We start from the raw sequence: 144,179 nt of genomic DNA on the forward strand, positions 1-144,179 counted from the left end.
AGACTCAATGGTCCAGCCCTAAGTGAAGCTTTCACCCTTCCCTTCACAAACATTATGGCGAGTACAGCACGCAGCTATAACCATAGGAATACTGCCATCGGCCAGGTCCAGCCTCCCATATAGGCAGTGCCAGCAGGCCTTTAAATGGCCAAAAGCACACTCAACAATTATTCTGCACTTGCTCAGCCTGTTGTTGAACCACTCCTTGCTGTTATCAAAGTGCCCCATGTATGGATTCATAAGCCATGGCATTAAGGGGTAGGCAGGGTCTCCCAGGATCACAATGGGCATTTCAACTTCCCCTACGGTGATCTACTGGTCCAGGAAGAAAGCCTTGCTTGCAACTTCCTGAACAGGCCAGTGTTCTGAAAGATGCGTGTGTCATGCACCTTTCTGGACCAGCCTGCATTAATGTCTGTGAAACGCCCATGGTGATCCACAAGTCCCTAGAGAACCATTGAGAAATACCCCTTCTGATTAATGTACTCTGTGGCTAGGTGGTCTGGCACCAGAATTGGAATATGCATGCCATCTATTGCCCCTCTGCAGTTAGGGAAGCCCATTTGTGCAAAACCATCCACATAGTCACGCAAGTTGCCCAGAGTCACAGTCTTTGACAACAGCATGCAACTAATGGCCCTGCACACTTCCGTCAACATGAGTCCAGTGGTCGACTTTCCCACTCTGAACTGGTTAGCAACTGATTGGTCACAGTCTGGAGTAGCCAGTTTCCACAGTGCAATCCCCTCATGCTTTTCCAACAGCACGGCAGCTCTCATTCTTGTGTCCTTGCGCTGCAGGGCTGGGCGAGCTCATCACATAGTCCCTTGAAAGTGGCTTTCCTCACCTGAAAGTTCTGCAACCACTGCTCGTCATCCCAGACATGCATGATGATGTGATCCCACCACTCACTGCTTGTTTCTTGAGCCCAAAAGCAGTGAGATCAATGTCAGACACCTCTTGTCTTTGTAGTTTAAGGAATAACTCCACTGCCAGTCATGATGTGTTAGTGAGAACGAGAAGCATATTTGTCAACAGTGCAGGATCCATTCCTACAGACTGAAGAGCCAGAGCCATTCCTACACAAACCGTTGAAAGATGGTGCCAAACGCAGACAGAAGCACAGGGATTTCTGGGATGCAAAGCAATGCATCACGGGGCATTGGGACAGGACTCAGGATGCCCTGAGACCCGCTCCACCTTCCCACAACACTTAGAAGCAAAAGAGGAAGATATGCTCTGTGGGATAGCTGCCCAGAGTGCACTGCTCTGAAAGCCGATGCAAGTGCTGCAAGTCTGAACACGCTATTGCGTAGGCAGCTGACAGTGTGAACACACAACAGCGGTTTCACTTCAGCGCTCTCTGATCTCTGAGTGGCGATGTAACTGCCGGTGAAGAAACTCTGCCAGTGTAGACATACCCTAATAAGAAGGGTTATCAAAAGCTGTAGTTCTGTTTACTCAGGTTAAATAAAAGCTTAGTGATTTTCAAAGTCCAGAGGGCAGAGGTATTCAGTGCAGTTGTGAAGAGATATGCAGGGCCCTGAAAAAAGAGGAAGAGCAGCCAGGATCACCCTGTGTTCACAGTCACAGAGAGAAAGCTTTGGGGAATAACAGGCCTGTTCTAGACACCCAGAGACACCAATGTTGAAGAAAATGTGTGCTCGGGAAGGGGCAGGTTGTGACACATGGTGATGCGTGCCAGATAAGAACATAGGCCCTAAACCTGCAATGCATGCTGATGGACTGCTGTGCCTAGGTGGAGGTCCACTAACTTTAGTGAGATTTTGTGGGTACAGGGGTCTGCCTTTCAGGATTGTGGGGCCCTAGATAAAACTTCAAACAGGATGCGATACAGAACTTTGACAAGTCTTATGAGAGGAAAAACTGCTTGGGGATGGTGTAAATGTGTGATAATTAAATAATACATTTCATAAAGTGGAAAACTTTGAGATGAACATATGCTAAACACACACTAAAAATGAGAGATTGATTTTAGCCTCAAGAGTAACTTGTTCTGGTGCCAATAATAAACTAGCTCCTGATTTTAAAGGAGCAGAACTCTTTAAGATTCTCATAGTAATGTTAACTCACCGCATTGCGTGCATACAGTATTTCTCTTTTTTCTTTTAAATATTTATTGAAATGTACAAGAAACACCATGTAAAACAATACCCTGCTTTTAACCACAAAACACAGAAAAGACAGAGCAAAATTATCTGTTTCTTGGTTGGGTTCTTTAAAACTTAGGCAGGTCCCCGCACGGCCCCTGGAAGGGTGGGGCACAGGGCTCCACGTGCTGCCCTTGCTGCACCTCCAGGTTCCACCCCCGAAGCTCCCATTGGCCGCGGTTTCCCGTTCCCGGCCAATGGGAGCTGCAGGGGGCGGAGCCTGGAAGCAAGGGCAATACACCAGCCCCTCTCCCCCACCCCCGGGCCGTGGTGCCGGCCGCTTCAGAGAGCGGCACCACGGGGGGCAATCCCGCGGGCGGGATCCAAAGCCCTGAGGGACTGGATCTGGCCCACGCCCGTAGGTTGCCCACCCCTGGTCTAGGATGATGTACCTGGTCCCACCTCACCGCAGGGGGCTGGGCTAAATGCCCTCTCCCGGTCCCTTCCACGTCTCCATTTCTATGATGTGAAGGTCTCAGCTAGGATGGGGCTAGGCCCAGTTCAACCAGCTGGCAACGGGCAGCGCTTGCCCCAAAGGGCAGCCTTGTCTTCACTGCTAAAAGTGTTGTGTTTTTTTTACCCCCCTCAAGGTAAGCGAACATGCACGTGCTACCCCACGGTCGGAACAGGGGGCTGAGCAGCTGCTCTCGTTTTACCAGGTCAGCCCTGGGGGGGGGCTGGTCACCTCTTGGTTGACTGCAAGATAAAGCGTCTGACATACGTTAAAATGTCACGTCTACGCCGGGTTTTTTCCCGGCGACCGCTCCTACACAGTGCCCACCCCCCCGCCCGGAACAGGGCGAGGGGAGACGGAGGCCCCCAGCAGCGAAGGACCCTGCCCTGGTCGGCCACTAACGGAGCCTTCCTCCTCCGGTCCTGGCAGCCGTTGGGACGGAGCCCCGCCCCTCCGGCCAGCCCAGGCGGAGCCTCGACTCCTGACGCGCGCATCGATTCCGTCCCGCCTGCCCTCGACGGCCCCCGTTGACGTCAGCCACAGGGTCAGGTGGGGAGGAGTCTCACTGCGTTTCTAGCCGTGATACAATCGCTGCCCTAGTCAGCCGTGCTGACGGCTGGGTAGTATCCTGCCCAGCCCAGCGGAGGGGTGAGTCTTTTGGCCCTGCGGCAGACCGTCGCTCCGGAATGGGGGGGGCTGTTACTCCGAAAACACCCGTGCCTCATTTGTAGTGAAACATGGAGTCACACGTGAGGCTTATGTAAAATGAACGACGTCTGCCGGAGCCAATGGGGTGGCGGGTGCCCCCCTGCCGCATGCAGAGGCGGTGCCTCCCCGGCCAATCGGAGGCGCGGGGAGGTGTCTTAGTCACGTTTCTGGGTGTATGAAGTCGGGGCTTTGCTGGGTTAGCAGCGTTGTGAGGAGCCGGGGCGCCTGGTGAGTGACGGACGGACGGACGGACGGACGGTGGGTCCCGTCCCCCCGTTATGTAACCGTGCCCCCGAGTTAGGGGGAGTATCCCGTTCTCTGCGCCTGAGGCGCGGCGGGCCTGGCCTGTCAGGGGGTGCGGTACGGTACGGTACGGACCGGGGGGTCGGCTGCTGCGCGGCCCCGAGCACAGGGAGCCCCCTGCCCTGTATGAGAGTGGGGGCGGGAGGGGCTGGTTGAGGCGAGCGGATTGGGGTTCCGGGGGGGCGGGGCAAGGACGGTTATGGGATTGGGGGTGAGCGGATTTGGGTGTGGGGGGATGGGTGAGGGCAGTTATGAGACTGGGGTGCCGGGGGGATGGGCAGGGTTATTATGGGATTGGGGGTGCGGGGGGTTGGGCGGGGCCGGTTATGAGATTGGGGGTGCAGGAGGCTGGCGGGGCCGTTTACGGGATTGGGGGCAAACAGATTGAGGATGCAATCAGCTGGACTAGGGGCCGGGTGAGTGAGGGGAAAGTGGGTTTGCAGTGGGTGCATATATGGTAGTGTTAGGGAGATAAAGATGTGTATATAAGGAGGTGTTAGTTGTCTATACAGAGGGGTGTGCACTGAATGTCCCTATTTCCCTCTGATGTATGGCTCTTATCTAGTTCCTCTTCCATGGTGAGTGGAAAGTAATTGCTCTGGCACTGCAATGAGGCTAAGATCCTCCCTGTACTGTGAGAGGTGAGTTCCCAGCTAGACTGTGGCACTGCAGGTGGTTATAATCCTTGGAGTCTGGCATTAGGAGGTAGGATGATGGGACAGAGGCATTGTTTAATCACATTTAGGGCTTCACTTGCACTTAAACTGATGGTAAATGTGACCTTAACATCTAGCTGTTGCTGACTTTCTTTGTTAAGCTCTGCTGTGTTATACTGGATTCTGCTTTTTCCAATAGGAGTATTATACAATATTGTAGCTGAGTTGTATGTTGTAGGTGGCATTTATATATGTTAATGATCATAAATGCTTTTAAATGTGCGTAATACTAGATAAATGATAAATATCAACTCAGAATGCAAATTAGATAGAGATTTGCATGCATACACTGAAGATTTAGCAGCCCGCAAGTTAAATTCTATTTGTTAAAATGTGGAGACAAAAGATTGTACTAGCTAGCTGAATCTCCATTATGGAATTAAATAAACCATATATGAGGCAAGAAGATGCTTTGTTTTATGTTGCTTTTTATGCATGTAAGCGAACTGTCTCAAAGCTATGAGATGTTATTACTCACCTTAAATGCACATACACTGTCTTTGTAAAACCATACTAATGGCTAAACTTCACTTAATGTAACTATATGGACAAAACTGGTATTGATTTCTTTTAATAACGTTTAATAATTGGCAGTTAGTACTTCACTGAATAAATTATAATTTGAGAGAATTTAGCGACAATGTGGTCCTGCCAACAACAGGATCTCTAAAAGATGGCTTTATGGCAGTGGTTTTCAAACTTTTTTTCTGGGGATCCAGTTGAAGAAAATTGTTGACGCACATGACCCAATGGAGTTGGGGATGAGGGGCTCAGGGCTGGGGCTGAGGATTGGGGTGTGGGGGTGAGGGCTGCAGCGTGGGGCCAGTAATGAGGGTTTCAGCGTGTGGGAGGGGGTTCTGGGCTGGAGCAGGGGGTTGGGGTGTGGGAGGGGGTCAGGGATCTAGGTGCAGGCTCTGGGGTGGGGCTTGGGATGAGTTTGGGGGATCCAGGTTTGGGGGTGGCTCAGGGCTGCAGTAGGGGGTTGGGGTGCAGACTTATCTCCGGTGGCTCCTGGTCAGTGGTGCAGCGGCGGTACTAAGGCAGGCTTCCTGCCTGTCCTGGCATGCAGACCTTGCTGCGCCCCAGAAGTAGCCAGCAGCAGGTCCGGCTCCTAGGCGGAGGTGTGCAAGCAGCTTCCCATGACTCTCGTCCACAGGCACCACGCTCCCCGCCCCCCCCAGTTCCTGGCCAGTGGGAGTGCGGAGACGGTGCTCAGGGTGGGGACAGCGCGCGGAGCCCCGTGGCCCCCCTGCCTAGAAGCCAGACCCACTGCTGGCCGCTTCCGGGGCACAATGTAGTGTTGAAACAGGTAGGCACTAGCCTGCCTTAGCTGGGCAGCACTGCCAACGGGACTTCTAATGTCCCAGTCGGTGGTGCTGACCAGAGCGACCCAAAATTTGAAAAATGCTGCTTTATGGTATATTCTAACTTGGACACCAAGACAGAGTATTTGGGACTTTAATAACTGTTTTCAGCTGAGAGACTAGATTAACAGGATTTTAAAGAACTATATTTTTTTAATTGTCTTAAGACCTGTGCTAGAAAAGTGACTTTCTAAAATAGATATGTAAAGTTCTAAACTCCACAACCTTACATATTTAATTGCTTGATTATTTTTCATTAAAAATGGTCATACAACTTTACATTATACTAATATTGTCATTATTTAGTAGATTACATAGGGAAATAGAAAATGTTTTTAATACTGGAGTAAAATGGAAGGTTTATTTAAAGTGAACACCATCAGCTAAAATACCACATTTCTTTCTTCTGCTATTGTTTCAAGATTACTATTATTGAAAGTTGAGAGGAAAAAGTTAGTTTGTTTTTTATGTTGCTCATTTGATAGCTCTCTGTGCACGTGTGTATGTATATAGATAGGCCCACACAGGCAACAGGGAAATGATAAAAGTGACTTTCATATAGCAAGTAAGGAAAGAACATAAAGAAAAAGAAAAACCAAACCAATGATTCTAAAATCAAATTTGGCATGGAGTCAGGAGTAGTACCTGAGGCTGTTAAATACATTTTTAAAACTGACAAGATTTCAAGTTGTCAGTGTTCCTTTAGCCATCGAGACTGTTTATGACATACCTGTTTAGTTAACATTTCTCAATACTACTAGTACCTCTGGGAATTGGCTTCCATCTCTCAGGGATGAGGAAAATAAATGCAGAAGATGCTAATAGTGCTGATAGTGGTTGCCATCTGAGCACTTACTGAGATATCCAAATCCTTATCTATATGTGTAGCAGCCATACTAAGGCTTAATACATGGCATAGCAGTGTCAAATTAAGGTCCTGTTCCTGAAAAGACTTACACATGTGCTAAATTTTATGCACTCAGGCCCTGAGTCTGCACCATTACAGATTTTAGCCTGGTTATGGAATATGGCAGGTGTGGCCAAACCATGGCTTGTGAACCACATGCAACACTTTTACAGATAAAATGTGGCTCATGGAGCTCCCACTACCCCCGCCCCCATTTTCTGCCTACCAGACTGGGATGAGGTTGTGGGATTAGGGGATTCAGCCAGAGACAACTGATGCCTGCTGGGGGGGCACAATTTAAAGGTTCTACACAGCTTGAGTCATGCCCTCCCAGGCATACCTTTCCTCTTACCCTCAGCAGCCCCTGCCTGCAATTCCCAGGTGTTAGTTCCACCTTGAGAAGCAACAGCAAAAGTAGCAGTTCTCCCTGCAACTCCCAACTCTTTGCCACTGCCTCTCTCCAGTTTGCTGGATCTAGCAGCTGCATGCGGTGGGGAGAGGAGCGCAGTGGCACCATGTGATGGAGCAGGGCCAACAAACCCTGGCAAAAATCTAGGGGGCACATGACCCCCACGTGTTCCCCATAAGCCACCTCTGGCTTCTGCCCAGCAGGGAGGGTAGCTCAGGGCTTCAGCCTCGCAGGGTGCACCTGCCAGGGCTCAGGGCTTCAGCAGGAGTTGTACTGAAGCCCTGAGCCAAGGCAGGCATGCTCTTGCAGGCCCAAAGGTCTGAAGATTGTTGTATGTGGCTCAGAGGGTCAGTAAGCTTGACCATCCCTGGAATATGGCTAACAGCTGTCTGCCTTACGGTGTGTTGTAACTAGGTCCTTTGCCACAGATGGATTTGTAGTGTAAGTGAACCTCACAGGAACATTATTTATTAGTTTCAAAGAGAAGGCGGGAGTGTTCTACCACTACTAGTTATATCATATTTTTTTTACCACCATTGTGTTGTAATGCCATATGTCAAGTGGCCTTGAGCTACTAACACATTTACAGTGTTGGAGCAGTTTGAGTGGTTTACCATTGTTTAAAAAAAATTCCTGAGCTTATAACTATGCATATATTAAAGACAGTTTTGTAAGTGCTAAAGAGCTAGGTATTTTTGATCTTTTCTTTTTAAACAGATGTACCATTCAGTTTGATTTCTCCTGTTTATGAATAGCGGCTGTTTCTGCTGAAATCAGTAAACTAGTTTTTCATCACTCTTTATTTATTTAGGTATTTGAGGCCACTTTATTGTTTTCTCTATAGATCTAGAATTATTTTTATCTGCAAGAAAATGAAGTTAATGAGAAACCACATCAGAATACCACCCAAATACTGCAGTACAGCTTTTTAAAAAGAATACATAAGTAAAAATCTAGAGATGATAGTGGTGCAGGACTGAATACCGCTGCAGGTTACAGTAACATTTGGAAACTTTGAGTACTTTTGATAATGTTTCCTATTTACTTGGATGGAAACATTTCTGTCTTAAACTCTTGAAAGGAAATATTGCCATCAATACTGAATTAAGAACTTCTGTTGTGAAATCCAATGTATTCTATGACATTAGGCTCTTTTATTTGAGGTGTGGGTCAGGGTTTTGCAGGATCTGAAGTAGGGAAACTTTGGTTTTGTAAAAAGAAAAGGAGTACTTGTGGCACCTTAGAGATGAACAAATTTATTCGAACATAAGCTTTTGTGAGCTACAGCTCAGTGCATCTGATGAAGTGAGCTGTAGCTCATGAAAGCTTATTGCTCAAATAAATTTGGTAGTCTCTAAGGTGCCACAAGTACTCCTTTTCTTTTTAGTCTATTAGTAATTCATTTGAATTGACAGTAGTTTCACTGTACTCATAATTGCCCATTTTAAAAGGGAACAGCATGTTCTCTTTAATGCATTGTGTAATACTGGGCACAAGCTTCTTTACTGACAATGCTTGGTTACCTAGCAATTATGATACATAGTAACAAAACAGCTGTTATGTTTGAAGTTTTGTGCTTCCAAGTTTTGATTCTAAGTTCTATGAATCCATTCTGAGTGTCTGTAGGTTACCAAGATTTCCAACTGGGTTCTGTAGGGGAGTGCTGAGGATCATTTCTATATTTGCCCTTTGTTTCTTTTCCCATTCTATCGTTTCGGTTTCTTATCACCTTTTCTTTGTCATTCTTAGGCCATGTCTACATGAGCAAATTTACATAGCTGTATCGAGGAAGTGTGCTGCTGTAAGATTGCTTGTGTAGCTGCTCTATGCCGATTGGAGAGAGCCCTGCTGTCAACATAATTAAACCACCTCCAACTAGTGGCATAGCTATGTCGGTGGGAGAGCATTTCCTGCTGACATAGCGCTGTTCACAGTGGCACCTCTGTTGGAGTAACTTCTGTTGCTTCGAAGGGGTGGTTTTTTCCCACATTCCTGAGCCACATAAGTTATACCGACAAACGTACTAGTGTAGAGGTAGGTCAAGACACAGAAACTAAGGCTATTTCTTTCAGATCCTAACCTCATCCATTTCAGTTCCTCCGCCTCCCCTGGGGTCTTGCAGCTTGTAAAGCATTTTTTTACTAATAATTTTCTTTTGGCTACAGTAAAGCTCTTTACACAATCCGCTGAAAAAATAAAATTTAGTAGGCTCATGTAATCTTACACATTTTCGTTACTTGCTAGCTGTTTTGAGTGCTGTGGCTGTTGACATTGTACCTGACTACATTGTGCTCTTAAGCTGACATAAGGGCTGGATGAATACATTGATTGGGCCAACAGTATGAAGTCCATGTACTAGTTAGTCTAAATATGTAATTATACAGTTTGTAAAATTGGTATTTACTCACTTTGTTTCAGGAGCTCATTGTGTCAAGGGTTACTTAAGTAGCATGATTCATTGACTGTCTAGACAGTCACCAGGAATCAGGTGGCCTTTACATGCTAAAAATCCTCATGCAGGCATTGTGGATGCACTTTATACACTTTGGTTTAACAATTTATGTAGTTAAATTACTTTTGTTACTAGTAATATGAGAAGTCAGGTTCTTCTTCAAATATGTGTTGCTGTGGATCTGTAGGTGTGCATATGCCCTCAGGCATTCAAGCTCGGAATCTTTTGCATAGCCAACTTTCAGAAACCAGTTTCCCCTACTTCCAGGAGGTACGGGTGGAGATTGTAACTAACAAATGGGTGCTAAACATTCTTTTCTTGTCTTCTACCTGCTACTTTATGACAGGTGTCAGAGTAGCAGCCGTGTTAGTCTGTATTCTCAAAAAGAAAAGGAGGACTTGTGGCACCTTAGAGACTAACAAGTTTATTTGAGCACAAGCTTTCATGAGCTACAACATCCGATGAAGTGAGCTGTAGCTCACAAAAGCTTATGCTCAAATAAATTTGAGCTTATGCTCAGATAAATAAGATTATAAATAAATAAGCTTATGCTCAAATAAATTAGTCTCTAAGGTGCCACAAGTACTCGTTTTTCTTTTTGTTTTCTATAGCTCCTAGGTGGAAAATTCTTCAGGAATACAGGGGCAAGAGTTTCTATTCCCATTATTTCTTCATTTTGAATAAGGGGGATCTTCATCCCAGCCCAAAACTGAGGCATTTCCTGATCCTAAATCATGGCATTTCCCTACTCTGTGTTGCTGGGAAAATTCTTCCATGGGTCATATTGAATAGAATTAACACCCATCTTGTGGAACCCATTCTCTCCCAAGTTTCAGTATAGAAAGATATCCGTCTGGATGGGACACTATAGACATGATCTTCACAGCCCATAAGCTTCAGGAAAAGTGCCGAGAGCAAAACCATGGTCCTTGTTTGGTATTTTTTTGACTCAGCTAAAGCTTTTGACTCTGTAAATCATGAGGGACTCTAGAAATGCATCCTGCAAAGGTGTTTTTCTTATTTTCATTTTTGGTCATTCAGCCTTTTCCTGATGGGGGTGCTGTCCAGAGTTGTGGAAAATGGTAAGATATCAGACCCATTTCTGGTCACCAGTGGCACCGAACAAGGTTGTATATTGGTTAACATGCTTTTTTTCCATCATTTTTTTTCAGCTGTGCTTATGGATGCATTTCATGCCATTGACAGAGGGGAATTTATCCAGTTCTGCAGTTCAATCTACAACACTTGAGCTTTTATAAAAGTGGCAGAATTACTTCTTAAGGAGCTTTTATTTGCTGATGACCGAGCTGGTTGCTCAGTTGATTGATAACATTCAATTTATAACTGATCATTTCACTCCTGCAGTCAATTGTATTCGTTTCACAATCAGTCTAAAGACAATTGAAGAATTTACCAACCTGTGCTGGGGGAATGCACACATCTACCCAGTTAAGGTCAGCAGTGCTTTCTCAGGTCTGTGGAGAATTTTTTCTGCCTAGGGAGTATGCTGTGTCAGAATGCCGCAGTTAAGGATGAGATTACTCATTGCACAGCCAAGGGCAGTTCTGCATTTGGAATGTTGTCACACCATGTATGGAATGCTGTGGGTGTCAAAATAAACACAAAGTTAGATGTTTGTTAGGCAGTTGTACTTGCAATGCTTCTATATGGTTGTGAGACATGGATGCTACATTAGGAAACTTGTTCTGTTCCATATGAGCTGTCTTTGGTCAGTTTGCATGGTCAGGTGATGGGATAAGATCCCAATATTGAAATCCTTCATCACAGTCAGCTATCTGGCATTCAAATGTGCTCATAAAAACTCAGCTGTACTGGTCTGGGCTCCTAGTTCACATGGCTGACACAAGAATACCTACAGCTATGTTTTATGGTCAGCTAAAGCAAGGCACTCGTTCTTTATGGTAGTCAGTACAAATGATATAAAGTCATACTGAAGTCAAACTTCAAAGCATGTCAGATTGCCTCCAGCAACTGGGAAGCAATAGCCCACAGCAGAGCAAGGTTGCAGCAGATTTGTCATGTCATTAACCACTCAAACTTGAGGAGAATGAACAGTGCCCTCCATAGCCTTGGCTTCAAGATGTGGTAATGCTTGCCTCCATCATACCATCACTTCAGACTCAGGATTGGCTTGTAACTTTTTCAGTTTGCGTTCCACATTGCCATCAACTAAGTTTGAAGTAGTACCTTTTACTTATGGTATGGCCTAATGATTATCCGTAAGGCTGCGATTCTGTCATAGAGGTTGCAGAAGTCACAGATTCCATTCTTAGCCCTCTGCTGTTTCACCATTTTATTAATGATCTGGAAGAAAACCTAAACTAATGACTGATAAAGTTCCCAGATGACACACAATTGGAGGAGTGGTAAATTATGAAGAAGACATGTCACTAATATAGAGTGACCTGGATCGCTCAGTAAGCTGGGCACAGACAAACAATATGCATCTTAATATGGCTAAATGTATGCACCTAGGAACAATGAATGTAGGCCATATTTACACAATGAGGGACACTGCCCTGGGAAGCAAGGACTCTGAAAATTTTTTTGGAGGTCATAATGAATAATCAGCTGAACATGAGCTCTCAGCTTGTGGCCAAAAGGGCTTATGTGCGACCTTGGATGCATAAGCAGGAATCCATAAGTAGGATTAGAGAGGTTATTTTCCCTCTGTATTTGCAACTGATGGGGCTGCTGCTGGAATACCATGTCCAGTTCTGGTGTCCCCAATTCAAGAAGGATATTTGATAAATTGGAAAGGGTTCAGAGAAGAGGATTAATGATTAAAGGATTAAAAAACATGCCTTGTAGTGATATGCTCAAGGAGTTCAGTCTGTTTACCTTAACAAAGAGAAGGTTAAGGGGTGACTTGATCAGTTTATAAGTATCTACACAGGGAACAAATATTTAATAATGAGCACTTTAGTCTAGCAGAGAAATGTATAACATCCAATGACTTGAAGTTGAATCTAGACAAATTCAGATTAGAAATAAGGCATACATTTTTAACCGTGAGGGTCACTGACCATTGGAACAATTTATCAAGGGTTGTGGTGGATTAATTCTCCTCTCTGACAATATTAAAATCAAAATTAGATCTTTTTTCTAAAAGATGAGCTCTAGGGGTCCCCCCCCCAGAAAGGTCTAAGGCCTGTACAGGAGGTCATACTAGATGATCACCATGGTCCTTTCTGACCTTGGAATCTATGAATAACCTTACCCTGAATAAAAATAAATGAATGAACAAAAAGGCTGTTTTGACTTAAATGTGAGCTTAAATGGTTTATAGTGAAAAGTACAAAATCTATTGAATGAGTAACCGTAGAGTTACAAGTATATAGCCTAATGTTTGAGGGCAAGGGACTATAACTTAGGGTACATCTTCACTACCTAAGCTAAAGTGCTGTCACAGCACCAGCGACTGTGTAGTTGCGGCACCAGCGGCAGTGTTTTTAAAAAAAAAAACAAAAAAAAAAAACAAAAAAACCTACCTCTGCGAGGGGAATAGTTGCCAGCACTGATGCACTGTCTACACTGCCACTTTACAGTGCTGAAACTTTCTCGCTCAGGAGTATGAACACCCCCCCCCCCCGAGTGATGCAAGTTTCAGCACTGTAAAGTGGCAGCGTACACAAGGCCTTAGCATGGGACATATGTGGAGATTATCTTTGGCCTCTGTGGAAATGTGCCTGTGAACAGCAGGGCTGGCCCTAGACGTTTTGGTGCATGGGCTCCAATTCCTGCCGCTTCATGATTGCAGGGCGGGCTCAACCCCGCACTTGTGGGCCGGCGGGAAGTGGAGTGACCCAGCCTGCTCTGCTCCCCTGGCTCCCAGCCTTCGGACTTGAGGGGAACCGCCCCCAGCACTCACAGGAGGCTCGGCTGGGAGCCGGTGGAGCGGAGCAGGTGGAGTCACTCCACTTCCTGCCGCCCCGTCAGTGTAGGGTGCACCTGCTGCAGCCCCCTGGGATGTAGCTCAGGGGAAGGGATGCAGCAAGGGTGGGGCTTTGGGGAAGGGGCGGGGCGGGGATTGGGCTGGCTGCTGGAGCAGCACACAGCTGCATCAGGCACCAGGAAATTTGGGACACCAATTTGGGGCAGTTTGGTGTCCCAAATTTCCTGGTGCCTGATGCAGCTGCATAAGAACGACCGTGGTGAACAGGTTGCAACAAGCTTGTTAGTCATGGGCAAACTTCTCTGTGCAGTGCTATTCCTAAGAGAAAAAAGGGAACAAAGGAAAATGTTGAATGTAGTGGTGATGACTAGGATCTAAACCTATTGTTAAAGGGAAATAAGAAGGCTCGAGAGGGGGAGGGAGAGAGCTATTGGAGGGTGTTGGGAAGTCTTGAATAATCAGACCTATTGTGGAGGTGAACAGTGATGGTGAAGGAGGAGCAAGAGAATGGTGCTAAATATGTAAGAGGAGTGAGATAAGCACTGCTTATTGTTGGCTAGGGGAGGGAACATGGTCCTGCTGGATGATAAAGGATGAAGTGAAGTAGTGGGAATAACTAGGTGCTGTGGGGAGGTGGAAGTCAAACTCTGCTTCAGCTGGATTAGGTGCTGAAGGATTGATCACAGGTAACTCAGAAGGTGGGTTTTGGACTCAAGGACTCAGCTGCTGAGGTTTGAGGCCTCCTACTCCCTTCAGTTCCACCAGAACATAGTTGAAGGAACTTTACATTTCCATTCTACTGTCCTGACAGCAGCATGCTGATAGTGAGTGGCTTCTGCTGAGACCTCCTCTTTCATGGTCGTAGATCATGTTTCCCAAGAATAGCTACTGCAGTTGTGAATGCACAGCAGTGTGTCAGAGCAAGGGGCTAGTAATGGCTACAATGGGTGCCAAACATTATGTATGTACTGTGTACTTTTACTCAATTGGATTATTTAGCTGAATGCAGTTCAACAGTTATCTGAAAAGTTTTTCTCTTGCAAAGACTCTAGTTCAAGGTTCTGAGTGTCTTGCACGAGTTGACTTTCTCAAACACCGGTAGAGTAAGAAATGCAACTTTTTCCATGCTTCAGGGTGTTTGATCTCCATTTTTATTGTAGGAATACAGATTCTTTAACTTGGATCTTGGCAGGTAAGCAATTACATAAATGCATTAGAAATAGATTTTTCAAACATATGTATTTAAATCTGTGTCTGTGTCCTGTTGATTTAGGATCTAAAACGGGTGTGAGGCATTTTTGGCTTTTTCGAATTTACAAAGGAAAACAAATCAGTAACTCTTCATGTACAGTTTAAGAAAACAATACTGTAGTTTTATTTTCAGATTTCAGTTGTCGCTAAGCTAAGGAATTTTCCCTATTTCCTCTGGTTTACCTTTGAATCAGTAATACGTAATGAATATAACTGCTCTCTAACTTTACAATTCATGTTTTCTGCCATGTATGACTAGGCTTTTATTCCACTAATTACGGGGACTTGTTAAATAGGCAGGGTTTTAAAGTCTTCTTCTGTAGTTTATTTATAAAACTATATTGGGTTTGTTGTTTTTGCAGGAGAGTATTAACTACAGTTTCAGACCTTGATTTGGAAAGATCATAATTAGCACATTCATTAAGGTGAGTGTCTTACTTATGCTCTCCCCCAAGAAATGATCTGAAGTGTATACCTTCTGCTTTCTTGCTTACTCTGAATTTATATCGTGTGTGTGTGTGTGGTAGATGTTGCTTTGGAGCTGTTACTTATTTATATAGAAAGCTTTTTAAGAAATAGGAACTGCAGGAGAGAGAGAGGTAAAAGTCATGAAGCACATGGAAATGAGCTGGCTTCTGTTTCCTTTCTAGAAAGTGGAAGCCCTCTAGTGTTACATCTTAATACTAGTTGCTAGATCTGCTGCATCTTGTTATGCAATAAAGTGATTTTCTGTTATTTCCAATATTTTGGGTTTTCCTTTCAGAGGTTTTAAGGAATTCCAATGCCAAAGGTGATTTTGGGAACCGTGAATGTAGATGCTAATTTGGTCTCTGGGATTGTGGCTCAGGAGAAAATGGGCACAACTCTGCTCCCAAGGCTTGATGTCATAGGGCATAGTATGCTTTTATGGAGAGATTCTAGTTTCTAGTGACTTCAGTGCTAGTTTAGATGTGGATTATCTATACCTAAATAGTCTTTGACACACAGATTTCATCACAGAGCCTTCCCTATGCAGAGAACTGTTGTGATAGTTAAAAGGTTAGTTTAAGTATAATTTTTTTAGTTATCTGTAAACAGTCCAGTGATGCCTATGTAATGTATAAATCAAAATAATATAGCTGCTTACTGAATTAATACTGTCCTAGATAGGAAATTAGAACTGAATTACAAATAGGACTTCTGATTTTCAGGCTGTTTCATTTTTGGAAGTTTATTTTTTGGCATATTTTCAGTTTTATGAAGATATCCAAAAATGAGGTCTGGGGTGGGTGAAAAGGGTTGGGGTGAGGTGTAAAGTTTTTTTGTATATACCCCCTAGTACTGTTTCAAACATAACTATGTTAAAGTGCACGATTGGATATTGGCAGGGTTTACATATACCAATTAATGAGCAGCACATAATGCACTTCAGAAATTGTACCCCTATATTCTGCAGTACTGCCCCATGTAGAGAGGGCTTTAAATACAAGTCAGGAAGCAGAGACATTGCCTATATGTAGGGCCCTACCAAGTTCATGGTCGATTTTGGTCAGTTTCACAGTCATAGGCTTTTAAAAATCATGAATTTCACAGTTTCAGATACTTAAATGTGAAATTGCATGGTATAACTGGGTGGGTCCCAACCCAAAAGGGGGTTGGTGGGGAGTCGTGGTGTTGCCATCCTTACTTGTGCGCTGTTTCTGGCAGTAGCACTGCCTTCAGAGCTGGGCGGCTGGAGATCGGCAGCTGCTGGCTGGGTGCCTGACTCTGAAGGATCACCGCTGCCAACAGCAGTGCAGAAGTGAGGGTGGCATGGTATGGGGGGGTTCTCACTTTTTTGGGGAGCAGGGCTAGCCTTATATGTGAGCGACCGCCTCACCCAAGGTGCCATGGGGGGGGGGGGGCTTCCCCAGGTTGCCCCCCCCCCCATACACACACAGAGCAAGACCAAGGCACCTTTAACTCCCAAGCACTGGGCCTCTCTGCTCAGAGCCAGGGAGGGGCAAGGCTGGGTGCATCCTGGACGAGGGCTCCTATCGTATGTTAGGATCTAGCTGCTGGTCCTGGACACGCTGGTGAGGGATGGGACGTCCTCTTCACCTGCAGGGGCATCTTCCCCCCTGGGGCCAGGTCAGACCCACCTCCAGGAACCTCCCCCAGCTCTTAAGGCAGTGTCTCTGCCAGCAGCAGTGCAAAACTAAGGATGGTATGGTATTGCTACTTTTACTGCTGCGGCGTTGCCATCAGAGCTGGGGTCTCAGCCAGCAGCCACCAAGCTCTGAAGGCAGCACAAAAGTGAAGGTGGCAATACTGTGACACCCCCTGTACAATAGCCTTGGGACCCCCAGTTTGAGAAATGCTAGTCTCCCCGTGAAATCTGTATAATATAGGGTATAAGTACAACAAAGACCAGATTTCACAGTCCATGATGTGTTTTTCACACCTGTGAATTTGGTAGGGCCCTACCTATTTAAATTGCACTGGGAAAGGGATGAAATCACCATGATGAGTAACTATTTCCTGTGGCTTTTCCAGTGTTCATTAGATAAACACAGATTTATTTTTATTGGGGGGGGGGGGGCGGGTTACTGATCACTTGTTAAAACCTAAAATCAGAAGCCCTAATAACAAATCACAGCTGAGTTATTTAACAATCGTTTTATTTTCCTCTAAAAAGTAGGAAAACATTACTTCAGAAGATGAAAGCTTAGTGCATGCACAGACTGAAGAAAAACTAAATTTTGATAAGGCTCCATTGTACATTTTGGAGAGGGCAGTTCCTTATAGATCAGTTCATGGAGTGCTTTCCATATGTAAGAAGTTGACACAGGTAAACAAGGTTGATGTTGCGGGGCTGGGATGTGTGTGATGAAACAATTATTGGATGCGGTGTTCTGAAAGACTTTGAAGATGATGCAGTGAATAGGGGAAGATAGTGGAGAGCTTCAAATAAGGGGTGATGTCGTCAGGGCAATAAGCAAGGAAGATGATCTTAGAAGCTTCATTTTATGTAGGCTGGAGAGGGACAATGTATTAGAGAAGCTGGAAGGGAGGAGATGGGTACCTGTACATGAGTTTTGGCTAGTTTTATAACATTGCTGAGCATGTAGAATCAGAATTCTAAGTGTATTGGTAATTAAAGAAGCTTACTGTATTCATCAGTCATATCACATACATACCTAATTATCCTTCTGATCATTTGATCTTTATCTGTTGCTACAAAAACCTTAACTAGTTAAGTTTTTAAAACTGACAGTTTACTGTGCTGTTTTTAATACTACAGGTGTGACTTCTGTTCTCTTTAAAAGGGGGATTTGGCTTGGATCCTGTGATACAGGTGTGTCACCTAAATCAGGTTCTTGGCTCTTCTCTATTTTATGTTCTGTACAATATGCATAACTCAATCTCAAAAGACCATGATTTGGTCTGAATGTTCTCTTTAGCTCAACATTCCTTTCGTACTGATGGAACTAGATTTCCTCTCAGAGAAAAGCTCCTCTTAGGTTGCCATATTTGAATGCTTTAATTTTCTCTTCTCAGCCACAATTCGAAGCAGAGGACAGTCTTTTTGGGGAAGCAATTAGCCAAATCCCATCATGCTAAAATATACAATAAGGGAGGCCAAACATGGATGGAATTAATCTGTTCACAAGATTACCTGCTATGTAACCTATAAGTATAACATAAGACATTCTATACTACTCTTTAGTAAAATCATTAATGTTATACTTAAAAAATGTCTGTAGTCTTTTAGAACCAAAAAATAAAAAGGGCCCATCCTGTATTTCTTGCACATCCAAAACTCACATTGACTCATGTCATATGTTGCAGAATGGAACATTGTGAATAAGTTTTTTTTCCTTAAGTCTGGCCAACATTGTAGTGTACTTTAACAAACAGCAGCTGTAAAGACACAGCATTTTATTAGAGACTTACTGATATATGCCGTTTTTCAGCGTATTTAACTAAAGGTTCTAGTGCTAGTCCTTTTTTTTAATTAAACCATTAGTCTTGGGTATTCAAATGCAATTTTTTTTAGTCTATTTTGAAAATGATTTAGATATTTGTCGCATTTAAAATACTGTTTGTTTTAATTATTCTGCTACTTGTGACGGCCATGTACTGATTATACTTTCCAACATAGCTGGATGTTTTGGGTTCAACAGGAAATCTGGCAAAACCCCCCCCCACAGGTTTCACACAATCTAGAGTCTTACTTTCCCTAAGATGTGCTGAATCGGATTTTAATGTACACCAAACCAGGACTTGAAAAATCCCCTTGCTAGTGGGAGGCTTTTACTGATGAATATGAAGGCTTAAGACGTCCATTTCTGTAGAATTTAACCTTTCGTTTAAAACAACAAAAGACGTGAATGCCCCATATGGTTGTAAAGAGAACCTTTCAAAGGGGATTGAAAACTAAAGAATGGGTGTTGACTTTGTCAATAAACAGGCAGCTCCAGTGCTTTTGCTTCTGAGGCTATGTCTACGCTACACAGCTTTTAGTGGCATGGCTGTGTCGCTACAGCCGTGCCACTAAAAGTCACGCAGTGCAGCCGCTGTTTGTCGGCTCTCCTGCCAACAAAAAACTTCCACCCCCAAGGAGCAGCGTTTGCGTTGGCGGCAGGAGAGAGCTCCTGCTGACATAGTGCTGTTCACACTGGCGTTTGTTGGCAGCAAAACTTTTGTCTTCCAGGGTTTGTGGGTTTTCTTTTCTTTTTTAAACACCTCTGAAAGACAAAAGTTTTGTCATTCAGTTGCGAGTGTAGACATAGCCTTAGTTGAATGTACGTTAGCCTTAGAATAAAATGTATATCTTTTCATTAACATTATTGCTGTTGTGAGCCTTTGTGGGCAACGGTTAAACTGACAAGAATTGTACAAATTTTGTATTGCTGCAGAGCATGAGGAAGGGAGAAGAAACAACTTTTTTTTTCCAGCGTTTATTATTTCAGGAAACTGTAGGTTTTGAATTGCAGGCCTCCTAGCGTGACGCCGACAAGAAATATGGATAGCGAAAATCATTAGGCCAGAAATTTGAAATCCGAGTGTCTGAATTTGGACTCCTAAGCAAGTAGCCTAGTTTTTCCAAAGGTGCTGAATATACACAGCTCCTGTTGACTTGGGTGTTTGGTGGTGGTGGTAAAGGCCACAATAGGTGGTTCTTAATTTGGAGGAGACATTTTTTTTAGCCTGTGCAGACTTAGAGTCCTACCATGCTACTGCTGAACCAGAACTCTACATACTGTTTAGGTGTGTTCTATCTAGTTTAAAGATATTTGTATTTTGAAACTTTAAATAATTTTGCTGAAATCCAAGTGTATTAAAATGTCTGTATGCTTCCTTTGCTGGATGAGAATTCCTTCTTTGCCAAGGGGCTATGTGTATAGGGTTGGCATAACTGTGAGCAATATGTGGTATTTTTTGTTCTCAAAACTATAAGAAAAGGACATTGTTAGGGGGGCCCTGGTATTTCTTTTATATTTTATAGTTTTAGAGGTGTCCAGACTCTAATGGATGAGGATGACCAAGAGGAGTGCATGTGGGAAATTCTGGACCTAGGTACTTCATTCTTTTTGATGCTAGCTGGGAGGGAACCTGATAACACTTATGCCAACCTTGATTTTAAAAAGCAGGTAAGGAATGTGTGTAATTGTTCTGATTCATTTGAGTAGAAAGTTAAATTTTAAATAGTTTATTCAGAAAGCTATTTTTGTTCCAACTGTGTTTTAATTTATCTTTAATTTCCAGAAATGTAAATATGTAAGTTGTGTGAATTAGGCTTTACTCACTTCCTTAAAAGACTGAATTTTCAAGCATTAGGGTTTCTCAGTGTAGATTGCAGCATCTGCTTATTGGTCTGGATATTGCTGTGAATTTTTAATGAATTCTGATATTAAACTCTTCATTAAGCAAGTAGTAAGCTTTTATGCTCAGGGCGACTTGAAGACTAGATGTGGAAAAAAAACATACTAAGGAAATAAATGTTCCTGGATTACTGTAAGTCTGCCAAATACTGCTCTGCATTTTCCTTGTGCTGAGGTCTGAGAACACAAGTATTTTGCTGTCTCTTAGCTGGAAAGAATGTCACAATTAGGATAATCTGCTAACTCTTAGCCCTCAAATAAGTTTTAAAACTCAACTGTTTGTATAGTTTTTTTACAGATGCACTGGCAACTTGTAGATTAATACTGAAGTGACTTCTCACTTTTGATGGCTATTGTCAAGTTAGCATTCTTTTGCTACCAGGTATGAGGAAGCATTGCCTGCTTGCCCAGGGAGCCTGTGTTCAATGTAAATTTTCACACCTAATTCTTTATGCAAATAGTACGGAATGGTCAAATCATTGCCAGTTGTTTGCCATATAACAATTCCAAAACAATACCAGTTGGCAAAGCAGCCCTCTAAAAGAGGACTTCTGGAAACTTTTCACATTAATCAAAATTACAGTAGCAAGCTCTAAAATCTATACTGTCAGGAATGATCTCTCTGATATCTGTACTCATGTATGCGGTATGACAGGACCCGTCCTGGTAAAAACATTATCATAAGGTGTTAGAAAATAAGGCAAAATCTTCATACTTAGATTTATAGAGAGTTGATTGTGTTCACTGAGGTACATCACTAGTACTTCTGTGGTTTGGGGGAATTGAAATTAATTTGCTTTTCCTTTTTACCATATAAAGATCCATAATTTATATGTTGGCACTTTGCCAATAGCTCTGGGTATAGGGGCTTCAAAAATATTAACAAGAAAGTGGTTGTATCAAGGCATCCCGTAGTACTCATCCCGTAGTACGAAACCAATCACTCTTCACGATGTTAGGTTGTTACACACCAAAATGAACATTGCTCAAATTAGTAATGCAATGGCGATACAACTCAAATTGCATCAACTCCTCAGTACTAAGCCAATCACTCTGTGCTGATAACGAAATCACACTGTAATTCCAATGCTGTTGTGAATTGTAGTCACACTTCATGCGGTAACTTAAGTATACTGACTCAAGATATCTGTTATAGTGAAGACAAGCCCTCTGGTAGACTTCTCTAGTTACTGGCTTCCTTCCTACCTTATACTCTCTGGGAGGACTTATGTAAAATAAATAGTGATGGAATGATTTACCATAAGAGGAGCCTGGACTGGTTTGCTCTTCGTGACCCAAAGGCATGACTACAGATAAGTCTGGCTTACCTTCTCTAAGTAGCTGACCTGATTTTACACCAGCAGTAAGCTACCCTGTAACAGAGATTGATGTAAATGCATCTGCCAGTTCTTTAGATTTCAACCCTTTCTCCCAATATAGTTTCCATGTTAAGGTTGGAGGCCTACAAAAGATCTCTTTACACTTTGGGAGCCTTGAAATGTGGTGTTTTTGTTTTTTTTTTGTCGTCTCTTCTCCTCTTCCTTTCCTCCCCCCCCCCCCCATACTCTAAAGGTGTGATTAGGTGCCTAACTCACATTGAGTTCAGTGGGAGCTAGATGGCTAAATACCTTTTGTGAATTCCATTCAAAGTTTTTAAGTTGGCTTATCCTGGCTGCTGTGGTTCTTGATTTCCAGACCCATGTATGGCAATACTAATCTGGTTTCTACATGAGGTTGTTATACAGAAAGGCTTTTCTTGTTGGAAGACTTTTTTTTTTTTTCCTCTGCAGCTTCTCGGAGAAGTCCTTATTTAAACCATCTTGTAAGCTTTTTGTCTTCTAATTACCATAGTTCATAAAGGGACTTTGCCTCCTTTGTACCTTGGAAACCAAGCCCAAATTCCAGGACATCAGTAACCGAAGAGGACTTAAATCTTATTTCTCAGAAGTCTTCATTAAATTATATACTAGTTTTTTCCAAGGACACTTTTGGACATTGTGGGAAAGGTCTTAAAAATGGATCCCATGGAAGCTGTGTATGTCATTAAACCAGTTCCTTTAGATTTTTGTTGTGTTGAATGACCAAGTAAACGAATGAAACTGGCCATAATGAATCTAGCATGACAAGGTTGTAAAATGATCTTGTGGCCAGGTCTTATTTGCTGAGACATACAGGGCAAAACTTTTACTAGTAATTATTGCCTTAGTCAAATTACTGTAAACAAATTTTGATTTTCTAGCAGCAGTACTGGTTTAGATGTCATGATCCTAAATGCTGGAAGGACAAATGGTATAGTGAATTAGGTCGACATTACGTATTGGACCGTTCCTTAGATCTGGTGCTTGGTTTGTATTATAGGCGCCCACCCACTTAGAGTGTCTGTTCGCTAGAGGTGAATTGTCTAGTCTCTTTGATCCTAGGTAACCAACAGAAGATATTTTATTATATGTCAAATGCTACTGGGAGTTTCATCTAGGAGCAAACTTCAGTGTGACTTGAGACCTTGAACAGATTTTTTTTTTCTTTAGTAACTTCTAGCTAGTAACTTAAAGACCATCGGTCTGAAATGAAGGAAGAGAAATTCCCCTATCCTGTAACATTTTTCTTGCCACACTATAGACCAATGCAAAGCTCCTCTTCTTCTTTTTCCTGGTGTTTCAGTTTAAGTAACTTTAGGGAGACACAAGTAGCTGCTTATTTTGGCTCAGGAAAAACTGCTGAAGTAAACTATAGTTCAGAATTTGTGCTACTATAACAGCTCTCCATCTATTGATCTGTCTGTCGTATGAATGAACAGCTCAGTATGTATGAATGAACAGCTCAGTCATCAGCTCAGTCATGATTGGTGGATCTGAATTGCATAAATTCACTGTGCTGGTAGAATTAAAAAAAAAAATAAAAACAAAAAATACGGCCTTGTGTTACTTGCAAAAGGCTGTTTGGGTTTCCAGAAAATATTCTAGCTGTAAGAAAATATATATAGTTATCAGTAGTGACGGCTAAAATAAATGCCCCTAAAAATACTTCCTCTTCCAACTAAAAACAGATCTCTTGTGCACATCTTTGGCTGAATGAGAAGAAGAGTGATATTTGCTTCTGAGAACTTGAAATAAATGTAAAATGTCTGGAAAACCAAAAATTAGGAGGGTAAGAAAATAGTTTCAATTGTTAAAACTACCTGACTGTTGTAGGTTTGTTCTTTTTCTTTTGAGTGTTAAAAAGCAAGGCACTAAGTTTTGCCAGTACTACCACTAAACTTTTTCGTTCCGTTGTACTCAACAATCTGAAAACCATCAGATTGGAATTGCAAACAAATAGTAGGTAGTGTTTATATGTTTTAATGGTAAAAATGCCAAACACTGAATCGCCCATATTTTAGGTAAGAATAAAAATAATTTGCATTGTCAAGTATTACATTAATATTGTTCAGAGTACATTAATCTTGGAAAAGTGCAAATGACCGCTAAGCATATTCTTATGGAACAAGTGTTGCTGTCTGTGGACCAGAGAAATCTAATTTCCTGATCTTGTTTTGCCTATGTGTTTTTCTGGTGTTTAGTTTGCTACTTAAGGATGACTATTTGGTGCTTTTTACCTTTTGATGGCAGGTCCTTAATATGTTTGTTATTGCTTTAATAATGTTTAATGTTGATGTTGGTTTTTAAAATTTGAAACTGCTTTAATAGCAGTTCTTTTTCTTTCTTTTAGAGGTAAATTTCCAAAGCACTACTTGACATTTTTGATTGTACTTAATCTTAAAAGGTCAGTTTAAAAAATTCACTTCTGTCTGGATTTTTTTTCCTTTTGACACTTAATGTAATTGAAAGAAATGAGAGAATTCTTTTTCTCTAGGTTATCCTCAACATGCACTAAATACGTAGTCAATTCACTGCTTCCACTGGATAGTCAGTCTCCTCTGTTTGTGGGTCTCTCGTGCAGCAACAGAGGAAAGAATTTTTTAAAATAAGAAAATGAGATTAGTATAGTTCATTGTGTTAAGTCTTCAGCAGAAGCAGTAAGATACAGTTCCAGCCAGTAAGCATGACAGAAATGATATAGACTAAGTAATGATTAATATTGAAATTTTTGAAAAGGCTGTCTTCTAATAAAAATTTCACTTTATTTCAACTTCCTTTTCCCCTGTGAATTTTATGCCAAAATGAATATTTGTTATAATATTGTTAGCCTTGAATTAATTACGGAAATGTATTGGTGTGTAAAATGTTTAAAGGTGTCAAATTCTGGGATAAAAATATTAATAACGAAACTCTTGAAACTGCAGCTCTAATAATAAGCTTTTTCATTATTTCAGTTTTGATTGGTCAATAACGGAACTTTAATATTGATCAAACTGAAAAAAAATTGATTAAAACAAATTGTATTTCAGCATAGTTTACTTTTTTCTCTCTCTCCTCTCCCCCCAACCCCCCTTTAGGCTTTTGGATTCACACTTCAAGACTGGCAATCTTGTATGCAGAGCACAAACATGAATATGGCTTGTCTAATTCTTGTTCTGTGCAAATACTCCTAATGAGTGTTCAGTGGACTGTATTAAGATCAGGGGGTTCTCCTCTAGCATTGAGGAGCAGAACCCACAACAGCTTGAAATCGGTGGAAATATTTCTCGGCAGTCAGACTCATCAAAGCAGCAATACAAAATGAGTGGATATTCTGAATTTGCAATCAACCATAGTCAAATGATTGCTGAGGAGACTGGTGTTCAAACCGAGCCTGAACGACATCCAGATACTTCTCAGGAGGACACTGAGATGAGCAGTGGATCAAGTGGTAACGACTTCAGTGGAAAGTATATGAATGAAAACTACTCTAGTGGCCATGATTCTCATGGCAATGAATCTGATGAAAATGCGAAAGATACAGCAATGCTTGTGGAGTCTTTACATTGTCATAAAAGGTGATATGCTGATTTTTTTTCCCCCACTCATGTTTTTAAGATTCTAAAATCTAACCATCTTTCATGTTAATACACACAATATAATCTGTGTTGGGCTGTGTTCCTATGCTTAATGCTTTTTCCATTCCATGCTGATTTATTTATTCATTCATTACTGGCTCATACGATAATAGGGAGATGGCAGATTGCTTCTACATAGTTTCTTTCCTCTACTTGAAGAGAATAATGCTATGGTGAAATACTTTTGAAAGTAGAGCCATATGAGAACATAAAAAGAGGAAAATATAGTAAAAATCCTGCTGGAAGTGCAGCAAAGAAGTTTGTCTTCCTATTTTCTGCTAAGGCAAATAAAATAGATCAGTGAGGTAAGGCTTTTAACTGCTTGTTTCACCATCTCAAATCTCCGAATCTTATTGATTAAAAACAGTAATCTGATTTAGATTAAAGTGGTCAAATTGTGAGTTCAGAATAGAACTTCAGTTTAAAATCAAATTTAGAATGTGTCTTTCCCATGCATAAATCTTGTTTACCAAGTTGAAAGCATGAAATGAAGCATTAATGATATCTTGTGGCTTTCTTTTTAAGTCCTGAGTATTATTATTTGAGGAGACTGGGGAAGAAAACCATTGAGCGGTGATATACATCATACCTTTTTTTATGACGGTCTGTTAATGACACTGCTGCTGGACACTCTCTAGCATTATTAGTCTACTCTGTAGTGATTTAGCGGACACACCAATCTACCATAGAATTACATCTTTTTAAGCACACATAACATTTACACACAAGCTAGTTTGGCTGAAGCTGCTCAATTGGCATTATCACCACTTTCATTGGTGTAAAGTTCATCTGTTAATTAAAAGTAACAAATAGAAAATGGAGATCTCAAAGCTGAACACAACTTATATTTGACTTTAACGTCACTGAGGTGGTTCTTTTTCAGCTCAAATGCATTTAGCCTGATGATTGCAGACTCCGAACATAATCCATCTACCAGTGGATGCAGGTAAATAAATAAGTATTGTGCATTTTAAAATAAGTTGTTTTTTTGTTTAAAACAATGACGGAATAAAGCTATTTGATGTAATTGTTATGAACAAAAAATGAATTAATTTAAAATTTGGTAAATCTAGTTCAGGATCTCTTGCCCTGTGGTTGTGACCCAAAAATAAGTTGCAAGAATATGTCAAAGGTCACATGGGAGGCCCTAGTTCAGGTTTGGGTTCTCCACCCGGGGCAGTTGGAAGACCCTGGGGTTGTGGGATTGCAGAGCCTATCCTGCACTCACCTCACAGCGATGGCTCCAGTCCCACAGGACTGGCTGGATTTAGTTCCCTGCCCTGGGCATCTGTGACCTAGTGCGTGTGGTTTCAGTGCTGTTCAAGTTTGGCCCAACTGTCCTCCCACCCCCGTTATGAGGGGGGGTGGCCGGCTGGGCTAAATATGGGTGAGTATTGCTGCAACCCCATGTGCCAGGTTTCAACTCCATTCACACAAATTTGGCCCCATCAGCCCATCTGTCAGGTGGACTGGGCCAAACCTGAGCGAAGCTGTGACTCTGGAGGTCGCAATGCACAAAACCAGGAGACTAGCTCAGCCAGTCCCATGTAACAGGAGCCACCTCAAAGGTACTTAGTGTATTTATTACATTCATGTGTGTATCAGATGTTGTGGGCAAAAAATATTTAGTAAGACAGGTGTTTTTGCACTAGAGGTATTTACTGGGTTGTGACAGGCCATCAAGTTTACAAATGGGTCATTAGCCCAAAAAGGTTGAGAACCCCGATTTAGCTAATGTCGCAAATCCTAAAGTGTCTTTGAAGCTAAATACTTTTACAAATCTGTTTAGTATAATTTTAGAACTAGTCTAATGACATGATAAATGTCAAAAGGCTTTGGTTTTCTAGAAGGTATGGTATCCATTTAAATATCAGCGTAACTTTTTTGTTTTAATTTTATAGCAGTGAGCAATCCACTAAAGCCAAAACACAACAGGAATTGAGGAAAACATTGCAGGAACTGAAAGCACGCCTTCCTCCTGGAAAAAGAATCAAAGGAAAATCTAGTGTGCTGGCAACATTGAAATATGCACTTAAAAGCATTAAACAAGTTAAAGGTAATGTCAGCTCCAGAACTAGTATCTGAATGTGGATCTCTTTATAAAGTCAAGTTCATAATAAATGAAAGATCATAAAACTAATGTAGTTGTAGCATTTTAATAATTTGGGTTTGTGACTCTGCCAAAAAAGGCCGAGGGGACTGGGCTGGGTTAGCACTTACAGGAACTATTTTTTCAGATATTAAAAATAAACCTAGTAAAATGTAGAGTGCGACTCTTTTATTTTAAAATACATTTTTGGTATTTAGTTACAATTTGTGTGGTACATTGATTATAGACAATATTCAGCAATGCCTTCTATCCAAGGATTGCCAAGTACTTCACAAATTGTAATGAACTAAGCTACCCAACACCCTTATGAGCTACATAAACTTCCCCAGATTACAGATGAAGAAACTGAAACAGGAAGAAGTTAAATGCTTTTTCTCGTGGTGGAAGTGGGAATAGAACCTAGATACCATGTTCTGTACTTAACCACAAGTTCATGCTTTCTGTCCAGTCAGTGTTGGCAGGCTCAATGTTAACTGGTCACATTTTGAAATGTGAAGATAAAAAATTGCCTTAATATTCTTATGTAGCCAATGAAGAATATTACCAGTTACTGATGATTAATGAAAGCCATCCTTCTGGTCTTGATGTGTCATCCCATACGGTGGAGGAAGTTGAGAACATTACTTCAGAATACATCATGAAAAATGCAGTGAGTATGCTGACCCATTACTGCTGTGTGTATGTAATTGGTGAGTGTGGTTGGAATTCTTAACTGTAACATTTCTTTAAAAAAACAAACAAAACAAAAATTGGGCATAATGGATTAATGCCTTATTGCCAGCAGCTTTGATGGTTTTGTTGCTGGTATTGGACACTGCATTCTGAAGAATTTGCCCTGTGATGGGAAAGAATTGATCATGCTGGATATTGCAACTAAACAATTATCCCATATGCTATATAAGTAAAAACACCTGAAAAGAATGCAAAATACTTTAATCCCAAATAGTGGGTTAGCCGTCCCTGACTGCTACTTTATCTGTTACAAAGCATCCACTCCAGAAATGAGGGTTTTGATCCTGGCATATACTTATGAATCTGATGATTAAATTATCTTTGGCAGAAGTTCACTCTGGAACTTAAAGTATGGTGGTAAATACTAAACTGCTTTGGCTTATGTGTAGAGAAGTAGTGCCTCACAGACCAGGAAGCTAATGTATCTGGTGAGACTGCACCTAGGTTACCATGTTCAGTTTTGGACACTTTCAGTACAGGAAAGCTGGCTACAAATTGTAGAAAATTCAAATAAGAATTTAGGAGGACAGAATTAAAACAGTGACTCTTCAAACAGCATGGGGCCTGGTCTACGCTACAGTGTTAGGTCGATGTAAGGCCGCTTAAATCAACCCGATTAGATCAGTGTATAAACTACAGCCTTGTCCGCCTATGTATGTGCCCTACTACCCAGACATCATAACTCCACCTCCACAAGAGTCATAGGGCTTATGTTGGTGTAGTTATGAGTAACTTGCATCTGTTGGCTGTCATTATTGTCAATTTCATGGCTCTGCTTCCCTGCCAGGAACAGGGCAGCCACACAGGACACCACACATGGATCTTTCCGGCAGGAACCTGACTGCCCCTGCAGGCTCTCGGCTCCCCCTGCCAGAAGCCTAGCTGCCCCCTCTGGGTTCTCTGCTCCCCACTGGGAGCACAGCTGCCCCTAGAGGGGAGCTCTGCGCCCGGAGTCCTGACCACACTGCCACTGTTAATTCAGTGGAAGCTCCTGGTGAGGATGCGCACCACTGACAAGAAGAATAGTGGGCACCTGACATTGGCCACTGTCAGTAGACAGGGTGCTGGGCTGAATGGACCTTTGGTCTGACCCAGTATGGCCATTCTTGTGTTCTTAGTGTGGACATGAAGTCCTGCAGTAATTACTGTAAGACAGCATAACGTAGGTCGACTTAAGTTTACAGTGTAGATATGCCCTGGGGGTTTTCCTTACTATTTGGACTACTTCATGGGCTTGGAAGCACCTGCTAACATCAGGGCAGATGTCATCATCCCTGCCCTAGACTTCTTGCAGAATCTGGGATAGATGAGGTGCCTGACTGAGTTGGGAGACTCCAGGCAAGCCCTTCATTGGGGATAAACCAGGAGATGCTGGGCTGGCAGGAGAGGGAGGAAACCCCCTTCCCCAGCTTCTCTATTTCTTTCCTAGGATTTTCTGAGGAAGGTACATTCCCCACCCCTTCCGAAGAAGCTGAGGTGGAGGCTGTGGGCCTGGAGGGACCACCCCACTGTAATCAAAAAAGAGTAGGGGTAAGAGGCACACACGGTTTGAAGGGTTTGGGCTCTCCTGTAGGAGAGAGTTAGGAATGAGAGGCAGCGGAGGAGCTGAAAGAAAAATGTTCCTCACCACTATCTCAAGAACTGAGATCAGGGAGAGGTATGTGCTGGAGAGGCAGCAGGGATGCTCTGATCTGACCGCTTTTGAGAATGCAAGAGTTGAGTGGCCAAGGCTCTATACTGTGGTGGGGGGGCAGCATTTACCTCTAGCTGCCTTCCAGAGAGTACAACAGAGGGCTTTGACCTCTCTTTATGTGGGCCTTTGTAGTCCATGCAGGTGGCAGCTGATTGCCCTGGGTTTGTGAGGGTCTAACAGCAATGAGGGAGAAAAAATGTTCTTTAAGTTCATGTTTTAAGGCATAAGCCAATCACTACCTGATGGGGGTTAGAGGAAGAAACTTCCCTTATGCATCAGTGATTCCATAATTGTCTACTACAGAATTCTTCATCGCCTTCTGAAGTATTTCATTTGGCTATTATCAGGATACCGGTCTAGATATCCCTTTTGGTCTGATCAGGAAAGGCTATTTCTGTGTTCCTATGAATAGTTAAAGGTGTATAAATAGCAGATGAGATGGTATTAAGGGAAAAAAATGTAGGCTGAATGTCAAACGTTCATTCACACTGAGATCTATTCGACTGTAGAGGTTTCCAGCAGCAGAGATCAAACTTTTGTTCTCAAGATGTATGAAACAGAACTGGACAAAGGTATCGATGCACGTGCTGTATAGAACAATTATCTATTTCAACAAGATAGACATCACTAGGCCATCTAATAGATTTCCGTTTATTAACTTTTGTGTTAACCACTTGTCCTTAAATTAGTGTACTAAATTACTAAGCACTGGGCACATTCATTTGGCGGTAGATGAATGTATTGATTTGTGTCATCTTTAAAGCACTTAAATAATTTAATTTTTATAAATGTAAAATATGCCTGGGATATTAACATTTATGAAGGCGGAACTGTAGTGACCAAGTCCAGCTGTCTCTGTATCCAAAGTAACTTCTGCATTATGATAGTCAAGTCCATATAGTAAGATTCTACAACCAACTGCTAAAACTACATCAAAGTACATATTAAAACCATCACCTAAAGTGTTTATACCAGCTACATGTACTTTTCAGGCAGTTAAAAGAATTTGTCTTGAGATTTGATGTCTCATACAGTACACTTGGTTTAATCCTTTGTTATTTGTTAAAAATAGACAAGATGAATAATACTTAACATCAAATTAGCTTGAACTTCCAAATACCATTTTTAAACCACTGTATATCAGAGAGAAGATTAAAAATGTTCTCTTAATTGTCTAAAATGTTTGAGATTTTGTTATTGCTTAGGACATGTTTGCTGTAGCTGTTTCCCTGATTACTGGGAAAGTCTTGTACATCTCTGATCAAGCTGCCTCTATTCTCTGCTGTAAGAGGGATTTCTTTAAAAATGCCAAATTTGTGGAGTTCTTGGCACCTCAGGATGTCAGTGTTTTCTACAGCTCCACAACCCCTTACAGATTGCCATCATGGAGTATTTGTAATGGAGTTGGTAAGTACTTTCAGCATTGAATACATCTGTTTTTCAGTAACATGAACATTTTGGAATACAAAACTTTAAACTGTTTATTGCAACTTGTTATGAAATCCATTTAATGTTTGTTTTTAGAGTATTCCACACCAGACTGCATGGAGGAGAAATCATTTTTCTGTCGCATTAGGTAAGACCAAATATTAAAATTAGACTTGAAGTATTATATACTGAGACCATGCATATCAAAAAGTACTCAGTCATTACGAGTTCCGGGTAGGATGTGATTTCTTAATTCACTGTCTTTTTCCTGATCTGAAAGCAAGGCAAATCATAGATAACCAGAGGCCATGCATAACGTACATTTTAGAGATCGTTATAGAAAGTAACTGCATCTCATTTGTTAATGCAGTGTAGCTGAGGCTGTCTATCCCAGGATATTGGAGACAAGGAGGGGGGGAGGGAATCTTTTTTTTTTATTATTATTAGACCAGCTTTTGTGTCTCTCTCCAACAGAAGTTGGTCCAGTAAAAGAGATTCCCTCACCCTCCTCATGTCTCCGTTATTAATCAGTTTGGAATTTTACCTTTGCACTTAGGTACAAATGAAACTGATCTTGTTAAGTTTTCCATCATTGAAGGGTTCCATTTCATTTAGTTCAGTGGATATTGTACATTCCACTCAGTCCATCTCTGCTCAGTCCTTCCTTTGATCCTGATGAAGGGCAGTTCAACACGCATTATTAATTTATTACATTAGTGTCTTAAGAATGCCATTGTGATTGTTACTTGTCTGTATGGTACCTGAGGATGATCCCTGTACCAGAGAGTTAACAGTCTTGATGAAACAGAAATGAAGTGGGTGTGAGACAAAAGGATAAGACATCAATATGCCAAAGAGCTTAGAAGCCCCAACTCCTTGACAAATGGCTAGTTCTGCCACCCCCATGCAGATGAAACACAGCAGTTCAGAACACTGCTGTTTTCGGGCTTTTCTCCTCAGTTTTTTTCTTTTAAGTAGTGAGCTCCTTCCATTTTTTTCTATTTTCTGGGCACTCACTTAGAGGACAAGTGTTCTCCCTCCTCCCACCATGGGGACTACTCTCTTTGCTGCTCCCTTCATGCTTCCTACCTCCTTACCCCTCTTACCTCCCCCCCCCCCCCCCACCAAGAGAAAAAACAGGACAGTCAAGGAAGCAGAAGGCCAAATACAAAACATATTTCATTTATACTGAATACCTGCAGCCTGTTGCAGACGAAGAATTATGCCAGCTGTGTGTCTGGCACAGGAAGCCTCGTTCTGCCAGGGCAGGGAGCATTCATGATGTAACATAGCATGGTCTCTGTCAGAATGAAAGCTGGCATCCAGGGCAGAAGCCTTGTGCTAGCTCTGATCTATTCAGTCTAGACCATAACTACCTTAAAACTCCTGAAGTCTTTGGAAGAGACTGCAGCCAGTTAAAGATACCAGATTCCAGTCATCTATTTGACTTCATGAAATGGGTCCTTTCATACCTGATGTTAGTGGGGAACTTTCCTGGCTTCTGCACTACCCTGGTGAAGTGGGCTAGCGAAAGGATTTGAGTCCTCGCTCCCACTTCCTTTACCTAGTGGTCTCCCTGCCCTTGAGGACTCCCCTTCCACTCTCCTGTCTGGCAGAGTCCTCATAACCCCAACAAGGCTGGGCTCAGGATTCCTGGGGGGCTTGACCCCCAACCCTGCTGTGGTCACCTAGGACAGGGGCTAGGGTGTCCCCACTCCGGGGTACTCTCTCTGCCCTGGGCACTTCTCTGACCCACTGACCATTACATACAATTTAAAGCAAATGCAAGTTATTTAATCGGCAATTAATTTTAAAAAGAATAAAGGAAAATGAGGAAGGTTAAAGGAAACACATCAACCCACTCTATGGCAGGGAACATCACAAACAGTGTCTCTGGAATGTCCAGGCAGTTCAGTCTGTTCCTTGTAAGTCCCAGGCCTTCTTCTCAAGCCCTGGCTGTGCTGTAGGGATGCTGGGGGTTGGACACTGGCTCTGGTGATGGCCACACGCTCTCAGGCTCTAAGTGGTAGGATCCTCTTCCCAGTGTTGCCCCCGCCCTGTCGGGGTTACGATCCAAGCCTGGCCTGCAGAGCCTCTTGGCTGAGGCATCTCCCTGTGCTGGGCCCAGCTGTTCACAGCACTCAGCTCTCCCCAGCTGCTCACAGCACTCCGCTCTGGACTGCTCCAGCCCCAGCTCCACCACTCTGTCTCAGTGCTGCTGCTGCTCTGGCTCCAGCTCCCTGGGCTGCTTCTCTGGCCCCTCTGCCTCTGGTTGCTACAGCTCTGCTCCCAGGACAGATCTGCTCCGTAGGCTGCTTCTGTGACTCTGCTCCCAGCATTGACCTGCTTCCTGGGCTGCTTTTCTGGCCCCTATGGCTCTGGTTGCTGCAGCTCTCCTCCCAGGGCAAGTCTACTCTCTCTAGGCTGCGTCTCTGGCTTTGGGGCTGCAGCTCTGCTCCCAGGACAGGGTCTGCTCTCTCTGGGCTGCTTTTCTGGTCCCTCTGGATCTGGCACAGCTCTTCTCCCCAGCTCAGCTTGGGCCCCTGCTTTCTCCTTAGCTCGGCCCCACTCTGTCTGACCCAGGTATTTCCAGCTCACACAGAGGACAGGACCTCCCTGGCCTCCTGACTCCCTGGTTAGCCAGCCTGCCTGCCTTGTCATTCAGGCTGACCTGGAGCATTGGCCTCTCCCCATTGTTCCTGGGGACTGTCAGTCTCAGGGTCCTGATTTCCCATAGAGCCTTCCCCTTTTAGTACTAGGAGCGAGCCAACCAAAACATCCCCACTGAATGTTGGTAAGAGGGCATTCTGCCATTACCTGTCCATGGGGAAAACGGTCCTCTGTCCAGGGCTGAAATTTCCAAAGGTGATTAGGGGTGTTAGCAGCACAACTTCCATTGACACTTAAGAAAATTGTGTGGTCACATTCCCTAATCACCCTTGAAAATATTCAACCCAGGCCTTTAAGAGGACTAGACTCCTTCCTTCGGGTTGCAGTCCCCAGACATAGGACAGAGCACACTTTCTCTTCAAGAGCGTGAACGAAGTGAACGCTTCTTTCACGAGCCAAAATGGAAAAGAAGCTGTGTAAAAGCCTCAGGAAGCCAGCAAAAATCTAAGTGTCACAAAAAGAGATTTAGGAGGCCTCATATCTCCTTGTTTCCCAAGGAATAGAGAACTATTGCTGTTGGAGGCCAAAGAATTTGACTGACCAATAGGAATAGGCTTTTCTGGATCCTGGCCCCCTCAGTTGAAACATTAGAGTTGTGTGTTTCAGACTCTGCTTTCTCAAGGAAATCCAGCATTGTGAATTTTATTCCAGGTCTTGAAGATCGTTCTGATGCGGGGGAAAGAAAATGAGACCCTCAGAATCCATTATACATTTTCTATAAGATGGCTTCACTGTAAGATCTAGTTATCAAAACATCGAAGTTTCAGGTTTAGGAGGGGTACTGAAGCTGAGCATGTCGTCTTCAGTAATATCAAACACTCACATCAGTAGATCCTGGAAGGATTGACAAGCTGGCCAAACAACCTAAATACACTGTTCCTCCTGTGGAGGTTAAGTCTTGTGCAATGGGTACTGTCCGGACTGTTCCTACCCTCCAAGGCCATTTCTCTCTGTAGAGTCTTAATTTCTGTATTGAAACATATTTCTGGTCAAAATCATTTTTATGGAACAACCAGGTAGTATTTATTAACCAACACAGCATTGTTTTCAGGAATGCCTCTAGCATTCATTTTTTGGAGTGAATTTCTTTTTTCTTTCTTTCTTTTATTTATTTAAAATTTAAAAATAACTCTTAGGATTTGTGATTCTCCCACTCATGTTGGAATCCAGTGCATTCATAAGAGAAATTACAGAACATGTGAGCTGTCAAGAGGCTGGTTGTTTACCTCAAAAGAACCAGTCCCAAATCATCAGAAAATCACATTTTATTTCCTTCTGTCTCATATGGCTGAGGAAAGTCTTCAGTCCTCTACTTCCAGATGTAGCAGATGCTGTATTACAGATCTGTACAAGGCATAAATCGAATCAGTTTTAGTAGGGATTCTCTTCCATTCCACCAGATAAGTAGCAAGTCTTAAGCAGAGAGATCCTCAATATCCATTAAAAAGAGGTACAGGAGAGAGGTTTGGGCCTCATTTCTACATTCACAGGGCACTGCAAGATTGATTTCCAGGCATCTCTGAGGCATGCTTCAGCCACAGAGTTGGTCCCAAAGTAACTCTCCTTGTTAGGTGGCAGGGCAGGGCTCATTCTTTTTGCAGCCAACATTTTTTCTTTCCCTCACTATTTCACTTTTCTTTGATAGTTAAATTTTCCAATCGCTCAGCTTTAACAGCTAATTTTTTACCACAATTAACGTTCTCTTTAAGAACTGTACTTATTATTACTGTGGAAGAATTCTTTTGGCCAGTTGGATTGCTCACCACCACAGAAGTACACACCTGATCTGCATAAAATGAAAACAACCCTGTAGTGAGAATTAGTAGAGATGGCATTTAAAGAGGGGAAATTAACAGATAAGAAGTTTTCTGTTTAAGTGTCTTCAAGCACAGAATATAATAAATTTATATATTTTTATTTGCCTGACAGGTTCTTTGAGCCTTTAGAGGGTTCCTTTTTTCTAGCTCTTCTCAAGCATGAGGAATAGAAACTTGGTAACATTGAAAGTTCCATATGTCAACTAAAATATTCCCTGAAGAGCTGTCCTTTTTGTCTCCGATAATACTTCAAAAGTACACAAATAACAGTTTTGTTATGTTGTAGCTATGAACTTCTGATTTTATTGATGCTGAGCTAGAAAAACTACTTTGAGTACTAGAGGTTTTTGTGCGGGGTTTTACTAAGTGAAGGTCATATGAGCATACAGCCACTGTGTAAATATAAAATTTAATTCCTTTTTGAAGGAAAGACCAGGATTAAGGCAAGAGAAAGATTCCGTTATTATAGAGTGATGTTCACGTGACTTAATGTGAACATCAAGTATCAGAGGGGTAGCCGTGTTAGTCTGTATCCACAAAAACAACGAGGAGTCCTGTGGCACCTTAAAGACTAACAGATTTATTTGGGCATAAGCTTTCGTGGGCAAAAAAACCTGCACTTCAGACACATTGAGTGAAAATTACAGTTGCAGGCATAAATATACTGACACATGAAGAGAAGGGAATTACCTTACAAGTGGAGAACCAGTGTTAACAAGGCCAATTCAGTCAGGGTGGATGTGGTCAACTCCCAATAATTGACAAGGAGATGTCAATACCAAGAGAGGGAAAATTTGCTTTTGTAGTGAGCCAGCCAGTCCCTATTCAAGCCCAAAATAATGGTGTTAAATTTGCAAATGAATTGTAGCTTTGCAGTTTCTCTGTCTGTTTTTGAAGTTTTTTGTTGAAGGATGGCTACTTTTTAAATCTGTTGAATGTCCAGGGAGATTGAAGTGTTCTCCTACTGGCTTTTGTATGTTACCATTCCTGATGTCTGATTTGTGCCCATTTATTATTTTACATAGGGACTGTCCAGTTTGGCCAATGTACATGGCAGAGGGGCATTGCTGGCACATGATGGCATATATCACATTAGTAGATGTGCAGGTGAATGAGCCCCTGATGGTGTGGCTAATGCGGATGGGTCCTCATGCCCAAATAATCTGTTAGTCTTTAAGGTGCCACCGGACTCCTTGTTGTTAATGTGCAAATCATTACAAAAAACAGTGTTGGGTTTTTTTATATAAGATGACAGAATAACTTACTCTCATTACAGTTAATGTTCAAAGGCCCTAGTCAGTATTGGGTCTCCCTCTAGGTACTCTCCAAGAAGACCGTGAGATGAGATTTTTTCCAAAGTTCTTAAGGGAGTTAGATGCCCAACTCTCGTAAGCACTTTTGAAATTTCTGTCCATGAGCTATTGCACTGAAGACCTCACTGAAGACTAAATTCTGTGCAAAACAAATAATTAATTAGTCTTTCTTTTCATTATTAGTGCAGGAAAAGAACATGAATATATCTGCTACCACCCATTTCGTATAACTCCTTACCTTATCAAAATACAAGATACTGAGAATGCAGAAGATCAGCTTTGCTGTGTGTTGCTTGCAGAAAAGGTGCACTCTGGCTATGAAGGTAATAACACTAAGATGCAGTGATTTTTTTATCTGTAAAAACCAAAAGGTCTGCTTTATTAAAATAACAAACATTCAGTTTTATGAAATTACGTGTAATTTTTTTAGGAAAAATTACTTTGTCTGGTAAGAACTGTCCTGAGGTAACTAGATCAGGGTTGCCACCCATTTTTCGTGTTATCAACATGAGTATTTAAGGGGGAAAGTACTCAAACTTTTATTTGTGGGTTTTCACATCTTTTCGTGAACAGCAATATAGGGCTTTCACAGCCAAGTCATGATTATGTGTTGTTTTTTTTAAAAAATAACTATATAAATGCAGCAGTTGAGGTAATTGCTGAAGCTCATTTGGAGTCCTTAGATAGAATCCTGGCCCCACTGAAGTCAAATGGAAGTCTTGCCATTGACTTCATTAGTGTCAAGATTTCATTCTTAATATGTATCCTCAATTGCCTGCAGAGGGTTGGGATGTGGAGAGAAAGATGACATCAACATTGTTCTTGAAAAGGAACATAAACAAACAGCAGAGAAAATAATTGCAAATTGAAATATCAATTTTCTGATTATGGATAAGAGAAACTTCTTTGTACATGTTTTGCATGAGGATATATTTATTCACATGGCGTGAGATTTGTCTCCTTACAGGAGGACCACAGAGCCCTTTGTGGTAGGGAAGGCCTATAAATGCACAAGTATGCTGATGCCCAAATAAGGATTTACTTGTACATTGGGTATGTGTAATCATAAGGCAGGTGTGCACCTAACTGAAGTTATGGCAACACTATCAGGATTCATTTTATGTTTTTTCTGAAAAACTAGTATGGCAAAACATATAGGCCCACATTTTCAGTTATGTACTTTTAATTTTAATCACAATGGTCTTAAGCAACATCAGAATTGCAATGTGTAACTGTTAAGCTTGAGCCAAGTCATAAAACCATCCTAAAATGAAAATAGTCTTCTTGGGTAGACGTTTTCTATAGGCATGTTAAGAATCTGATTCTGCTTGTAAGAGCCATTCTGCTTGAAACAAATCACACTAGCCTCAAAGGTCAGATCCTGGTCCCTGCTGCATCTGCATTGTACCAGCACACTAACACAAAGCAGCTGGTTTAGTCAGATACTTAGACTTCCCAGTGTAGAGGGATCCCTGAGTGATGTGAAGTTAGAATATCTGCCTTTATGCTCCCTCTTGTAGTCCCTATTATGCCAGGCTTTTTGGGTCCATTTCCAGAGTGCAGCTGCAGTCTAGCAGTTCCTAGATGCCACAGTGGTCCTTTCAGGTGATTGCAAGTGGGTGAAAGTAATACTAGCTTTGGGGCTATCCTCACCTGTGTTGGGAGCCAAACCAGGCTCAGGATCAGGTCGTGGCATATTAAAGCAATGTACATTGTCTTTTGGTCTCACTACCCTCTTGGGTCCTGTGTGAGGTGAAGCTCAGCCATGCCCAAGGAGTGATCCAGAGATCAAGAAACACAACAATTTTGAGTTTGTATCTAACACATTCATCTTGGAGGTAAAATATTGCTATAAATTGTAATATATGGGTGATCAGGACTGCGCTCTGTCATTAGGAGGGTGCAAATGGATGTGAGCCAGTTAGTAACACTGAAGACGGCTGTCTGAGTTAAAATTTATTCCATGCTGACAGAAAGATCCAGGTATTCTAAAGCAATGTATGCAGATGAAAAGTGCTTTCAAGCTATTTTTCTTTCTTTTTTTTTTTTTCCCAGCACCCAGAATTCCTCCGGATAAGAGAATTTTTACAACTACGCACACACCAAGTTGTTTGTTCCAGGATATAGATGAAAGGTGAACAACTGAAGCTATTTTTTTGTTTTTATCTGTCCTCCACAAAATATCCAATAGCTACACAGCAGTTTTAGCCCTTAACTAACTTCCCTGTTTTAGGAAACAAGCAGATATCTTACATTGCTGTCAAATATATTATTTATGTATGTGTTTTGTGACATATAAAAAAAAAAAGCCTGGCATACTAAGGACTACAAGAGGGTGCATAAAGGCAGATAGATATAGATACTCACTCACTCTCTCACTCTGTGTCTCATTCTTAAAATAATGAATTTAACCAAGAAAAACCAAAAATCCCTGAACTTTAACTGACCTTATATCTATTATAACGTGAATTCACAGTATGGATTTCGTTAACAGCTAATTTTTAAGTGACTTTTATTGCAGTTGAAAATGGAAAACATACCTGCCAGCTAATAAACTGCCCGCTAGTAATCAATCGCTCTACCCACCTATGCTGACGTGGGGCGATGTTGTCTCTGCAGAAGAGTGCTTTTAAAACCACAAAACTTTACATATTAAGTAAAAGGAGTCAAAGAATTAAAGTTAGAGAACATTTTAATAAATAACTGTATGCCACACGCATTCCCTGCTGGCACAGTTTCACAGTGGACACACACTATCCAATTAGATAGCAATCCATTCTCTTCTATAGTTTTACTGAGTCCTTGAGGGCAAACACTGCAGAGGAATCAAATGATTTTCCCGTGTTGCAGCATTTGTTGCAGTTGAAATTGAGATCTCTGCAGTTGTTTCTGCTGTGTCTGATTCTGAAAAACCTGCTTTGAGCCGTATGAAAAGTTGAACTGGTGAAATTTGAAGAACGTAGAATCTGCTTAGAGTAATTATCCACATTCCAGGGGTGAAGCCAAATAAGGCATCAAGCCCCCAGATTGGAGGTTGTGACTTTATCTGAAAAATATATGGCACACATGAAGCATCAGCAACTATGGTGGAGACTAGGTAAATCTCTTTACCTGGAGAGAGACTTGCATGTTTTATGTACAATATAAACTAATAACGAGACGTCCAATAACTAGGCTTAATCAATTTATTAACCAGATTATTAGAGTTTAATACAGAAAGGAAAAGTACATATATGACCAACCCCTGTGGTAAACAGCAGTTGCCGTGATCAAACTGTCTCAAAATTCTGTGCTTACTCCTTTTGTATTTATACCTACTGGGAGGCATTTCACAATTTTTTGCCCTTTTTCACTTTACCTAGTACATCTTATATATTTTCTATGGCATGTTTATTTTGATTGCATAACACCTTTCCCTTTATACTTATAGTTGCTACAATAACCACTTCCCATGTTTTAATAAATACCTTTTACTTCTAAGAACTGATTTTCCAGTACTACTGTGCAGGCAAACTGGTAGTGCATAAGAAACCAATTTACATTCCTGGTTAATAGCTCTGTTTCTGAGAGCTCAGATTTTAGATGGCTCTGTTTCTGAGAGCTCAGATTTTAGATGGCTCTGTTTCTGAGAGCTTAGGTTTAGTAAAATTTTGTCTTATATGGTAGCTGTCATTGCAACACCAGTGCTGTGGTTTCACAAGCTGTATTTATTCACTTTGTCTTTGACTGACTTAGCTGCAAAGTTTATATTGATTTCAGTTTAGGCAATAGTCCCATCTCAAAGCACTCTGGTTCTGAACTACTACTGTGAATTATTCTGAGTTTGAACTTAGTTTGGTCAGCAGTGTTAAGTGCTGTGCACAGACTTTATCACATTATGCCATAGTGGCTCTGACAAACACATAGGTCAAAGAGCTCTGATCTTTCTGCTGAGGTGGTCTGTGGGAGAAAAATCTTCCTCAGATGGGATGAGATACTTTTCCAGAGAAGCTACCTAATATAAATTTTTGGGACACAGATTGTTCAGTATTCTGGTTTGTGGATCTTAGAAAATGTGAAGCATTAGCTACTTTGTGGGATTTCCATTTACTTGTTATCATCTTTAAGGTGCAGAAGTGAGTGTAATTTGACTTTATGAGCAGGTACTTGCTGGAGAGAGGGGTTTTGCTGTATCCTTTTTGGTGTTTATCACCTCAAATGTGTCTAAAGGAAATAATTTTATTTTTGAGTACTGCTTAAATGTCAATTGGCCCTCCTCTTCCTCAAATTCCTCCTCCGCAGGGCATGTGCTTGTTTATTTCCATTTGGACTTCTTGGATTTTTTGGCTTGGCTGCCATTTTACCTGAAGCCTGAAACACATCTATGTGTTTGCCCTTCCTAAATTTGCTAGCTCCCTGGTACCTGTGAGTATAGGTGCTGACCCCATTCTGGTTTGTGGATCTTATAAAATGTGAAGCATTAGCCACTTTTGTGGGATTTCCATTTACATGTTATCTGGAGCACCCACAGGAAAAAAAAATTAGTGAGTGCTTGGCAGCCAGCTCCCCTTCTCCCCTCCCACAAGTGTCTCTCCCCTGCTGGCAAGGAGTGGGGAGGGGGCACACCTCGGAGGAGGGGTAGGGAAGAGGCGGGGTGAGAGCTTGAGGTGTGGCCTGGGCCTGAGCGAGGGTTAAGCACTTAAAAGCGAACAACTGTGCTTGTGAGGCTAAGCCTGGGAAAAGAGCTGGACTCATGATGCCTCTTCAAGAAGAGCTTTTCCAAAAGTGCATTTCCAGGAGTTAAATTTAAAAGGAGTGGGAATGACTATAGGAAGAACATCTTATTTCCTTGGCCCTGCGAACAGCACTCCCCCCTCCTTCGTGGCTGATGCTCTGAGGTCTTCCGTCCTCTTAGTCTAGTTTAACCAATGGACATTTTTGAACGGTGGTACTCCACATTGTAGAGCAGAGTAGGGCTGCTGCAGCACAATGAACTTAGGATGGTTTTAAGACTGTTACAATAAGTTCCGCAGCCCACATAGCTGATACATTTTTATTAATTTTAGGACCATTGACATTTTCCAAACTGCAAGTGAGATGAATGCTTAGGAAGACATGCATGTGTATGCAGTTTATTATCAGTCTCTCAGGAGTCAAGTAGACTATGTAAAACAATACCTCAACTTTAGAGCTTCAGTTTAAGAGTATAGAATTAAATATTTATAATAGAGATCCTGCTGTCAACTAAAAGTTGTTCATAATGTAACACTGAAAGTATGAACAGACTTGCACAAAGTAAGTAAAGCTTACATGATGACCAGTGTCTGTTTAGGGGTTGCAGAATCAGAATTTGTCTTAATTATGCAAGTAGATCTGCATATTCAATGTGCTGGGTAAAAAGTAGACCCTTCCCTGTAATTAACTGTCACTCCTACCATATGTTACAATTACATGATGCTCAATAGCCATGTTACCTTTAAATATGAACTTTAATATACTGACCAATATGTGCTTCTCTTGAGTCTAATTTAATTCCTGCATAAAATCTTTAACTCACAGTAAAGGTTGATAGTGTATAATAAACCTCTCCTACCAGTTACATAAGTGTTACAATTTAGATATTGGGGGGTGTGTGTGTGTTAGTTAATGACCAGATAAGGTATCTTCTACACATATTCTGTTTCCTTAATACTTCATACTTTCTAGTAACAATATACACATTTGAATCCAAGTAAATTTTATAATAACCTTAGCTCTTAACCATCCATTCAATTTTTAGAAATGCTGTTAATCAGCTCATGGAGGAGATATTGTATGTGGAAATAGATAATGATTCTAACAGTTCTGCTATGTAGAATGTACTTGACAATACCTTATTTGTTAATATGTATCTTGAAATTCAGATTAAAAATTCTTGCCTGATGACTTCTTGCTTAATGGTAGCCAAACTTGCATGTTTCTTCATAACTAAATTAGTGGTAAGAGTTCAAGTTGCTAAGATGAGTAGGGCAGGTGTTGCACTCCAACACACCACATAAGGTAGGGTTAATTAGATTTTTTTAAAATTTTTATTTGAAAGCTAGCTGAGTGTGTCTTCCACCTGCCTACTTTCAAGAAAATGAAACCAATTTCACCCCCATCTCTTTCAACCTGGTCATGGGATATTGAAGTCTACCCAAAATGAGAAGTCATTGAGAGTAGATTGAAACCTTCATAATACACTTCCTCTCCTTTATGTGCTTGTAGCCTTAAAGTACTTTAAATATCCACATTGTAAACTGTCATAATTAGCATACTCATTTAAAATGAGCAGGCAGCTCACCTCTGAGAGGTTATCATTTCAGGCTGTCTGTAAACTCAGGAAGACATTGCTTGATCAGTTATGCTCAGGTCATGTTTTCTCTGCAGCACAACGGCTACAGACCTGTTCTTAAATGAATGCTGAGATTTGGGAATAGTTGAGGTCTGTCTGTGTGCTCCAGCCCCTATCCCAAGGAGGTGCACTTCATGCTTTTGGAAACGCTGACCGAACATGTTGGAGGGGAGTTCTCCTATGGACTGTCAGAAGTACACTGCTGAAAGCAGTGCCTGTGCTGTAATGCTTCTAGGCTCCTTGGGAGCAAGGACCATGCTTCCCTGGAGTTTGTTCTCTGCTTGTCAGGCACTTTGTCTCTGACAAAAATGCAGATGTCTGAAATCCCAGATGTCAACTCTTGATGTCTACAAAGGTAGTTGTTTTTGTATCTTGCCAATAACTTCTTATCCATCAACTTCTTTGGCATAAGTAGGAATGCTGCGAGTAGTACTAAGATGTTTTTCAAGGCACATGTGGGAATTAAGCACCTAGTTGCCAACTGTGCTTTGAAAATCTCCCTAATATGCATATTTTAACTAGTCTATAAATGAGTTTTTGTTGCATGAACGTAAAAGCTTTCTTCATTGGAACAAAGTCATTGGTAAGTTATGGTGGTCTAATAAAATTCTAGACCAGCTTCTAACATTTTAAGTCTTCCTTAATTCCTTTTAAATACCTAAACTACCAGGCTGACTATGTGGCAACTCTTCAGAAAATTAAACCTTTAATCTGTGAGGAAGAGTGGACTTCTAGTTCAGGCACCAGACTAGTTCAGGAGATCAGTTCCTGGTTTTGCCACAGACATCTGGTATGACCTCTCTGTCTCAGCTCCCAATCTGTAGATTGAGGATACAGCCCTATTTCAGAGGGGTTTTGTGAGAACAAACTCATTAATATTCATTAATGTTAGGGAGGTACTCAGATACTCTGGGGGTAGGTGCCATAGGTAAGTGCTATAAAAATTAATGCAATCTTCTCCAAAGGGTTGTCACATGTTACTATGGAACTGATATGAATGCTTCCCCAATGCAATTCCACATAACTTTTTTTTAATTTAAAAAATAAAAAGCTAAAGTTTGGAAAAGAGTTTCAAATAAAATATTTCAAAATAGGATTTTTTGTGCATTTACTCTACTTGACTGACTTTTTTTCTTTTTTAATTTTTTTTTTTTTTCAGAGCTGTACCTCTTTTGGGATACCTACCTCAGGACTTAATAGGAACCCCTGTTTTATTGCATCTTCACCCAAGTGACAGACCTCTAATGCTAGCAATTCACAAAAAAAGTATGTTATCTCTTACATTGGCAAATAGGGTAGATTAGTCTAAGAACTCTACAAAATACAAGTTAGAATTCAGAGACCTTAAAACTTTCAAGGAACTAAAGGGGAGACAAGCTGGTAGGTTGTATAGAATTAGTCAATTTTCTGATTATTTGTTTTGAAAGCAAAGAAAAACTAAACTATACATTTTTATTTGGTTTACAGCTGAACATTTAACACTAGTCAACAACAAAACAGGAGAATTATTATTAAAGTTCTTGCTCCTTAGGGTAAAATCTGACTCTTGTAGACAAAATGGCCATAATAAGTAAATATGTTAGCCATTTATCAGAAAGATAATTGTCATTTTTGAGTGATCTTTTTTTTGATTAATGAATTGACAGAAAAGAGAATACGAGCCTCTTGGTCAGTGTCAACTCTTTTTGCATAAATTTTGGAATACTTTTTCAGTTATTTTTTCTGGGGACATTTTTCTTGATGCAGTTAGTGTTGCTACGATGGCATCAAGTATTTATGTACAAAATGCATTTACAAAAATATATATATTTAGGTCTTCTATCTAGTGAATAATTTTATGTTGGAGAACAAAAATTCAGTATTGCAAATAGTCTGATTTATTTTCATTAAAATGTGTTTGTAGATGTTGGTATGGGCAAGGAATATAATTTAAACGTTTATAAATTTAAAACATGTTCAGTGAAGGTTGGTTTCCTCTGGTGGCCAAACACTTGTAATTTTTCCTTCGATGTGAAATTACCCCGAGTTTGGCTACTGGATAAACCTTATGTCTGCCATAAATATATACATATTCAATTTTTTTGTTATTGTGAAACTATTGTAAACATTGAAGAAAAGCATATTAAATATAATTTCCACATTAAATATGGAATATAAAACTGACATTTTTTCTAAAACTTGCATTATAGTACTTCAATATGGTGGACAGCCTTTTGACTATTCACCAATCAGATTCTGCACTAGAAATGGGGAATACATAACTATGGACACCAGCTGGTCTAGTTTCATTAATCCTTGGAGCCGAAAAGTCTCATTTATAATTGGAAGACACAAAGTTAGGACGTAAGTAGACAAGTTATTAGATTCTCATATTTATTAATGAGGGTGGGGGGTTCAAGTTTGCGTAGCAGCTCTTTTTAAATTAGTGGAAGAGAGCTGTACAAAAATGACTAACTCAGACTGCTTTTTTTATCTTGGTATTTGGGTTTTGTGATTGTAAGTGTATATTATAATACATTAAATGCTTTTAACAAATTTGTAAGTGCTGCAGGTTTTTCCAATATTGTCAAGAGTTACTTCAGAATGGAGAAGCCATGTTCAGAGTAAGGTTGCACATTTTATCAGATTCAAAGTTTTTTTTAGATGCAATAGAATAGGAACAAGAGTCTATTTAATATATATGAGAGATTAAAGTTGTGTTTTACATGCATTTGGAATATTTTGGGTATGATGATTTTTACAGTGGTCCCTTAAATGAAGATGTATTTGCTGCTCCCACCTACACAGAAGATAAAATCCTTCATCCTAGCATTCAGGAAATCACAGAACAAATATACCGGCTGTTGTTACAGGTAAGGTCTGGGGTTTTATATGGTGCTGGGGTCTTGGGTACTTACATGGCCCTCATTACTGCAGTACCAAGAGTCTTTTATCTTTAATACATTCGTCTTCATAACATCCCTTTGTGGTATCCGTGTATTTACCCTATTTTACAGATGTCATTTGTTTAATTATCTAATTCTCTACTGTGTAACACGTTCCTTTACACAAATTTACAATCAAAAACTTAACGCCCTTATGATCCCATCTGCATTTTACACCAGGAATCTCACAACCTACGCCAACAAATGTACCCAGCCTTTTATTCTCCCCATTCAGTAGTTTAAATGATTACAGTTTACTTTTTAAGTACAAAAGTTATATTCCCTCCCTCCCCCGCCCCATCACCATAGCAGCGGTAACAAGAATTAATTGCATTGTAGTCCATTCTCCCAATTCAGACAAAATGGCCTGTTCAGCATCATAATGAGGAGATCAAAATAACACTTCTCTTTTGGGTGGAAAATGATCTTCCTGTATGACAAATTAGGACAGAGGTCCCCAAACTGTGGGGTGTGCCCCCTGGGGGGAGGCAGGACATGGAGGAACATTTCAGGGGCACAGCTGGGGGCTGGGCCAGCTCCCATGGGAGAGTGGGGAGGGAGCGCCACCCAACTTTGCTCCTGGTCCCCAGTCCTGCACCCTGGAACCCAGCTGCCAGCCCCAGCTCTGGGAGGGATGGGGGAGTGCAGACAAGTAAGTAGGGGCATGAGGTGAAAAGTTTGGGGATCACTGGATTCGGGCCACATAAATTCATATGCTCCACTAATGTGCTCCAAATCAAACACGTGCAGTTCCCCAAGTATCCAACAGATACTGGCACTATTCCATGCATAAGACTGTCAATCTATTACACGGGGTAGAGTTAAGGTTAATTATTTAATCTTAATGACTTTTCCAGACTGCAAGACACTTAGTTATTTAAAACTACAATTTGCTTTTAATATCCCATGATGGAGTGAGTTATAGCTTTATCCTTAATTTTTGAGGGTTTTTTGTCTGATAATGGTTAGGTTTTTAAACTGTTATAAAGTTGATTTCTTTATTTGGCTGATGGTGTTATCTTTTAAACTTCTTTATTTGGAATTTTAAGAAGCTACACAATAGTCCCACTCAGTCTAACCATAAAGACATTAATAGACAGTATTTTATCTTTATCAAAAGTGATATAGGTATATTTGACCAGGTAGAATACTGTCAGTGTTGCATTCAAAATCATGCTGTGGTTTAACTAGCTATGATTTCTTCATTAGAAGTCAAATATACTATCCTTATTAAAGTATATTTCAAACGACCCCAACCCTGCAATGAACTTTGCTTTGTCCAGAGTCCTATTGACTACTTTGGGTGTATCCCTGTCTGGGGTCTTAAGAAAGCATGCAGCTATAGTATCTTGCTAGTTTTTCTCATTCTGAATTATCAGTATGTGCTTAACTTTTGTTAAAGTTGATGGCTAATATTTGCAGCCTGTACACAACAGTGGATCTAGTGGCTATGGAAGCTTGGGTAGTAATGGATCACATGAGCATTTAATGAGTGTAGCATCATCCAGTGACAGCAATGGGAACAGCAATGAGGAAACGCTAAAGGACAAGCATGTAAGTTTTAAATTTTATTTTTTAAATGAAGTCTTTTTGGTACAAAACTTGCTATAACTGAAAATGATTTTTACTGTTACTGTGGTTTCAAATTCTGGGCTAGGACCGAGGCTATTGCTGCATTGTGGCTCTGGCCAGGTCCCTCCAGCAGAAATGTTGGGGAGATGGTTGGTCCTGTTTGAGAGGAATTCCTATCCAGGACCAAAAACAGTGGTGGATTAGCCAATGGGCCAATGGGGCCTGTGCCCACGGACCGTGGAAAAATGGGCGCCAACCTGTTCCATCTGCCCTCCCGGCGCTCCTACTGGGGAGCAGAGTTGGGGCACAGGGGCTTGCCCCACTCTGCCCGCCTGGTGCTCCTGCCAGGGAGTCAGGGAAGCCCCTGACCCTGCTCCCTGACAGGAGCACCGGGCAGGCAGAGGAAGCCCCCATACCCTCACCCCATTTCCCCAGCAGGAGTAGGGAGGAGACAGGGGCCTGCAGGTGGAAGGAGTGGAGCAGGGCCCTACTTGCTCTGGCCCAGGGCCCCACAAAAGCTTAATCCGCCTCTAAGCGGGGACGTAGCTTTATTAGTTTTGCACAACATTTTTTTTCCTTAATTTTGTAAGGGAAGAGCTAGTTGGGTGGCTTATCTGTTTATAGATGGAAGAAATGAGGGGGAGGAAATCTTTGTATTTGTCTTCTTCCTGTGAGGATTGTGAGACATTCTACAGAAGAGCAGTGAACTTGTATCATGTGTGGATGGCCTAAATTGAGGAAATAACCCCCACTGCATTGCAAGTGTGAGACAGTTGTCTAGGAGTGGAGTAGTTTGGCTCTTTTGAATGATTGTCCATATGGTTTCCACTCATGTACATGGGGAAAAGATTCTTTTTGAATAGCAGTGTCCTTTGAGGCTGTGCCTGGGCCTTGAGATTGGGTTCGTTTGCCAACAAGAAAGACTGATGACACTGCCCTATCCCTAGTTAGAGCCTAGCAAATAGTTGGTGGATTTTTGGTTTTTTTTTTGTTTTTTTTTTAGTTCAGGGGTTGAATCAAAAAAAGTATGAAAACAACTCATTTCAGTTCAAACTAAAACTGAATTTTTAGTTTTTCTTGCCAAAATAACAAAACCAAACCCCTTTGTTTTGGGTTGAGTGCAGCATTTTTGTTCAGTCTGAAATTTTTTTATCATTTTAATTTTTCATTTTGGGTTGTTTTTGGATACTTTTACCTATAGATCTTTTTATTAGCTAAATTTCATAATGAACTGATATTTTGAAATGACAAGTTGAAATGTGGTGTTTGACCTTTTTGACTCTTCCATTTTTGGTTGAAACTATTCACTGAATTGGACCTGAATTCACAAATAGTTTTGATGCCCTCCCACCCCCCCAAAAGAGGAATGGTCCTGGGCCTTTTTGCTGGCCAGGGCAGACGATGTTTTTGGTGCCCACCCGGAGAAACTGAGCCAAAAAATCCAGCTCTCTGACTGGTACAGAGTCCTTTGGAAGACGATGCCCAGGGCGACTGCTCTGGTTGCCTGGACCTAGAAGCATTTTTTGGGCAATTTAGCATTCACTGAAAAATTTTGCCCAGCTCTAGTATTTGTGTGTTTTTTGCGTTGGGCTGGCATTCAAATCTGGACTGCAGAAGTTTGCAGATTCTTCTGAAAAATATTTTAAAAATTTATTTAATATAACTTCTTAGTGATACTGCTGTTGTGTTACAACTCCTGTGGGCTTTCGAGTATGTCATTGTCTTTGTTTTCTACCGATCAGTACGAATATTGTGTGCAGGAAAAAGTATCTTAGTGTTCACTAAAACCTTATTTAAAGACTTCTACCTTCCCCGTCTTGATTTAAAGAATTTTTTTTCTAAACATCCGCATCAGAAATACAGCTTTTTGTTGAAACTATTCTAGCAAGTCCAGAGGCAGGGTCAGAATGATACATTTTGTGGGGATAGACTAAGAATTTTTAATTAATGCTTTTTAAAAAGGCAGGCGGATCTCTTTTGAAGTGCTATATTAAGCATTTTTTTTCCAGAGACCATAAATGAGACTGCGTCTGTTGTGTAGAATATTCTTTTTCTAATCTTCCTCTGCCAGCTCAGTTGCTAGTTTTACATGGCCCAATGTTTTGGGGAAAAGTGTTTGTTCCTGGTAGTTTGTGGTCCCCTAGCTAACGCTGGAAGAATGAAATGCAGTCTGAGATGCGACTATGCCAACTACAGTGTGTAGTTAAATTATGTAAGGCTTTGCTTTGCTTTCTCAGTCAAGGAAAAGAATCGTAGTCACCAGTCCTTTCAGTGTTTGTACACAGCCCGTGGAAACAACCTTCCCAGCTCGGGTCAACAGGTGAGGTTTGTGAGGGTGGCACAAGCACTCTAAAAATAGCTGTGTGGACAGCAAAGCTCTTTGAAGTTGCGACTCAGGCTGGAGCTTGGGTTCTGAAGCCTAGGGAGCTCATTGAGGACCCAATATGTATGAATAAGCCAAAATTTTCCAGTGACGACTTTCTCTTCACACACCCCTTGACACTTTTCAGGTGACATGTCAAGATGCACATACGGCCAGAAATGAAGGGCAACACGTTTTCACTGGTAGAAGAGTGAAGCTGGAACATACGAAAAAGTCTTTTGGAGGTAAAACAGCATGAGTTTGCTTTTTTTTTCCCCCCCTGTAAAACAGCAGAATTTCAGATTTTTTTTTTTTTGTTCTCAAGTCAGCTGTGTTAAAATAACTAAATACAATTTCCAGGCCAAATATAACTGTCAGACTAAATACTAACTGGGAAACAACAGAACGTTCCTTTTATTTGGTACTTTTTGTGTTTATGGATGTGAGTTCAGTGTTTGAGAATTGTATCTATTTGGAATTTTCCAGTTAATTGAATATTTTTGTGATAGCTATTAAGTCTTTGAAAGTTTTTCAAGTGTGTTCTAAGATAACTATTTGGATTATGCTATGTTATAAGTAATTTAATTATTATTCTCTGTCTTTCTCCTTGCATATTTGTTCTGTTTCTGTAAGTAGTAAATTCCTTCAAGCAGGGACTTTATTTTGAACTGCAACATTGTTGGTACATAATATAGGTGCAGTTGTAAGAAGATGTGTAGTGAGAACTTTCCTGGATTCTGTCTTCATTGCACACTATTCTCTTTAGCCTTACTGGGGAGTATTCCACCAAACCATCAGTAATTGCATTTTTTAGTGGGTATTAGATCATGTCAGCATAGATATTGTAACAAATGCCTCGGCCCAACAATTCTGGTGTGACTCAGAGAAAATATCATGAGGCACATGAATTGAGCTCGCAGTTTTTAAAGTGAAAAGCTAAATTTAGGAAGGGACAAAAGGTTACAAAAACAACTAAAATATTTTCTTTCTGCTTGTAACTCCAAAAATTAATAGATACTTTCAACTTATCACTCATAAGATTTAAAATTTGGACATACAAAGAGTTTGGCTATTCCCCTGCTTCCTTTATACTGTACATCCACCATAGTAGTCCTCAGACACCATAAATTCTGAGTTGATTATGCTGACTTAAGTAATTACTGAATACATTGTATATAGTTATTTTGTACATGGGCATTGTAATGCAAATTTAAATTTCAAGTTAAAACTATAAGGACTATTGGTTTTCCGCTAAATGTGAAAAACATTTATGCAGTATTCTGTTGCATGTGACTTGCACAAACATTTTATTGTAATATTTACTGGTTTTACTATATTTTAATGAAGGATAACTTCTGAGTCATTGAGGGAAGACATAAATTAGGGATTTACATCTGCTTTATTTTAAGAGTTATGAAGGGTTAACTTGTAATAAGCATAAATCTTTATACAGAAAAAACAAATTGTTCCAGTGTTCGGATGGAAGATATAACTGAAAAGGATACTGTAGCCATTGCTGCTCATAAGAATGTGATTACAGAGGAACTGGCTTGGAAGGAACAACCTGTGTATTCCTATCAACAGATTAGTTGTTTAGACAGTGTCATCAGGTAGGCTTCCATCCAATGTGTATTGTTGGTGTGTAAACTGTTTTTAACCCCTAAGTTTACAACATTTTTATTTAACTTTGTTAAACACTTATTATATAGGTACTTGGAGAGTTGCAGCATACCTGGCACAGTAAAGAGAAAATGTGAACCTTCATCAAATGCTGCTTCACTGAGTTCTGATGATCAGAAGCAGAAAACAGCTGATAATGTCATAAAGCCATCAGGAGGTAAAAATTAATTTTTAAAATTAGGATTTAACAAAAACGTCAATTCTGTGCAGAACATTCTCAAATATAGATTTTATTTTATTTTTTTTGCTGGGGGGGGGGTTAAGGGGGAAAATGCCCATGTTAGATTTTAACAGTCTCATGTCTAACAAGACAATTCAGAGTAACATCTGGGTTAGTCTGTATTCGCAAAAAGAAAAGGAGCACTTGTGGCACCTTAGAGACTAACCAATTTATTTAAGTATAAGCTTTCGTGAGCTACATGCTCAAATTGGTTAGTCTTTAAGGTGCCACAAGTACTCCTTTTCTTTTAACAAGACAATGTGGTAGTGAAATCAAAATTCCAGATAACTCTAGCTGAGGGTAACTTCTGCACTGTCAAAGACAATTCTTAAAATTTCTTAGTTTCATCATCTGTGCACACTGAACAAATCACATTAGTATTAGATTTTTAAAAAGCTACATAAAATTGTGAAAATTCATGAATGTTTGCAGTTTTTGTAGTTTGCTAATCTGTTTTTGGTTAAGATTCCCTTAATTTGCGAGTTTCTGAAGGCCTTGACAGCTAATTACAATAGAAATAGCAATAATCTTATTTTGGTTTTGACATTTGAACAGCTGTGATTTTTTTTATGGTAATCATACAAGTGCATTGAGCATATTAATATACATAATATAAGTTTCCTGGGGGTCAAAGCTAAAGCAAATCAATTAAGAGGCAAGCATTGGATATGACAAGTTATAAGTAATTATACAATTTTAAAGTAACCAAAGATATGTTGTACTTTTGATGGCTATTGCATCTCCAAGAACTAGATATAAGGTTGGCATAATTGTTGGAAAAGGGATGGAGGGAATAGAAAAGGGAGGCAGAAGGACTACATAAATAGGCATGACAAATTTTGATTTTGATTTTTTATAATTTTGACAGATATTTTGTTTTTAAGCATTTGTTTTGATTTTTCTTTTTTTTTAAATGTTCATAATTGTTGGAAGTTATGAGGGGGGTCAAATTATTTATTTAATGACGGTAGACAGTGAGATTCAAAAAGCTAAAGCTTTATAACCATTAAAACACAAATTGTCAACATCACATGTCAAAATATATCCTTAAATCAAATACTAAGTTCTCAAGCAGCGTTCTTCTTACTTTGCGTATCTGTAAATTTCAGCTGTTATCGATGGAAATACTTTTCTATATGTGTGTGTTAGAGGATAATAGTATGTTGTCTTGAAAGTTGAGGTAATATCTGATATAAACACGTTGGCCCTTGCTGAACTATTGGGAATGAACAGAATCTGAATAACTTCACTGTCTTCTCAAAAGCAATTCAGTCTTTGGCATTTTATGACTCAGGCGATTGATTTTTTTCATTAGCTTATTTCATGTTTCATCTAATGAAGTTTTATTAACTTTTTCTCTTCTAAAGAAAGAGTGCTGTTGAAAACTCGTATAGATCCTGCTGTGTTGAAGACATCTGATAAATCAAATGGTCCTCCGGTAGTTGGTGCTCACTTAACCTCTTTGGCTTTACCTGGGAAACCAGAAAGTGTTGTATCCTTCACCAGTCAGTGCAGCTACAGTAGCACCATAGTTCATGTTGGGGACAAAAAAACACAACCTGAATTAGGTACAGTACTTACTGTTGAAATGAATAGCTTAATTTAAGACATTTTACCACTGGTTGACAATGGAATAGCTAGTTACAAAGGGAATGATGTAAGTTTTTTGTTGCTATAGAATACTTATGGACAGACATCTTATTTTAGAGTTACAGTTACAGCTGATACAACTTTTTATCATAAAGTCTTAATTTTAAAGTTGGCAGAATATTTTGCCTCATTTGCCTTAAATATTTTTTCATTTTTATTCTAGAAATGATAGAAGATGGTCCTAGTGGAACAGAACTCATAGTTAGTCAACTTCTTGTCCCTCCATCCAACACTATACATGTAAACCAGGAAAAGGAGCCATTTAAGAAACTGGGACTTACAAAAGAAATCCTTGCAGTGCATACACAAAAAGAAGAGCAGAACTTTTTGAATAAATTCAAAGAAATCAAAAGATTCAAGATTTTTCAATCCTGCTGCAATTACTATGTACAAGATAGACCCATAGGACGTCCTGGTGAACGTGGTAAGGCAATAGTTGTCTTTTGAATTTTTTTTAACCATTAAAATGATCTGTGAACAGGAAAACGCATATCTTAGATGTTGCAGGTTCAGAAGCTATTGTTAAACCATGGATCGCTTTAAGGGTGGTACAAATGCAATTCAGTTTTTCTTTGCGTAAAGTTAGGCTTCAGGGGTCAGTGAACCCTGGATATAAAATCCTGCCCCTTCCAGGAAGCCCAGAATGGAATGGAGAAGGGACACTGATCTGTAGGGCACAGTGGTAGGAGGAATCAATAGAAGAACATTATATGTAAAATAGGCATGGATAGTTGTATCTTTTGTATTGGTAACTGGCATCCATTACAAATTGAAGATTCTTTGCATTTGTATTTAAAGAATCTGTAGCTGGGTGGCCAAACTTACTGGCTTCCAAGCCGCATACAACAATCTTCAGAAGTATTGAAAGGTGGGGCACACCTGCCAGGAGCTGGGGCTTTGGTCTTCAGCCCCACTCCTGCTGAAGCCCTGAGCTGTAGCAGGTGCGCCCGCAGGGCTGATGCCCCGAGACACCCTTTTTCCCCCTTCCCCCCGCCCTCTCTGCTGGACAGAAGCCCCAACCCCACTGCAAGGCAGAGGCCCTGAGCTCTTTCCCCGCCCCCCAAGTCTGGTAGGCAGAGAATGGGGAGATGTCAGGGGCTTGCAAGCTGCAATTTTACAATAAAAGAGCTGCATGTGGCTCATGAGCCTCAGTTTGGCCGCTGTTGATCTATAGCATAAAGCATAAAATTGGTAAGTCCTTTTAAAAGTGAGATGTTACGCTATACCTGTGATGAGATGTATAAATCCCACACAGATGAGGAAGGCCTCAGAGTCCAGGTGGTGGGGCTAGCCCTGTCTTTCCAGCCCTGTCAATCGTGGATGATAATGAGGAGGCTTTTAAACTGCAGTCACCTGTGGGTGAAGAGCAGGATTGCCCTAAGCAGCAGACTGCAGGAGTGACTCCTGAAGCTGTGGATGGAACCTGTAGCCAGGATACCTTCACCCTGACCTAGAGGAGAGTATAGCAGACCTCAGAGCCTGACTCAGAGGCCCAGCCAGAGCAATCTCCCCAAAACCCCCTACTTTGGTGCTGGATCGCTGGTAGCACTATAGACTTGCCAAACACACCCCCTTACTGCAGCTGCAGGGAGGAATTATCCCTGAACATCTTTGGGGTTGTGACTTTCATCTGGAGAGACTTAAGAAGGCCCACAAAGGACAGAGCACTCCCTCCCCCCACTTGCAAATAGTAAGGAACCACGCAATGTAGATAACTGGGCATGGTTAGGTTCTCCCACCCTCACAGTGGGCAACCACCAAGGATTCTGTTACTAGGTCCTTAAAACATACATACAGTCGAACCTCAGAGTTACAAATACCTCAGGAATGGAGATTGTTCGTAACTCAGAAATGTTTGTAACTCTGAACAAACCATTGTTTCAAAAGTTTTACAACTGAACATTGATTTAATACAGCTTTGAAACTTTACTATGCAGAAGAAAAATGCTGCTTTTAACCATCTTAATTTTAATGATACAAGCACAGAAACAGTTTCCTTACTATGTCAAATCTTTTTTTTAAACTTTCCCTTTTATTTTTTTAGTAGTTTACATTTAACACAGTACTGTACTCTATTTGCTTTTTTTGTCTCTGCTTCTACCTGATTGTGCGCTTCCAGTTCCAAATGAGGCTTGTGGTTGACTGGTCAGTTAGTAACTCTGGTGTTCGTAGCTCTGAGGTTCTACTGTACTACAAGTTGCCATGACAAGTGAGGACAAAATATTTCATCAATGAATATCTTGTTTGAAAGTTAGCAACTGAGAATCAAATCCATAAAAGTAATGTTTAAACTTATGTATGGAATTGTTCTTCACTTCTACAGTGTATATGATCAATATTTTAACAGAAGATTCAAATTCTATTAACCTCTTTATGGCAGGATGTGAACTTCTACAAATTGTGCGCTAGTGCATTTTACTGCGCTAGTGCATTTTACATTAATATTAAAAACAAAGGGGGAGTCTCATCCCAAGTTTTGGAACTGATGGATAAATTCACTTATAAGTAATCTTGTGATGGTGATGAATGAAAATGATCATGCAAAGATGGTCATATTATGGGGTAGGGAACTAATGTATTGAACTGATTTTTAGATCAGCAGTGTCAAACTCAATCTGAGAGGGCAGAATTCCATTTTTAATTATGGCTCCTCTATCATGGTGGCTATAGACATCTACATACTGTGCACAGTCCACAGCAAGGTGTTTAACACCACTGATAATTGAGACACTTTCTTCCCTGCCTTCTGGCAAGTGTGCATCAGAATTGAGATTTTCAAATATGTGAAATTTATTAATTTCTTTCATCTATCAATCCAGTTGACTACTGACACCAGTTTAGTTCGTAACAAAAAGAAATTTTTAGTGTAGTCTTCCACATAAAATAAAGCAACACTCTCTTCTACTAAGATCTTTTCCTCAAAAAAAAAAAAAAAAAAAAAAAAAAAAAAGAGGGGGGGACTCCAAACTCCACCCCCCGTTCTCCTAATTTTGCTACATCTTTTGTTTTGGATTTATTCCCTCTTTTGTCTGCACCTCTTTTGCTTGCTTGAGAGTCTTTATAGTTTCTTCCTAAATTAAAGGTGTGCATGTCAGTGATCCTCTAAAACAGAGGGCTAGAATTGCCTTTCTGTAGTTGCTGTTTTTATTGGCCAGAGAGAATTCTAGAGGTACTCGCTCCTCAAAAACTGAAGTCACTAAATCAGAACTGTTGGCCAAAGAGGCGAAGGACTGCATTTTGGGCACAAAGTGCACAGCTTTTTCCCCCTCCTCTTGATTTTCCTCTCTCTGCAATTGTGCTAATACAGCTGCTCCTGCCAAGTTTCTGCGCCAGAGGTGGAAAAGTGAACCTGACTCCTCCCTAGTTAGTTCCATTCTGTTGGAATAGAGCAACAGACACAATTTTCAGCAGCTTCTGAGGATGACTTGAAGGGGACACTGCACAATTTGATGTAATTATTTCCCCACTGTGTTCCAGGTGCTCGTGGGCAAAGAAATGGTACTTCTGGAATAAATCAGTCCTGGAGGAAAAGTGGAAAGAACAGGAAATCAAAACCAAAACGAATTAAACCACAGGAATCCTCTGACAGTACAACTTCTGGACCCAATCCCCCTCATCAGTTCCCTCTGCAAGGTCTAAATAGTACAGCTTGGTCACCATCAGATACTTCTCAAGCTAGCCATTCAGCCATGTCTTTCCCTGCTACTATGCCTGCATATCCACTCCCAGTTTTTTCAGCAGCAGGAACTGTGCCACCAGGTCCTGAGGCTCGCCTTTCTGGTTTCAGTGATTTACCAGACTCTGGAAATAACTGTCCTATGCAGCCATCGCAGTTCTCTGCACCTCTTGTAACGCCAGTGGTAGCACTTGTGCTCCCCAACTACATGTACCCTCAAATGAACAATAATTTACCCCAAATACTTTACAATGGCCAGCCTAACTTTTCTGCTGATCCTACTTCCTCTTCACAGTCAGTGTTTTCAACACAGCCGCCGTTAGCTGCCCCAAATCCTTTCCCTCGACAGACATTCTTTCCAACACAACCATTCCATTATAATACACTAGCAGAAAGCAAAAAGGCTCCTGCCATGGAATCACAAAATGATCCATCCCGTTCCTCCACGCCGCAGTCTCTTGGGCCTCAAGATCACACCTCACCACCTTTGTTCCAGTCAAGGTGCAGTTCTCCTCTACAGCTAAACCTTCTGCAATTAGAAGAAACCCCCAAAAGTGGTGAAAGTGGAGCTGCTGCTGGTTTACATCGCTCTTTAATTGAAAGAGGAGCCACAGACAAACCCATAACTGATGATAGCAGCAGAAAAGGATCCTCTCCTGTAAGTATTTGCATATAGTTTCCAGAAAAAAATACATCTTTACACTTTGAACATACCTATTCTTCATAGTCCCATGTGCAGAAAGTACAGTACATTTGGCAAATGAAATGAGGAAATGAATTAATATATGTATCTTTCCACCATTGTAGCTTTTCCTTGGTCTACTTGGTATAGTAAAATTGTACAGACCATCAGTCAGTTTCCCCTTTACCTCACCTTCCTTAAATTTCAAGGATCAACATGTGGGGGGTGATTTTGTTGAATTTAAACTCAGAAAATCTGAGGATCTCTGTTGGAATAATGTTTGCTATACAGGATTTAACAACACTGAGGTAGGATACTAGTGAGATGATTTGGACCCCTGTTAGCCCTTAAAAACTTGGGTATGTGCGTGCACATGTGCACACCCCCCCCCACATTACATAAGATATGTATACTGTTGTGTACTTATGAATCATAAAATATTATGCAGTTAATTGTAGTAAATTACATTAGCCGTATTAACCTATATGGAATCCCTAAAAATAGTTATTGGGCATTTGGATTTTCTGATGCAGTTGATGCCAAATACATTGATGCTAATGCATATGCCCTGGAATTCCTATCTCCAAAATGTTTGGACCTTGCCATTGTCCAGTGTTTTATTTTCAACACTAAGAATCTCTGATGCATTTTACTTTAGCATTCAGTGGGAAATCCTAGTCTATAATGCAAAGGAGTTAACCAATACGTACAACTTTTTTGCTTCATATAATTGTCTTACAGTGGCGTTTGTGTGTTTAAATTATGCTCTGTGGAGCTATAGCCATTTTCCTTGGCATATTAAGCAAGATCCAGATACCCCTGTGTCGTTGGGGGGAGAGAGAGCGCACAGTGAATGCCATGTGAGTTTTATAAGCCTTAACTAGTTTAAGCTGAGCATGCAATATTTTCCTCTTAAAGGTTAATTAGATTAAAACCACTAAAAAAAAACAACCTAATCCATATTTAGGGTTGGTCAAAATTTTCTGAATTTAGATCTTTGGATGATTTTTTTTAACTACTCTACCCACAGTGGATCATAAAGCTTATTATTTTAAGGGGGTTGCTTTCAAGTAGTAAGACACATAGTCCGGATTCATTTCTAAAGTACAAGGTGTGCTTACTAGATGTTTTCCCTGTATCAAGTTTTCAACCAATGCTTTAATGTAATAGGTGCACCTCTAGAGAATACTGTGTGAGAAACTTGAGAGGAAAAAGTTAATTGTTGACAAATACAAAGCATTGTACTTCGGAAGGAATAATTTGTATTACTCATGCTCATGGTTGGGTTTGAAAGTAACTAACTACATGGAAAATGACCTAATATCACTGAACAGCTCAATGGAAACTTCTGTACAGTGTGCAGTGGTAGTCAAAAGCAAACAAATGTTAGAATGTATAAAGAATGGGATGAAAAATAATACTGAAAATGTCATTATCTGAGCCAATGGAATGACCTCATGTGGCGTACTCAAATGATCAATCATGATCACTCTATTTGAGAGAGAGAGAGCAGAAATAGAAGGGTCCAAGAGATGATAACTATATGGGAAAGGATTGATAAAATAGGGACTGTTTAGAAAAGACCAATAAAAAGGGAGATGGCATGAAGAAGGTAAATTGTGTGTTTTCATTTATCCTTTCTCCTAATATAAAACAAGGGGACATTAACAAAAATGAAACGCAACAAATTAAAACTGACAAAAGGAAATACTTGTTCTTCGAGTGATTGCTCATGTGTATTCCACAATAGATGTGCGTGCTTGCCATGTGCACCAGTGCCAGAAGTTTTTCCCCTAGAAGTACCTGTAGGGGGGAGCGCCACCTGGAGTGGCACCTACCTGGTGCAGTATAAGGGGAGCTGCGTACCCCCCCCCTCAGTTCCTTCTTGCTGCCAGTGAAGGTGTCAGAACTGCTCTGCTCCAGCTTTGCTGTAGTTTGTCCCAAGAACTGTTCCTTCGTTCAGTGTTAGTACTTGTAGTTAGTTAGCCATTCAGTTAGTTTAGTTAGTCATTGAGCCCGGGACAGGACATGCCCTGGGGTTTAAGTCATACGGCTCTTCTAGGCGTTCTATGCCAAGTAGTGACCTGCATGCAGACTGTTTGCGCTGTTTGGGAGAAACCCATATCAGCGAAAGGTGCAAGATTTGCAAGTCTGTTTAAGCCTCAGCTGAGTGCACAAGGGGCCAGCTGATTTCACTCAATGGCTTTCCAATCGGATCACTTCGTGCATCCGCTCCTGCTATGAGCTGCAAGGTGTCCCCCGCCACCCATTGTGAGGGCACATTCGACTTGGGCGCAGGCCTTGTCGGCTGCCTTTGTGGCCCATGTCCCCATCCAGGACTTTGTAGGGCCGCCACATGGTCGTGGTCTTCGGTTCACATGTTCACCTCGCACTATGCGATCATTTCTCTCTCTCCCCCCCCCCCCCCAAAAAAAAAAAACCAGGGATGGGCAGGGTTCAGCAGGGCTGTCCTCCGTCCTGGAACTTGTGAACTCCTACTCACCTCCCAGCATAGCTTGGAATCACCTATTGTGGAATACACATGAGCAATCACTTGAAGAAAAGACCGTTACCTTTTCCGTTACTGGTGTTCGAGATGTGTTGCTCATGTCTGTTCCACATCCCACCTTCCTTCCCCTCTGTCGAAGTTGTCTGGCAAGAAGGCACGCAGCTCCCCTTATACTGTGCCAGCAGGCACCAATCCATGGGTCGTGGGGGGCGCTCCCCCCTACGGGTACTGCTGGGGGAAAAACTTCCAGCACCAGTGGACGTGGCGAGCACACACACCTATTGTGGAATAGACATGAACAACACATCTCTAAGAACACCAGTAGCGGAAAAGGTAATTGTCTTTTTATATGATCCCTGATTAACCTATGGAGTTCTCTTACCAGTAAATATCATCATTGAGGCTGAGTGTAATATCTGATATTTTTTTAAAATCATTAATTAGCTGAGGATATTTAGTTAAATTAGATAGGATTAATATTAACTTTTATGCTAATTTTAAAAAAATCTTATTTTAATACATAAATCAACTGCTAACTCAAAAATTGGAAACTTCCCCACTGGGCAGTTTATTCTATAGTTGTCTGTAGCAGGTTTTCTTGCATCTTTTTTTTGAAGCATCTAATGCTATCCATTTTCAGAGACTCTGTTGGACTAGATAGATCACTGGTCTGAACAATTCATATGTGTAACTTTTTTTCGGACTCTCTCTCAATCTCCGTCAAATTTTTCATCTAACATTCATCTTAATTGTGTTACGTTACATTTCTTAAAGAAGAGAAATTCTGAACTCGATTGACTTGAAACGGGGACTGATGTACGAATTACATTTTTGATATCTTGCACTTTGGCAAGATGATAGAGTGGAAAATTCAATTTTCATAAACAAGCTATTTCTGTGTTTATGCTAGTCATGAAAATTAAACTTACGCTCTCACCCGGAAATGTAGAACATTCAGTATCATCTGCTATATTTGAGCTAATTTTCTATTTTTAATATATTCTGTTCAGTCAAAAGCTTGAATCTCCAAGTATCTTTGACCTATATTACAAGAAAACCTTTACAATATAACTGTTAGGCAGCTTTTCAGTTATACCTGCTCTGAGATGTAGATGTTGAGGTAGAAAATGTTTCCTAGTGTTTGACTTAACCACAACCTGTTCATCTTGTTGACGCTTTCACTGTAAATTTTTACTACTTGTCTGAGCTTCCTAAAATGTTCGGTCCATATTTTTTTCGTAAACCTTCAAAACATAATTTTATTGTACCTGCTGTGAAATTTTTTACTGTGAGTTCTTTTCAACATGAAAGAAAGCTAGGTAGAACTTTCTATACAGCTCTGTTTTTGCTGTTAGAATTAGTCCGTACAAATGTCACCTCTTTTGCTAACTCCTCTGCCCAACCTCAATTTTTAGTCACCCCACTAAACTTTGGGATGGTCTACACACAGGTTTCATGCCCAAAGAAACACCCATATAGTTATGGCATGCGTCCGTTTTGGATCCAACTGTAGATGCACATGTCCTGCCCTCAGCTTGCATATCAGCAGAGGCAGCATTTGCAGTTTTACAATAGAGACAGAATGTGATGCAAAGGAGCATCTGAAGTACAGTAGAAGACAACAGCTATCTCAACCCTGACTCTAAACTCTGCTGCACTGACACATCCTCAGAATCGATGAGGTGTTCAAGAGTAGCACCAGAACCAGTCCACAGAACATGACTTTCTTCCCCATCCCTCTTTATGAATCCGTCTCACAGGAAACTATTGGAAACAGAAATGGCCTCATCTAGAAGTTGTAGAAGAGGTTCCCCAGGAACATGGGAAGAGGGCTTCAAACTCCTGGTACTTCATCCTGTCCTAGATTTGAGGATACTCAACAAATAAAATATATATGCTTAACTTAAGACATTATATATATAAAATGTCTTAAGTTACGCTTGCTTCCATTGCTTCACGCTCAAGACTGGTTCATGGCTCTCGACTTGCAGGATCCTTCCACATCTCCATCCATCTGGCCCACTAGAAATACATAAGGTTCACAGTGGGTCCCAACCATTATCAGTACAGGATTCTGCCTTTTGGACTCTCCATAGCATCAAGAGTGTTCACTGAGTGCCTGGCTGTAGAGATGGCACATCTAAGAAACCAGGAATCCCCATCTAGGCAACTGGCTGATAAGAGGCAGGTCCCAGGAAAAGATTGAAACAGCCCTAGATCACATTCTTTCCCAGTTTTCCCACTTGGGACTCCTGGTGACCTACAAGAAATTGTCCTTTTCTGTTGGTAGAGATAATAGCTCTAATCAACTCCAGATCAGCAAAGGGGTCTGCTGCAGGACAGGTTCTGGTCTCTTTAGTTGATTAGTGCATGACGTGTGGTCAGATTGACAATAGCATGTACATGCCTTGAACTTTTAGGCCATATGTCTGCATTTGTATATCTGACACTTAATCTGTGGACTCCACAACAGTGGTCAAGGACCACCTACTCCTATCCAAGCATCATATGAGCAGATGAGTTATAGTTTGTCCTCATGTCCCACAGGACCACATGTGGTGGCTAGATCCACTGAACATGAGTGAATACTCTTTTCAGTTCCTCCCCAATGATTATGCTAGTTACAGATATCCAGAACAGGCTGGGGCACCCAATAGAACCACCTTCAGATGCAAGGCTCATGGTGTCAAAATCATCTGAAGCTCTACATGAATTTGTTGGAACTAAGGGCTGTCAGGCTAGCCTGTGTAGCTTTCCTGCCTGTTCTTCAGACTCTGTGGTGCAGACAGATGGCACATTGGCAGAACACTATATATAGTGGCAGTGCACTATATAAAACAGGATGATTGAGGGCCTCCTATCTCTTTTTGGAAGCCATGAATTTCTGGGAATGGCGTCATCAGCATGGGACAATCTTGGTAGCTCAAAATCGTCCGGGAGTCAGCAATGACCTGGCGCTCTTTTTGAGCTGGAACTTAACTAGTCTTGAGTGGTCACTGCAGAAATCCATTCTTGACAGGATATTCCACCAGTGTGAGACCCCCTACTGTAGACCTCTTTGCCACATTCAACCGTGTCAAATATAGGGATTTCTGTTTCAGAGGGGTTGTGAACCTAGCCTCCCTTGTAGAAGCCTTTCTTCATTTGGTCTCAAGAACTCCTATGTTTTCTCACTGATTTCCCCCACCCCCCTGATTTGCAGGATAATGTCCAAGATACGATGGGAAAAGGCTATAGTTAGGGTAGCCCTTACTGGCTGAAGCAGCTTTAGCTGCTGGATCTCGTGCATGTGTCCAGCCAGCCTCCCAGTATGCCTTCCCATATGTCCAGACATACTGTCTCAGAATCTGAGTCAAATACTTCACTCAGACCCACAGTCATTACACCTAATTGCCTGGACGTTGATTGGATGAGTAGGACTGACAGACTACTCCTTATAGGTTCAGGAGATTGTTTTACAAAGCCAAAAGACCTCCAGCAAGAGGACTAATGCCTCAAAGTTGAAAAGATTCCCCCCACCCCCCATCTCTGCTCTGATAGTCATTTTCAGTCTTCTCTGACTCTGTCAAGGTTTCTCAAGAGCCTTCTTCATCCCTGCTCTCTAATTAGAGTCCCAACTCCCCACATTGTTTTCCTGCAGCTTATGGAACCTCCATTCAAACTTCTCTCACAGGGATTATTATACCACCTCACCATCAAGACTTTCACTCCTGGCCATCACATCAGCATGGAAAGTCAATTAGCTCCAAGCACTTATGACCGGAACATCCTTCAACAGGGACACAATGGTGGTGAAATTGCACCTTAAGTTCCTCCCTAAAGTGATCTCAGAACTCCGCGTGAACCAGTTTGACCTTACTGCTTTTCTTCCTGAAATTTCGTTCTTTGCTGGAGAAAAGAAGCGTCCTACTTGGGATGTTTGCAGGGCCTGCTTTATCTCAACAAGACACAGCCTTTCAGGACAGGATTCTCAGCACAGGACTCTCTCTCCCCCCTCTTCCGCATGGCTATATCCAGCATGTTGAAAGGTCAAGCCTAGAAATGTCAATACAGTGTATTTCCACCTGCTATCAGTTGGCTAGCGAGCCTTTTCCTTTGGACATTTAATGCACACTCCACCAGGGCACAGGCAGCAGCTTCCTATTGCTTCAGGAACATGCCAGTCCTTGAGATCTGTAGGGCAGATGCCTGGAGTAACCCACTAACTGTTGAGCATTATGCACTTGACATGGCTGCCCAGGCAGATGCCAAGTTCAGACTAGCAGTACTTCAGTCTCTGTTTGACTGATATAGACGAGACTCTCCCTCACACTGTCCAGGTACTGCTGCCAGTAGATACTGCTTGCTGGCCACCTTGAGTGGAGTTCCACACTGTCGCATACTCAGAACGGTTGCTTACCTTACAGTCACAGGCTTTTTGAGATGTAGTCAGTGTGGATCCTATGACCTGTCCCCTGTTTCCACTTTTAGCACTCCTCAGCAGTATAGGCCTTGAATTGCAAGAGAACTGACGGAGTGTTGTGCCCACTCTTCCCTTATACAGATGTACAAGGAGGTACAGAGGTGTGTGGCTCCAGCACAAATGGCTTGTGTGCCTCTGGTCTTGTGCACAAAGGATGCATGTGAACTTATAGTGGGATCGACACTTCCTACAGCGTTGAGGAGCCCCGATTAGAAAAAAAAAAATACTGTTACTGTACTATAAAAAAGTACAGTTATTGGTCCAATCCCCTAGAGTGCACTAATTATAAACCAGTATAAAGATGCTTATACACATGTAGCTTCTTCCCCTAGGGAACCGTGTGTAGATAAGCCTTATCTTTTTTCCCTTTTACAGCAATGGTGATAGCTATTGTAGCAAATGTCACTTTTTTTATTTTTGAGTTGTTACAATAGGGACGATTCCTAGTCTTTCCTGTCCCAGTAGAATCTAGATGCTGCAGAAGAAGTCAGATGGCTCCAGCAGAGTGACATACATTAATACTGTACCTTTGACAAACTATTTCCTTACATTGAAGAGAGATGTTTAAGCTTTAACTTGTGTTGAAAAAGAATATGTAGTTATTTGACTAAAAGATTACCCAACAAACCTATTAACCCACTTCCTTCTACCTCCTTAATTATCAGTCAGACTACCTGTGTGTTGTGCAGCTGGTCCTTTCTCTATGAAAAGGTACTTTTACTTACTTTTATGTAAAGAACTGAGTTCAGTCTGTCCCATATATTTAACATAAATATTAGTGAATAAATGGTCATGATTTCCTTTTCACCTTCCTCTCACCCAGATTGATTCTCCAGTGGGAGCTCAAAATAGCGATGCTCTCTCTACGTACAGTGATTTACTTCATATTTTACTTCAAGAGGATGCATGTTCAGGCACTGGCTCAGCTTCATCAGGAAGTGGCGTATCAGCAGCTGCCGAGTCGCTGGGATCTGGATCCAACGGCTGTGGCATGTCAGGGAGCGGAACAGGTGATGTTTACTGGTTGAATATAATCATGCCTTGTGAAACATTAAGAGCGGGATTGTGAGCTATTACAGATATCACTTTGACCCCAAGTGCTTTACAGTAAAATCATACTCTTCTTTTTAAATCTAATTTATGGTCAATCTTATGATATTTAAAAATTTCATATAGCTTTATTTGTCTTGGACTGCTGTAATAGCCTGTTGAAAATGGAGAAACGTTGACTTCTGTTTAAATGTTTTTCTTTGGGCTGCATTTGGAACAACTAACATATGCTATCTTAGTTGTAGAGAGGCTGTGAGGCCAGGTAGGAAGATGTTTGAGGTAATTGTGACAGATCAATAATGTGTTTTGTTTTTTCCTTCATTTTCTATTTAACAGGACTAATTTAAACTGAAAAGTATTTGTTTCTTTAATCAAAACTAAAGATCTTAGAATTATAATTAAAAAAAGCTTGTCGGTAACATTGTCGTGTGTTCAGATAATAGTGTGATAGGGTTCCTTTCTTAGCTGCAGTCTTTTCTGGGTAATAGCCCAAAGGAAGATGAATATGTATTCTAGTTACCTTTTTTTTTTTCATTCCAAATTTTCTACTCCATGTTCGGCAGCAACAGCTATTGAGGGAATCTCCCTCTGTGGGATGTAGGAGGTCAACACAGATGACCTACTCAGAGACTTTTAAGGGGATTCTCTATTGTATACCTCCATCAGGCATTTTGATTGGCTAAAAGGGTTTGCCTGTTATGGAAGAAAATATGGTTCAAACAGTGTACTTAAATGGAACATTTGACATTTATTATAAAAGCCACTTTTTTTATTTTTAAAGGCAGTAGTGAGACAAGTCATACCAGCAAATATTTTGGAAGCATCGATTCCTCAGAAAATAATCATAATACAAAAAAGAACGCTGAAATGGAAAACAGTGAACATTTCATTAAATATGTCCTTCAGGATCCTATCTGGTTACTGATGGCAAATACAGATGACGCTGTTATGATGACTTACCAGATACCATCCCGGTAACTAAGTCCTTTTATTCCTGTATGAGCTGCAGAGATGCTAAGGGGGAGAAGAGATGAACTGCTATTTCAGTAAAGATTATCTGACCCTGAATGGACTAAGCCGTTACGTCATTCTGCTTTTCAAGCTTGGTCTCTTTTTAGTGTGTTTTCTGTTTAGTAGCCTGAAAGATGGATGTATTTGATAGCTATAGAAACAAGGATAAGTCCAATTCAATAGGATTAATATGGTCCTAAACTATGGTGTTGGCTGAGGATGTTGTTGTACAGTTACTGACTGACAATCATATACATACAAATCCTTTTAGTCTGACTAGTTACACTTCTATCAGTTGGCGTGCATGGTGATTGTAGTATGCAAATCACTGTACTCTTGCTATTTCACTGAAAACCTCCACATTCAAATACTTGCCTCCTGTCTAAATCCTTTCCCTACCCTATAAACACACACATCCCCTGCTCCTCACAAAGCCCCACTCTCTGCACCTTAGGAAGGATAAGGACCCACAAGCAGTGAGTAAACCCTTAGTTTAAAACACTTGATTTGGATTCTCCTCCTTTATCTGTCTTTCAGTAACTGCAGTTTTGATAAGGTAGGTGTGTGAAAAGAGAAGCCTGTTATCTCCTGTGAGGAGCGAAAAGAGGTTGAACTTTGACCTAGATTTATAAAGCCTGGGGTGGTGGTTAACTTGAGTGTTCCCTATTAATGTGATATAAATATAGACTTAGTGTATGTCTACACTACAAATGCAACTGTGGCACAGCTGCACCAGGAGTGTAGACCTTACTACAGCAACAGAGGGCGTTTTTTCTGTCACTGTAGCAAATCCACTCCCTTAAGAGGCGGTAGCTAGGCTGACGGAACAAGTCTTCGGTCAACCTGACTCTGTCTATAGTGGGGGTTAGGGCAACCTAACTCCATTGCACAGAGCATGACATTTTTCACAGCCATAAGTGATATAACTAGTTTGAGCTAAGTTTTAGTTGTAGACCAAGTCTTAGAATTTTTGAGTAGGAACAGTTGCAAAAGTATATTGTTTCAAATATTATTCCAGTGAACAGTGTCTAATAACCAGAGATTTAAACCCACAAGCATAGAGGCTGATAAGAAAGACAGTGGAAGTGTGACACCTAAGTGAGAAGCCAATCTATTCCTATTCCTGCTAGCAGGAATAGGAAAAGGTACTGGGATTCCTACCAGGGTGCTGTCCTTGGACTCTGCTTTGGGGTTTCATCTTCCATATCAGCACCTGACTAGTAAATGTTGTTGAAATTTTAATTCAACGCCCCAGAACCAAATTCCCCACCCACTCTGACTCCTGGAAAGGAGGAGCGTTTTCTGTCTCTCTGTCACTTGTAATTCTAGAGTTGCCTGACTGTGCGGCCTATTGTAGAAGAACAGGTCTCCTTTTTTCTGTTCTAACCCCTATCAGAAATCCAGACTCTTTTGAGCTCTCCTCTCTAGTAAATACCTCTGGTGCCTGTATCTACCCTAGCTCTGAGCTTTCTTAAGCAGCAGCAGAGTGCAACTGACAAAGTTCTTGTCAGTTTCACAGATGCTGCCAGCAGGTTTCTGAAGAGTCACTCTGAAAAGGGATAGTCTGTTTTCCCTGCTGCACTTCAGGAAAGCAATGAGCTATCAGCAGAGGCACAGGAGTGGTTTGTCTGCAAACTTGAAGATGCTGACACAACCATAACATCTTTCAGACTTACTTTTGGTTGTAAGTTTAACATAGATTTGGGGTTAGGGATGGGGGGCTTAAAATGTTAGCTTTCCACAAGATATTTGTATGTGCAAGCCAGATAAAAATTAGACTTTAGGTCCTTAAAACTGTGCAGTTCAATTTCTAAATACATTTATTTTAGAAATTTGGAAATGGTTTTAAAAGAGGACAAACAAAAACTAAAGCAAATGCAAAAATTCCAGCCAAAGTTTACAGAAGAACAAAAGAGAGAGCTTATTGAAGTTCATCCATGGATCCAGAAGGGTGGACTTCCAAAAGCAGTTGCTAATTCAGTAAGTTTAAATCGATTAATACTACTCCTTTATTATGTAAGTCTTCATTTGCTGTTGAGACTCATTTTTATAGTTGCACAGAAAACTTGATCAACTACATTGAGAGACCGTTTAATTCCAATTTTTAGGGTAACTTCTTCCCAGGCTACGGGGAATGACAGTCCAGAACATGTTTGCAGGGTGGTTGTTGCTGTGTTGGTCCTAAAGAGACATGGTGGGTGAGGTTATATCTCTTATTGGACCAACTTCTGATGGTTAAAGAGAAGCTTTTGAGCTACACAGAGCTCTTCTTTAAGGCCTGAAGCTCAAAAGCTTGTGTCTTCCATTGACAGAAGTTGGTCCAATAAAAGATTATCCAGGTCATGACTGACAACACAGTAGCCATGTTTTACATCCGACAGCAATCTATCCCCTTCTTTTGCCAAGAAGTTTTTTGTCTCTGGAACTGATGCATTTACCACTACGTTATCCTAGCCACCTTACGCCTGGCAAGCTTGCAGAAGTTTTTAGTGGACCATGTGCCGTTCCCCTCTGTTATCTGGACTGGTGATCTGCTAGGTCACCCCAATCCTTGACTCTGGGAGCCAGCCTTACCGTGCTATGCTGTGAGAACCCCCACTCCTGGGCTGTTTACGCACAGCCTCTAGCATGTAAGCTGCTCCTTGGATTGTGCAACCGAATAACATTAGCCAATATCTCCAGACCCAGACAAAAGGCTAGGAACCTCAGTCTTCCAGTGTCCAGTTATGCCTGCTGGATGCTGCAAGCTTATATGTTTGTCAGTTTAACAAAGAAATTTGATATGTACCAGGCTTGTTAATCCAAGGGGAGTCTCTCTAACACACTTCAAACCAAACACACTGCTTCAGGTAGAACAGGGTCAGGCAAACTTTTTTTTTTTTTTTTGGCTTGAGGGCCACATCGGGTTTCCAAAATTGTATGGAGGGCCGGTTAGGGGAGCCTATGACTCCCCAAACAGCCAGGCGTGGCCTGGCCCCCACCCCCATCCAACCCTCCCCTGCTTGTCGCCTCCTGACAGCCCCCCAGGGACTCCTGCCCCATCCACCACCACCCCCCATCCCTGACCGCCCCTGGACCTCCACCTTAACAACCCCCCACCGCTCCATCCAACCCCTCCTCTCATTCCCAACTGGTTCTCTTCCTCCTCTTCCCCCACCCCCCCGGGACCCCTGCCACATCCAACCACCCTTTCTCCCTGACCACCCCCAGAACTCCTGCCCCCTGCTGCCCCATCCAACCCCCCCTCCTTCCTGACTGGTCCCCCGGACTCCTGCACCTATTCAACTCCCCTGTTCCCTGCCCTCTGACCGCCCTGACCCCTGTCCACACCCCCACCCCCTGACCACCACTCTCAACTCCCCTGCCCTCTCTCCAACCCCCCCACTCCCCCGTCCCCTTACTGCGCTGCCTAGAGCACCGGTGGCTGGCGGCGCTAGAGCCGTGCTGCCCAGAGCACGAGGACGTGCAGTCGTGCCACTCGGCTGGAGCCAGCCACTCCACTGCACAGCACAGAGCACCGGGTCAGGCTATAGCTCTGCAGCTGCTCTGCCGCCCAGAGCATTGTGCTAGTGACGCAGTGCGCTGAGGCTGTGGGAGAAGGGGAACAGCGGGGGAGGGGGAGCAACAGGGGGTGGGGCCAGGGGCTAACTTCTCGGGCCAGGGGCTCAGGGGTTGGGCAGGAGGGGGCCGTAGTTTACCCACCTCAGAGGTAGAATAAACAGATTTATTAACTACAAAGATAGATTTTAAGTGTTCAAAAGTCAAAGCACACTAAGTCGGATTTGGTCAAACGAAATAAAAGCAAAACGCATTCTAAGCTGATCTTAACATTTTCAGTGCCCTTACAAACTTAGGTGCTTCTCACCGCAGGCTGGCTGGTTGCCCTTCAGCCAGGCTCTCCCCTTTGATCAGCGCTTCAGTCGTGTGGTGGTGGTGTCTGTAGATGTAGGTGGAAGAGGAAGAGCATGGCAAACAACTCTCTTTTATCATGTTCTTTCTTCCCTCTTGGCTTTTCTGTGCCCCCGCCCCCCCTTCAGAGGCAGGTGAGCATTATCTCCTTGCAGTCCTGAACTGACCACAGGAAAGGAGGTGACTCACCCAAGAGTCCAACAGATCCTTTGTTGCTGCCTAGGCCGGTGTCCTTTATTCCTGAGGCTGGGCTGGGTTTGGTTTGTCCCATACATGCCCTGATGAGATGTGAACTACCCCTCTGCTCTTGGGGAGTTTTTGCCTGGGCCTATTTTAAGCTATGATGACCCATTTTCAGCCTCATAACTATATACATGAAATTACAATGTATAACGTCACTTGCATAATGACAGGTTTCAGAGTAGCATCCGTGTTAGTCTGTATTTGCAAAAAGAAAAGGAGTACTTGTGGCACCTTAAAGACTAACCAATTTATTTAAGCATAAGCTTTCGTGAGCTACAGCTTATGCTCAAATAAATTAGTTAGTCTCTAAGGTGCCACAAGTACTCCTTTTCTTATAACATTACTGTAACAACAATGCTCAGTGCATCATGAGCCTTCCAAAGACACCTGACGTGACAAACTTTGCATTGGATACCACACAGTCATATTATAAGGATGAACATGGGGGTGCAGGGGGTTCCCTTGAGGACCAGAGTATCACAGACCACCTCTGCAGATGACCACAAATGGATTGTCCAAGATTCCATCATATAGAACAGGTTCTCAAACTGGGGGTCGTGAGTCATGAGGTTATTACGTGAGGGGTCATGAGCTGTCAGCCTCCACCCGCAAGCCCTTCTTTGCCTCCAGCATTTATAATAGTTTTTAATTTATTGGGGAGGGGGTTCATACTCACAGGCTTGCTGTGTGAAAGTTTGAGAACTACTGATATAGAACATTGATGTGCACAAAATAATTCTTCCTTTGACCTTATCTGCATCTACATCAGAGGTTAGGTCAGCTTAACTAATTTTTCACACCCCTACATGCAATGGCATATTATCCATGGGGCCATTGCCTAGGTGCCCCGGCAAAGTGGGCACCTCACCCCCAGCAGACAAGCGGCAGGGTTGGGGGCCAGAGCCTCTCCAGCTGTGCTGGGAGTCTGCCCACAGCAGCTGGCTGAGAGAGAGCCTGGCTGAGAAGAGACAGCAGCCTGCTCCCTGCCCAGGCTCGGCTTCTGGGGAAACGGCTGAGTGAGCCGGAGCTCCCCCTTTCCCCCCCAACATGTTTGGCCCCTGTCCTCAGAAGCCAAGCCTGGGCAGGGAGCAGGCTGCTGCCCTTCCCCAGCCAGGCTCTGTCCCTGGCGGCAGCTGGTGCACAGAGAGCATTCTGGGGAGCGGGGCTCTGGCTCGCTGGGCTCTGGCTTGCTAGGCCCCTGTCCCAGAAGCAGAGTCCGCGGAAGGAAGTGGGCTGCCGTTACTGTCCCCCACCTCCCAGCCAGGCTCTCTCCCAGGCAGCTGGCTGTGCTGCACAGAGCAGCCACTGAGCAGCTCCATCCTGCTCCCTGCCTGAGCCTGTCCGCCAGGAAGGGCAGGAGGTAGCCAAATGTGCTGACGGGGGCAGCTGGAGGACAGAGCAGGTAACGTGGGGGGCAGGGAGGAGACATGTAGGAAGGTCACGCGTCCTCCCCTTTAATTGGTTCTCTTCTCCACGCCCCCCTCCCCCCAGCTTCCCGCTGGTATGAGGAGGCACAAGTCAGCCCAGATAGCTCTGGGCAAGCGGGGTGCGAGAAGCCCCAGTGCCCCGAACCCTATCCCCCCACAGAAGCACAGGGCGGCAGGGGAAGCCGCAACACCCAGTCCTGAGCCTCAGCCCAGGTGCTGGAGGAGCTCTGGCTCCCTACTACTGCCTCAGGACTGGGGGAGCACTCATTCCCTGCTGCAGCCCTAGGGACCTGGTGGGAGGAGGAAGGGGCAGAGCTTCTCTGGGTTTGGGGCTGCAGTGGTTGGAGGGGGGCAGATAAGAGCAAATGGGGGCTGCAGTGGGGCTTGAAATGGGCTGGGACAGTGTGTGGAACAGGGGTTGGGGGAAGGGGCAGAACAGGGGCGGGGCTATAGGCAGAAAGTGTGGGGAAAGGGCCCCACACTTGCTCTGGCCCAGGGCCCCACGAAACCTTAATCCACCTCTGCCTATGTGCCACAGCTATGTCGACCCAACTTTTAAGTATTGGTTCACTTAGTGAGAGATCCTCATAAAGCATTATTGTATTTCTTTCGAAGGAGTGTATTTACTGTGAGGACAACACACGAAGCTGTTTTTATACACCATATGACGAAGAAATCCATGAAATGGAGCTTAATGAAATGATTGAAGCCAGTGAAGAAAACAACTTGGCTACCCTGAGTCAAATCAGTGAAGAACAAACCTAATATTTGGCACTATTTAGAAAAGCAGCTGCTTTAAATTACTATGATGCATCAGCATGTCTTAAGGTTTTAAAACTTGTTTCTAGTCAAATGAATCTGGTTTATAAGACAAATGGATTTTTTGTTCTAGAAAAGTCATTTGTGAATTAATCTCTTTGAATGGGGCAATCCCTTATCTTTCCAGTACACTGTTGAGGACAGTGCAGTTTTAGAAACAAAAATCTTTATTTTAAAAAAAAAAGAGACTCTCACTTAAATGCCTAAAGCTTTTCTATAAATTGTAGAAGCTTTCATGAAAGCCTATAGATCTGGTAATCAGGTTAATGAGTGCTGTAAAATACATAGTTTAATGGTGTTTTCTTCAACTATCCACTTAGTAATGATGCAGCACTAAATTGAGTTTACATTTTGAAATCACTGTTAATTACTGAATTACTCCACTATATTGAAGAAAAATGTTGATACTCTGCAGGTATTTTGATTCACAATTCGCATCCTTTCTCCAATTAGTTGATCCCATCTTCTTTGTTCCCATTCATGTTTAAATGCTGGGAATATTTTAATAGCATATTACTAACGTCAATATCTGTTCATAAAATTTTTAGGTCACAGATTAAAATTGTGAATGTATGGGAGAACATGAAGGAGAGCCATGAACTTGGTAATGTTTTGTTTTCATGACCATTGAAACGCTATGAACTATTCATTACACTGAAATAAATTCTCAGAACGAATATATCTAGTATATGTTCAAAAACTTGAACTGCAGAAAAGAACACTGTCTCTCTACCACTGCCTGTTACTTAAAGATTGGTATAAGTTTGTGTACCCTTCTTTCTAGTTTGTTCCTTCATTAAGTTGGCCTTTCAGTCTTTCAGTTCTGGCTAAATAAATATTAAACATGTATGTGTTCAGAGGGTTTGACTTTTCTCAAAGTCAAAATAGTTATAAAAACCTTTTCTGTGTATAATAACAGTACTCATTTCATTATATTTGGTTACTGAGTGATCTTCAGCTATGTGGGTAGAATCCTTTGATGTCAGGAAGTTTACTTGTAGTACCTCTGGAATAGTATGGATCTGGATATTTGTGCGTTAGGTGCAGAAGCTGTTCTTTTATACTACTTGGCAATGAGAAGAGGACAAAAAAGGGTGGATTTGCCAATAAGTGTTGAGATAAAGAACACTTAAGCTTAGAATACTTCTGGATGGCAGTACTGAGTCTGAAGGGTAGCAGGGGGAAATGTATAAAGAGATTCAGCTGCAGTCAAATTAAAACATTAGTTTCAATGTGTCTTCACTTAATGTGTTTACAATTACTACAACTGTATTTCTGGTGGTTTTCATCTTTATAGCTTACAGGAAGAACTTACGAAACTCATAGAATCACAACTTACTAGTGACCATTTCACTTTAATGTTGTATGAAACACTCACCAGCAAGAGCTCATACTCCCATTGTTTTTAATAGTGAAAAGATAAAACTTAAATCTGTGTCAATATTAACTCAAATAGGAAACCCAATTTAATTTTTCAGTGTTTATAAAGTCCAATGTACTAGATGTTTTGTGCAGAAATTAAGCTGTGCAGATATACCAGCATATTGCGCATATGCCATTATTACATGCAGAAATATATTATTTTAATTGGACCAGAGTGATTGCACTCTTAAAGCTTTATTTCTCAAAGTGTACAAACAACTTTCAGGGACTTCTCAACCACTTTGTACTCTTTTTTTCACTATTAGCATGCTTTTCTGGCTAATTTTTTTTTAACGAATGTCTTGTAACTGACTTAATGAAAGGGAGGGAAAAGGTGTATTTAGAGCATTTTGTGGATGTGTTTATACAAAAACTTACCCTTGCATTTTTTTAAAGTGTGTGCATTTACAAGGTAGTATTTAAAATATTTCCCTGTAACTTTAAAATGACAAATCTCCACTTCTAGATAGGTTGGGAAAAATTATAATTTATGTTGTAATATGATGTGACATAACCTTTTGTCAACAATGTTTTCTGTACACAGTGCAATATTTTGGTTTTGTCACTTGTGACTAATCTTTGACTTTTTGCATTTTAGAAAACTGATAAATAAAACATATATTTTTAGCTGCCTTTTTATTTATTGACCTTTTATAGCTGGGGGTAACTATATGCCAGTTATACCTAACACATGTAAACTACTATTTCAAAAGTGAAGATTATACAAATTACTAATAGCTTACTGTACCAAAGCAGATAAAATTAAATCTTTGCTAATGTCTCAGAATAGTAAACTTAGTGTTCAAAATGGAAAATGCAACCTTTGCATGCTGAAAATGTTGGCTTAGTGGTTCTGAGACTCTGGACAAAGTGACTGGCAGGGGAAGCACCCCTGACTTCAGTATGTTTGAATGTGAATTAATGGGCGTTAGCTGTTCAAAAACACCAGAAGGCGACATTCTCCTGCTTGTTTTTTGTTAAATGTCAACTAGACTACTATCATTACTTGTTCTTTCGCCCTCCTCTAAATCCTTGTAATGAGCAGGTGAGGAAACCAGAATTCCAGTTTCACGCCCTGAAACTGTCATGTTTAATCACTATTAGACATACCTACCTTTGTGGTGTTAGTAATGCTGTAAAGTATTAAAACCCAATGCTTCAAGCTAATTTACTTTCCGTGTGTGTGTGTGTGTTTCTATAAGTTTGAACTTTAGCTCATGAAAATAATTGTTTATAATCCATTTCTAACTACACTTTTGCATTCTTGTGCCCTCACACAATGCTGCAATGTTTGAGTTTGGAATGCTACTTTCAAAAAAAAAATTAGTTTTCACTGGAGTGAAAATAGTTCTGTTGGCTTTAGATTTGATTAAAAGCTTTTATAAAACCTAAATTTCGGGCCTACCACAGGAAAACAGATTAAAAACTATTAGGCACAGTTTTTTAGAATTGTAGATCTGTTTTTCACAATTACCACAACTGCATGCCAAATTCTAAGCCTTAATAATAGAGGTGCTACAAAAGGCTCTATGAAAGGGGTAGACATATAAGGTTTTTCATAGAACCTTAAAGCAAAGGGTAGTTCTACATTGACCAAAACAGAGTGTGTATTTGTCTACTGTATAAGGGAATTCTGAAGTGCTATAGTTCTTCAAAAGAAACCCATTGTATCAGGGAGAATTAATATGGTTTCCAAAAGCTACACAAAGGTGAAAGTCAATTAAAAAAAAAAAGTGCAACTTGGTTTATCTGTTTGAAAGGGTGAGGTTTAGGGGTCAATTGCGCTAGATTGAGCTCAGTGCTTTCTTTTAAAGTAAATTGAGCTTTCCTAGTAACAAATAAAAATTAATTGTGGAGACCAAAGTTAGCTTATCCAGAGTTAGTACAGTCCATACAGCAGCAGTGCAGGATTCCCCAGATTACCCCATTTAGTCAGGGACTTGCTTAGGTGTGAGGATAAATTGGCCTACTTTGAAATCTTCCCTGAAACTGACAAGCGGGTGTGCCAATTATGGTGATGGCTTTTGTATTGTGGGCATTTGTGGACTGAGATTACCATCTTTCACGCAGGTTGCTGAACAGTAGCCAGATTGATAACTTCGACGGGTTCTTTGGGTAACAATCACAGGCCTTTTTATCAGATATATAAAAATGTTCTATAATTGGGAAGAGAGAGTAGTGATTTGTATTGTGGAAATGTGAAAAGTCAGATACCATATTAAAACAGAGATCCAGGACACATTAAAGCAAGTAAAAAGTCATCCAGGAATGAAAATATGAAATTATATTTTACCCAGATATTTTCGAAATCTGAATTTTCAGGATTCAGTAGAGACTGAAATATTTGTACTAGGCTATGAAGTCAAAGAATAGTAACTTGCACACACTGAGCATGTGTGTAAAACTTGTGCTCAATTTCAGTTAATCGCTAATCCTTTCCTGTTTTTTCCATAGACTTTTACCGCAGGTGAGTTTGGTGCCTGTTAACTTGTTAGTAGTTATTACTGTCCACGGAATGTGGAATAACCCATTTTTTTTTACCCGGAGTGGTGTTCTGACAGTGCATGCTGCTGCTCCTACAACCCGACCGTTTCTTTGTGACTGCAAGACAGAACTCAGTGTATCTGAAAAGCAGTAGTTGTGATGTGGACACTGCTGGATTTGGAACATGAAGAAAATATCTTTTAAGACAACTCGTCACAGAACTATTTGTGACAGATTTAGAAAGGGAAATAGAAGCAAGGAATCCTGGGTTCTGTTTTTTTTGTCCGCCTCTGGCACAATATGACTTCAAACACTTTGGTGCTTTGCCCAATCTGTCCCCTCTGTTAGATTAATACTGACAATTTACCTTCCTGGTGTGTTGAGATGGAATTGCTGCTGGAAAAGTGCCATTTAAGGATCAGAAAGCAGGCACTATATATGAAGTTCAAACTAACTTTCAGAAAAGGCCTTTTTTAATTTGAAATGATGGTCTCTGACTACCATGTGTCCTTTTTCTGTCCCTGATCTAGCAGAGAATTTAAGCATGCCCTTAGGTGCTTTGCTGAACAGGGAAGGATTTAAGTCCCACTGAAGTCTGTGTTAAGTGTTTGTAGAATCAGGGCCTAAATTTGCAAACTTACTCCTTTGGAGCCAGAAAATTATTACTGTTCTCTGACCAAAGCACTAACTTGGCAATGTACCTTTACAAATTCAGGTTTCAGAGTAGCAGCCGTGTTAGTCTGTATTTGCAAAAAGAAAAGGACTTGTGGCACCTTAGAGACTAACCAATTTATTTGAGCATAAGCTTTCGTGAGCTACAGCTCACTTCATCGGATGCATACCGTGGAAAATACACTGAATGCATCCGATGAAGTGAGCTGTAGCTCACGAAAGCTTATGCTCAAATAAATTGGTTAGTCTCCACGGTGCCACAAGTCCTCCTTTCCTTTTTACAAATTCAGACTTTGCAAAATGCCTTAAAATGTTGACGTGTATACTAACCTTTATTTGCAATTCTGTGGACGATTTGATGCTAACTCTGCATAGGAGTCACTTACAATTAAAATAAATGCACAAGTGTACAGTGGAAGAATGAGGAAAATGCACTACAAGCTGCATAATTTGCAAGTAGGTAGCAAAGGCGAAGAGTACAAATGTTTAAAGAAGCAACAATGCAATCAAATACCAAGATTTCTCAAGAAGCATTACTTTCCTGAATACATACTATGGTTAAAGTTAATATACCTTTTCCTTTCGATGGGCTGCTTTCCAGTATTCTCTCTGCTTCTGATGCTATATCTGCAGTTTTATATACTAGAGTGTATTGATTGTTAGAAAAGTTGGTGTATGTTGCTCCGGGAGTACATTATCTGGTACTCAAAGAACAAAGACCATGGGTAAGACCCAGAAAAAGATGGTGCAAAACACTGAAGGAGGAGAAATTTAGGAATGAGCTTGGAAGACACACTCAACAGGAACGCTTGGAGCCAAAGAACAGAAGCTGCCCACCCTGACAGGTGAAGAAGAATTCTTACAGAAGTGTGGATTGTGTTGTGTGAGAGGTGGGTGTACGTCAAAAGTAGTACATCTGGCATGTTCTCCTCTGACAGCATTAAAGATGGGTGGTTTTCTTTACCTTGTAAACTATTGGGAATAATTTAAGCTGCAGACTGGAGCAATGGCCTGTTGGAATATTTCTCTCTGTGGCCTATAGATGTCACTGTTCACACACATTTGGATTTGCTGGAGGCTGTTTTGCTCCACTTGTTTCATTTGTTCTCCTTTTCCTACTGCTGCTTCTTTTGTATTACCTGATTTAGTACTGCTGGATTTTGGGGGAGGGGGATGGTTACTCTTCCTTTTTTGTGCATTTAGAGCTAGTTTCTCCTCATAGATGCATGGCCTGAATTTAAAATGAGTTCAAATGAAATATTACTTTAATTGAACATGGAAACGTTGATTCAATTCATGTTTCCACATTCCAAATAAAAATTTATTTTTGTCTGCCCCATGCTTCAAACTACTTCAAAACAGAACAGTTTTAGCCAACAGATAACTGCTGGGGATTGGAGGACTTCAACTCTGGCTGCTAAATATTAGGAAGACATTCATATTCAGTAATACCATTTGCCCATTTTCTGTGTGTGCAGTTGCCAAATTGGTCTGTTCTGGGTGAGACAGCTAAATGGGATGGGCTCCACCTCTTCAACAGTAGCATTCAACAGTATGCCACATCATACCTAGCTTTCAGAAAATATCCTGTATGCAACAGTGTATCCATCACTTACCAATGTAGCCTCAAAAATACCTTTGATCTGCTGCTGAAGGAGATAATTGTTGAATAGTTTACCCCTCCACCCTGCTGGGGTTGTGGCACTGGACAGCATTTCCACTGGGAGTGCACAAGGTGTATGAGAACAACTTGCCAGTGCCCCTGGCTTTGAATACTGTCTGGTTTTTACTTTAATGGAGTTAGTGAGAAAGACTTACACAGTAGTTTGTAAAACTGAGCCACTGGTTACTTGTATTTATCATGGCACTTGTTAAAGGAACTGAAGTGTAGAATGGTCATTCCTGCCACTCACTGAAGGAAGAGTTGATGTGATTGAATTCATCCTCCCTATTAACTTTTTGTTTTAAGACTTCAGGTGTAACCAATGGCTTACAAAAGATGAGCACACTAGTTCCACCTCTATCAACAGTACAGAGCTTTCCAAGCATTTCACAGTACATGCTGTCCAACCTGCATCTGTTAGCTGCAAAATAACTCTGGAGGGAGAAGGTTTAACAATTTAGGGCATTCAGAGGGAGCCGCTTACGTGGCAAGTCATCAGGCTGCTGGTTCCAGTCCAATGATCTCTTACATTTGAGGAAGAATAAAGGTTTCTCAGTGCTGAATCAGCCTGACTAAGCAGGTAGTGTATCCTTGTGTATCCAGGCATAACACAAGTCCTATGAATCATTGAATAGTGTGATGGATTCAGAAGTGAGACCATTTTTAGGGACCTGCTGCCAGTGAGACCAGACTCTGTCCCCCAGAGGGACCTTTAGGCCAGGTTGACACTACCACTTTGGTATAACTTGCATTGCTCAGGAGGGTGGCTTATTCACAACCTGAGCAATGTTAGTTACACAAGCCTAAGCACCAGCATAGTGGACAGCATTATGTTGGCGGGAGAGCTACTCCTGCTGACATAGCTACCACCTCTTGCAGACATGGATTTATTATATTGATAGGCTCTCTCCTGTTTGGCATAAAGTGTCTTCACCAAATGCTCTACGGTGGTGCAGCTGGGCCAATGTAGCACTTCTAGTATAGACTAGCCCTTAATGTTGTGTTGCATTAAGGTCTTGTTACTATTCAGCAAAGCATCAGGCAGTGTTTGCCTTCAGCTGGGGCACAAAGTACTTTATGCTTTGACATGTTTGTATGGTTAGGGTAGCAAGTCGAACAAAGAGGTGGGGGGGGGGGGAATTCCCTGACACATCTAGTAACCACAGAGCACACTTTTCTCTATTTTCTTCATTGTGTGTTTTTAATACATTAACTAATATGCACAAGTATGAGTACTCCTGTTTCTTTATGCTGGCTCATGTTAATGATTAAATTATTTTTGGTGTTACTGCTGAGCCAACTTAAAAATCATACTTCTGACCCAAAAAAACCCCTGGCCTTTTTTTGTTTGTTTGTTGACAATGCTTTGCCAAATGTACAAAAATGTACCTCAGTCCCTGGAAAAATCATGGAGCAGGTCCTCAAGGAATCCATTTTGAAGCACTTCAAAGAGAAGAAAGTGATCAGGAACAGTCGGCATGGATTCACCAAGGGCAAGTCATGCCTGACTAACCTAATTGCCTTCTGTGATGAGCTAACTGGCTCTGTGGATGAGAGGAAAGCAGTGCGCGTGTTTTCCTTGACTCTAGCAAAGCTTTTGACACAGTCTCCCACAGTATTCTTTCCAGCAAGTTAAAGAAGTATGGGCGGCTTGAATAGACTACAAGGTGGATAGAAAGCTGGCTAGATTGCCAGGCTCAATGGATAATGATCAGTGGCTCCACGTCTAGTTGGCAGACGGTATCAAGGGGAGTGCCCCATGGGTTGGTCCTGGGGCTGGTTTTTGTCAATGTCTTCATAAATGATCTGGAGGATGGTATGGATTGCACCCTCAGCAAGTTTGCAGATACGAAACTGAGAGGAGAGGTAGATAGGATACAGAGGGACCTAGACCAATTAGAGGATTGGGTCAAAAGAAATCTGATGAGGTTCAACAAGGACAAGTGCAGAGTTCTGCACTTAAGATGGAAGAGTCCCATGCACCGCTACAGCCTACGGACCGAGCGGCTAGGCAGCAGTTCTGCAGAAAAGGACCTAGGGGTTACAGTGGACGAGAAGTTGGATGTGGGTCAACAGTGTGCCATTGTTGCCAAGAAGGCCAATGGCATTTTGGGCTGTATAAGTAGGAGCATTGCCAGCAGATCGAGGGATGTGATCATTCCCCTCTATTTGGCATTGGTGAGGCCTCATCTGGAGTAGTGTGTCCAGTTTTGGGCCCAACACCACAAGAAGGATGTGGAAAAATTGAAAAGAGTCCAGCGGAGGGCAACAAAAATGATTAGAGGGCTGGAGAACATGACTTTTATGAGGAGAGGCTGAGGGAACTGGGATTATTTAGTTTGCAGAAGAGAAGAATGAGGGGGGATTTGATAGCTGATTTCAACTACCTGAAAGGGGGTTCCAAAGAGGATGGATCTAGACTGTTCTCAGTGGTAACAGATGACAGAACAAGGAGTAATGGTCTCAAGTTGCAGTGGGGGAGGTTTAGGTTGGATATTAGGAAAAACTTTTTCACTAAGAGGGCGGTGAAGCACTGGAATGGGTTACCTAGGGAGGTGGTGTCAGGCTTGACAAAGTCTTGGCTTGGATTTAGTTGGGGATTGGTCCTGCTTTGAGCAGGGGGTTGGATTAGATGACTTCCTGAGGTCCCTTCCAACCCTGTGATTCTATGATCAGTTTTGGGAGTGTCTGAGCAACCAGAGTAGTATGAGGTGAATGATATCCTAGCAGAAGGAATGGAGAGAGATGAGAGCACAAGGGGAAAGAAAGCAAATAGCATAAATGAGGAATTGCCACCTTGCCTTGCTAAACTGAGATTCAAACTACCTATGCTGATTACCCCCCATTCACTTCCCTGGCATATCAACAAGAGCACACTAGTATCAGAGGAAAGGCAGAGAAAAGGCTTCTTTTTTGAAATTAGAGCTGGTCAAAAAATCCCTACTGCATTACATCATAGGGAAACTGAAATTTTTTCTTTCCCCTAAAACCTCAATAAAATTTGATTATAAATAAAACTGAAACTTTAAAAATAAAAAAAAAAAATTTTCAAACAATATTTTTACCACAAACTAAAAAGTTAATTACAATTTGTTTTTGTTTTTTTCCCCAAACAAAAAGCCAAAAGTCTTTGATCAATTGTTTTGGTTGTGGTTTAAAAAAAAAAAAAGTTTGACCCAGCTCTACTTGTAATCTAGTTGTGGATCCAGAGGAATGACCATGATTACTAACTCCATTAGTTCTTACAGAAAGACTTAGTCTTTGCATTTTCTCAGACACAAAGGAAAAAAATATGTATTTTCAGTCTAGATTAACTTTATTTTGTCATATCTAAATTAAAACTAATGATTGGGACCCTCCTTCAAGGTTATGTCATGGTATCATCTCGCCCTGACGGTAACCCTCTGGGGGAGGGGACCTAATTATTACCTGTCTCTGTCTAATAGTAATGGGGGATGAGAAATATAGATAGTTGGGTTTGTGATGATAGGCAATTCACCATATGGTTCTGCCAACGGGTAGCAAAGGTTGCAGACCTCTTGACACAACTAGAAAGACTTAAATGAGGTGCGGAGATGGAGCTGGTGGTCGTGGTACATATAGGTAGCCATGACTTAGTGAGAACCTGGAAGCCAAATTTCAGCTGCTGGGTGAGAGATTAAAGTCCGGGACCTCCGTGGTAGCATTTTTGTGACCACTTAGACAGGGAGAAGTGCAGGATCTCAATGCATGGATGAGATGATGCTGTTGGGAAGAGAATCCTGGAATATCAGGTTGGAAGGGACTTTAGCAGGTCATCTAGTCCAACCCCCTGCTCAAAGCAGGACCAATCCCCAATTTTTGCCCCAGATCCCTGAATGGCACCCTCAAGGATTGAACTCACAACCCTGGATTTAGCAGGCCAATGCTCAAACCACTGAGCTATCCCTCCCGCCAAAGAGGGGTTTAGGTGTATTAGGAACTGGGAAACCTTTTGGGAAAGGAGGAGCCTACACAGGAAAGATGGGCTCCACTTCAACCAAAATAGAACCAAAGTGACAGTGTGTAATATTACAAAGGTCATGGAGGAGTTCTTAAACTAAGGACTGGGGGAAAGCTGACAGATGTGGAGGAGCATATAATTTGGACAGATACATCCCTCAGGGGAGGATTTATTAAAGGGGATTCTCTATATCTTAGTAAAGAGGAGAGGACAAATGTTCATAAAGTACAGATCAGAACTGAAGAGAAACAGTTAAATGAAAAAGAGCCCCACTCAATTACATCACATAATGGCAGACAACTAACTATTGACAAATTTTATAAGTGTTTGTATACAAATGCTAGAAGTCCAAATACTAAGATGGGTGAACTTGAGCACCTGGTATTGAATGAAGATATTGATATAATAGGCTTCATAGAAACAATGACAATCAATGGGACACAATAATACTAGGGTTCAAAATATATAGGAATGACAGAGTAGGCTTGCTGGTGAAGGAATGGCACTATATGTGAAAGACAGCAAAGAGTCAAATATAGTAAAAATCTTAAATGAATCAAACTGTACCATATAGTCTCTTTGGATACATATTCCCTGCTTGACTACTAAGAGTATAACAGTAGAAATATAATACCGAGCACCTGACTGGGACTGTGATGGTGATTATGAAACACTCAGGGAGATTAGAGGCTACAAAAACAGAAAACCCACCAATAATGGGGGATTTCAACTATCCCCATACTGACTGGGTATGTTACCTCAGGATGGGATACAGAGATAAAAAATGTCTAGATGCCATTAATAACTGCTTCTTGGAGTAGCTTGTCCTGGAATCCACGCGGGGAGAGGCAATTCTTATTTAGTACCTCTTAAGCCTGCTAAATAATCAGTGGGGCCACTGAATGGTCAAGGTGCAAAAGGAGCACTCAAGGAAGATAAGGCCATTGAAGAGAAGCTAATGAATTTCTCTGGCTTCAGCTTCCAGCCATTAGTTCTTGTTCTGCCTTTCTCCGTTAGATTAGAGCCCTTTAGTACCTGGTATTTTTTCCCTGCAAAGATATGTATATGCAGTAATTGTCATCTCTCAATCTTTTTTTGATAAGCTGAACAGCTGGAGCTCTTTAAGTCTCTCCCTATAAAGCATTTTCTTCAGTGCTTGAATCATTTCAGTGGCTCTTTTCTGCACCCTCTCCAGTTTTTCCACATTCTCTTTAAAACATGCACACCAGACTCTACACAGTATTCCAGGGTCAGTATCACCAATGATGTATATAGAGGTACAGTCACAGAGAACGAATGAGTGTCTTTTTTTTCTACTGTGTCCAAGCCCTGCCTATGGAGCACACAGCCTATTCGGCTTACATTTAAAGGTAAATGAATTCAGTGGGCCCAACTACTTGGGCAAGGACTATCTGTGTAAGGGTTTTTGGGCTCAGGCACTCCATAGCAGACCATGTATAAATAGTATATGGAACCATTGTTCAGGTGCAGGAAAGCAAGGTCAGATTCTCAGGGGAAGGAAGACCTTGTAATTAAGGTACTGGCCTGACACTCAGTGGAGGTGGGGGGGTGTGAGGGGTGGGGATAGATCTCAGATATGCAACTTCAGCTACAAGAATAGCGTAGCTGCAGTCGACGTATCTTAGATCGACTTAGAATCACTTACTTCGCATCCTCACAGTGTGGGATCGACGGCTGCTGCTCCCCCGTCAAATCTGCTTCTGCCTCTCGCCGTGGTGGAGTTCCGGAGTCAACAGCAGAGCGATCGGGGATCGATTTATTGCGTCTACACTAGACGTGATAGATCGATCACTACCTGCCGATCCAGCGGGTAGTATAGACATGGCCTTAGGAGGTCTTGGTTCAATACCTGGCTCTGCTGAACGTGTCCTATGCAACCTCGCGCAAAGTCTTAGTGCCTCAGGTCCCCATCTGGACAGAGGGAATAATTGTTATTTTTCTCACACCCTTTGTCTGTTTAGATGTTATGGGACTGTCTTTTGCGGGTGTTGTACGGCACCTAGCACGATGAGGCCCCATCTTCACTGGGGCCTCTAGGCATGACTGTAATACCAACAATGAGTAATAGAAAGGCTTCCTGAAAGAAGTGAGTTTTGAGGGAGAATTTAAAGGAGAAAAAATATTTCAGATGTCAGGATTGAGTTCCAATAGTTCCTGTATTTTTTTCATAGAAGGCACTCTGCCTAAAAAATAAACCATGCATATAAAATCAATTATAAGGGTTTATATTCCTTATCAGAACACTTTTCATATCTTTAAAAATCTTAGTCCTTGATATTGTTGGACTAACTTCTGGGAAGCTTGAAATGAAATCTATTTGGATTTGTCTTTTTCTCCTGGCTGTTTGTGTTCATCCTGGTCTGTTTCTCTAGGGCTGCTTATGAGTACTGGCCTGCTGACTTTTGATTTTTTTTTTAATTCCTTTGTTTTATTTTTAATTAAGAGAATTAAAGCATCTGTTTCGAGGGAAAAACTGGAGAATTACACACATTTGCTAATGTAAATAAGGAAAAGGTAGGTCAAATTTAGAATATAATAACCTTGATTGTGAACCTTTAAGTGATGGCTAAGTTCTACATCCTGCCCAAGATACAGTTGCTCAAAAATATTTGATGGTATTGCCACTATGTTTATAAGAATGTTTGACTCATTAATCATGAGCACTATCATGCCTAGCTCATTAATCATCAGCACTATCCTGCTCTACCAGGGGCCAATTCTTCCCTGCAACAGGTGTGAGTAACTAATATATACTGGAAGGGGAAGAGAGAATGAGTCCATCCTTATCTAAGCCTTCAACTGCATATCAAACAAGAGATCCTCTTTTTGTAGGCTGCTTCTCTTTCCTTTTACAATGGGGTGCGGTGTCAGATCAGAGAGCGTGTTTATATTACTTTGGAGTGGAAAAGAATAAAGGCAGTTTCTGTGAGTGGACTTGAAAAGGGCTGCATTGATTTTTTTTTTTTTCCCCTTCCATCAGAGCTGCTGGAAACCTCCTTCCCTCCCCAATGCTCACCTCTTCCTGCCTTTGTCAGGAAAGTGTTACATCTGACACCTTTCCAGTAAGGTACAGAAATGCAAATTTAGAAATCCAGCAACACATAATCAAAGGATGTAAACTTTCTGTGAACCTAATTTGTGGATTTAAAAAAATCCCCTACTTTAGCACATTTCTAAAATGCTTTTGACACTTTTGGGGACTAATTGTATTGCTTGGGCCTAGCTGATTTTTCTTAGAACTAAAACACTGTTGAGAATTATGAACAGAAAAGTAGATTTCCCTCCCTCCAGGAAGGGTGGAGTACACACACTTGGTTTCTGTTGTTATTATTTATACCCAGGCGTTCTGGTTTTATTAAAAGAGCAGACGCCCTTAGTTAACATACCTAAAACTAAAACCTCCTCCTGCTGTTTGTGTATTTCATTGTGGACACAGCTTCTCCACTAACACAATCTAAGAAGCACACTGGGGACTTGCATGGCTACGGGGCTAGTATGTCACTCCCTCAGTGCCCCTAAAAACAAATATGCAGCAACAATCACTAGAGTATTCAGGTTTCAGAGTAGCAGCCGTGTTAGTCTGTATCTGCAAAAAGAAAAAAGGAGTACTTGTGGTACCTTAGAGACCAACCAATTTATTTGAGCATAAGCTTTCATGAGCTCCAAGGTGCCACAAGTACTCCTTTTTTTTTCTTTTTTAGAGTATTCAGTTATATTATTCGACAGTTACAAAAAGCCATCAATCCACTGCTGTAACATTCCAGAGTGGGCTAAATATGCACCAGGCAGTGCTTTCTTTCTTCAGCTGCAGCAAAATGCAGAAGGTAGGGCATGTGGGTGAGAGAGATAAATACAGTGAGTATGTATAGTTAGGGAATCACAGTATTTACCACCTAGCTTCCCTTCTCCAAGGCTTTATAAGGGAAAGCCTTTTACCCTCAATCTACAGTGTCATTTACAAAGGGGGGTGGAGAATGACTATTGCTAGCCACAAAATCCACTGCTGAACCGAAGCTGGCATTTTTGATGTTGTCTCTTGGCCATGTTTCCATCGTGGAAGTGTCAGGATTTGCACTTTGCTTTCACAGGGGCATCAGAAGAGCCCTAACCAAGAGTCTCTTTCATCTCATGGAAATGAAACCAAGCTGAGCTGCTGCTGCTGCTGCACTTCCCACAGACTCCAGAGCACTTCCCCTGCTGCCTGGGAATCTCCGCACAAGCTGTACACTTGGAGGAGCTTGAGGATAACCACTGCCAGAGCGGCTTGTTGGATGTGTGCAATCGATGGTGAAAATGCTCTGAGATGGATGAACGCACAGGACTTCACCAAGTGTCTCGTGATGACTTAAATCTCTAAACTCAGGCAAGTGCATGCAACCTAAGCTCAATTATGTCTTATGCTTGCTTTAAGCTGCAGGGGGCGCTATGCACACCACTTCACTGCCTTAGAGCAGGTTAGCTTTCAGTCTTCCCTTTCCTACCCATCCTGAGAAAGATTAGTGCAGATCTCCCATTCTGTGCCCTGCTGGCTGGTGATCCCTGGCCTAGGGCTTTAAAATACTCAACATTTTGGTTGGTGATGGGTTGAGGAAACAGCCTGTGGTTTTACCTTCCCCTTGAGAAAATCTGATAAGAAAACTGTTTGCTAGAGGCTAAAAGTAGGGCCAAATGTTTTTAATGTTGCAGGATAATACACATTTATCTTTATAATGCATTGTTATCAGTACTAGTGAGCAGAGGCTGAGAGTAAAATTTTCAAAATGAATGTATTACTGGAGGGCAATGGCTTTTTTTTTTTAAGCAAATCTGGGATTGCATTCACTCTGTGAAATGCCAGTTTCCAGGAGATGTCATTTTGTGCTTTGGGTGTTACTTTTAGTTGAACTGTCCATGCCACTGCTTCCATTTACACATCAAAACACCACCCTCCCTCCCTAAAGCAGAAAGGTCTTTACAGGCAGTGCTCTCACCTCCCTTTTGAGGAGCATTGCCCTTCTTGCTAGTTCAAAGGCAGGCGAGAATTTTAGCACAACTGGGGAAAACAAACAACTCTGTACCCAGCTGTGAATGAAAAAACACCCACATCAGATAATTTAAAGAAAGTTACAAAGCAGAGGTCTACCAATAATTTAGATATCTGATTTTATTGTTCCATAGGGTCGTTAACAAAGGAAAGTTACATGTCTTAGTCCTCATGTACTTATTTTGCTTCCTCTCCTAGATGGTTCTACGCTCAAATATCTCCATGTACTAAGGAAGCAACTTCACAATACTTTTCCTGTAACGATGACAGCTCTGTGAAAGGTAATATCACAGCATAAATAGCCTATATCTTCCAAAAATAGGAACATTGAGGTGTATGACCTTGTATACAGGAATGTTGATGCTCCAGAAGTCACTGGAAGTATTTCCTTTTTGAAGAAAATTTTCAATTCTATTTCACACACTTCTTTTCAACACCTGTCACTCCTCAGCAGAAAAAACGTACAGGTAAAGTCAAGCCACAAGTAAAGCATCTGCCTAGTACTTAAGTTATAATTACAGCTTTACAAAAAGAGACTTACTTGGGGAAATCAAGTTAAGAGCAGTTTCTTTAGAATGGCATTCATGTAACCATGCCTAGGAATTTTAGTGTCCTAAAGTCAAACAACAACACAACTACATTGCTCCCTTCAATAATATCCTAAGCATCTTTCAGTATTAAACAAAAGAAACATTCAAATTCCAATACTTGAGCTAACAATGCTTAGTACAAGAACTAAGTGCTAAATTACCAGCAGTGTGTCCACAACAGATACAAATTTAACAGCAAACAGTATGGAACTGGATTTTTAATTTTAAAGTGGTTAGAAGTGTATCACACTCCAAAATACATGCAATCCTTTGTGAATTCAATATTTTTTATTAAAAAGATTAAAAATAAAACATTTGACACCCTAATATACATAAAGTCACAATAAACTCAGATGTGCTAAAAGCAAAATGTGCATAAAACACTGATTTCTAAAAGGCACCCTGCCACCAATATTTTCAATGTTTGTCTAATTCCAACTGATCTCTAGTTTACTCTTCCTTCACTGAAGGCAAGATTCTAGATCACTAAATAATAAAAATTCTAACCACACCAATCCCTTTCAGGGATCTTTACTATCACTATAACTCTTAAAATTGTGCATGCACATTTAACTCCTATACCTCTCATTGAGTGAGCCACCAAGATATAAAATGTACAAGGGCTTTTTCTTAATAGAAAAAGGGAGTGATATTTGGGCCATTTATAAGGGCCCAGAGAAAGAGACAAGGCTGTGAAATACTGCTGTGCATCCACCAAAGAGCTTTGCTACAAAAAAAATCTCTTCCTCCCTCCCCACCCTCACACCCCAAACTCTCCTAAACAATCCAATTGTTACAAAACATCTCACACACAAATAGATGAAATGTTACACGTTTAACAATTAACCTGTCAGGGTCTGACAGTGTAAGAGTGCCATCTATGCAGTCCCAATATACAGTAATGTTAGACACACAAATGCACCCTCTGAAAGCCCCTGTCCATTCCAATGGCTGTAAGGAGAACACAGTGCTCAAGTATTCTCCCATTATTAGGTAGATCTTTGTTGATTCCTGTACAGTTTCTTTATTTACCAAGGTCTCCACATAGATTTGGAAAAGCTAGGTGAAGGCACGTTGTGTGTCCTGGAGCTGTCCAGTCCAGCTGGGGAGGCCGGGCTTTGCTCAGCCTCTGTCTCTTCCAGATCCGAGCAGGTCTCTTCACTGGAGGAAGGGGAAAGAAGAGCTGAAGGGGGGCTGGCCAGGCTCAGAGCAGCAGGGGACACCCCCGTTGGCTGGGAGAGCCCCTCACTGCCAGGCCAGGGACTGACGGAGGGTTCTGACAAAACATCCGCGATCAAGTCCTGGAAACTGCCTTCGTTGAGTGGCATGGACTCCAGCAGGTGGTTCAGCAGCTCGGCAGCGACGGTGGAATCAATCCCCGGGCAGTTGGAGACGAAGGTATGAACTTCATGCATGCACTGAATGTACCCGGCTGCAAACCGCTCGCTAGCCTCCCGGTGCAGCTTGTCACTTTCTGCAGCAGCAGCAACACCCATAGGGAAACACACATAGCTGGAGTCAAAGGGGGGAGCCCCTTCCCTCCCCCCAGCACCCGCGATCTCTGCCCATGCCAACCCCTCCCCCTTCACAGCACGGCCGGCACGTCACTTCTCGGGATGCTGCAGCCCCCTCGTTAGAGGGAAGCGGCTTCCCCTCTCCCCCCCCCGCATCTCCCGTGCCCGAGGGGGACTCACCGAGAGACCGGCTCTGCAGCACGCCCTGCACCCGCTTCACGGTCAGCTCCAGCACCTCGGCGTTCTCCATCTTCGCCTGAAACTGCCCGCCGGGGCGCGGCGAGAGAGGACAGCGATCAGCCCCGCGCCAGGGCCCCCCGGCTCCCGCCGCGGCGCCCCCGCTCCCGCGCCCTTGCCGCAGCCCTACCTCCGTGTCGGCCAGGATGAGCCGCAGCTCCTGCAGGCTCTCGTTAATCCGCGCTCGCCGCTTCTTCTCCACCAGCGGCTTCCTGGCCTGGGGAAGGAGAAGGGGAAACACACATTGCACCGACTGCCGCATGCCCCCCGAGGCCAGGCCGCGGCTCCAGTGCCCCCGCCGGGGGTCCTGCAGCCCCCGCGGGTCCTGCAGCCCCTACCCGCCCCCCGCGGGTCCTGCAGCCCCTACCCCCCTCCCCCCCCGCGGGTCCTGCCTGGGACCCCTTCGGGTCCGGCTCACCTTCCTGTCCCCCCCTCTCGCGTCACAGAAATCCTCCTCCTCCCGGCTGGGCCGGCTCTTGCTGGGCCGAGAGGACGGGGCCATGGCAGAGCGCGGCGCAGACACCGCGGGCTGGGGGGAGGATGGGGGAGGGGCGCAGGAGGCAGCAGCTGGCAAGCGGTGCACAGCGGCGGCCTTCTGCACCGGGCGGCCCGCTAGCGTCCCCGCGGCCCTCTCCCCCGCCCCCTCCTGGCGCCGCCACTCCCCGGCCCTACTTATAGCCTCTGATTTGCATGTCAATGAGCCCATTGGTCACGCCGAGCCGGGAGAAGCCCCAGCGTTAGGCAAACTGACCAATGAGAGACGGGCGCTTTGTCTATCCAGGGGCGCTCTGAGCCTCCGCCAGTGCAGCGGAAGGGGGGCGAGAGGGCTGGGGTAGGGCACGATGCCCCAGGCTGGATGGTGTTGGTTGGGGTCCTTCCCTGCCTGTTTTTTTTTGTTTTGTTTTTTGTCTCCTGTGTACTGGGACTCACTTAGGCGTGTTTGTCTCGGTGTATTGGGAACACACAGAGAGTCCAGCTGTACCCAGGGTTCAATCTCAACTCTAGGGGAATGGTGCTGGGCTGTAATCCCCGCCCAGGGCTCTAAGGGAGGCTCAGACGTGTGATAAGGGATAGAAACACTGGCACCAATTCACATGTTTCATGGGGGAGGGGGCAATTTCCAGTTCCCACCCCATCTACATGGACCTCGGGTCTCCCTGGGCCAGGGATTCTTACCTGAACACTGCATGATCTGGTGCTGCCAGGAGTCAAGTTCTTGGTAGACTCCTCTGTACTCCATCCAACTGGAATAGACTCCTGATGCAACACCCTTTGGCCCCGATGCCCGTCTGTCTGGACAGAGCAGAGGGTGACCGGGCCACGTTTGAGTGATGATGTGACTTCGTGCCCCAGGTTGCAATCCCACTCCCTGAAATTTGCCCCACCCACCGTTCCATCTGGCCAGAAAGGTGACCCAGTCAACTTAATGGGATTGGCACCATGCAGCTCCAGCGATGCTCCAGACCAGACCAGTAGCAGCTGTACTGATTTAGTATGGGACCACTGTTTAAAAATGGGCCTTTGGGGGCCTTTCCAGGTCTGAAGTCTATGGAACTTTGAGCAAATGCAAAAACACTGGGGGGGGGGGGAAGCATTACTCCCCCATGTCCAGTAATTGGAACCATTAGCTGAGAAATGTAGAAAGTAGGACAGTGAAAAGTTTATGTGCACCACTTTCCAATGTATACCTTTTGGACAGTGTAGTATCTATGATATACGTTACACTCACTGCTTCACTTATGTAGGGCTAATACCTGATACTCCAGTCTAAATAAAAGTGAAACATGTTTTTTTGTTTCTTTGGAGGACTAACTTCTGTCTTGAGGTATTTGTATGTAATGCCCAAATAAATCAGTCTAAGGGCAGAATTCAAGCCTTCCAATTTAAATAGGAGAAGTTGAATAACTTCACAAGAGGAAAGATGAGATTTCAAAGGACCCCCTTATTACATTTCTTTCCTTTGAGGTATCTCTCTGGAGAAGGGGCAGCCTGCATGAGTTATGGAGGAGACAAAGTAAATAGAAAGGAAAACTTTTTTTTTTGTATATATAGTGTCAAATATGCATTCAGCAAATTCTGAGGAACATGGAAATATGTTCTGAAATTCTAATTTCCTCTTCATTTTGGGAAAATTAAGAAAGTAATAAAAATAATTCTCGAAATCTTTCATTCTTTTATAGTGTTTATTGGGGAAACAAGGAGTGGTCAATAAAATACCACAGTACAATCCCTGTGAGAGACCGAAACACAGATCTACTGTTACTGCAGATTATTGGTCTATTATTTATAGGGGTTTTTTACTATCCTTGGCACTAACATAGAGTATCAGAATCCCATAAAAGACTTGCCACTGTTATCAGCAAATCTTCCAGGATATACCATGAACGTTTAACAGTTATCATTTTCTAGAATTCATGCTACATACCCAAAGGCGATGTTGTTCTTTTAAATACTTGAATTATTTAGCAATTAGCATGAACCACTGTGTGTGTGCTTCAAAAATCAGACTGATCATCAAGATAAAAGTTGAAACCCTATAAAGAATCACGATCCAATGTATTTGCAACACGATGAAAACTTCCTCCCTTCCTTGTTGGATTTTGTTGCCTCTTCTGTTCCTTAACCTAAAGAATGAAATAGTCTGGCTTTGTGAATGTAACTTGATGCTGATGACAGTTGGCAGCTGCAGTCCCCTCAACAGACTGAATCAAATAAAAGCATTAGGTCTTGTCCCCAAGGAGAGCGACAGGTGTTCGCTCTCCCTTCTTTGTTTCCTTCTTTTTTTCCCTTGTTGGTAATGTATGTCATATTTTGACTCGCCAAGATAATGAGACGCATCTCCTGTGTGTGTAACCAACATCAGAGCCAGGCACAGATAGACAAATGCATAGATATATGCAAGTATATGTATCTGCCTGCCTCTGTGTACGTGTTCTGCATAACTCTCTTCATTTCTGCTCTGTACTACTAGTGTTATCTTGCCATAAACCACCCCCACAGTGCATTTTTAGGGTTTTCATGCTACTTTCATTGTTGAGTTCATGAATGCTGCTAGCACATGCTATTTTTGTAAGCATGCCAATAGGGGAAGGAGTGCTCATACAATGCATGGCATATACACTCCCTTTGAGAAAGGCATAATTGAAGATAATGCTGTAAATACCCACTGACGTTTCTCACTTACATCCCTGATCACTTTTTCTTTGTGGCTGTATTTATTATAAGCACAGACTTGTTTCCTACAGGGAGACATATGTTCATACTTGTGTGTGTTAGTGTGTGCATATGGCTCTTCCTTGTATTGGTCATCATTCACAGTTTGGCACAGTTGACTTGTTCCATATAGTCTATTGCATACTGTCCTACTCATTGAAAAAGAACACGATAGCTCCTACGCAGTGTTGTTGTAGCCGTGTTGGTCCCAGGGTATTAAATAAGGTGAGTAAGGTAATATCTTTTATTGGACCAACCTATGTTGTGAGAGAGACAAATTTTCATGCTTATATAAATCTGTTCCATCTTGTATTTAGTGGTGATGCTCTAAGGAAGTTTCACAGACATGAAGAAGAGCTCGGTGTAATCTCCAAAGTTCATCTCTCTCACCAACAGAAGTTGGTCCAATAAAACGTCACGCACCTTGTCTCTGTGATTGCCCTTAGTCAGATTCATTATTACATTTAATGACAATGATACTTAAAGACCACTTTTCATCTTCAAAATGCTTTACAAACATTAATGCTCACAATAGCCATATAACATAGGAGTTATCCACATTTCACACATATGAAAGTTGGGGCTATAAGGTTAAGTAATCTGCTCATGGCCATAAGCGGAAGTCAGTATCAATTTAAGAGCTTCTGGTTCCAGATGTACAGTTAGGCTACTCTTTTTCTCAAGTTGTGGTTCACAATAGATTTTTTTTAATGCGTGTATTTTCATGAGTATATTTATTTTTGTTGTTCTACTTCTGCTCAACTCTCCTCTTCCTCTACCAGTGAAAATCAGGCTATGCCAAAGTGCTCAGTATTGGCCTAATTGACTCCAGGTGGAGCAGAATTAGGCCAGTTCTGAGCACTTGGGAAAATCTCATCTGAATCATCTATGAGAACTTTGGTGCACATCAGGCTAAATCAATCCTTGCTGTAGTTCCACTCTACCGTGTGCACACATGCATTGAGTTCAAACAGGATTAGTCTGATTTTGACACAATTAGTGCAGAGTGTTCACAAATGTCATTTTGGGCCAGGACAGACACAGTTTATGCTTATAAACACATCTGACCGGCAATTTTATAGTACTTCCCATTTTAGTCATATTTAAGATAATAGGAAAAAAAGGTAGTCTGCAGGGAGGAATGGTACAAAATAACCATGGATACGAAATACGGTAAAGTAATTAATTACTACAGTTTCCCTGGGTAGATTTTAATTTTGATACAAAGTGAGCAAGGTGTAGTAAGTAGAAGAAATGTATAAATCATATAATCTAAAGCATTTGATTTGTAACAAATAAGGAATCCAAAAGGTCACTACAAGCAGGTTTTTCTTTCAACAACATTTAGCTTTTCTTAACATTTGTAATCTGCTATATTAAAATATTAAGTGACTTTTTCACCTATCACTTATTTCAGTGACGTTATACCTGATTTACATCATTGTGAGAGTAGTCTCAGTCCCCAACTTTGTCAGTACAAATAATTTATGGTCTGTTTCTATTATCACTTAAACTGGTATAATTCAGAAATCACTCCAGTGAAGTCAACGAAGTTGCACTCACATAAAACCAGCATAAAACCAAAATCAGGCCCTTAGTGCTGATCTATTAAACTAATCTGAAAAATTCCTAGCTAATGGGATGCTGCGTGTCTGAAGGATCACCAAAGAAACTCCTGAATTCTACTCTTGATTCTGACACAGACTTTTGCTTCTACCTTTGGCAAGCCACTTTACCTCTCAGTTTTGCCTTCTGTGAAATGGGGATGGGATAGCACTAACCTTACTTGTAGGGCTGCTGTGATACTCAACTAATTTGGAAATTATTTTTATAATGAAAAACACTGAAAAAGTGCTGAGTATAATTTCTCATTCTTTCTCACATCTGCACATTTAGGAGCAATGAGAAATAGCAAGTTCATAGTGAAAAGTCTGATTTCCAGGGTGCTTGAGAAATCAAGAAATCTAAGATAGACAAGTGAGACAGCTTTTTTTTTTCTTTTTTTTTTTAATAGCTCTGTCACGCTTTCCACAATTGCAGCAGCACAAAAGTTTTGCATGTCCAACTAATTGGAAGTTGCACCCCAGAGGACCAGAGAAGCTGTGGAGAAAAGGAGAGGAGATACTAGCAAAATCTGAAAAGAAGATATGAGACAAACCAAAAAACATGGAGAGAGATTTGTTTAATCTATTTCTGATTTACGGCCTGGTTCAGAGCCCATTGAAGTTGGTAGGGGTATTACATTGACTTCAGTGGGCATTAGAGCAGGCCCCTAGTGACATCCATTTATCTACATCCAGTCGGCGTGGAAATCCTAATGATATCAATGGAGATTCCATGCTTGGAATGATTGTAAAGTATATGCTCTTTAGTGAATTAGCAATAAAACAAATAAATGAGCCAATCTGAAATCTTTTAAGAACCCTCAGCACAATCGATAATAGTTTAATATTACCTTACATTTTAATTTAATTTTACAGTTGACTTGAACTGATGATAACATTGCACTGAAGTGGCACCTTTTCTGGAGTGGGGCCTTCTGTAACCTCTAAGAAAAGTTACAGGTAAGACAAAAGCTGTACCAGCTGTCAAATGCTGGAGCTGATTTTGCTGTACCTTAAATATATAGAGAGAAATACAAGAGTATTACTGTGTTTGTCAGTTGGCACTATATGGACGTTTTTGCAGGATACCTGCTTCTTCTATAGGAAAAATGTGACATTCTTGTGCCACTTTAAATGGTAGAACAATTCAAATCAGGTAGAACAATTCAAGATAACCTCATACATTTGAATGTGAGCATCGACTTGAATCAAATGGAAGAAGACTTCCTCAACACCACTTCTAACTCCTTTCTCGTAGGTGGGAAATTCTGGATGAAGTTGTAGTACACAGTCCATTTATTATCTATCGAAAGTCTTTGCAGGCTGTTTAATAGACCAGATATTACAGCTGATGGATGGATGGCTAAGTTTACAAGCTTACCACTTCTCTCTCCCATATGGAATGTCAGATCTTCCCAAAAGCATGGAATTATCACCTACTAGAGGTTGTAGCCCACAAAGATGTAAACCTTAATACTACTGCAGTTAAGGGAGAAGCTCCTTGTAGCTAAGCGAGACAGGCTGTGATTTGGGAGCATTTTTCGCGGCATGTGCATTTTTATACAAATTCAAACACAACTACTTATACAGAATATACTTGAATATAAAATATATAATTATTGTTTTCAATTATTTTAAAATAATGTATTGTAGTCAATGAACCCTGGCATCAAGACACCTTTATGTAAGGCTCATCCTACTGCCACTGTCATGGAGCCAATGGTATTAATACTACAGACTAAGGGGTAAGGATAAGCGATAGCTCATGGAGAAGTACATGATTCCATTGGATACCCACATGTCTCGTGTACATTTTTAGGCATGAAGTGCAGTTGAAGGGGCTCTAACCACTGGAAAAATGTATGCCTGATATTAATGCACCTTTTGAGGCATGGATGGGGCACAGTCTGAACCTTCAGGGGGTAACCAAAATTCTTCATTAATAATATCAGCATAGCACAGGGCAAAACAATGATGCATGTAAACTGTAAACTCCTCAGGAGGTAGTTTTTTTTAATAGGTTGCAACACTGCAAAATCCAGTGGTTTTTGGAAGTGAGTATTGTGCAGTCATATAGGCGTTAAGACATGTCACCGTTGTGAATATGATTAGCACAGGTTAGTAACATTCATGGTGGATAGTGTAAATTGTGGTAAATGTTAAGTTGATGCTCAGTTGCTCCCTAGACATCATTTTACTGTCACTCAGTGGACCTTTATGCTAACAAGTAAAAACTGTGCAGGTGGTAGAGATTCCAGACCTTTCACCTCCGGCATTTGGTGTTTAAAAGATGGCTCCCAACACAAATGAAATGAGCAATATGGCCTCAGCCTCATTTCCACTGAAGATTAGTCCAAATCACTAAACCATCTAGTGTGGAGCAGCCTAAGAACATGGAATAACAGAGGGTTGTAGGGTATGAAAAATGTGCATTAGAAGAGCTGTATGGAGAAGCCTGGGGTCCCTGCCAGGCTGATACTGGGTCTTTCTAGTGCTATCAGTCTCTCCACTTTCAGCAGTGTGAACATTAACCCTAACTGATATAATCAGAATAAATTTCCCTGCTTTCCATTCAGCTACTCTTTGAGTTTTTTCCATTTGTTTTTACAAATCGGATTGGCTGAGTGTTTTTGGTGTGGGCTGTGGGGTCCTCTGAGCTTTTCAAAGCCACAAAGGTTGCCCCACCCATCTCATTTGCTTGGATACAGTTTTAGCAGCAATCACGGTGTTCACCAGATGGTACACAGAAGTCTCAATAATGAGTGGCATTCAAAAGATTGTCCTGTCCATTGACAGGAAGTCCTGAGATTGTGTTCATTTTTTTTTTTATCGTTGATCAGAGATTAGTTTTACCAACAATCCTTATTCTCTGGCATTTCAAAGGGACACCTGATATTATAAAAAAACAGCAAAAGCCTTAAATACAGCAGGAAATGATAGTGCCTGAGCACTCGGGGAAAGTAACTTAGCACAGGGGTTCTCAACCTTTTTCTTTCTGAGGCCCCCCAACATGCTATAAAAATTCCACGGCCCAGCTGTGCCACAATAACTGTTTTCTGCATATAAAAGCTAGGGGTGGTGTTAGGGGATATCAAGGAGGGCAATTGTCCAGGGCCCCACGCCATAGGGAGCAACACAAAGCTAAGTAGCTCAGGCTTCAGTTTCCCCCCACATGGTGGGACTTTGGCTTTCTGCCCTGGGCCCTAGCGAGTCTAATACCAGCCATGCTTGGTGGACCCACTGAAACCTGCTCGCGGACCCCCAGGGGGCCCCGGACCCCTTGTTCAGACCCACTGACTTAGCGTACTACAACTATGTTTTAAGTTCTAACCCTCATCAAAAAGTGCCTGTTTGGGATCTCGGAATCCTGCAGAAATCTTTGTTAAGCCAGTCACGTTCCATTGGTTGTCTTGTTTGCCAGAGTGCACAAAACAGGGAGTGAGTAAGGGGGAAAAGTGGAAAGCAGAAGGAAGGGGGATGATGTGCTTGAGCAGCACCTGAGGAGTTGGGAAGATAATGAGGGTGTTTAGGAAGCTGCTGGCTGGAATGCTGAGGCCAAATGTTCCAAGGCACTTGTGAGTGACATTCAGTTGTAGGAACAGTTTATTCTGTTTGTGCGATCAAATGTCTTCCCAGTATAAGGCTTCACAATATTTACAATATTCGCCTAGACTGGTGAAATATTTGATTACCCTTTACTTAATTCCAGCAACTCTTGGCTCCTTATCATGCTAAACAAGTTCAATTCAATGAATTAAGGAGGAAGTGGTTTAAAAAACTTTTGTGCGGAGCTAGATTCTCCTGTTCCTTATCCAAACTGACCCAGTCAACTGAGACTCACCAGCACCCAGAGGCTGCTGTTTTGGCAGATGAGACAAGGGATCAATATCCCTCAAGCACTCATACCAGACAGTTAGAATCATAGAATATCAGCATTGGAAGGGACCTCAGGAGGCCATCTAGTCCAACCCCCTGCTCAAAGCAGGACTAATCCACCCACAAAATCATCCCAGCCAGAGCTTTGTCAAGCCTGATCTCTAAGGAAGGAGATTCCACCACCTCCCTAGGGGGTGGCATGGGAGAAAGCAATAAGATGCTGTCAGGAGCAATGAAGGCTGACATCAAAGGTAGAGCAAGTTTGGTAAGGGCTGACATCTCAATACCATTTATGAAATGACAGGCTGGGAATCATAGAATCTCAGGGTTGGAAGGGACCTCAGGAGGTCATCTAGTCCAACCCCCTGCTCAAAGCAGGGCCAATCCCCAGTTTTTGCCCCCGATCCCTAAATGGCCCCCTCAAGGATTGAACTCACAACCCTGGGTTTAGCAGGCCAATGCTCAAAACACTGAGCTACCCCTCACCCATGAGTTATTCTGACCCACTTGCAGGATCTGTGATTGAAAAGTTCACTATGGGTACTATGTTCAGAAGGGCTCAAGTAGCTTTTGAAAAGAGCTCGGTATGTGACTACTGAGCTTTTATTTTATTTTTTTAAAAATTGACTGTAAGTGTCACAATGGGAGCTGCTGGGTGCTGAGCACTTTGGAAAATTTGGTCCTTTGGTGCCTTAATAGGAGTTTTAGCTCTTCCGACAATCTGATTCCAGTTGTGGGTGCTGAGCACTCGAAAATCTGGCTCAATGTCTCCCCACTCCTGTTCACAATATGGCAGTTGGCCCCATATCCCTGCAAAAGCAGATCAGAATAGGATTTTGCTTTCACTAATGCAAGCTGTTACACAACCCTGCAGGTATTTCACTATAGCAGCACTTAACCTAGCTGGTTAACAAAGACAATGGTAGGACTCTGTCTGCAACAGCTAGTTAATCAAATCCGTCTATTCATTTTTGAGCTCACTTATTGTTAAATTGGTGGGTGATCTGTAAATTATTTCCACTTTGGGGAGGGTAAATAATCAGCTAAGATTTATTTTTTCTTTCTGTGGATCATCCAAGATGTCAGTTTAACCCCTATTCCAGTGTACTATCCGATAGAAATACAGATTACCTGGCAATTGATTACTTCAGGGTTTTGCATGTGTGAAGTGCCAGATTCTTTCTGAGCTAGCAGGGTATGAATTAATGGCAACTATTTACCCTGTTATGTCTGCCAGTATATTGTCAAAGTTTGCCTTGAGGCCTAGATATTTGGAGATGTCTACGGGACACAGTAATCCAGGTTTGGAGAGAAACCAATGCTGCAGTTTAGTTAGGGCAATGGGGTGTGATTGTGAGAAGGGCATTTAAGTCCTCTGTAAAGGAGTTGAAATTGAGGAACTCTGGACAGCCTCGGATTGTAGAGATTGGAAATTCATTTGAGCCCAAACTTGGCCTAATTACAGAAAATATACCTATAGTTCAGGCTTTCCATTAACAGTAGCTATTTACATTTCCCTTGGGAATTAGTCTTGGAGGTAGTGCTCTTGATACTATGGAGGAAATGGAGGAGGTCCTCTCATTTTGGTTGGGGAAACATGTCTTCTGGGGTAAAATATGTGAAGTATGGATAGGTCTCTGTCTGTAATAACAATTAATTCTCCCAAATGAAAACTTTAATACCCAGTTAAGGCACAACCCAGTCACACAAACCTGTAAGGGCACCAAAAAATAAAAAAAGTCTCCATCAGAGACTTTTTTGTTATGTTTCTACAGTGCCAACCACAATGTGGTCCTGCTTCATGATTGGGGTCACCTGGCATTACCGCAATACAAATAAATAATAAAGTTAACGGGTAACCTGTAACAATGATTAATATCTGTTACTGATAGACTCTGAACTTCTATGAGGAAGTCCCCTTCCATCTCTAACAGATAAAGAAACACTACAAACAGCACCGTAATTTACCTCACACTGTTATGCTAAACCCTATGACCTCATACTTGGCCTACCAACACATGCCAGATCACATACTTAGTGCACAGATGTTATCATTGCTGAGGTCATAATTAAGGTTTGCTATAATACTGTGAGTTAAATTACTGTAACTCTGTTCTTTTTCTGCCTGTGACTTAAAATATGGTCTTTGAAATATATTATAAATTGAATAACTTGACAGTGTTTATGAACAAACTGTATTTTTAAAATAAACCCTTACATATAGTATATTTAGTCTTCAGATTTGGCTTGATTTTAAATCTTAATGAGATCTACTAAACAAGCCAAGCTTGATGGTAATGCATGCAAATTGTACAAAATAATATCCATGCCTAATGGCACAATGCTAATGAAATATCACTGTTCAATACCGCACTTGTTTTTAATCACCTCACAAACAATAGGAAAAAATCCTTCTCTCCCCCGCCCCTGGGTAGATCTATAAAGTTCTGCATTGAATTTATAGTATTCAAATTGATAGGGAAGAGGCTTGTCCTCTGCAAACTGTGGCAGATTCAGCATTTAAGTGGCTAAGTTAGATTCTCTTATACTCATTTGTTAAGACTCCCTTAGATTTCCTTACATGTACACATTCCCTTATTTCACTTTTCACAGTAGAAAAATGTGCCCAGCCAGAACACTGAGATGCTAATTTAAAATACCACTGTTGCCAATATAGACTGCCAATTAATATTCCCTAAATATTAAAGAACAACTTTCATCCTGTACTAATAACTGCCCCCACTCTCAGTGCCTGAGAAAAAGATGAGCTTTACAATATGATTGATGTTTATCAAATCATTTAGATCTACTTATGCTCACACAGTGATTGAATGTAAGGGAGGCTAAGTTGGTGTTAAGCTGGAGGCTAAGCATGCTGAAGAGCTAGAAGGTATAAAATAGATTAGGGAATGGCCTATTTTAATTAAACCCCACCTTCCTGCTGGTTGCTTTTCTTGTTATCCTCCTTTTTTTTTTTTTTTTACCCCTTGGCATGTGAGTCACACCAGCTTTGCCTGTTAGATGAGGATTCAGAGATCTAAGTTCACAAGTGGTGTGTAAATTAGATGTTGGTAAATGGATGAGTCTCTATGGAAGCCAGCCTAAGGGAGTCCAGAGAGAGGGATGTATGTGTATCATACCTATTGGGGTGCATGTAACATGTTGGGGAGGAGGAGTTGGGAATGAGGTAAATTATGAATTCTAGTTTGCATAGATTCATCTCTGAGGCCTGCTCACAATTTTTCAAATGGACATACTGCAATTCAAGTAAAAAACTACCTCATATGTAATGTGAGATGATGAAGAATATCAGCTGATTTATGACTGTTGCATACCATAATTTGATATTATCACAGCTCTAATGTGTGGTGGTGGTTGTCAGCTACAGAGGAGATGGGAACAAAGGATTTTCCACTGGGTCTCCTTGAATCTGACAACCTGCCTTGAAAGTAGCCTACATCTGTTATTTCAGGGGGCTGGGGGAAGAAATATAATGCATATAATTAGTTGCTGTATGGAGGTGGGGAGAATGCCTCTGGGTGTCAGAAATGTTCTGAATGCAGAGACTTGAAAAATATCCCACATTACATCTGGAATGTTAGATCTCAGGTGCTCTCCATCTCTCACGGCCATATCCTGCCCTATAAGCAGAGCCGTCAGCCGATCATACCAAATAGGAAAACTTTCTTTAGCATTCAGACATATTGCCATGTTGTGTATACTGGGGGGGCTGTTCTCTGGATCCATGGCAACTTGGTGGTTATGAACACATGGCCCTTATTAGTGTTTGCTATTTGATGATGTTATTGTAGCACTAAACTTGGATGCCTCTGCTCCAGTCCTGAAGCGGTTCTTTCTCTTTTGTAAGTTGATTTGTCAGCCTTTGTCTGATATCCATCCCATCAGTTCTTTCCACATTTCTGGAAAGGGTCATTGCATTACAACTTCAGTCACACCTCCACACATATGATGTAATTGATGAATTCCAGTCTGGCTTCAAGAAGGAGTCCTTTTGAAGATTTGCAATGATCTCTTGATGCAGGCGGGCTCCGGCATATGTTCTATATTAATGCTCCTTAATCTGTCTGCTGGTTTTGACACCATAGACCATGGTGTCTTTTTGCAATATTTAGAGCAGATGGTGTGGCTGTCTGGAGTTGGTCTAGCTTGATTCATATCATAGCTGCTAATTTGCTAGCTACACATTCCATTCCTCTAAACACTTTTCTGTCTGCCGCAGGACTCTGTTATGGGAGCCTTGCATTTTAATGACCATATACTCCATCTTGCTTCAATAATTTGCTGGTATGGACTGATTTATCATTGCTAAGCTGATGACGCTCACCTCTAGCTTTTCTGGAAGGTTTCTCTGTCTCCTGTTGTACATTTTCCACTTTCCACCTCAGAAACAGTGTCTCCAGCCAAGGAGGAGATTGGACATAAGAACATAAAAATGGCCATATTGGATCAGACCTATGGTCCATCTAGCTCAGTGTCCTGTCTTCCAACAGTGGCTGATGCCAGATGCTTCAAAGGGAATGAACAGAACAGGAAAATTATCAAGTGATCCATCCCATGTCGCCCAGTCTCAGCATCTGGCAGTCAGAGTTTTGGGGATACCCAGAGCATGGGGTCACATCTCTGACCCTCTTGGCCAGTAGCCATTGATGGACCTATCTTCCATGAACTTACCTAATTCTTTTTTGAATCCATCATAGTTTTGTCCTTCACAACATCCCCTGGCAATGAGTTCTACAAGTTGACTGTGTGTTGCATGAAGAAGTACTTCCTTTTGTTTATTTTAAACTTGATGCCTATTAATTTCATTGGGTGACCCCTGGCTCTTGTGTTATGTGAAGGGATAAATAACACTTCCTTATTCACTTTCTCCACATTCATGATTTTATAGACCGCTGTCATACCACCACTTAGTCGTCTCTTTTCCAAGCTGAATAGATGCCTCTGTTCATGGATACCTCTGTGGTGCAGCAAAGTCCCCAGTGATTATCTTGAAGGATTTGGTGATGATTGATGCATGGTATTCCAAGCTCCTGCCACACCAAGGAGAAATAAGGGACTGAGCTCAAGACCTGAATTCAGATCCTCCCCTTCCCCGAATTCAGATCCTATCCTTTATAACTATAAAATACAGACTATATTGGTACTATTGTACTATCTTACTGAAGTTCAGTGCTGATCATCAAATAATTTTCGGAGTGTGAATTCTTGCTAAGAGACTCAGTTTTCATTAGCTCCCTTTGCTTATCTGTGGAGTTGCCTTTCTAGCTGTTAGGTTGTACAGCAGTCCCATTTATTTCTGAGACTGCATTAAAAATGTGGGTAGTATCTTGATCCAGTTCTCTGATTTGAAAGTTTTTACATTAGCCAAACCCTTCTTTTATGATCTGAAAAAATCACTAAACTTTGGCCCATGCTCCACTGTCTGATATAGAAATGCCATACCCAATTATTAAACCAGAAGACTTTATGATTGTACACTCATCTGTGTATTAATATACTGTTAGCAAAATTATGGTTCTCCATAGTACATGAATGACAAGTATACCCTGTCACAGTGTATTTTAACAGTATAGTGCTACAAATAGTAGCAGTGCAATATATAAATAAAAAGGAAGCTCATTAGAACTCTAATGGGCTTCAGGTTCATATGTAACAGCTGACGCAGAGGGGAGTTAGATTTTTAATTTCCATTCAGCAACTGCAGTTTAATAGCTCTTAAAGAAACTGTAATCAGAAGAAAAGATGTAGAAATCTGAAGTACAAACAAATACACTAGAAAAGACAGTAAGTGATAAAAACATTCATTGAAATTGTATATTATCCAAAAGGGACCAGATTTTTATCTCATTGATACCAGTGTAAATCTAGAATTATGTCGTTAATTCAAATGGGGTTTTTCTGGATTTATTCTGGTGTAAATCAGAGCAGAATCTGGCCCTAGATGTCTGCTTCACAGAATCTGTACCAAATATTGTGAAGTTTAACTCATGAAAGAAAAGTTGAATTCTGAGATCGATTCTCCTAAAATCAGGGTAAATCCGGAGTAACTTCACTGAAGTCAATGGCGTGTCCCTGGTATGAGAGGAGCACCAGATCCAGTTCTAAACCTGGCTGAGAATAGCAGTGAGTGAAAGTTGTTACTGAATGCTCTTCAGTAGCCCGGGTAAATGCTTAGCGTGTTGTCGGGAGATCATTCTACAGACAGGCAACTGAGGCAGAAGACCAGTGGTAGAGGCTGGAACAAAACACAGTTCCCCTGACACCATGCATTGGATTACACAGCCTACAAAATGAGTTGGCGCTCTTAGTCCAAAAGACAAGGTTCCACGTCACAAGACCACTGTAACCCCAGATGGTGCCCTTGTCAGAAGTCTCAGCAGACAGACAAGTATTGAATAAGGCATTGAGGCTGATTTTACCCTCTAACCTTTCTAAGTGGTCCTTCCATATCTGGGTTGTGCCTGTTCTGTAGATTAAAAAGGAATTCTGTTCCTCGGGCTTTCAAGCCAACATACATGAGTAGTACATTCAATACGCATTTTTGAGAGACTAAAAGATAAATAAAATCCAAGCTTCCTTTATAAAGATGTTATTTTAATATTGGGAATTGGTACAAATAACTTGAGTTTTGTTTTCATGGTTTATACAGTCACTGGTAGAATTGTACAAATAACCCATTTTTCTGGTTTGGTGGCATACATTTGTTTGCAGTTGACCTGAAATTAAAACATAACAGGTTTGTTTGGGGTTTTTTGGTGGTTGTTTTGTGAAATGAATAAGTTGTAACAAATTAGTTTGGAGGTCAAATGAAATGTTTTGTTTACCCAAAATTTTGTTTAATTTACATTTTACAACAAAAAATAACTTTCAGTTGAAAAGCTGAAATGTTTAATTTACCAAATGTCAAAATGAAGTATCTTGACTCAGAATTTTGTTGTTTGTTCTTACTGAAACAATTTGGCAATTTTAATAGAAATTCTCATAATGTTTTGACTAATCCAAATCTGAATTTTTGGTGGAAAAAAGGTTTTTTGTACAAATGTTTTTTTGCCCAATGGTAGTCACCTATACTCGGGAATGAAAATCCATCGTCTATCAAATACTTGGAAATAATGTAATTAATTTGTCTATATTTGTACAGATTTATATAATTCACTTCCAAAATGAATTAAGCTAAAATGAATTAAGGCCATTTTACTTCTGAATGAGAGGATACACTCAAGTTTAATGCAAGTTTAATTAATCGACTTTAAAGTCACGCCTTTAGTTAATTTGGATTAATTTTCCTGAATGTCCCCATGTAGACAAGCACTAAAACTACAGCTATTTTAGATTTTAGGAAGTTTGTTCATATGACCACTATACCTGCATTTTGTCATTTTCGAGGTAGTCAAATACTTTCTATCATTACATTTGCTGCCTGTAATTCATCATACAAGCAACAGCACCATAATAAAAGCCAACAGACAATATGGTTGCATTACTAAGCTTTGACATGGGAGCATTTGGCACTTGGCCATACTCTCGTCGAGGCTCAGCCATTCTTACATTAAGGCTGTAGATCTAGCAGCTGATTTTTGGGTGTCTTTGTTCAGTTCTCACATTCTCCTTTTTAATTTTTCATCTTCCTTTCTCCTGTACCATCATCTGTCAATTAAAATTATATACTTGTACCTTCAACCATCACCACTGTTGCTGCTACACTTAAGGGTAAGAGCCTGTTCCATTGGAAGGGTCTATTTCTTTTCCCCTGGAAATCAATGGGAGATTTGCCATTAGTGCCAGTGGCCCAGATTATGACACCCTTGTTTACAATGAATAATATTTTACCACATGATCAGTCCTACTGAATTCAGTGGGATTACATATGGACTCAAATACCATTCAGTGTGATTAAGGGTGAGTGGCAGAATCAGACCACATAGGAACAGGATTGGGTCCTTACCTCTATTCACAGTAGCTCATAATTGTCTTGAAATATATACATATTGAAAATAACTCTTGTGATGATGATTTCTAAGCACAGGAATTATCTTGGTGATTTTTACCTTACACTGAATTAAACATTATGAAGGAGAGAGAGAAAATTACCAGTCAAACGATAAAAACACAGTCATTAAAAATTGTGCGTTTTTTTAAATCTAAGATTATATCAAATAGTCTTCTCTACTCTGCCCTGGCAGGGAGGCAGAATGAATGAAATTATAGGTATTTTCCATCTATAACATGTATTGAATAATTAATTATTATTTCTATTAAAGATTGCCACAATGTGCTGGACACCGAACAAACACATAGTGAGAGACAGTCCTTGGTCCAAAGAGTTTACAATGAATAAGACAGATGAAAGGCGGGAGAGAGAAAAGAGGTGCAGAGAAGTGAAGTGATATGTCCAAGGTCATAGAGCAGGTGAGTAGCAGAGCTAGGAATAGAATCTAGGTCTTCTAGGTCCCAATCAAGTTCACTATCTAGAGATCACACTGCTTTTCTTGAGAATACTAAATGAAACAGTAAAACTACAGTTGTGTTCTCCATGCCTGTGAGTCCCTCCCTTCTTTAGATTTTAAAATACAAAAAGGTACCTGTACACAAGCTCTGTGTACTCTGACAATTAGTCATAACTCACAATCCATAAAGAAACACCACCTACCAGCATGTGTACAGAAGTTGTCTACAAAATTTTTCTTCGGGCTAAAATTTGGCTTCACTCAGCTGTTTTGTTGGTGTTGCAATCATTTCATTAAAATAAAGTTGGCTGGAGTTTTGTTTGTTGGCGTGTCCAGGAGATAATCTTGACATGATATCAGGACTTTGTTATGCTCTAGCAAATAAAATGTACTAGTCTTTAAGAGAAAATTAGATGCAGCCCTTTGGAAGAAAGCATGTATCAGAGGAAATGGTTTTGTGTCCCCACAATGAAGCTCGTGTAGGCAGCTACTATTTATTAAAATCCCAGCATGTCAAATTCTTCTGCACATGGCATTTTCCCCTTGAAGTATAGCGGATGTATCAAATGTTTGTCCTAGCAGCCCAGACATCATATGGTTTATTATTCTTGCTATATTTACCTTCCAAGACATTTCAGATGCGTGAAGCATACTGCAGCTGTTGCAGTGTGACATAATATAAATATAAAGCAGGTGTTAACTAGCATCCTGTATCGCATATGTCAAATATAAGTTATATAGTTATAATAACAGTATAATATAATACTGTTATTCAGTGACTTAGGCCAGGCCACAATGTATTTTTGCAGATATTATGTTCATATAAATTTACATTGCCATACAGTGATGTTTTCCTGCAAGTCATTCTCAGAACTACAGATGAGCCCAACCTGAAAAAAACTGGGATCTGCATCCAGACTTTAAACATCTGAGGTTAAGGTTTTAAAGCAATCTAGGAACTTTGGACACATCTGCCATTAACTTTAAGATGTCTTTGGGGAAGTTCTATGGCTGGTGTTATGCAGGAGATCAGACTACGTGATCATAATGGTCCCTTCTGGCCTTGGAATCTAACAAACTATAAATCCCCTGGGTTGCTTTGGAACTCTCTACCTGGGTTATTTGGAGTTGTTTCGATCAGGTTGATCTGTAAATTGAGCACAAACCGTAGGAACCTTACCTAGTTCATGGTAATATTTTGATCTTCTGTCCTCACTGATCCTAACACATACATTGATTGGTCAACCACTGAAACATATCAGTAAACAAATGTGGCTGAGAAAGATGGTGACCGTAAATGGAAACAATCCTGTGCTCCTACCTCCCATAACTCGCTATGCTGCCATTCTCACTAAGACACACTTTGTCTCTGACATCTTGGTGCAAAATTCCATGTATTTAAGAGCAGTTAATAAATCCATTTGAAAGAGAATAGGGTTTTGTGAAGAATGAATCTGCACTGATTACCAGATCGAAATCCCAAATCCCTTGAATTTTGAGGGTGGGGAGTGTTAAAAATTCAAAGCAGCTCCGGAACTCAATTTTGCTAATGGTCACTATTGGCCAGATTTTTAGAGAAGCTCAGCAGGCTGTGGGAGATGGCACATAACCCAAGATGGCAATAGTTAAAAGGCAACAGAAAGTCACCACGTTACAGCAAAGACCTGCATACTGTGGGTGCTTGCTGGAAAGGGCTATATTAAGAGTTAAGTGATTACTATCCTATGCTGAAGAGGCAGGAAGGCTGGGGCTGCCAGGGAAGAAGGAAAGGGGGAAGAGAGCACTTGTGTGTAGCAAAACATGGTGCTCTGATATAGGTTACACCTCATGAGCCCCTGGACAAATTGGCAATGGGAGGTGGATTGGGAAATTACCATAAATCAAATGCAGTGCAGTTCTGGGAGGTGAAAAAAATGTCTGGGCTAAGCCAGTCTTTCAACACATTGCACAAGAGCACACATCTATTAAAGGTGCTGTGAAGTAAAAATGGTTCTTCCGAGTGGCCTCTGTGTATTCATGCTTGTGGAGCTACCCCACTTCTCACGGAGTGTGGCACTATCCAGAGAAGCCATGCCCACAGGGACTACATGACAGGTCCATCATGGCACTGAACTTTCACAGTGGAGAAGCTAAACTCTTATGAAAAAATTGGCCATAAGTGTCACAGTGGGATCTACTGTGTTCTGAGCACTGGAAATTGGCCTCACTTGTGGACACTGAGCCTTTGGGGATCTGGCCTTGTCTATCATGGACTGAGCCAAAAACCCGCATCAGAACCCCATGACCTGTGAGGGACCGTGTGCTAAGTTCCTATCTAAATCCAAACTCCACAGGTTGGGCTCATCTCTGGTTTAGGTAGGGCCAAACCTTCAGTTACTTACTCATTCCTTTGTCCTTCCTCACTTGGATAAAGACTCATTTATCCAGTACCATTTTACCCAGACGTGACACAGCGCTGGCTGAGTCAGGCATAGGTAAAAACTGAAGGCAAAGCTTCAAGAGGAAAAGGAATGGGCTGCTTGTGAAAACTTCTCCCCAGTTGCTCCATTAGCTGTGGTTTTATAGCCCTGCAGAACAGGTGCCAGCAGTTAAATTCCATAGATCTCCAGGGCCATCTGTACAGAGGCCCCATGTCTGCATGCTGCAGTCTCTTCCCCTTCCATAGGGCTACACTGATAGGATTTCTGCAGTCGCTATCTACTTCAGGGACCTTCCTGTAGAAGGGAGACCATGGAATCTAAATACAGGTCCTGGTCATATTATGTCCCCTCCTTGAACTCCTTGGGGATAGAAGAGCTGGGATAAAGCATGTTGCCCTAGTCCTGGACTACCCAGGCCTTGCCAACCCACCCTCTCCTCACCCACAGATCCCCAGAGCTGCAGAGAGGTGACAATAAGAGCTGTTCTCCCCTCCACATCCCTCCCTTCAGGAGCCAAGAGGAGTTTTTGGCTTCAGTAGGGGGTGCAGCTCATACCATATTTTTACGTGGGGGGGAGGAGAGAGTGGAGAATGCTCAGAAGCTGAGAGGGTTTTGTTCCCTTCTGCCTCTCTGTGGGGAAATAATGGTTTGTCTCTTCTCTCCCTCTTTCCTTGCCCCCGCCCTTCAAGGCCTAGGAGAGCGGGAATAGCCCCTAGACCAGCCCTCCACCTACACCTGGAAGATGGGGGTGGATGAAAGGAAATGCCCCTCCCCCCCTGGAAATGCCCCTCCCCCCCAGGCCTGCGCATGAGGGAATGAAGAACCTCCATGATTGCAGGAGGACCAGAGATGCCCTGGGGGCAAGCTGTGGGGCGGGAATGATATGAGGCTGGGGGAAGCAGAACAGTAATTGGTTTGGGGATGGAACACAGAATTGATTTAAGGCTGTGTGGGGGGAGGTTGCAGAGCTGTTATTTGGGGCTGGGGCACAAAAGTAGTTGGTGTGAGGCTGAGGGCCATATAGAGCCTCTGTTGCTTAGTATAGGCCAGGCTCGTGTGTATTTCAGTTATGTGAGCTTGGGGCATCTTGGTTAACATATAGTTCAGTTTTTGAGTGTGGGGGAAATCAAGTGCTATTGTCCCTGTTGGGACAAGAGATTGACACCAAATGTGCCGGTGTTGCTCTGACCGAGACCACAATCAGGCACAATTAGATAAGACGGGGGAGATGCTCCTACCTACTGCCAGGAACGTCTTTCGGGGTAAAGACTCTGTTAGGGTCCTAGGTACCACTGACCCCTCTCTAAAGAGCTGAGAATCTACAAAACAATGTGTGGGTGGTGCAAAGCTGAAGGGGCTTTGAGGGGATGGGTAGTGCAGAGGGGCTGTCCATAAATTATGTAATGTATGAGGGAGTGGGCGGGTCCTTAATTTTGCATGTTTGTTTCATTGTTACAAGAGGCGGTGAGTCTTGAAAATCTCCAACAAATGTGTTATGTAAGTTATGGACAGCCCCAGAGCTGAGGTGACGAGGGCTAAAGCCAAAGAGAGCAGCAGCCCATCTAAGGACCTTGGGCGTGGGCCTCCCCAGCCAGCTATCAAAGCTGAAATCACTGCAGCTGGCTCAGGAGGTAGAGCCCCCAGCACATCCTAGGCAGCACTGACCTACCTACCAGAATCCTTGGGCCTACACCCACCCAGGACTACAAACTGACTGAGGAGCTGGGGAGAGGGAAGTGGCTAGAACATATCAGCCTGAGGAGGACTGAGGTTGTGACTGTAAAGGGATGGGAATCTTATTAACTGCTAGCTTTCCCAAGTCCATTCTGTTGTTCCCCTTTTCCTCCAATAACATTATCTCTTTTGAAAATCTGTCCCTTAGAGAATGCCCAGAAGGGCTGGGAACAAATGCCGCCATCTAGACACTGCTATGACATTGCACCTTAGCTGTGACCTGGAGAGCTGTGCAGTCACTATTGACTGAGGACGAACAAGCATTTTGGTGGTGGTTTTTGCCAGCTTGATTCACATTCAGACTCTTTCTGAGATTCATCTGGTGTGAAGCTGCCAGTTGCCTGCTGATTCTAGTTTGGTTTGGGTCATGTACAGACATGCTAACGAAGGGATTGCTTCTTTGCTATCTCTGCTCAAAGGAATGCAATGTCTCCCCTCCCTTTACAATGTGTACATACCACACTTTACCATGTGGAGGTGCCAGATGCAAAAAACCACTGCCATTCTGGTCTAATTTTAGAGCTGGGGAGGAACATAAATAAGAATTGATGGTTCAAAGAGCATTGGAGGAGGGAAAAGTGGTGGATTTTCCATGATAATCCATTTGACTATTTTCTGAAAATTCAAGCCCTCCCAGTCTAAACAGCATGAGCTACTGGGGAAAGAGGGGAAGGGGAACTTCCAGGAAACAAGTTTCAGAATCTTAAGAATAGTTTTATTTTTCCACAGGTAATTCTAATAATATCCATAAGCTTGAAACAAAATCTCTCCTAACTAAACAATATTTTTCTCTATTGCACGTGTGTATGCTGGCTTATTATTCAAGGGTTCCCAGCAGTGCTGGGTTGCTAGAATTGTTATCCCAGTCAAATCTGGTGTGTACAAAGAATGCAGGATTAGGCCTTTAAAGGGTGATGTGTGATTGATTCATGTATTTTCTTATGCTCTATTTGTTTCTCTTACAATGTGGCTGTTTTCATGTTTTATTGCCATGTGTCTAGCTATCTCTTTTTGTATGTTTTTGCCTCATTACTGTTTATATTAAAAGTACAGTAAAGCTTTCAAAAAAGCAAACAAGAGAATTCATATATTAATCTCCTCCCTCACCTGACCATCCGCTCTTGCAATGTCCCTTGAAGCTACTGAATATTGCCTGAGATATTTGTTGAATTTAAGAGTATAGGCATCAGCCTTGGGCATCCCATTAACATTCCTTGAAATGTACATGAAACAGCAGCAGAGTAGGGAGTGTGGGTGGAGGATCAGCTATGAGGCAGTTAACTTGCTTTGTGCAAAGTCAGGTACAGAGACATGGATGCTGACTTCTAAGGGCTTGATTCATTTGCAGATGTTCTGAGCCTTTGTGGTAGGGAAGGTAATCAGATCTGGGTTTACTTATAGCCTGCTGATTCAGCAAGGACTCTGCAATACTGAGAAAACTAATTTAAAGCAATTAAAGTTTTATGCTGCACCACCAAGCTTTGGAAAGCTGCATGGGCAACAGATGCTGAGGAAGTGTACGAATGAACTCCTCTTTTTGTTCACAGATGATTTCTATGGAATTATTTAACTTCCATCTGCAATCATATGGTCTCTGCAGTGACCCCAGTTGCTGCATGGGCATGGGCATGGTAGGCTTTTCAGCCTGTATTCCAAAACATTCAGATTGTTTTAAAAAATGCAGGTCAGAATCTCAGCTGGTAGAAACTGGCATAGCACTGCTGAAGTCAATGGAGCTATGCTTATCTGTACTAGCTGGTGACTGGGCTTTGCCTGCCCAACTTTACTGCCTGAAGCCATTCCCCCATCCATCAAAAGGTTTCATATCTTTTCTGACCATTCAACTTTTCTTCTGCTTTCTCCTTCAAAGCCCTTCCTTGGCTGGCAGACTTGTCCGTTCCTAATGTCACTCCTTTCGGACAAGGTTAGACTACCCCCGCTGTCAGGGAGTAGCAGTTGCTAAAACTCGGATGTTTATGGGAGCCTGCATGCTCCTGCTCACCCCTCTTCTGGCCTGTCTCTGGCATTATGGGTAAAATCCTTCCCTGGCCATCTCTGGGGAGCAGACATGTTGTTGCTTTAGTGCTTTTACATGAGTTTGCTGGAACGAATGTGAAGCTCAATCTCTCTGGATGCGGAGTGAGATGCTGGAGCTCTGACTCCCAAACTGAATGACACAGCCAGTGCTGCTTGCCGTCCCCACACAGAGTCCCCCTATGTCCTGGCTTGCACTCGGCTGTCATGTCATTGCTTCTGACTGCACAACCAGGGCCCCAAGTGTCCTCTGCAAAGCTGCCCTCCTGACCAGGGCAGGTTTCCGGCATCATGGCTGGCAGGAACATGTATGTAATGTACTTTGCAGCACCTCTGAGCAGGAGCAAAGTCCAAGCTTGGCTAGTGTTTACTGAGAACCAGATGGAGAGCTAGACATGTCCCTGTAGAAAAGCGGCAGCACATTGGCTGGCTGACTCATTCAGCAGTATGGACTGGTGTTTTGGGGGAGAAGCAGTTACAAGCTGGTGAGGTAGATCAGCACCAGACGAGCAGTCCTTTGCTCAGTGATGGGCTTTATTCTTGAGGTGCATTGATTACAATAAGAGAGACCAATGATAGCAGGTTCGTAATACCTAGAAAACAAGCAGCCCATCTTATAATCCAGCTTTTAAGGACTAGAGCTCCTCCAGATTCTTAGCACCCAGCCCTCTTCAGACTAGAAAATAGTTGGCTTTCTAAACTATCCTGTATTAACTGTCACAGCTTCCCTAGGCTCTCTCCCTGCCTTACACAGCAGCACAGAGAGCAGGATTCATGTATTCTATTTTCCAAAAAGCTTGCAAATTGTACGCTCTTCAGAGTAGAAACAGTCCCTTCCTCATTGTTTGTAGAGCATCTTGAGCAATGTTGCATCCAGCTCTGGGTGCTACTGTGTCACAAATGAATATTTTTCAAATAGCAACCCTACTACAGCGTGTGTGTGTGTGTGTGGCACTGTATTTGAGCCTTGCTTCTGATACCCCCTGGTACAATGGGCTAAATGGACCTATCGGCTGTCTGGAGAAACGTCAGTCCCTCCTGAGGAATTCTGGGGAACTGGCTGAGTGAAGCCCTCCATTATACCTGCCAGGAGCTGGGTTAAGGTGACCAAATGTCCCGATTTTATAGGGACAGTCCCGAAATTTGGGGCTTTTTAAAATATGGGCTCCTATTACTCCCCCACCCGCATCCCGATTTTTCACAGTTGCTATCTGGTCACGGTAAGCTGGGTGCAGTTCCAGACTCTGTGCTGGATGAAAGGTGCGAGACTTGTTAATTTCTCCCAGAGGGATTGGGGTTAAAGCTCCATGGTTGTGAAGCGGAAGGTCTATGGAAGTACTTTAATCCTGAGAGGGACTGAGTGCCTGTATTTCCCACTGAAGCCAGTGTGTCTCTCTGACCCTGAGCCCTTTGTCAGTGAGCTGAGCCCAATAGTGAGGAATATGTAGTAAACATTATATAGTTATCAGAGACACTGAGACATGGATCTTGGTCACACTTTGTACCCTGCATCTAGCACAAGGGAGGCTTGCTCAGCCCATCCTGCAGCCATATTCCAAGCCTCTGCCAGTAACAAAGTAATTCCTGTCTATTGGAAGAGCTCCTTTCTCTGTATAGGGCCTGTTTGTGAATGAGGGTCATTTTTCAGCTCTGAGATCACACATGGCGAAAGCAGTTTTGTGTGTCTGTCTCACTTGCTAGCTGACATTAGTTTTGATAAGCTACTATCTTATGGGAAATTAGTGTAAGCCCCAGGGAGGCAGGATTCAAAGTTCTAACAGCCTTGCTGCAGCTGTCAAGGGTGGAACAGCAAACAAACAAAGAAAAAAACCAACAACCCAAAATCAAATGAGAGAGAATCATCCTGCCATCCCAGCCTCCTGTTTGGATTTAATTCCCAAAAAGCTCACAGAATTGAGCAACATTTTTAGTCACTATAACCCAAGATGGCAATAGTTAAAAGGCAACAGAAAGTCACCACGTTACAGCAAAGACCTGCATACTGTGGGTGCTTGCTGGAAAGGGCTATACTAAGAATTAAGTGATTACTATCCTATGCTGAAGAGGCAGGAAGGCTGGGGCTGCCAGGGAAGAAGGAAAGGGGGAAGAGAGCACTTGTGTGTAGCAAAACATGGTGCTCTGATATAGGTTACACCTCATGAGCCCCTGGACAAATTGGCAATGGGAGGTGGATTGGGAAATTACCATAAATCAAATGCAGTGCAGTTCTGGGAGGTGAAAAAAATGTCTGGGCTAAGCCAGTCTTTCAACACATTGCACAAGAGCACACATCTATTAAAGGTGCTGTGAAGTAAAAATGGTTCTTCTGAGTGGCCTCTGTGTATTCATGCTTGTGGAGTCACCCCACTTCTCACAGAGTGTGGAACTATGCTCACAGGGACTGCGTGACAGGTCCATCATGGCACTGAACTTTCACAGTGGAGAAGCAGCCACAGCTCCCCTGAAGCTTCCATCTTTTCTAGTCTGCTGGCTGTGGGCCGAAGGACCTACACTCCATACCCCGAGAGCTTTTTCTGGTTTGTGATTAAACACTCCCTGTTAAACTTTCGGTCTGGTTTCAAATTTTATTTAGCTGAGGTAGTTCCTGTGCTGTTTAGATTCCGAGCCTGCCACTGTCTTGGTTCTGGGGCATCATGTCTCATCCAAAAGGCCCAGAGAAAAAGCCCAGATTTTTATGGTGTATCTCGTGTCCCTCCATCTTCTCAAGAGTTGGTGGCACATAGCCATTAAACCGTTTGCAGAGCTCATGTAGCTGTGGGGAAGTAGTGTGGTCTAGTAGTAAAGAGCATTGAGAGATAGGACACCTAGTTCTGGTCCCAACTCTATCCCTGACTTTCCAGAAGACCTTGGGTGAATCATTACCTTTCTCTGTGCCTTAGTTTCCCTGTCCTTGAGATGAGGATGACGGTTTTATTCATCTTTGAAATCTACAGCTGAAACTAGACAAGTGCAAAGTATTATTAATGTGGATAGGACTAAAGAAAGGGGTTAGGTAGGTCTTAAAAAATCTTCATTGACCAGTTTTAGCCTACTCTGAATCATTCTACTCCCCCTTTTCTCCTCTAGCAATGGCTTCCTCTCAGTCGCTCCATGAATACTTACCATTGGTGCTGTAAGAGCCCTCACTGCTATGCCTTCAGTCTAAATCCGCTTTCCTCTCTTTGCCTCATCAATTCTCCACCTCATGTATGATTTCACATTTTCTGTTCCACTCTTATCTATGCCCTTTTCATTCTGTCTCCTTCTGCTGCCAGAAGGAGACAGAATGAAATTTTGAATGAAATGAAATGATTTAATTCTGTAACTGTCTTATACATAGTAAGGTCAAATGATTGGGGATGTATTGTTCATGAAAGACCCTGTAGAAAATAAAACTTGATTCTATGGTTGGGAGTCTTTGCACTGTATAAGTGCCTATCATGGAGTACAATGATTAGGGGACAGTGCTGTTTAAACTAAGTACCTATAGGAAAGATATACTGAGGAACAATTTCCTAGCATTTGCAATTCTCTGCCCCAAATAAATCCATGTTGCTGAAGTTCAAGGATAGAAGACAATTATTTGGATTGTAATGAGGATCTCATAAATGTAACCATAGTGTTTTAGGCTCACATGCACAGAGCTGAACTGATTGTTAAATTTAAAAAATGTATTTCCGCTTTCCTTCATGGCATTCTGGAATGGGTGAGTTCTGCCTTTTTGTTTTAGGTGTTTATATGTCTCCCATCCCTGAAATATTTGAGCACCTCCCAAGTATTTAAAAATAGAAACAAGTTTCTCTCCTTCTTCCTTTCCAGCCCATAAGAGAGAGAGAGAGAGAGAGAGAAATATCTTGATTAGTTTAGGGTATGTAACGGGCTGTGTTATGTGTCTGTTGAGGGAAGGCTAAGCCAAAGAACTGATTTCTGTATGCAGCTGTGAGTAGAGCTGAGCAAAATTGGTTTGGAGTTTTTTTTTATTCCATAGCAGAACAGAAAAATGAAAAATCAAAAATTTTTGTTTCAGGTTGATCCCAAACCATTTTTTTTGGTTGTTTTGTAATCTTTTTCTTGATTTAAAAGACATCTAGCTAAATTTCCAAACAAATGTTTCAATATGAAAAGCTGAAACATTTTATTTTGAAAATGTCAACATAAAACGTTTTAACTTAAAACAAAAATCATTATTTTTTGGCTGGAACTATTTGCCAAATTCAACCCGAATTCACAAACCGTTTGTTGACCTGAAACTGCATTTTTTGACAAATATAGGAGTTGTCTGAAAATTTTTGCCCTGTACCAGTTGTGAATGACTCATTCTAGGAAGGGTTACCACCTCAGAGGCATTTTCAGGGCCATGGCTCTGTATTCCATCGAACCAAATTCCTGGGAACAAAAGGGGATGAGCTTTAGTGGACCATTAGTGTTTTTTCTTTTGTATTTCTCGGCTTCTGTGGGGCTTATTTCAGTTTTACCAGGTGAAAACCACCTTCCCCTATAGCAGCTTGCTAGGGGAACCCAGGTGCAGTGACTTACTTTCAGCAGGACATACTTCATTCCCATGAGCAACCCTGGGGCCCTAAATGATTTGAGTTCCACCTGCCTGAGAGACTCTCTCTATCTTTGTGGATACTGTGACGCTAGCAGCCATTTGAGGCACATGAGCTAAGACCCGTTAATAAAACTTGAGGGGGTAGGTGGCACCCGGATCTCTGTGAGAGGTCCGTGGTTCTGGAACTTGCTTCCCACCTTTGTTCACCAGAACCCAGGTTTGATTCCTTTAAATGCTGCAAAGTACTTTGGCTTTTCCTGCTGGTGAGGAGACTGTGAGATAAAAGAGGGTCCTGGTTGATTCTGTAAGGGAAGGCAAAATGGAAGTCATGCTGGGATTGTGGGAAAGTCTGGGTCTGAGAAGGCTTGTTTAAAGCTTTATTTAATAGACTAAATTCTATACTTTTAAATACATATAGGGTATGGAGAACTTGTGAGACTGCTGTGAAAGTCTGTATAAATTTATAGTAAAAGGGAAAGGGTTAGCACTTTACTAGGTTGCTACTAAGTCACTAAAATGCCATATTGTAGCATTTATGAAGAGGTAACAAGCTGAGTTCCTGGTGTTCCCCCACTGTAAAGAATTTTACAACTGTATCATTTAGCCCTGTAGTGCAGGGAGAGGATGTATGTGTGTGTAAGGGGACTGTTGCCCCCTTACTAACATTCAGTGGGGGTGTTTTGGTTGCTAGCTCTCAGTACTAAAAGGGGAAGGCTCTATGGGAAACCAGGACCCTGAGACTGATAGTCCCCAGGAACAATGGGGAGAGGCCAATGCTCCAGGTCAGCCTGAATGACAGGGCCAGCAGGCTAATCAGAGAGTCAGGAGGCCAGGGAGGTCCTGTCCTCTGTGTGAGCTGGAATTGCCTGGGTCAGACAGAGTGGGGCTGAGCTAAGGAGAAAGCAGGGGCCCAAGCTGAGCTGGGGAGCAGAGCTGTGCCAGACCCAGAGGGACCAGAAAAGCAGCCCAGAGGGAGCAGACCCTGTCCTGGGAGCAGAGCTGCAGCCCCAAAGCCAGAGGCACAGCCCAGAGAGAGCAGACTTGCCCTGGGAGGAGAGCTGCAGCAACCAGAGCCAGAGGGGCCAAAGAAGCAGCCCAGGGAGCTGGAGGCAGAGCAGCTGCAGCAGTGCTGAGACAGAGTGGTGGAGCTGAGGTTGGAGCAGTCTGGAGCTGGGTGTGGTGAGCAGCTGGGGAGACCGAGAGGGACCCTGGGCAGCGGGCCCAGCACAGGGAGATGCCTCAGCCAAGAGGCTCTGCAGGCCAGGCTTGGATCATAACCCTGACAGGGCAGGGGTGACAGTGGGAAGAAGGGTCCTACCACTCAGAGCCTGAGAGCGTGTAGCCACCACCAGAGCAAGTGTCCAACCCCCAGCATCCCTACAGCACAGCCAGGGCCTGAGAAGGCGGCCTGGGACTTACAAGGGACAGACTGTGAACTGCCCGGACGTTCCAGAGACACTGTTTGTGATGTTCCCTGCCACAGAGCGGGGTGATGTTTCCTTTAACCTTTCCCATTTTTCCTTCTTCTTTTTAAAATTAATTGTTGATTAAATAACTTGCATTTGCTTTAACTTGTATGTAATGGTCAGTGAGTCAGAGAAGTGCCCAGTGCAGAGAGAGTACCCTGGAGTGGGGACACCCTAGCCCCTGTCCTAGGTGACCCCAGCAGGGTTGGGGGTCGAGCCCCCCATGAATCCTGGGCCCAGCCTTGTTGGGGTTATGAGGACTCTGCCAGACAGGAGAGTGGAAGGGGAGTCCTCAAGGGCAGGGAGACCACTAGGTAAAGGAAGTGGGATCGAGGACTCAAATCCTTTCGCAAGCCCACTTCACTGGGGTAGGGCAGAAGCCAGGAAAGTTCCCCACAATAGCAGGACTATTCCCCCGCTTACATGTGCGCACGCATGTGGAATGGGGATGGTATAACAGAGTGCTGTCATGACAAACCACAGGAAAAGTAAAATTATGCTACAATTAAAATATCAAGCGTAGATCTCTGAGGTGGGTCCCCTCAGAGTTCTTTCTGACTAATGTTCATCTCAGGGGTTAGGGGACTCAAGGAGGTGGAGGGTATGGCCTCCAAAATGCATGGCTCTCAGGGATCCACTGGGAAAGGCAGAGCTAACTGTGCAGTAGAGTTGCTTCTCCTTGGTATTGCCCATTCCCCTCCCCCAAACCATCTCTCCATTAAGAGCTGGGCTGTCACTTGCTCCCCTCACCACATGGGAGTTGTTACTAGGAATAGCTCCTGTATGAGCATCCACTTGGCAGTGAGGAGAGCATGATATTGGTAACAGCTGCTCACTAGTGTGTTGAGTCCCCAGAATCATGGAGCTCTGACCCCTGGTGTGGGGGGTTCCATTCCAGAGACTACCAAGAGGAGAGAGGAACGGGCACAATGGGCACTACCCCCAGCTGTCTCTTACAGGTATTTGGGCAGTTCATCAAGTATAGACCAGGAAAGTTTCCCAATCTTGTAAGGTCACGCCAAGCTCCCACAACATTTTCAGACATTCAAATTTCTGTGGCTCTGTTGCTGTGGGCTTTGAAGACTGGCCACCTGGTCATGGTGGAATTCCAGTGCAGGACATTTTGTTGGGTCATGTTTGTCATGCCACATTTGGCTAAGCCATTCTAATTGTCCCAGACATTTTTTCACACTACGGGATATATAGTGGGATTCATTATACCCAACTCCAGGTCTCACACAAACCACTGGAGACATCACATCATGATGAACAGTCATGTTCTGATACATCCATGACCAAATTTCACAGACAAAATGTCATGTGTTTCACTAGGAGATGGTTTAAGGGTGAGCCTGGCTCTCCCCATGGGTAGACCAACAACACAAGTGAAATGTGGAGAGGGTACAGATGCAGGACTAGCCTATGCTTATATATTATCAGTGTTTATGGGATAGCTCAGAATGCAGGAACAAACTTTGATTTAGGTCCCCGAAACAGCATTGTTTCTATTAAACCAAAAGACTAAAAATGAAATGACTATGAACATATACATGGTATAATGGGAGATATATGTATGTGTGCAGCTATACAATGAACAAAAGCTATTTTTTTAAATTTTAGCCTCCTTCCCCCAAATTAGGCATGATGGTTAAATGTTCAAAATCGGTCCCTTCATTTGTGCACCAGTAGTTATTGTTTTACAAGTCCAATCACTTGTGACTGCCGAGGATTTAGATGTCTCACAACTTGTCTTGTAGAAGTGGTCAGGTTGGTGTGTGTCTATGTTCTATTCTTTGTAAGAATTTGCATATGCAAAATTGTAGGTGCAAAATATGGAGGATGAAAATTTGGCTTTTAACTAGTTTGTTCATTTTATGTTTTTGGCCAAAGCAGAGCCCAGCAGGAGATAGAATCTTGTAGTGTCTTTCAGCTTCACCTGTTCCAGCCCATTGAAGTGGAGCTTGGACTGGTTGCACTGGCGATACCATCTGGCCATTCCTGGCCAGAAAGATGGCTGTTCCCATGTGAAGCCTTGAGGGTATGAAGTGAAGGAAAATATAGGGATCGTCAGGCCTCCCAGAGGGTTGAGTATGTGTATGTTTTGAGACAAGACCATATAGTAGGAAGCATACAGGGTCATGGGTTCAGTGCGATACATGTACCTCCTGGGTACCTGTTAAAGGATCTGATCTTGTTCCCTTTGAAGGCAATGCAATTGACTTCAGTGCAAGCTGGACTGGGCCCACTGATCACTTACCCTAAAAGTGTTAAGGCAGGCCAGAGGGGCTGATTAGCTTATTAGGCAGCAAGTTGCGGGGAATAGAGACTATGAAAGAAGTCTTAATTAGAAGAAGCTCACCTGTGCAGGAATAGGCGGGGCTTATATAAGCTAGGAAGCTAACAAAAGAGGGGGCTTCTGGGAAAGGCTGCAGACACTCCCTGGGAGGAAGGAGCAGTGAAGCTGGCAGACCCAGAGAAGGAAGGGAGAGCCAGAGGACTAGGAAAGGGCTCAGGGACATGCAGCAAGGGTGGAAGAGGCCTTGGCTGTTGATTAGGGGGTCCCTGAGCTGGAATCCGGAGTACAGGTGGGCCCTGGTTCCCCAACCAGCCATTGTGGAAGTGGCACTGGTGGGGTAGTGAATAGGAAGACTATCTGGGAGACAAGACTTTTTCCCTCGGAAGGGGAAACCGCAATAATGGCTTAGCTGGAGGGTCTGCAGATCCAGATAATGCGGCCAGGAGGATGTGCTATCCGTGTGACGAGTGGATCAACCTGTCACAATCATACACATAGAATTGCTACCTGTTTGGATTTGTCCTGCTGCACCCAAAGCATTGCATAAATATGTGATGATATTGCCTTACAGCTACATGATATTGCCTTACAGCTATTGTCTGGACCAAACCCCAGCTCCGAACACCTGCAAGAACAGCTGCATAGGAAAGTCTGAATCCAGACCCAAACTTAGCAGCTGGTGCCTATCTTTTAAGGTCCAGTTCACAAAAGCTCTCCTATTCAGGACAGCACATCAACACATATTTAGATCCCATTTAAATCAGTGGGACATAAGCTCACGCCTAAATTTAAGCACATGTCTTAGTACTGTCCTAAAATGAGCCAAACTAAAACCTTGGCTCTGAAAACTCCCAAACTTTAGGGAAATTTGGATCCAACTGTGGCTCAGTCTCATCTTGAAACACAACATTGCAATGTAACCTCACTATTGCTGTAATGAAATAGCACCATGTTAGGGCACAACAAGCAGCATAAATCCACGACATGCCATCAGAGCTCTGCAATGCACTAAGGGGATTCTTTACTAACCTAAGTCAGCTTGTGACTGTACTTTATCTGACAAGCTTAATCAGTATCTTACAGGATGTGGGATATATGTGTCAAAATAGGGCGTCTCCATCGAAATAGGAGGTAGATGGAAACATTGATACTGATGGTTTAGCATCAGTGGAGCTGCACTGTTGATGGCTGCTGCTGTAATATGGGCACTAATTTTTCTAGCATAGGCACACCCACTGTGTGATTTGGGACAAGTCACTTAACCTCTCTGAGCCTTAGTTCCCCATGTGTAAAATGGGGATAAGAGTAGGGTGACCAGATGTCCCCTTTCTGGGGACTTTTTCTTATGTAGGTGCCTATTACCCGCCAGCCCCTGTCCTGTTTTTTCACAGTTGCTATCTGATCACCTTAGATAAGAGTACGCAATACACTTTGGGATCCTCAGCTGAAAGGGCTAGTTATGTACAAAGTAGATGATTAATACTGTTGTTGTAATATATTAAGCTTTATAAAGTTAAATGATTTGAAATAAATGTAGAATCATTTTGCTACACACAAATAATATACACCTGTATGTGGGCAAACTATTGCAAATCATTTGCCTTCCTTTAAGGAACATCCCCTTTATTTCAAATGAGTATCCTGCAAGAGATTCTTCTATCTCCAGTTCTCATTGGGTTTCAGTATGCCAAGTTTTCCACTCCTACTTCCTATTTAAAAAAAAAAAAAGTTTCTCTCTTCTGTTGCTAATCTTTTTCAGTTACAATAACTTTAGGTGTTACTCATAACAGTAGTGGATATACACTTTTCAGATAAAAGTTTTTTTTTTAAATTGATGGTATCAAAACCTATTATCAATATTTTCATGACATTAGAATATTCAGTTTAAATAATATTTTTAGTTAAATATCCCCCTGTGATGTTGTGAACCCAAACTACTACATCAGAAAGTGAAACTGACTAGAAACAAAAGGGAAACTGACCAGCTTTGACCCTGATCCTGTATATGCATCTGCTACCCTGGATGCCTACACCACATGGAGCCCCTGGGACTTGACACCAAGGGACTGCAGTAGTGGAGCTTGATGCAGGATTGGGGCCTTATTCCAAACTCTCTGAAGTGTACAAATATAAACAATAAGCTGTACAGATGCTTAATATTCTTTCACTTCTAATAACTTGGGGTGGTATTAGTAATAATAGTAAGGAATTTTCATTGCCTATGTTTATTTTATATTGATATTGTCTCCACTGGATGAATGGATCTGCTCTAATTTCCATTCTACTCAGTCGGAGTCTTTCCATTGACTTCAGTAGGAGCTGGGCTGGGCCATGTTATCTATATTCCGAGCCATTGGTGAGGTTACCTTTCATCTGGAAGGCTTGTTCCAGAATGGAGAAGCAATGACAAGTGATCAATTTAGGAAGAAATTTAGGCCACTGATAGATTTGTACAATTCAATGTTTCCAAAGGAGTTGCTTCAGAAACCACAGTTTCAGCATTGTGCCTGCATTCTATAATGGACCCTCTTTTCATGTAAGCCAGTTGTTACTCCTGCCATCCCTGTGCTACCATTTCTAATGGCTTTTCAAGAGGGCTGGATAAAAGGGGAGAGCTTCACAGAGATGCTAAAACCCAAGGTGATGACTTTCACTCTTTCAACACATCATCAAACAGATCAGTCTGCATAATTAGTCCCCTGTTGGGGAGGGGGTGTCATTAATTAGTATGCAGAGTGTTTGTTTAAGAGATCCCTTGCTCTTTTAACTGTAAAGAAGTTTTAACTGCCTTTGACTTGAAAAACTGTGACCAAATGTTGTCTACAAGTTGAGCAGATTCCTCCCAGACTTATTGGTAGGATTTGCAGGGAATCTTACCTTCTGGTCTTTATATCCTGTCTGGAATTTGCTCACTAGTATAACCTAAAGAATTTGTCAAGGTTGATGGGCTCAACATCTGACCTTTTTACAATCTCATATGTTAACAAGATTCATTTAATTCTTCAGATTTGCACATGTGTGCAGCGAGCTGCTTTTTCTGAACAACAAAAACTAACAGCCAAGCACCTAGGAACAACCTTACAAGAACAGATCATTGTGCATGCCCAATGGAGAGAAGAAAAGTAGACAGGGAAACTTCAGTGTTGAACTTTCAAATACTTATTTATACTTTTTTTAAAAAAATGTAGATACAAAGCACCAGACAATATATTTTTGTTAATAAACAGAAGCCACTATCTACTTGGCTCTTTATAAAACACTGTCTCTTCAAGTGAACATGTTATAGCCTAGTTTTAACAGGTAATACAGAGAACGCTGATTAAATGTATATTAATATTAAAAATTTGAAGACCAAGCTTTTAGAATGAATGTTGCATTTCCAGAAGGCTAGCGCTAAATTCTCCTTTTTGTTACTTCCACTGCACTGAAGTAATGGGTGTAGCCTGTCCTCTTTCCTTCAAGGACATGATCTCAGTAGTTTAAGTGAGATCTGAAAGAAATGTGGGCAGAAACCAAAATGCAAAAGACAGTATTTCCTTAGTTCTGTTTTATTAATTAGATGTTAATTATTTTAATAACATAAGAAAATAAGAAAGTTATATAATTAATGTACACTAAAAGCCCAAAAGAGGTTCTATACAATAACTTATATGTATTAAATAAATACAAAATAATAGCAGCCTTCTATAATGCAGGCTACGTTTAGGTTTACTTCGGCTTGAAGTACCCTGGTCTTTAGTACACCTACTGGAACAGATTTGCTCCACAGGTGTTTTAAAGAGGCATATCTATAAGATACATATAGAAGTGTCTAAGATTAGAAGGGAAAATATAAAATACATTTTACCATGGTCTCCACATATCTAATGATCCCATACTAGGGTTATTATGAGAAAAATTTGGCCGTAGGATCTGGCTGGAAGGTGACACATCAGGCTGACTAAAGAGAGATAGTGGTTGTGGTTGAAATGAATTTTTCAAAGCTTGTTTTTCCTCCACAGGATAGAACTGGTCCTGAGATGGACTTGACCCTGAGGTATTCCCCTTATTGCAGATAGGGGATTTCTGCACTGTGTGGGCCTGGTGAGCTGGAGGCGAGGACCTTAAGGCTGCTTTGCAGGTCTCCTCGCTGGATCTGGGTAAGGATTTCAGGAGATGATTTAATAATCGTGCCCCAAGAGTCTTGTCCATCCATTCACAGGTCAGGAGGAGGTTGTGAACCTCATGCATACACTGAATATATCCAGTGCTGTACCTCTGCTGAGCTTCGAGACTCACTTTGGAATCTGCTGCATTAGAACAGGAGACAATTCAAGTCATTTAAGTGCACAGGGCTAGCAGTACATTACGTTTGACTAAACAAGCATTCAACAAGTTCTTAATATATTGCCTCTTCTGGAAAACTCCTATAGAACTTAACTGAGAATGATAGCCTTGGTTACTATATAACAGCTATGGGCTTGAAACCATCCTGTGTGATTCCATAACAGGGTTAGCATTCTAGTCTGGATTCTATAGGATAGTTTAAAAATTCTACAGAAAGAATATAACTCTCTCTTGAATTCTATAGGTTTTAAATTAAATTGCTATAAAGCCCCTATTGATTTAACCCCTAATCAGTTCTTTAGGGCTTTTCCATAAGGATCATTGTGGTTGGAAAAATAAAATCAAGCAGTAAAAAGTTGGTCACAACTTCATTCCAAAAAGCAGGGTACCACAATTCTGATTTCATTGCTGTTATAAATTGTGGCACAAGGCTAAAACGAAAGAGAATATCACTGATGGAAAAAAAACAAACTTAACCCATCTACTGAAAGGCATTGGCTTTAGATTCCCCTCTAGTGGCAAAGAGTAGAAACTAGAAGATATGCCAGTAATAGACATAGGTGTCATTAGGTTTGAAAGAGGTTTTTGCAAAAAACATTACGTGATTAAAAATGCAGCCCCCGCCCAGGGTTGGAAATAAATTCCACATCTGAAAGATGCAGTGAATAAAAGAAAAATGCAAAAACAAGAAACTCACCCATGATCTTGTTGTTTTGGATATTCTGGAGATGCTTTACTGTCATTTCAAGGATATCTGCTTTTTCAAGTTTAGATTGCTATTTAAAAAAAAAGTAGGTCAGTAAAGAAGAACTGTTTTGTATGATGCTGGGCTTGTTTTTTTAGAAAATAAAGGGGGGTGGGGGGGAAGACATGACAAACTCAACACTTACGTCCAAACAAAATGCACCAACGACTGCTTCCTTCAGTTGCTCCAAGCAGTTGTTAATCCTTTCCCTTCGCTTTCGCTCAATCAGAGGCTTCCTTAACTGAAAGGAAGATATTAAAAAAGAAAATAGGATTTATGAGGTGAAATGTCAAGGTTTTATCACAATAAAATCTGCTCCCACTGAACTCACTGGCAGAACTCCCATTGGGGACAGTGTCGGGGACAGATTGGGCCCCTCATTTTTAATCCTTAAGAGCCACATTCTACATGTGGCATCAGAGGATCCAAGGGTGATGTGGTACGAAGTAGGAGAGACATTGTATGCTCTATAATCTCATTACCACTCTGCCAGTTTAACGCTTTCTTATGCATATTAAGCTTGAGTCTGCTCTCCTTAAATTGGTGTACATTAGAAGTAATTCAACTGAAGTCAGCAGAGATATACCAATGTAAAATCAGTGTAAAGTGAGAAGAAAATGCAGCCCAGAGTGTTAAAAACACCCTGTAAACATCTTTATAATGAAAGGAATTATTTTTGGTCTATCATTTTTGCAGTTGTGAAGCACCATCTACAGTGAGTGTTGTCTAAATAATAGTCCACATGCTTATGTGCAGTATCCATACACCACACATGTCAGGGTAGGTGTAAATCTGTATATAAAATGACCTACCTTCCTTTCCTCTTTGGTGTTGGAAAGTTTCTGCACATTGCTGGCCATAGCCGTGGCAGTCATTATAATCCAGCTTGTCTGGCCCTAAATGCTGGGAAGCAAGGGGGAAAGAAAGCACTTGGGTAGCCGGCTGTTCCTTTTTCAGAAGGGTTCTTTGCTTCTCTTGCCTCTCCTCTGTAAGGCTGCCTGTATTTATAGCCCAGAATTAACATGTGAATAAGGGCATTCCTTGGCTGGACTTCTTTTCCCACATGAGGGGTCGAGACCAGAGGCTTGTGGCCATCAATCAAGGCTGACAGGTCACTGCTTCTTTTCAATGGCCAACTTGCCCCCACAAACAGCGACAGATGTCCTGCCTACAAAAGCTTTGCTTTGCAGAAAGCTTTTGTTAAGAAGAAGAGACTCAAAATGGGAGCACTGAGCAGATCACATGGCTCCTTGCTCAATTGACACAGATTCCCAGGGAGCAACTCAACTGGTTACAGCCTATTGTTACACCTGGGAGAATTTCTTCTAAATTTCTGGGCTTTTTAATCTATTTTATCATCATATTGAATTGATTGCACTTTTTACTTGCAAGATATGAACCCCTCCTACTGTATATCCAAACGGAGGCTTTGAAACACAAAACAATCTCCACTGTTAGAAATAATAATGCATCCAGTGGTTATTTTATGTCTCTGACAAATATCCTAACAAGGCATCATTACCTTAAAGTCAATAGACAATTGCCTTTATGGAAACTATGCATTTACATATATGAAAATCCCTCATGGAATAGTCCTGCATTATGTAATATGGGTGAAACCAATAGCATTCAATAGAAGTGTAATCCAGCTGTATAAAAGTACTCTAAAAAGTTTATAAAACAGAAAATAACCCTTTCTATTTTTTAATCATCCTAGAATTTAATATTTCAACTATCTATAGACCTTTGTTGCTTTTCTACAGAACAGTTTGGGTTTCATGCCTATTAAATTCCACAGGATTTTTCCATAAGGGTAACTTTATTGACTACACTATTGAAAGTGTTATTTCATCTTCTGAAATACTAATGCAAAAGCATATTTCTGTTTAAGGAACACTTAGACATATCTCCTTACTATGTGTTTATATTTTACCTTTATACTTTTTTTAAAGGAAAATCTCAGGGGGTTTTCATGAACAAGCTCTTCTTTTCTGATTGTTTTGCTAATAAGCAGGATTTGCTAGTATCCTGTCGAGTCTGATAGATTATCTCTTTTAAAGAGGTGTTGAATGTATCACTTTATTTTAGCAGACAGGAAAGTCTTGGGTAGCTTCAGAAGAACTAAAAGCCTCTCCCCCTTCCACTGTAAGGTCTTCCCATACCTCCCCAACCACACATCTACAAAATGATGACACTGAGCGCCAGGCTCCCCCAAGGGTGGGTGGGGGGTCACAGACCCGTGAGAACAAAATACACGCTGCTTCTCTCTCTCCTAAACAATACATGGGTGTATGAATTTATAGATGTACATATACATACTGTACCGTCTATCTAGATACTCTGTTTACAGCTCTGCTCGTTGTGCATGTGCTTGTATTGGTGCTGTGTCTACATAAGTGTTATGCTACCCGTGGCGGCTCTCAGTTTATCAAAATACAGCGAGGCTCTCAGAGTATTTCTTGATGAAAGGAGTGCCCTGCTTCATAAAGGACTGTGGTGACATCACTCTGTGGGAAAGTGGGACATTGTTATGCATTTTCTCTGATATACAAGAGAGGGTGTGTGTTAAGATGGGCACCAGGATGCATTTTTTAATACCAAATAAGGGTGACCACCTAACTCTGCAAGGGTAGCAGTGAAAGGTGGATTATACCAGGTAATCCCTATCCATAGAAAATGAAAGGGTGTTACACTGCCCCCTGATGAGATACTCCTGTTAGGTCCTCAGTACTGCCATCCCCAAGTATTCAAAATCATGAGCCAGGTCCCCCAAACCACGAGCATGTCTTTCTGATTTGAGGGCTTTCAGGGCTCACATTTTCAAGCTTTTCTCCACGGTCAGGAGAACTAAAAACTTACCTAACCAAAAAAAAAAAAAAAAAGAGCTGAGATTCTGACATAACTACATAACTCCAGGAGCTGGGGCTTTAAGAAGAACAACATATGTCATGAGACTTGCAATTAGGGTGACCAGATGTCCCAATTTTATAGGGACAGCCCTGATTTTTGGGTCTTTTTCTTATATAGGCTCCTATTATCGCCCATCCTGATTTTTCACACTTGCTGTTTGGTCACCCTACTTACAATGAAACCATAAGAGCTGGCAGCACTGGAGTCTGGTGGATGGATAGCCGCTATAAGGTTCATTCTTGACCATCAGTTACAGTTTTTTAATATGATTAAGTCCCAGAAGGTCATGTACCCTCCTGCAACAGAGTGTATGTCTCCTAGGAAAGCCTGGCCCAGTGTCTGGGGAAGGGAAGTGATCTGCCCTGCCCCGCCTCCCCTCCCGTCCTACTCCTGTGCTGGATGGGGAAGCATTGCAGAGCTGCTCAGGGTGTGGAGGTGGGGAATTCGTGTAAATGAAGTTGAAGGACATCAGGCTGCTCAGCTCCTATTCCAACCCCCTCACCCATACAGGGAGTGGGAGTTAACATTGACCTCACCCTGTACTGCCTTACCTGATTCCAGCAGGGAGAGCAGAAGGGGCTGGACTCTCCTGATATTTTTATTAAAGATATAACCAACTGCATCAGATTGGGAGGATGAGAGAGGGCTGCTGCCTCTCCCCTGTCCTCAACCTGACTGCCTTTGGAGGGGTTCTCTGCAATCCAGTGGGTCTCTTGTCATCTTTCCCTGGATGAGCTCTTTATCTGGTGATTTAAATGAGCTCCATTGATCTTTGGCCTTGTGGTCCCTGTAAGTCTTTTCCCTGTCTGACCATCAGACTCGTTCCTTGCTCCATCCCTTTCCCAGTGTTGTCCTCCTGTGCTGGATCCAAACCCCCAGAACTCAGGGGTGTTTCCAGTCCAGACCTGTTTCTGGCTCTTGCAACTTGAGTGCCTTTCTAATCATAAACACACTTCCAGTTGCTGACAGTGCATCAACAATTCCCTCATCCTTCCCCCATCACTTTCATGCCATTGCCAGTGCAGAAGCACAGGGCTCTTGTATAAATAGCCCTGGCCTCCCATGCATCTCCTGCGATCTGTCAGGTTTGAGGAGGGGCCCTATGGCACAACAAGAGGGAAGCTAGAAGAGGATCTCCCCAGAGATTTCCTGTGGGAATCCAGGCTCAGTGAGGAGGATCAGGAGTGAGGGTTAGGGTTGCCTCATGTGGAACATTAACAGGAGAGTGAAAAGCTGTAGGACATGTCTGTCCCCTGTTCCCCTCCAGTGTCCCACACCCACTGTGATTGCACCTGTGCTTTCAGTGCTGTCACTCTGAATCTACTCGTTTCTGTGGCCTTTAATTACATCCCCAGGACCAACCTCCCAAGGAAGTGATTAAAGGGGCCATTTATTTTCAAAATCAAAACCTGATGCTGTCACAGCAGGGTTGCAGAGTGCTCACGGACAGTGACAAAACAGATCTGAAAGAGGTGGAATTCTGCCTCTTCTCCCTTCGCACCCCTGCCCTTTGCTGCCCTCTTCTCCATGGCATGGGTCATCATACCCAATACTATCAACCCCTGGCATTCAAACCTCTGGGGTCGGACTCCACAAAATCCCAGAATTGGCCTAACAATGATCTGTCTCCTTGTTTTTCACCTGCCTCTTGATATTGGAGCCTTTAGGGGGAAGTCTCCCCCTCCTGATCTACGTGGGATCATTTCAGGTGCAGAGCTAGATCTCAAATGCACACACAGAAATGCAGGCCTCCCTGCTGGCTGCTTGGAGGGGATTCCCTCACCCTCTCCTGTCCCCTGGGGAGCTGCCATTGTATCCAGCTCCATCCCCCTCCCTCTTAGCACTGTCTCATCCCACTGCCTGTCCTGCACAAGTTCCTGTGCCCCTTACAACCTCCCCACAGTCTCCTGTGCCCCATCAGCTCCCTGTATTTTCCCTCCCATTCCTGAGGGGTCAGAGCATGGAGTTGTGTTGACTAGGTGCATTATGGACTCATCAGACTCCTTGTACAATGTCATTGCCTGACATATTATGCCAAATTTTGACCTCGAATAATGGCTGATGTGAAATGCACACGTTTTACGTGATGGGAGTGAAATGGATGCAAGAAGTGTTTACTGTTCGTTATAGCAATAAGTCTGGAACAACCATTTTATAGTTACACAAAAACCCTAAACATTTTTATTAATGAAATAGGAGGAAAATGGGGTGGGGGAGGCATTTCAGGCATCCTTAAGAAAGTTCCTTGGATATGGGACATCTTATGAAAAACTGGGACTGTCCCAGAAAAATATAATCTCTTAACCTTTAATGGTGGCCATAATTTTTGCAGCTGCAGCCACAACGGGGCATGAGAATATGAATATTTGCACACTCAGCTGTAACTTCTTACCTACATGTTTCTGTATATTGCTATCATCACTAGCTATATTTCAGTATATCTCTTCCTTCAATTTGAAAATCTTTCCAACAGTGGTACCAGTCAGGAAGGCAAAGTCTTGAAAACTGATATACTGCTTCCTTGCAAGCAGGAAAGAGATGCTTATAAAAGGACAGTTAGACTATGATAGGCAACACATGTAATCAGTGGTGCTATCCAAAGGTAAAACATGCTTAATCATGTGCTCGTACCCAAGTTTGGGTCAGAGACTAATGTGGGATTTTCAACAAAACTTAGCATTGGCCTGACTCTGCTCCTGTTGAAGTCCATGTGAGTTTTACCAGGCTGCTTTTAGATCCAAATGATGGGTTTTGAATATGGAAATGGATTAGCCCACACATACTGCAGATGCAGTAAATGAGGCCCAAGGAAAATGTCACCCTAAATGTTATCTGACCATTTGGGGCCATATCTGTTCCTCTTGTAACTCCTATGATGTATATGTTTTTCTGTTGGAGTGAGTTTGACCCATTGTTTTGTGCAGTGTGCTCTGACGAGTAAGATCTAATATTTTAATCTCATATACCACAGCCTTTGCAAATGACTTATGTTTTTGGTAGGAGCATTTCAAAATTGGTTTGTAAGACGGCATTCAAAATGTCAATAAGGGCAGCTTTAGCTGTAAGCAGTTCTTTGGCATTTCTCATTCAGGGTTCAGGTCTTTATTTTAGAATCAAAGAGCTGTGATGGCTAAAAAGTAACCCTTCATTCAGGGACATCTGTGCCTGGGATTGTCTGGGAAATATGCAGGCAAATGCAAATGTTGCTATAGTATTAAAGGAAGTATTTTGCAATTTTCTTTTTTACTTTTACATTGCACGCTGCCAGATCTGACTGAAAAGGTAGATTCTCCAGACTAGGCAAAGCCTGTCTTTCCACCTCGCTTTCCCGAAAAGCAAGGGGCAGCTCAGCTTTGACTGCTCTTTTTTTGCTATTTGTCTAAATTTCACACTCTTTCACAAGAAAACAACTTTTAACATCTGTTCCCGCATTTTTTAAGACAGAAAGAAAGGGTCTTGAAAATGGAAAAAAGTGTGGCAGATGTTGGCAGGTTCCCTCCAAGGCAGATGTCTTGCTCTGAAAAAAGTTTCTTTAAGAATTCATGGCCACAGCCCCTCTTTGACTTAGGACACGCGACTGCCTAGCGAATGAAGGGACGTGGGAAAGCTCTATAGAACAAAAGAGCTTATTCAAACAAACCTAATAGCCATGAACAATCTAATAAGCAGCAGAGAAATGGACAGCAAGTCTATAATGGCACAAGGGGAAGGTTTTTAACCCTTTCTGCTTTCCTGGGATAAAACAAGGGCCTGATCCAAAGCTCGTTGAAATCAGTGGAAAGACTCCCACTGACTTCTATGGGCTATGGATCAGGTGCTAACTGAGAAATGAATTCCAGCGACAGCTCCCTTGCACGATGTGAGATGTTGTAATGTGTAGCCAAATGAGAGAATCATGGCTCAGTAAGGTGTTCTTTCTTTCTCTTCCATTTCCGGTATCATTCAGCTGCCATATATGACTCTCTGCTGGTCCATGTTCTGAGTTATCACCAGCTATTGAGAACTTGGTGCTGAGCAAGAAGTTGTCTTCTAGAAGACATTTCACAGAGTGGGTTTAGTTTGCGATTAGAACTGTAGATACACAGACATGAGCAGGGACAGGTCTCAGGAAAGAGCGTGTTTCCCTTTATGGTACACTGATATGTCAGAGGCTGTAAGTGTAAATTAAATACCTTGTGATCACTGTGTCCAATAGGCTGCCTGGGCCACCCACCTATCAGATTGCAGGGTGGGCTGGAGGAGTCCAAGCCATGAGGAAATCCAAGCATTCTTGTTGCTTCCATAGGTCATTGGATGTGCGATAATCAATGATGTCAGTGTCCAGATGGAGAAGCCTGGTGGTTATACTTAAGTAATAGTCTTAATTTCCTATTAGAACAACAGCTCATTCAAAAGTGGTCACTGTGGAGGGCTTGCTTTTCATAGTGTGGTGTTCGAGATGAAGCTATTGGTGATGAAGAACTTTTATTTCTCCAGAATAGTTCTATTTGAATGTTGTATCAGCTGCTTAGGTGCGCTTTTCTCTACTTAGCTGGGTTGTATGACTTACCCAAGGCAATATGGTGAGTGGTTGGTTTGGTGTGGATTCGAACCCTTCTCATTCACAGCCCTTTGCTGTAATCTCTGGAGCATAGTGCACCCCAGTGGCAATGTTTATTTTAAGGAAAGACTGTGCAAGACTGCAGCATGGGAGTGTGTAGTCACAGAGTGCTGTATTTCTGCTGCTCGATAGCAACACTATTCCACATCTGATGTCTCATACAGACATGACGCTTTGCTTGTCAGACTAATCACAGACACTATACAATTCGGTACATGTCTGATCCATGTCACCACACATTCAACCACTCCTCCTATGTTCTCCAGAATCTGTCTGCAGAGTCTCAGGGTGTTTCAGCTGGAATCAGTTCTGTGGTGTATGGGATGCTCCTGGCACCTGGCAAGGACTACTTCTTGATACCTGAGCAAAGTAATATCAGTGGAAGTCTGAAGGCAGGGACTGGGCGCAGGCTGGTAATTTTCCCCCAAAGATCTGCTGGTGACATTTGGCAGCGGGTGGCGGGGGGAGGGAAACAGTTGTCAAACAGTATGAGACCCAGTGATCTCGTTATAGCATTTATAAAGTGATAGGAATGGAGTTTCTTTGCATTTGACAATCGCAGAGGGACATGATCCAGAGATCTGAGCACCCCAGTTGGAAACAGGAAGGTGTGAGTTCTAATTCTGGCTCTGATACAAGACTCTCACTATGGCCTTGGACAAATCACATAGGCCAACGTTTTCAGTCTCCAGTTCCGAAGCAAGGTACCGAAGCAAAGAGGCCTTATTTCCACAGGTACTAGATGTTTACCACTTGCTTAAAAAATCGGGCTGCTTATTTTGGTATTTAAATATGAATTTAGGAGACTAACTTTAGACAAGTTTGAAAACATCGGCCTTAATTTCGCAGTCTCTGTATTCCCATCTGTAAAATGAGGATAATTAACAGGAAAGATATAAGGGATCATGTTTAAGTGCTAAGTATTATTAAAACATACCAATGTACATCTATTTCAAAAGTACTTGATCCAGTTCCCTCTTATTTCTGAGCATGAATGAAATTCTCAAACATATCCAGCTATTAAGGGCTTACAGTTAGACTCAATTACTTTCTCTGTGCACTCCTTTTCTCTTTCTGTATCTGAAGTTACACGTGTGCCCATCTCAGTGTAGCAACTACTGTATTCAAAGAGGGATTTGCATAGATAACATTGATAAATTATGTTGTATTAATTAGAGCAGGGATTGATTACTGAGAAGTTTCATTTAGTACAGACTTCTTCCATAGGAATAGATCTTACAATCTTAGTATCATCATGCTTAACTGATTAGTTGCCCAAACATACTAACAGACTGAACTGGGACTGGTGTCATGGTGTGTTACATTTAATTTAACCCTTTTGGGAGGAGACAAGAGAGGTTCAAAACTAGGCTGTTTTAGCAGGTATCTCACTGTTCCAATGTGCATCCATAAGCTAGCTTGAACTGCCATGCCTTGCTACAAAGCAGTGAAGGGTTAAACCCTGGGAAGCTGATGAGGGCTGAGGCAGGTGGCAGGCTGTCTTTGCACAAGGCTTATTCTGTTTGAATGCATGAAATCTGTCAGGGTAGTAAACACACCCGTAAATCAAAATTCTTAACAGAGCCCTAGCACGGTACTTCCAAGTGGATCCTCAGGGGATGTGTTTGCACAAAGTGAAAGGGCTTCTGTGCAGCACTAAGCAGATTTAAAGGGTGATCAAGCAGGCAGAGCAGGAAGATCTGAGCTATAGGAGGTATGATAATATCTGGACAAACAAGAACACTAGGCCCCCTCAAAGCAAAATCATGTGAGAAGAGAAGTAATAAGAGGATCTTTCCTAAGCTATGAGCCTTTAGAGAGGAGGGAAAGTTTGGTGTGAGCAACTGGAAGTTTGAAGACTTCTTCCTACTTCTTCTTGTCAGGGTGTCTCCCCACTGGAGGAAAAAAGGGTGTGCTTTGACCTTGTGGTAGCTAACACATGCTAACCAACACATGGTAAAAGCCTAATGAAGACAAGGCCATAACTGAAGGATTTATTCATGCACTGGTGCTGGGCACAGCTCAGGAACCAAGAGGAGACTGCTTGTTCCTCCTGCTGCGGGCGGGGTTAGTATCTACAAGTTAGATACTACTCAATAAGAGAGACTGTCAAAGAAATCATAAAAACGTACACTGTAAATTAGAGCTGGTCCAAATTTTCTAGTTTAAAAATGAATAAGTAAGTTGGTTAAGTAAAAATAGCTTTTTAGGGGAAACAAAAAATTCACAGAACAAATAATTTTAATGACTTTCAATGGAAAACTAATTTTTAATAATAAACCTTTTCTACTTTCTGTTAACAAACAAACAAAAACAAACCACATAACCCAAATGTTGTTGTTGTTGTTATTACTCTTTTACCAAATACCTGAGAATGTTTTGGGTTTGGATTTTTGTTGTTGAAAATATGAAAAAAAGGTGGGAAATTTAGATGAAAATGGGAAGAAAATTCCCTGCAAAAAATACTTGGTATTTTACCCCAGCTTTGGACACACGCTCAGAACACAGTGCCCATTCCAGCTGCACAAAGGCGCCTTAAGTAGACAGCTGAGAATTCCCCTTATGTAGAGGAAGCCCAGAGTGATGTAAAGCCAGTGTTTTGTCAGAACATGCCCATCAAGTATCACAGGGGTAGCCGTGTTAGTCTTTATCCACAAAAACAATGAGGAGTCCTGTGGCACCTTAAAGATGAACAGATTTATTTGGGCATAAGCTTTTGTGGGTAAAGAACCCACTTCTGAAGAAGTTTTTTACCCACGAAAGCTTATTCCCAAATAAATCTGTTTGTCTTTAAGGTGCCCTCAGACTCCTCATTGTCTTCATCAGAATGTGTCCTTGTGCCACTGCCTGTGTGCAAACTCCCTGTCGGAACACGCCATTGTCTGCATGTGGGCATTGGGAAAGTGATGCTGCCCTTGCCCTCTCCTGTCCTTTTCCCACAGTTTTGGGGTGTGTGTGTGTGTGTTTCATTTTGCCAAGTGCACTGAGAGGGGAGATATGTCAACAGCCAGATTCACTCTTTGCTCACCTGGGGTTCTGCAACAGATTAGAATTTTGATAGATGGGGCTGAAACCCCCCGCCATCCCCGGCCAAAAATAATCCACCCCTTTCTGTTTGCCCCTGGGTGAGGGAGGGCATAAGCTCCAGACCATTCCAGGACAACCTTGAGGCCGCTCTGAGTTTCACTTAATTGAGTCTAGGGGCAAAAGATGGCGTAAAGCCTCCTTTGCCCCGCACCCCAGTTCTGAGCGCTGCTTCGGTGCACTCAAGGGTCTGCCCCACAGGTTTGTTTATGAATCTACTTGCGATTCACAATACTCACTAGAGGCTTGTGGAAAAAGCCAGCAGTAGCTGGTATGCACTCGCTCCTCTGCACTAACTCCCTGTGTGGACACTCCTACTGGGTACTGAAAGTGCCTTTGTATGAATTAGCTTAATGCACTTTGGAAGTATATTTCGCTAAACTGACTTAGAGCGCTCTCAGTGCACGGTAAGTGTCCAAACAGGGAGTTAGGGCGGAGTAGTTACATTCACACACTAACCTCCCTGTGTAGACAAGACCTAAAATACTGTTCGGAGATGTATCGCTCTTCGAACAAACTCTGACCTGTTATGTATATAATATGTGAGTGCTGACAAAATTATTAAAAATGTTTATCTTAGAGAGAACATAAGAGCTGCCATATTGGTCAGACCATGGTCCGTCTAGCCCTGTCTGTGGCCTGTTCCAAAGTTTCAGGGGGAGGTAATAAAACAGGACAATTATGGAAGTGTCCACGAGCCCATCTTCTACTCCACGAGCCCATCTTCTACTCCCAGCTTCTGGTAGTAAGAGGTTTAGAGTAGCCCCGAGCATAAGGTTGCATCCCTGATCATCTTGTCTAATAGCCACTGATGGACCAGTCCTCCATGAACTTATCTTTTTGAACCCAGTTATAGTTTTGACCTTCATAACATCTTCTGGCAAGGAGTTCCACAGATTAGTTGTGCGTTATGTCAAAAAGTACTTCCTTTTGTTTGTATTGAATCTGCTGCTCCTAATTTCACTGGGTGACAACTGGTTTTTGTACCGTGGAAAAGGGCAAATAACACTTCTCTATTCACTTTTACTACACCATTCATGATTTTATAGACCTCTATTATATCCCCCTCTAGCCATCTTTTCTAAGCTAGACAGCTCTAATCTTTTTAGTTTCTCCTCTTATGATGATTTTTTTTACCGCTGCTGTGCATTGAGCAGAAATTTTCATAGAACTATCCATGGTGACTCCAAAATCACTTTCTTGAGTGGTAACAGCTAAATTAGACCCAATCGTTATATATATATATAGTTGAAGTTATTTTTTCCAATGTGCATTACTTTGCACTTATCAATGTTGAATTTTATTGGCCATTTTGTTGCCCAGTCACCCAGTTTTGCAAAATCCCTCTTTGCAGTCTGCTTTGGACTTAACTATCTTGAATAACTTTGTATCATCTGCACATTTTGTCACTATACTGTTCACCCTCTTTTTCAGATCATTTTTGAATGTGTTGAGCAGCATTGGTCCTAGGACAGATCTTTGGGGGACCCTGCTATTCACCTCTCCCCATTGTGTAAACTGGCCATCGATACCTACCTTTCCCCCCTATTTTTTCAGTCAGTTACTGATTTGTGAGAGGACCTTCCCTCTTATCCCATGACCGCTTACTTTGCATAAGAGTCTTGAGTGTGGGACCTTGTCAAAGGCTTTCTGAAAATCCAAGTATATCCACTGGATCACTCTTGTCCACATGCTTGTAGACCACTCAAAGAAGTGAATGTATATAAATAGTATGGTCCATAAAGATGAACTGGATTATTTATCACTGTGAAATTAGGGTGAACCAAAAAGATACTACATGTGTATCTTTGGCTGTAGGGAAAATGTATGGGTCAAATCATACCCTTCCATGATCGTATCTGTGGGCAGGGACCCTGGAAGGTTTTCCTCATGGAGTTTCCTCCAACCTCCTCTGCTGAGTGTTGGGGTTTGGCCCTCTTCTGTACCCTCCAGACAGAGCAGTGTGTGAAGCCCCCAAGCTCCACAGATCCTCTGACTTCAGTGGGTGTTGGATCAGGCATCTCACATTCAAATGAGCTGGGTGGCTTTATCCCATTCACAGTTTGTCCAGATTCTGAAAATAGGAGGCAGTGTGCTAGAGTTCAGCACAGCTGCCAGTTTCTAAGCGATAGAGCCTCAGGAAAGGGACAGAGCCTGAGATTGGCGGTACAGGATGGGAAAGGGCACCATGCTGTCCCTCATTTCCATGAGCAGGAAATTCAGCCACAAACAGCCTAAGAAAAAAGGACCAAAGCAAACCCTTCTGGGTTTTTTGTATTTGTATTTCATCCAGCCTTTGTTCTGATGCATTTGGGCCACTCCCTGTGATTTGCTTCTCTTCTAGGCCTCACAAACCTATGTGAGTAATGACAGGTTTCAGAGTAACAGCCGTGTTAGTCTGTATTCGCAAAAAGAAAAGGAGTACTTGTGGCACCTTAGAGACTAACCAATTTATTTGAGCATGAGCTTTCATGAGCTACAGCTCACTTCATCGGATGCATACTGTGGAAACTGCATAAGACATTATATACCATTATATAATACCATTATATAATGTCTTCTGCAGTTTCCACAGTATGCATCCGATGAAGTGAGCTGTAGCTCATGAAAGCTTATGCTCAAATAAATTGGTTAGTCTCTAAGGTGCCACAAGTACTCCTTTTCTATGTGAGTAATTCATTCCAGAGTTACACTGGAGGGAAATCTTACTCCCAATACTTGACATATGCAGAGCCTGCCCTCTTGTGGGCTTACATTGATACTACATATCTGTAGAGGAATGCTATGATCGTCTCTGCTGATTTCTTCTAGTGGAGGAAATTGCCTTGTAAAATGACACTGGGCTGCCTATTTGTAAACTGTATCCCTTGCATACGATAGACTATGTTCTCCATACTAGGCTGTTATCATTCACATTATCATTAAAGAAAACAGATATAGAATTGCAGGTTATGACTATTATAGCTAGGGTTTCAGGAGTGCTGGCACTTTCTCAGAGAGACAGTATTACAAGTGCAACAGCAAACTGTCCTGATACGAAGGTGTGACAATCAGGGTGCAGACATCTCCAGGGGAGAATAAGTCATCTGAACCCCAAATAAGCAGTTGAATCCACTGAATTTCAATATGTGATCTTTTATGAAAGCATGTAACGTTCTGAACTTGATGGTCATTAGGAGATATGTGTATAGGTTATGGTTACCAATGCATGCTTGTGTATATGTGTAGAACATTGTAATTGTAACTAGGGTGTAACTACAGCATCACCTACCAACAGCGTAGGGAAACAATCAGACAGGGAGGGGCACCTCGCAAGACAGTTGTTCACATGAAACTAACTCCAAACACCTAGCATCTCCCATTGGTGTAGGTACTCTTAGAATCATAGAATATCAGGGTTGGAAGGGACCCCAGAAGGTCATCTAGTCCAACCCCCTGCTCGAAGCAGGACCAATTCCCAGTTAAATCATCCCAGCCAGGGCTTTGTCAAGCCTGACCTTAAAAACCTCTAAGGAAGGAGATTCTACCACCTCCCTAGGTAACGCATTCCAGTGTTTCACCACCCTCTTAGTGAAAAAGTTTTTCCTAATATCCAATCTAAACCTCCCCCACTGCAACTTGAGACCATTACTCCTCGTTCTGTCATCTGCTACCATTGAGAACAGTCTAGAGCCATCCTCTTTGGAACCCCCTTTCAGGTAGTTGAAAGCAGCTATCAAATCCCCCCTCATTCTTCTCTTCTGCAGGCTAAACAATCCCAGCTCCCTCAGCCTCTCCTCATAAGTCATGTGTTCCAGACCCCTAATCATTTTTGTTGCCCTTCGCTGGACTCTCTCCAATTTATCCACATACTTCTTGTAGTGTGGGGCCCAAAACTGGACACAGTACTCCAGATGAGGCCTCACCAATGTCGAATAGAGGGGAACGATCACGTCCCTCGATCTGCTCGCTATGCCCCTACTTATACATCCCAAAATGCCATTGGCCTTCTTGGCAACAAGGGCACACTGATGACTCATATCCAGCTTCTCGTCCACTGTCACCCCTAGGTCCTTTTCCACAGAACTGCTGCCTAGCCATTCGGTCCCTAGTCTGTAGCTGTGCATTGGGTTCTTCCGTCCTAAGTGCAGGACCCTGCACTTATCCTTATTGAACCTCATCAGATTTCTTTTGGCCCAATCCTCCAATTTGTCTAGGTCCTTCTGTATCCTATCCCTCCCCTCCAGCGTATCTACCACTCCTCCCAGTTTAGTATCATCCGCAAATTTGCTGAGAGTGCAATCCACACCATCCTCCCGATCATTTATGAAGATATTGAACAAAACCAGCCCCAGGACCGACCCTTGGGGCACTCCACTTGATACCGGCTGCCAACTAGACATGGAGCCATTGATCACTACCCGTTGAGCCCGACAATCTAGCCAGCTTTCTACCCACCTTATGGTGCATTCATCCAGCCCATACTTCCTTAACTTGCTGACAAGAATACTGTGGGAGACCGTGTCAAAAGCTTTGCTAAAGTCAAGAAACAATACATCCACTGCTTTCCCTTCATCCACAGAACCAGTAATCTCATCATAAAAGGCGATTAGATTAGTCAGGCATGACCTTCCCTTGGTGAATCCATGCTGGCTGTTCCTGATCACTTTCCTTTCATGCAAGTGCTTCAGGATTGATTCTTTGAGGACCTGCTCCATGATTTTTCCAGGGACTGAGGTGAGGCTGACTGGCCTGTAGTTCCCTGGATCCTCCTTCTTCCCTTTTTTAAAGATTGGCACTACATTAGCCTTTTTCCAGTCATCCGGGACTTCCCCCGTTCGCCACGAGTTTTCAAAGATAATGGCCAATGGCTCTGCAATCACAGCCGCCAATTCCTTCAGCACTCTCGGATGCAACTCGTCCGGCCCCATGGACTTGTGCACGTTCAGCTTTTCTAAATAGTCCCTAACCACCTCTATCTCCACAGAGGGCTGGCCATCTCTTCCCCATTTTGTGATGCCCAGCGCAGCAGTCTGGGAGCTGACCTTGTTAGTGAAAACAGAGGCAAAAAAAGCATTGAGTACATTAGCTTTTTCCACATCCTCTGTCACTAGGTTGCCTCCCTCATTCAGTAAGGGGCCCACACTTTCCTTGGCTTTCTTCTTGTTGCCAACATACCTGAAGAAACCTTTCTTGTTACTCTTAACATCTCTGGCTAGCTGCAGCTCCAGGTGCGATTTGGCCCTCCTGATATCATTCCTACATGCCCGAGCAATATTTTTATACTCTTCCCTGGTCATATGTCCAACCTTCCACTTCTTGTAAGCTTCTTCCTCCCCAAAAGGTGGTAGCTAGGCTGACAGAAGAATTCTTCTGTTGACCGACCGCTGTCTACACTGTGGGTTAGGTCGGCTTCACTATGTCCAGGGAAAGACAATGGTGGACAATTAAATACAGTTAATGGAAAGACATTGAAATTGA

At 42.0% G+C, this 144,179-nt stretch overlaps 3 protein-coding genes across 16 annotated transcripts; 1 reads left to right on the forward strand and 2 right to left on the reverse strand.

Annotated features, from left to right (window-relative positions):
• Positions 1-3,183: 3,183 nt before the first annotated feature.
• On the forward strand, positions 3,184-76,368 carry PER2 (period circadian regulator 2). 13 transcript variants are annotated; one of them, XM_073360016.1, is made up of 24 exons: positions 3,481-3,561; positions 4,202-4,277; positions 24,933-25,412; positions 26,356-26,418; positions 27,374-27,528; positions 28,110-28,231; positions 31,213-31,414; positions 31,532-31,583; positions 37,419-37,558; positions 39,291-39,369; positions 44,747-44,853; positions 45,777-45,930; positions 46,331-46,439; positions 47,934-48,065; positions 50,594-50,690; positions 51,899-52,055; positions 52,155-52,282; positions 53,713-53,913; positions 54,159-54,419; positions 57,473-58,329; positions 66,148-66,334; positions 67,156-67,348; positions 69,215-69,365; positions 73,580-76,366. In XM_073360016.1, the coding sequence occupies exons 3-24, from the start codon at positions 25,156-25,158 to the stop codon at positions 73,727-73,729; spliced, it is 3,954 nt and encodes a 1,317-aa protein (XP_073216117.1). In that variant the 5' UTR covers positions 3,481-3,561; positions 4,202-4,277; positions 24,933-25,155; the 3' UTR covers positions 73,730-76,366. The 13 variants fall into 13 exon arrangements, with proteins under 13 accessions (XP_073216119.1, XP_073216115.1, XP_073216117.1 ...); XM_073360018.1 differs by lacking the exons at positions 3,481-3,561; positions 4,202-4,277 and adding an exon at positions 3,184-3,273; XM_073360014.1 differs by lacking the exon at positions 4,202-4,277 and having other exon boundaries at positions 3,463-3,561.
• Positions 76,369-89,152: 12,784 nt separating this feature from the next.
• LOC140917366 (transcription cofactor HES-6-like) lies at positions 89,153-92,047 on the reverse strand. Of its 2 annotated transcripts, XM_073360027.1 has the most exons (4): positions 91,810-92,047; positions 91,522-91,608; positions 91,335-91,416; positions 89,153-91,114 (listed from the first exon to the last, which is right to left on the reverse strand). In XM_073360027.1, the coding sequence occupies exons 1-4, from the start codon at positions 91,891-91,893 to the stop codon at positions 90,669-90,671; spliced, it is 699 nt and encodes a 232-aa protein (XP_073216128.1). In that variant the 5' UTR covers positions 91,894-92,047; the 3' UTR covers positions 89,153-90,668. The 2 variants fall into 2 exon arrangements, with proteins under 2 accessions (XP_073216128.1, XP_073216127.1); XM_073360026.1 differs by having other exon boundaries at positions 91,335-91,608.
• Positions 92,048-126,681: 34,634 nt separating this feature from the next.
• LOC140916899 (transcription factor HES-1-like) lies at positions 126,682-129,000 on the reverse strand. Its single transcript, XM_073358794.1, has 4 exons — positions 128,938-129,000; positions 128,271-128,366; positions 128,078-128,156; positions 126,682-127,343 (listed from the first exon to the last, which is right to left on the reverse strand). Exons 1-4 carry the CDS (start codon positions 128,998-129,000, stop codon positions 126,898-126,900), a joined length of 684 nt encoding a protein of 227 aa, XP_073214895.1. The 3' UTR covers positions 126,682-126,897.
• Between the last annotated feature and the right edge of the window lie 15,179 nt (positions 129,001-144,179).

Source organism: Lepidochelys kempii, chromosome 9, assembly GCF_965140265.1.
Source record: "Lepidochelys kempii isolate rLepKem1 chromosome 9, rLepKem1.hap2, whole genome shotgun sequence".
Classification (NCBI taxonomy): domain Eukaryota; kingdom Metazoa; phylum Chordata; order Testudines; family Cheloniidae; genus Lepidochelys; species Lepidochelys kempii.

Bases quoted from the DNA above. Each gene is read 5' to 3' on its own strand.
- PER2 (XM_073360018.1), top strand. From the start codon at position 25,156: ATGAGTGGATATTCTGAATTTGCAATCAACCATAGTCAAATGATTGCT. The intron at 50,691-51,898 runs GTAAAACAGCAT...ATCTTTATACAG, and splicing joins TACGAAAAAGTCTTTTGGAG to AAAAAACAAATTGTTCCAGT. The intron at 53,914-54,158 runs GTACAGTACTTA...TTTTTATTCTAG, and splicing joins AAAAACACAACCTGAATTAG to AAATGATAGAAGATGGTCCT.
- LOC140917366 (XM_073360026.1), bottom strand. From the start codon at position 91,893: ATGGCCCCGTCCTCTCGGCCCAGCAAGAGCCGGCCCAGCCGGGAGGAG. The intron at 91,609-91,809 runs GTGAGCCGGACC...CTCCTTCCCCAG, and splicing joins CGAGAGGGGGGGACAGGAAG to GCCAGGAAGCCGCTGGTGGA. The intron at 91,115-91,334 runs GTGAGTCCCCCT...CTGCTGCTGCAG, and splicing joins GCTGCAGAGCCGGTCTCTCG to AAAGTGACAAGCTGCACCGG.
- LOC140916899 (XM_073358794.1), bottom strand. From the start codon at position 129,000: ATGACTGCCACGGCTATGGCCAGCAATGTGCAGAAACTTTCCAACACC. The intron at 128,367-128,937 runs GTAGGTCATTTT...TCTTCCTTTCAG, and splicing joins ACACCAAAGAGGAAAGGAAG to TTAAGGAAGCCTCTGATTGA. The intron at 128,157-128,270 runs GTAAGTGTTGAG...TTTTTTAAATAG, and splicing joins TTGGTGCATTTTGTTTGGAC to CAATCTAAACTTGAAAAAGC.